The sequence below is a fragment of the Typha latifolia genome, chromosome 3 (assembly GCF_019914945.1).
Source record: "Typha latifolia isolate L0001 chromosome 3, TyphaL0001v2, whole genome shotgun sequence".
Lineage (NCBI taxonomy): Eukaryota > Viridiplantae > Streptophyta > Magnoliopsida > Poales > Typhaceae > Typha > Typha latifolia.
Genome location: NC_133088.1, coordinates 13,363,412 through 13,505,747, shown reverse-complemented (window position 1 = coordinate 13,505,747; position 142,336 = coordinate 13,363,412). Strand labels below are relative to the sequence as shown.

General features: G+C 37.1%; 14 protein-coding genes across 31 annotated transcripts in view; 7 read left to right on the top strand and 7 right to left on the bottom strand.

Moving 5' to 3' along the window:
* Positions 1–20,195: 20,195 nt before the first annotated feature.
* LOC140784827 (cytochrome P450 76A1) lies at positions 20,196–22,106 on the bottom strand. Its single transcript, XM_073132410.1, has 2 exons — positions 21,175–22,106; positions 20,196–20,986 (listed from the first exon to the last, which is right to left on the bottom strand). Exons 1-2 carry the CDS (start codon positions 22,069–22,071, stop codon positions 20,345–20,347), a joined length of 1,539 nt encoding a protein of 512 aa, XP_072988511.1. The 5' UTR covers positions 22,072–22,106; the 3' UTR covers positions 20,196–20,344.
* An 11,696-nt stretch (positions 22,107–33,802) lies between these two features.
* On the top strand, positions 33,803–50,733 carry LOC140783716 (uncharacterized). The gene is made up of 18 exons (XM_073130697.1): positions 33,803–34,538; positions 35,233–35,343; positions 35,535–35,591; positions 35,738–35,814; positions 35,923–36,022; positions 39,611–39,684; positions 41,087–41,187; positions 41,411–41,514; positions 42,362–42,415; positions 42,511–42,566; positions 42,658–42,696; positions 43,009–43,150; positions 43,275–43,459; positions 46,779–46,846; positions 47,115–47,187; positions 47,472–47,533; positions 47,876–49,142; positions 50,229–50,733. The coding sequence occupies exons 1-18, from the start codon at positions 34,458–34,460 to the stop codon at positions 50,485–50,487; spliced, it is 2,910 nt and encodes a 969-aa protein (XP_072986798.1). The 5' UTR covers positions 33,803–34,457; the 3' UTR covers positions 50,488–50,733.
* Positions 50,734–51,195: 462 nt separating this feature from the next.
* On the bottom strand, positions 51,196–55,325 carry LOC140783717 (putative disease resistance protein RGA4). Of its 2 annotated transcripts, XM_073130699.1 has the most exons (3): positions 52,954–55,325; positions 52,603–52,869; positions 51,196–51,451 (listed from the first exon to the last, which is right to left on the bottom strand). In XM_073130699.1, the coding sequence occupies exons 1-3, from the start codon at positions 54,229–54,231 to the stop codon at positions 51,428–51,430; spliced, it is 1,569 nt and encodes a 522-aa protein (XP_072986800.1). In that variant the 5' UTR covers positions 54,232–55,325; the 3' UTR covers positions 51,196–51,427. The 2 variants fall into 2 exon arrangements, with proteins under 2 accessions (XP_072986800.1, XP_072986799.1); XM_073130698.1 differs by having other exon boundaries at positions 52,603–55,325.
* Positions 54,334–55,279, bottom strand: LOC140784008 (disease resistance protein RGA2-like). Its single transcript, XM_073131186.1, has 2 exons — positions 54,452–55,279; positions 54,334–54,360 (listed from the first exon to the last, which is right to left on the bottom strand). Exons 1-2 carry the CDS (start codon positions 55,277–55,279, stop codon positions 54,334–54,336), a joined length of 855 nt encoding a protein of 284 aa, XP_072987287.1.
* Positions 55,326–59,138: 3,813 nt separating the features above from the next.
* LOC140784251 (putative disease resistance protein RGA3) lies at positions 59,139–61,890 on the bottom strand. The gene is given in 2 exon segments (XM_073131538.1): positions 59,139–60,873; positions 60,875–61,890. Coding segments are annotated over 2 exon segments (2,106 nt in total). The 5' UTR covers positions 61,643–61,890; the 3' UTR covers positions 59,139–59,535.
* A 923-nt stretch (positions 61,891–62,813) lies between these two features.
* Positions 62,814–74,088, bottom strand: LOC140784249 (uncharacterized). 7 transcript variants are annotated; one of them, XM_073131530.1, is made up of 18 exons: positions 73,935–74,088; positions 72,507–72,601; positions 71,718–72,124; positions 71,517–71,638; positions 71,095–71,237; positions 70,418–70,719; positions 68,656–68,714; positions 68,470–68,564; positions 68,257–68,359; positions 68,065–68,159; positions 67,920–67,982; positions 66,206–66,281; positions 66,003–66,111; positions 64,346–64,458; positions 63,935–63,993; positions 63,677–63,785; positions 63,213–63,593; positions 62,814–63,128 (listed from the first exon to the last, which is right to left on the bottom strand). In XM_073131530.1, exons 2-17 carry the CDS (start codon positions 72,533–72,535, stop codon positions 63,459–63,461), a joined length of 2,019 nt encoding a protein of 672 aa, XP_072987631.1. In that variant the 5' UTR covers positions 72,536–72,601; positions 73,935–74,088; the 3' UTR covers positions 62,814–63,128; positions 63,213–63,458. The 7 variants fall into 7 exon arrangements, with proteins under 7 accessions (XP_072987631.1, XP_072987632.1, XP_072987636.1 ...); XM_073131531.1 differs by having other exon boundaries at positions 63,227–63,593; XM_073131535.1 differs by having other exon boundaries at positions 63,939–63,993.
* Positions 74,089–76,636: 2,548 nt separating this feature from the next.
* On the top strand, positions 76,637–78,394 carry LOC140784006 (pentatricopeptide repeat-containing protein At3g29230-like). Its single transcript, XM_073131185.1, has one exon. The coding sequence runs from the start codon at positions 76,637–76,639 to the stop codon at positions 78,392–78,394; it is 1,758 nt and encodes a 585-aa protein (XP_072987286.1).
* Positions 78,395–79,729: 1,335 nt separating this feature from the next.
* On the top strand, positions 79,730–80,098 carry LOC140784005 (uncharacterized). Its single transcript, XM_073131184.1, has one exon. It carries the CDS (start codon positions 79,730–79,732, stop codon positions 80,096–80,098), a length of 369 nt encoding a protein of 122 aa, XP_072987285.1.
* A 1,059-nt stretch (positions 80,099–81,157) lies between these two features.
* Positions 81,158–82,999, bottom strand: LOC140784816 (uncharacterized). Its single transcript, XM_073132382.1, has 3 exons — positions 82,781–82,999; positions 82,294–82,407; positions 81,158–81,446 (listed from the first exon to the last, which is right to left on the bottom strand). The coding sequence occupies exons 1-3, from the start codon at positions 82,898–82,900 to the stop codon at positions 81,264–81,266; spliced, it is 417 nt and encodes a 138-aa protein (XP_072988483.1). The 5' UTR covers positions 82,901–82,999; the 3' UTR covers positions 81,158–81,263.
* Positions 83,000–83,446: 447 nt separating this feature from the next.
* LOC140783837 (uncharacterized) lies at positions 83,447–87,645 on the bottom strand. The gene is made up of 5 exons (XM_073130916.1): positions 87,514–87,645; positions 87,104–87,161; positions 86,910–87,007; positions 84,144–84,460; positions 83,447–84,058 (listed from the first exon to the last, which is right to left on the bottom strand). Exons 2-5 carry the CDS (start codon positions 87,110–87,112, stop codon positions 83,691–83,693), a joined length of 792 nt encoding a protein of 263 aa, XP_072987017.1. The 5' UTR covers positions 87,113–87,161; positions 87,514–87,645; the 3' UTR covers positions 83,447–83,690.
* Positions 87,646–96,257: 8,612 nt separating this feature from the next.
* Positions 96,258–100,158, top strand: LOC140783264 (cyclin-dependent kinase inhibitor 4-like). The gene is made up of 3 exons (XM_073130081.1): positions 96,258–97,010; positions 99,106–99,306; positions 99,518–100,158. Exons 1-3 carry the CDS (start codon positions 96,589–96,591, stop codon positions 99,585–99,587), a joined length of 693 nt encoding a protein of 230 aa, XP_072986182.1. The 5' UTR covers positions 96,258–96,588; the 3' UTR covers positions 99,588–100,158.
* Positions 100,159–104,726: 4,568 nt separating this feature from the next.
* Positions 104,727–123,876, top strand: LOC140784502 (protein NPGR2). Of its 8 annotated transcripts, XR_012108285.1 has the most exons (10): positions 105,146–105,286; positions 105,961–106,256; positions 107,766–108,015; positions 109,675–110,891; positions 111,174–111,324; positions 112,720–113,069; positions 113,483–113,563; positions 114,274–114,387; positions 114,951–115,077; positions 123,074–123,876. XR_012108285.1 is itself a non-coding variant. In XM_073131964.1 (6 exons), exons 2-6 carry the CDS (start codon positions 106,020–106,022, stop codon positions 113,034–113,036), a joined length of 2,172 nt encoding a protein of 723 aa, XP_072988065.1. In that variant the 5' UTR covers positions 104,727–105,025; positions 105,961–106,019; the 3' UTR covers positions 113,037–113,135. The 8 variants fall into 8 exon arrangements, 5 of the variants coding, with proteins under 5 accessions (XP_072988065.1, XP_072988066.1, XP_072988064.1 ...); XR_012108287.1 differs by lacking the exon at positions 113,483–113,563; XR_012108286.1 differs by lacking the exon at positions 113,483–113,563 and having other exon boundaries at positions 114,219–114,387.
* Positions 123,877–124,197: 321 nt separating this feature from the next.
* Positions 124,198–136,872, top strand: LOC140784500 (DExH-box ATP-dependent RNA helicase DExH1). 3 transcript variants are annotated; one of them, XM_073131961.1, is made up of 17 exons: positions 124,198–124,726; positions 126,385–126,530; positions 126,882–126,981; positions 127,061–127,276; positions 127,403–127,498; positions 128,023–128,298; positions 129,067–129,270; positions 129,368–129,520; positions 130,052–130,144; positions 131,408–131,622; positions 133,061–133,220; positions 133,309–133,582; positions 133,704–133,896; positions 134,442–134,628; positions 135,611–135,979; positions 136,188–136,291; positions 136,539–136,872. In XM_073131961.1, exons 1-16 carry the CDS (start codon positions 124,454–124,456, stop codon positions 136,251–136,253), a joined length of 3,021 nt encoding a protein of 1,006 aa, XP_072988062.1. In that variant the 5' UTR covers positions 124,198–124,453; the 3' UTR covers positions 136,254–136,291; positions 136,539–136,872. The 3 variants fall into 3 exon arrangements, with proteins under 3 accessions (XP_072988062.1, XP_072988061.1, XP_072988063.1); XM_073131960.1 differs by lacking the exon at positions 136,188–136,291 and having other exon boundaries at positions 124,205–124,726; XM_073131962.1 differs by lacking the exons at positions 124,198–124,726; positions 136,188–136,291 and adding an exon at positions 126,011–126,167.
* A 2,490-nt stretch (positions 136,873–139,362) lies between these two features.
* Positions 139,363–142,336, top strand: part of LOC140784495 (BRCA1-associated RING domain protein 1-like) — a 4,890-nt gene continuing 1,916 nt past the window's right edge. Inside the window, exons 1-9 of one of the 2 annotated variants that reach the window (XM_073131948.1) lie at positions 139,363–139,520; positions 140,493–140,546; positions 140,626–140,696; positions 140,773–140,877; positions 140,974–141,293; positions 141,623–141,761; positions 141,841–141,905; positions 142,048–142,148; positions 142,332–142,336. The exon at positions 142,332–142,336 is cut by the window's right edge and continues 182 nt beyond it. In XM_073131948.1, the coding sequence (XP_072988049.1) occupies positions 139,432–139,520; positions 140,493–140,546; positions 140,626–140,696; positions 140,773–140,877; positions 140,974–141,293; positions 141,623–141,761; positions 141,841–141,905; positions 142,048–142,148; positions 142,332–142,336 (949 nt within the window). In that variant the 5' untranslated portion in view covers positions 139,363–139,431. The remainder of the gene's footprint in view (positions 139,521–140,492; positions 140,547–140,625; positions 140,697–140,772; positions 140,878–140,973; positions 141,294–141,622; positions 141,762–141,840; positions 141,906–142,047; positions 142,149–142,331) is intronic. The other variant, XM_073131949.1, reaches the window with a different exon arrangement.

Sequence of the window (142,336 nt, the reverse complement as noted above, 5' to 3'; positions counted from 1 at the left end):
CATTGGTGGCAATTCATCCGATAGATCCTCAGGAAAGACATCCGAGAATTCCTCAATCACAGCAGTGGCTTCAAAAGGAATCGATTCACTAGGCTCGTTTAGAATTTCTCGAGCAGCAAGAATCAGAATAGGAGTTCATTTACTCATCTCGCGTTCAATGCTTCTCGCACTAATCAAGCTGACTTTACTGTCCGAGTGGATGGGATCAGTCTTCTTTTCCATCTTACCACCTCTAGGCTGCGAGGGAAGAATTTTGATTTTCTTACCCTCATGTTCAAACATGCAGATATTTGAACGGCCATAAATATGCACATCATTATCAAATAGCCAAGGCCTTCCAAGGATAATTTGACCCATATCCATGGTCAATACATCGTACTAGATTTTATCGTCGTGAATTCAATTGGAACTAAACAACGCTCTTTTATTTCCAGCGTGGTTAAATTGATCCACGAAACCTTGTAAGGATTAGGATGGGAAACCGCTCTCAGGTTTAATTTTGAAATAATAGCGGAAGACACGGCATTTATACAGCTGCCACTAAATGTGTGAAAAATGGAGCTGCGCCTCCAATCATCATTGACTTTAGGTTGAGAGAGGGCACATCTAACAACATGTAATCTGGTGGAGTCTATGTGCCTCAGGCATACTGGAGTCTTCACCGTCTACATGGTGAACATATCCATCAAAATCTTGTTCGGAGTCTTCTTCGAAGGGTTCCTCAATTAAACTTATTTTATACGGGCTCGCACAATTTGTAGCAACATGTCCATAACCTTGACACTTGTAGCATTTGATCTAAGGATTAACCTTAGAAAAGTCTTTCTTGGCGCTCTTACCTTTGTATTCTACCCTGGATTGTGAAGGGCTTGGGGTAGATCGGTTAAAAGACTGATTGGTAGTTTTGGCTTGATGAGGACCTGTGGAGGATTTATGAATTTGTGGTCTTGTTTCGCAATTTCTTGAGATGTGTTAAAGTCTAGACTCCTCTAAGTCTTAAACTAAGCTGTAGGCCTTTTCCAAAGTATCAATATTACGGGCAAAAAGTTCACTTCTCAATTCTTCATGTAGGCCAGCTTTAAATCTGGACAAGATTTGCATAGGGGTTTCTGATTCGATCACGCTACACCGAGCAAGCAATTCATCAAAGGTCGCAACGTAATCCTTAGCTAACTTACTCCCTTGGGTAAGTCGGTTCCATCTGTCTAGAAGTTTAGGGTAATAAGAAGGTGGGAGATATTTACGTTTTAGTTCATTTTTCATGTCAACTCAAATTTCAATTGGAAGCTCACCCCTAATCTCACGAAGAGTCTCAACGTTGGTCCAGTATTGATTTGCTTTCCCAGTCAATTTCATGGCAGCAAATTTGACTTTACGGACTTCCGACATATCATACCATTTAAAGTAACGGTCCATGTCTTTGATCTAGTCCAAGAAGTGCTGCGGATCTAGACGATCATCAAACATCAAAGCATCAATTTTAATGCTTTGAAGGTACCGTTCATCAGGATCTCGTTCATTCCCTTGAAAGTGTTGACGAGGTAAAGGAGTGGGAGATTCACCACGCTCAAGGTCAAGGCGGTGATTATTTTGAGGAGCGGTATGCTCACGGGGTCTTTCTCCCTATATAGTCGTTCATCGGTCATCCGTTGATACCCAAGCAAAGTATTCTGAGTATCCCTGACTTGTTGAGCTAAGGTACCTAGTTGTTCCATAATATCGTCGAGCTTCTTAATAAGTTCCGGATCCATACTACTACTGTTGGACTCACTAGAATCACTGAGGAGATAAGCCTTACCTCTACATGTTGGCATACACTAATATGCAATGAGTGAGTTAGGTATTACTTTATTTTTATTTTTTATATTTTATGCTTGCTAATTTAAACAAAATTAAATAGTGTTCTAACCTAATGGAATGCAGACGTCTCATAAATTTAATCTAATACAAATGTCTTGATCTAAATGATATGAGATGATATGCTATGCAGTCAAGAAAATCTTTAAAATGAATACTTAATTGAATTTAGATTTTCTATTCAGGAGATTCAAAGACTAATGTCAAGATTTAATGGTTTTTAAACAAAAGTCACATTTCATAAATGTCAAACCTGTTAAATTTTTTTCCAAAAATTAACATAATACTAATATTCTATTCGGCACAATTCATCTCTTAATATCAGGACTAAAGCATATAAGGTTTTTATGTAATCTCTCCCTCACTATATGTGGACAGCAGGAATTGATAAAAGTTTAGAGATGATACTAGAAAAGAATGGCACAAAAATATTTAATACATTGAAAAGAGCATGTACCTGACCATCTGTCCTTCCGTCAGCACCGGGGAGTGGCCAGCAGTAATATCGGCGACGTCGGCAGCAAAGTCCGAGACAGTGGAGAGATTGGACAATCCAGTAGTGATGGTCGTAGTCAGAGCTACGGCAGGGAACGAAGCACGGGAGATCACGGCATGGGCGTCGGCGTCGTTAGTGATGGCTGCAGGCGTCAAAGGAATGGCGTCGTCGGTGAAGAACGTAGCCGTCGAAGGTGGGCTGTCGAGAAACCCTGGTAGCAGTGTCGAGGTAGTGTCGTCGTGGAGGCGTCGAGGCAAGGCGGGGCAGAATCGGGGCGGCGTTGTCGGTGGCATCGTCAGGGCGGCGGCGTCGGGTGGAGCAACGACGTCGGGTGGCGTCGTCGAAGCTGCGCTGAATCAGGGCGGCGTTGGGGCAGCAGCGACGGGAAAGGGCTAGGGCTTGGTGTGAGGTGAGGGGGAGGTTGGGGATGAAGTTGGGTAATGGGTTGAGTGGTTATGATTAACGGGTTGCGGGTTTAGTCTAACAGGGTTCGGGTTTTGGACTAAGGGATTTTGGGTTCAAGTTTGATGGGTTTAATGGGTTTAATAGGATTGGGTTGAGTTGGAAGTGTGAGGGTTAATGGGTGGTTAATGGGTTTGGATTTAGAGCTGATTTGAAGGGGTTGGTTTCAAGTTAGAGAGGGAATTTGAAAATTAGAAATATTGGAGGGAGAAAAATTAGAAAGATAGGATTTGTTGGGATGTTGAGAAGAAATAGGAAATTTGGTAGGAAGTTTAGGAAAAGAAGGAATTGGTTGGGATTTAATAGAAATTAAGAGCCAAAAATAAAAAATTTTGAAAATTTGAAACACTGAATTTTTTATTTTTATTTTTTTTTCTCTTTTTTTTTTTACAGCAAAAGAGACATGCTGTTTTCTCTCTTTTTTTCAATCTAAAAAAAATAAAAATAAAGATGGAACAGTAGATCACTAAATAATGCAACAACAGTTACTTTTTGAAGGATTTGGGATCTTACGTGGTGGTGATTCCGCTATGACAACAGATTCTTTTTGTTCCTCGTCGACGGTAATTTCTTTGCTCGTCGGATTTCTTGACGTTTCGGTGTTCATGGAGCGATTGGTCGTGCGAAGAATAAATGTGGAGTGGCGTAGAACCCGGGAGGAGGGACGTCCATAAACTAGGATCCTTCGCTCTGATATCAAAATGATGCAAAACGTGGTGGAGAAAGATAAAGAGAAAATAAGAAGGAAAAGAATGAGGTTTCACACCTCCACCCTAAGAAAATGGTTTCACACCAAAATTCTTCAGAGAATAAAATCACATAAACTTTCATTAAGTTCCAAAGAAAATATAAGGGATCTATATATAGACCTACAATGGAATTAAGCAAAAAATATCCTACATAGGAAATAAACAAAAGACACCCTAAATAAATCAAAATCAGAACCAGATCCCTATGGGAGTGATCATCAACTGTCGGCGCCCCCTGCGCTGGTACACATGCCATCGCGTCCTATCAGGCATCCTAGAGTAGTTTCTTCCTCTTCGTCTTCAAAATCTCCTTTTTCATCGTCTACGTGGTGAAGATATCCATCAAAGTCTTGTTCAGAGTTTTCTTCGAAGGGTTTCTCAATTAAACTTATTTTATATGGGCTTGCATAATTTGCAGCAACATGTCCATAGCCTTGACACTTATAGCATTTGACTCGAGGATTAATTTTAGAAAAATCTTTCTTGATGCTCTTACCCTTGTATTCTATCTTGGATTGTGAAGGACTAGGGTTAGATCGATTAAAAGATTGATTGGTAGATTTGGCTTGATGAGGACCTGTGGGGGATTTATGAATTTGAGGTCTTGTTTCGTAATTTCTTGAGATGTGGTTAGGTCTAGACTATTTAAGTCTTGAACTAAGCTGTAGGCTTTTTTCAAAGTATCAATGTTACGGGCAAAAAGTTCACTTCTCAAATCTTCACGCAAGCCAGTCCTAAATATGGACAAGATTTATATAGGGGTTTCTGATTCGATCACGATACACCGAATAAATGGTCAACAGCAATGTCGACGATGTTGGCAGCAAGGCCTGAGACAGTGGAGAGATCGGACGGTCCAGCAGTGATGGTCACAGTCAGCTATGGTGGGGAACAAGGCACGGCGATCACTCCCTCCAGCAATAGCGATCAATCTCAGTGAAGGTAACGGGAGATTAAGGCACGGGCGTCGGCGTCGGTGTCGTCAATAATGGTTGCAGGCGTCAAGAGGGACGGCGTCGTCGGTGAAGAATGTAGTCATCGGAGGCAGAGAAGGAGGGCATCGCTGTCGAGAAGCCCTGGTAGCAGCATCGTCGGTGGAAGGCATCGATGCGGCGTTGTTGGTGGAAGGCGTTGATGCGGCGTCGCCGTCGTCAGGGGGAGCAAACGGGTCGAGGCAGTGTCGTCGTGGAGCAATAGCGTCGAGGCGGCGTCATTGGGTGGAGCGACGGTGTCAGGGTGGCGTCGTCCGAGCGAGGCAGAACTGGGGCAGCGTCAGGGCAACAGTGACGAGAAATTGGGCTAGGGCTCGATGTAAGGTGAGGGGAGGTTTGGGATGAAGATGGCTAACGGATTGGGATGATGATGACTAACGGGTTGAGGAGTTAGTTTAATAGGTTTTGGGTTTTGGATTAATGGGTTTTGGGTTCAAGTTTGATGGGTTTAATGGGGTTGGGTTGGAAGTGTTTGGGTTAATGGGTGTGAGTGAGTTTAGGTTGGGTGGCTAATGGGTTTGGACTTGGAGCTAATTTGAAGGGGTTGGTTTCAAGTTAGGGAGGGGAAATTTCGAAAATTGGAAATATTGGAGGGAAAAGAAAAAAAAGACAGTTTGGTAGAAGTTTAGGAAAGATGGGATTTGTTGGGATGTTGAGAAGAAAAAAGAAAATTTGGTAGAAAGTTTAGAGAAAGAAGGAATTGATGGGGATTCTAACAAAAATTAAGAGCCAAAATGGAAATTTTTAAAATTTTGAAACACTAAAAATTCAATTTGATTTTTTTCTTCAATCTATAAAAAAAATAAAGATGGACCAGTAGATCATTGAATAATGTAACAACAATTAATTTTTTGAAGGACTTGAAATCTTACGTGGTGGTGATTCTGCTATGACAATAGACTTTTTTTGTTCCTCGTCGACAATAATTTCCTTGCTCGTCGACAGTAATTTCCTTGCTCGTCGTGCGTCGGATTTCTTGACGTTCCAGTGTTCATAGAGCAATTGGTTGTGCGAAGAACAAATATGGAGCAGCGTAGAACCCGGGAGAAGGGACGTCCATAAACTAGGATCCTTCGCTCTGATACAAAAAATGATGCAAAACGTGGTGGAGAAAAATGGGAGAGGAAAATAAGAAGGGAAGGAATGAGGTTTCACACCTCCACCCTAAGAAATGGTTTCACACCAAAATTCTTTAGAGAGCAAAATCACATAAACTTTCATTAACCTCCAAAGAAAATATAACGAGTTTATATATAGACCTACAATGGAATTAAGCAAAAAACACCCTATATATGAAATAAACAAAAGACACTTTAAATAAATCAAAATCATAACCAGATCCCTATAAGAGGGACTATTCAATTATCGGCGCCTCCTGCGCTAGTACACACGCCATCGAGTCTATCAGTGATGTCCGAATCACTTTTATCTTTTTGATGTAGACATTTTATTTTCCAGATTTGAACTGCCAAATTGAATAACAAAATGATAAGAAGGATAAGAGATTTTCAATTGAAGTTAGCTTTGTCAAATAGTCTTCATTATTAGCTAAAAGTTTGTTTTTGAGAGGCGACTTTGTCCAATGAGGTGATTTGTCGCTGTTTTCTAGTGACAATTGTTTAACTTCAGTCAGAAAGTTATGAAAATTAAAGATCTTTGTTAATAACTTAATGTAGTCGTTATTTTTATGTACAGATGGTATCCTATGAACTGAAGCATGTGTTCCTTAACTTTGGTTCGTATGTGATACGATATATTGGTGTTCTTTATTGAGATTTGGTACAATATGTGTCAGCTATTATCATTCAAATCTTTTACATTTAATAAAACTCTTGTTAGCCGCCACTGACCTCTTTGTTATATTAAAACAATTTTAATTTTTATGATTACATTGACCTTTTGCATAGAAGTATTTCATCAGGCCATATGAGATCAAAGAAAACGAAAACATGCAAGGCACTTTCAGACTATCCAGGATGCCATCTTGTGCATCATACGGTATGAATTCACTTCTCTTGTATCAGTTTGAGTTTTCTAGCAAAAGCTATATTTTTTTTGTCAAGTGTTTGATTTCGATTAAGGGCTTAGTTAGGTTATTATGGTCTTCAATGGTTTAATTCTGAAGTTAATAGATGGATTGAAATCGTATTGTTCACCACAGGTGGTAAAATTATAGTTAATTTTAACTTCTTAAACGATTATCATAATGGCTAAGGTACTTTAACTTGTGCCTATGAGGTTCCTAAATAATTATCTTAAACTTTGCTTGCAATGGTTACATTGACCTTTGGTGCATCCTTGAAAGATGATGTATGCTCATATGAGATCATAGGAACTTTAATGAGAACATGCTGGGCACTGCCATACTCTCCAGGATGTCATCTTGCACATTACACGGTATGAATTCACTTCTTGCACATCAGTTTGAGTTTTCTAGTAAAAGTTCTCTTTTTGTCAAGTGTTTGATTTTGATTAAGGACTTAGCTAGGTTATTATCATCTTCAATGAATCAGTTATTAGATCAAGTGAAATCTTATTGCTCACCACAGGAGGTAAATTCTTGTTGGTTTTAAGTTCTTAAACAATTATCTTAAATGGCTAAGTGAGGTATTTCAAGGGGTGCCTATGCAGTATCTGTTATTTAGATATATGCTTTCAATATATATCAGGCACTTATCCGAGCCATATCCGTATTTAACATGTATCGGATATGTTTGTGTTTTATAGATGGGTGTACATTAGTCCATACTATCTAGCATATCTGTGCTTTAAAGATGTATGCCACCATAAAATTTGAATTAGGGACCATATTTTTGCTTGATAAAAATCAAACTTGGTTTTCATACAAGCTTGATGAATTAGCTTGACTTAGTAAGGTCTATTCAAGCTTGACATGTCATAGTTCAGTCTAGGTCAATTTAAAATAATAAAAGATAATTTAAATTCAGCTCAATTACTGCTATCAAGCTACTCGCTAAGGCTTGAGTTTGAATAGAATTATTTGTTCCTACTTTATTGTATATTGTTGTGTCCAATGTAGAATTAACTTAAAAAATGAATGTGTGAATACTTTTAATTAGAATATAGAATATAAAATTCACCATTCTCTAACCGGTGAAGCCTTTAAAGCAGTTGATGGATTAATATGTTATTGAAGAACATGTTTTAAATTCAATTTATTTCAAGCTTATGTGCTGTTTAAAATAATTGACTCCAGACGTTCAAGTCAAATATACTTTGCTGGTCTATCAATATGCCTCAAGCTTAGCAATGAGGCATATTAAACTATAAAATATAAAATTACCGTGCTATAATAGCTTATTAGTAATTGGTGAATAAATACTCCTTAAGAAATATAAATACTCAATTTGCATGTGAGTGACTATTAGAATGTGGATGTATGTCTACTTCAATGTTGACGTTGTGTCAAATTTTAATATGATTTAAAAGTGAATGTGTGAAAATTTCTAGACATGTATGATGTAAATACTCAATTTACATTTGCATATCGAGTAGTACTAATAGATATGTATGATGTACTAAAAGATATGCAAATGTAAATACTCAATTTACATTTACATATCTAATAGTACCTGAATGTTTAGTGATTTATCTTTCTACAGTTATAATGCATGTATATTCTTTGATTCTAATTAGTATCTACCTTGTGTCAAAGCCTCAAAGGTGCAATTAAGTTTAAAATTTTAATATGATTTAAAAGTGAATGTGTGAAAATTTCTAGATATGTATGATGTAAATACTCAATTTACATTTGCATATCGAGTAGTACTAATAGATATGTATGATGTACTAAAAGATATGCAAATGTAAATACTCAATTTACATTTACATATCTAATAGTACCTGAATGTTTAGTGATTTATCTTTCTACAGTTATAATGCATGTATATTCTTTGATTCTAATTAGTACCTACCTTGTGTCAAAGCCTCAAAGGTGCAATTAAGTTTAAAATTGAATGTGTGTTTCTCGATTTACATGTCTACTCATTAGAATTTGGACTCTTTTTATATATCTTTAACTAAAAGGTGGAAAACAATCAACATCAATTTTACTTGTTTGAAAGTTTAAACTTTATATTTTGTAACAAAGAAATTGTCCTCTATTATTCAGTTTAATATTCATAACCTATCTTATCACTAACAAAGAGTGCAAACTTAGGGCCAAACCCTTGTTTGGGTGTGGGATAGGCATAACTTCGAATCAGTTTAGTGAGTGCCAAATTGGTTTATTATTTTAAACAGTATTTTATCTCAAAATATAACTTAATTTAAGAGGTAGCTATAATGACTGAATAAGAGAAGAATTTTAGCGTGCTTAAGAGCTAGCTATAAAGACCACTTCATAGAAAAGTACTTTCATCAATTGTGTTAGAATAACTTTTAGATAAAATACTTAAATTATATATATATATATATATCGAGTTAATAAGTTTTTCTACAACCCTAGAAGAGAGAGACCTTCATTATTATTTTTTATATTATGCTTGTGACCAGTAATTATCATACGTATCCACTTCCAATTTTTATTAAATACTAATAAATCACTATCACTTTTTAGAAGCGACTTTACTTGAAACAATTTTTAGTTCACTTCGATAAACGCACTATCTTGTGTAAGTTATTATGATTCTGTGTACTTAATGTAAAGGCCAGTTAAAAAGAATGGCTAAATAATAGAAGAGATATAACTATATTGCTTCTATAGTTTTTTGGTTTTTATTTAGAGTTTTCTATATATTATTTAAATATTTCAAAGTATTTCTAGATATATCAGTGGTTCAACTGGCTGAGCTAGAAGTTGAACCAATAACCCGTCTGACTCGATAATGGATGGATTAACTCAAAAATATAATAGATTATTATTAAAATTAGCAAATAGTTTATAAATGACTAAAATATATATATGTTTTTTAAAGTTGTGTGTTAAAATGTTATGAATGACTTTTGTCTCGTATGAAAAAAGATATATTTTTTATGTACTATGATATTGGAAAATATATTAGATAAACTTTTAAATAATTTATATAAGTATAAAATAGTCTTTTAATCTAACTTTCATTTTAATTATGATTAGTCGGATTAAACTTTCAAAATGATATTTTAGAAGAGCACAATAATTTCTAATTGTGATATTTTAAAAGTTTTTCATGGCAATTATAATCAAAAAACTTCTAAGATTTAGCAATTTAGTATGAATATGGGGAATCAAATGCTTAAGTTTGAACTAAACAAGGTAAATTAAATAAGGACAAACTGCAAGGGATAAATTATAACTTGCCCTAAATTATATTATTTCAAGAGAATCGCTACTGCCATGTAGATATTAAAGCTTTTTTATGTAGATAATAAAGTTAGGGAGAGTAAGAAGCATAAATGCATAATGCAATTTTTTTTCTTTACGCCCCCATTTGGTTTCACTACTCTAGCTATTCTTATTTCTTATTATTAAAATTATATCTCTAGTCCAGCGTAGTAGAGCGTTTATTTATAAACTAAAGTAATAATATAGTAATTATTTTTGATGTAATATAAGAGTAGATAAAAGTAAAAAATAATAAATAAAAATTAACTCGTATACTCGTAGGTATGCAATGCATACTTCGCTGAAAAATAAGATAGGGGGCGTAATCGAGCATAGCTTGATCGCTTTGATCGGACTGGAATTGAAATTAATTTTGAATCTAGATAATCCATCAACTGTGAATTAATTAAGCTAATTTTGAGATTCAGTTGAACGAGTCTAAATAAGCTAATCAATAGGCATTTTTCAAACCCAAATATCAGATCAACAAGCTGATTAACAAATAATCTTAAGTTTTAATTAATTCAAGACTAATTTCAAGTACAATCAAGTTTGAGTTGATTCAACTATAAAACATAAAACTAATAGATCTTTGATCTAACCATTCAAATTACTCATATAATATATATTATTAATAGTTCGAGTTTTATTCAACTGATTTGATAGAGCTAGCTTATAATTAAGTTTGGCTCGAAATTATTTTTAAGTCTATTTTATGAGTCAGCTCATTTTAGAGGCAATCTTTAAGACTATGAGTTATTTTAATAGCCTAGTCACATCAGCTCCTTTAAGGGTATCTGCTTAAAAAATGATTAATCTAGATGGGTCTTACTAACTTCCCTCGAAAATAACAAAGAAAAAGGAAAAAGAAGATAATAATACAACCGGAGTAATATGATTTCTCCTCGAAAAAATTTGATCCGTCTAGGAACCGGTTCTGCATATAAATTTGGATCGAACTTTTGAGAGAATTTACGGCGAATCTATCTATTGGATCGACGTGAAATTTTAGTATGTTGTAGCCCTTAGATAGAGCTTTCCAATGAATCTTCGGAGACTTTGGATGAAGGTTGGAGGATGATACAACCCTATTTAATCAAGATTGTATCTACTTGGACCTATTGTACCTTGGTTGCCCTTAATAGTTGGATTAATGCAGAGATTAACTTGCTTTGTAATGGATATTAAGGAATATAAAATTGAACGAGAAATAGAGGATAAGAAGAGGGAGACTAGAAGCTAGTAGAGACTGATCCAACAAAAGATGGTGATGCAGCTGGCAAGAAGGGAGGAGAAAGATGGTGGTCGGCAACCTAGAGATAAAAAGAGATAAGGGGGCGACAAACAAATAATCATTCATTAATTCTTCTTACTTAATTCATTGATTTCTTTAAATAGGGATGCACTCCACATATATATAGAGAGGCTAATTTTAAATTAACTTATACTAGGGTTCGCCATAAGGGTTTACATTTGAGATAAATATAAAATAGAGGTAAACATGACTAATCTAAGTCGGTCTTCATTATCTATATAGTTTGGATTAGTGCTTCATGTAACGCCCCTGCCCGGCACGGGCACGTGCACGCCCACGTGCCCACACGGCACGCGCGGCGCACGCGACAGGACGGGCGGGACCCGTCACGCACAGATACTCTCCTGTACACATACAATCATGACATCATCAAATACTACATGCTAACATATCCATAATCACATAACCCATCACCAATTAAATCATATTATTAACTAAATAAACATGTTAACATATGAATATCCTAGTCTACAATAATATACATTAAACCACTACATAATCTGGCAGGACCCACACAGGCCACAACAAACCATCAAGATACAACTAAAACGACTAATATAATAGTACATTATGATTCGACATGTATTATACAATTCATTGTTTAATACAACAGAGTACAAATATCAAATACTAGTACAACTCAATTCATATATAAACTATCATCTATATCATCTCGCATCTATAGCTCACCTCATCATCGCTCTAAAATATTTTCTCAAGATATCTCAAGTCGCTATCACATACCACATATCTAAGGGGGTTAGAAAAGAAAATAAAAAGAGTCATGAGTAAAAGGCTCAATGAATAGACCTTATCCCGAATCAGTGATGTCAAACAGAGAGTAAATTATGTACTGAATAACATGAATCAGAAAGAGTATCATGTCATAAATGGGTATATGAATGTTCTTCAATAATACATAAATGAAAAATATATAACATGTGTCATAACTGATAGAATATATAATCCTCGACAATGTATAAATAAATCTCCATGTCATACCATCATCATAACTCTCTCTCAAATATGACACATGATGCATGCCGACCATGACCATGCTATGATATCAAATGCAACCATATATAATGCATATTGATCACTCGATAATCAGGTAACCAAATGATAATGAAATCATATGCATTTCTCAACATCACAATCATTAATCATCACTGACATCTCGGTATAATATCATCATACTAGACCACTATGCACAGTCACCACCCGGTACCCGGTCTCAACATCATGTCCGAAGGCTCAGAGCATACTCCGCCACCCGCAAGAGTATCTCAAATATAATCATACCCCGCCACCTGCTAGGGTATCAATATCCATCCAGACCGGGCACCCATATAGTTGATAGAAACCTCGTGAGGATAACTCGCCACATATGCCCTAGCGAACAGCATGTGTCCGGATGTCTATTGCGCACACAGACTAACGACCTCGGACGTAAGGTCAACAGGATCACGACTATGTCGAGCGATCAATCATCCACCAAGCACGTCCTAACCCTTGCGCCCACTCGGGTATCCTCACGCTTTCTATCAACTATCTTATTAATCACATTTCATGCTTTCCCTCTAAATGACAGATCAAATGCATATATCCAGTACGATAACAAGTCAATGCATAACAGGAATTTAGGTGGAATAAGAATCAAGAGAAAATGATGCAATATAGTCTCCAACTGTATCGTCAACACATGCATACTCATGCTAATTTATTACATACATACTCATGCTACAGATCAACTCGATAAGCAATCATAACAGTAGAATCATCTCTCGTGATCTCTATATATCACCAATGTGCTTATATCCCAGATCAACCTAATCAGATGCATGATAAAATATGCTCGACTGTAATCATCTCTAGATAAAGTCATATAATCATACTAGAGGCCAAAACACGCATGTACATAAATATATAATATAACATAATTTGAAAAAGGCGTTTAAGGGATAAGACTACTCACCGTCTGATCAGAAGACACAAACCACGCATCTCTCACGTCCGTCAAGTAACCGAGTGACACTCATCGCTAGCAAGGTCCACAGGGTCTCAAATAAGGGGGTTCGGGATTGGTGGCGGCGGGCCGACGTCGGCGACGAGGAGTGCGAAAGATAGTAGAGTGAGAGAGAAATCGAGAGAGATAAATAGATAGAGAGAGAGAGAGAGATTTAAAGAGAGAGAGGAGGCGGTGGAGGGGGTTGCGGCGGAGTTGGGGCCCGCCGCGGCCAGCTGGCCACAGTCCTTTGGCAGCAGCAGCGGGTACGTGGCGCCCCCACCACGCAAGCTGCATGCGCAGCTTGCATGGGCACGAAGTCGGCCACAGTGTGGCCGGTTGCGTCGTGCCCATAATTTTTTTTTTAAGATTGGGTTGTTACACTTCGTAAGGCAGTAGACATATTATGAATCTGAGGAAACACTAAATATTAAAGTATTATATTAGGATGTTACCAATATTTTCCAATTTGTTTCATGTTATGTGGACGTTTGTTGAATGTCCTGCAAATATTTTTTGAAAACTGCATAGAGTTGGATTTAGCTAATAAAATTCTAACCTGCTAAGATTCTAACTAAACTATAAATACAGATAAAATAAATAGACTCAATCCATTGAGCACAATGGCCCCTTGACTGACCTGGTTCACATCAACCCACTACGTTTCCAACCACCTTATCCTCAAGATGTGTCAACGGTGGTTTTCAAACTTTTATTATTTGTCAAATCATTTTCTCCAATGTCTAAGATGAGTCCAAGAGTGCAAGAGTTGTGGAGGAGGCTATGGCTCAGCCAAGTATAGCCCAATGTATCTCGATGCTTGTGCTCAACCAATTAGCCCAACACTATGACTAGACTCACCTATAGTCCAGGTGGACTCGGGTTTGGCACAAGCCACTCATGTAGGTTGTCTTGTTGGGTCTTTGGCATGTCTAGTATCAAAGGAGTCTACCAATCAGATCGACAAAGAACATGGTAGGCAACCTGACCATAGGATCGAAAAATCGAGGCATTGGATCATCAAAATCTTTCAGGTCTTCAATGATTGGTGGCTCGGGATGTGGCTCGTGATGGGCAGGCTTTGCTAGTGGTGGCCTTTTTTTGGCCTATGGATGGATGACAAGTGGCGGTGATCGTCAGTGTGGATACGTTGGAGGTGGTGATGGCATTCCATGAGCCACCGCCAGTGTCAATTCAGCCGTTGATGAATTCACTAGATCTAGTCGGTAGGTTCCCTTGGACTTGGTCGATGTTTCCATCGTGATGGATGAAGGTAGAGGCTCGGTGTAGTGATCCTTGCTCTTATAGCATTGGCTAGGATTGTCATCATCCTCTCTTATGATGTCGTAGCCGTTTCTCGATCAGCCCACACTTTTCTCAATCAGCTCGTATCTTTTCTCGATCCGCCTACATCTCCTCAATCAAGCGGAGCAAGTCAATGGAGACTAACCTAGTCTTGACTGGTCCAGCCCACCCATGGATGGTCTGAGGTTCGACTACTTTGATGGTAAATTGATAAGATCTGCACTTGAAAATGTTTGATCTGTCTCGTAATCGGCTTTGGACAAAAAATTTCGTAGAATTTTAGAGAGATTTTGCTGCCGATCTAGCTGTTGGATCGACGTGAAATCTTGAAATATTGTGGCCTTCAAATAGTGATTTCCAATTAATCTAATTTCGCACTAATCAGATAGCTAGATTGGAAGATATCTTTGATAATGTGGATGAAAGTCGGAGGGTAATACAACCTGATTAATCAAGATTGTATCTACTTAGATCTATTGCACCTTGGCCCTTAATGGCTAGATTAGAGCTGAGATTAATTATCTATTTAATGGATATTATGGGATTTAGATTGAAAGAGAAGTTGAGAATAAGAAAAGAGAGACTAGAGGCTAGTAGAGACTGATCCAACGAAAAATGGTGGTGTAGTTGGCTATGAGGGAGGAGGAAGATGGTGGCCGATGGCCTAGAGATAGAAAGAGATAAGGGGCACTAAACAAATAATCCTTTATTAATCCTTCTTACTTAACTCATTGATTTCTTTAATTAAGGCTGCACTCTATATATATTATAGAGGCTAGTCTAAAATTGACTCATACTAGGATTGACTCATACGAGAATATGCCTTAAGAGCTTATATTGGAGATAAACATAAAATAGAGATAAATATGACTCGGCTAAATTAGTCCTATTTATCTAGCTTGGATTAGTGCTTCGTAAGGATACTGATAGATTCTAAATATGAGGAAACGCTTAATAAGAAAGTTCTAAATTAGGATGTCACTAATCTTCTTCAATTAGTTTCATATTATTTAAACGTTTGTTAAATATCTTGTGAATATTTTTAAAAAAATTGCGCAGAGCTGAATTTAGCTAATAAAATTCTAACCTACTATAACTAAGCTATGAAATCAAATAAAATGAATAGAGTTTGATCTGTTAAATCTAATATCTTTTTAATGTGATCCGATATGATCCAGTTTGCATCACACAATAAACTTCACCATCTTTTGCTACTTGTTAGTTGTTTAGTAAAATATTGAGTTTGAGCAATTTTTCTAATACGTCATATTTAACGAGGTTTTTGCAATTCCATGTTCCTGCGACCACGTGCATGCTTAGTTGAAAAGCTCTGCAAGTTCATCTTCTCGACCATATCCTGCTACTCATGCATGCAGGGTTTCCATACTCTTTCCTTGGGTTGTTTACTTCCTAACTGAAGTCATTTATTAGGTTCTTAAAAAACAATATACAATGTATTTAATGCTTATATATATATATATATATAGAAATAGAAAAGATAAAGAATTATGTATGACGCACTACTATAAAGAAAGCTACAAGCTACAAACTCCAAAGAGAGATCTCACCGACTCTCATGGTCGTGACTCATGTGTGACAAGCCTTGCAAGAACACGTGGAAAGCAAGCTACGTGGAACTATTCATGGAACGCAAGAGTCTACAGTAGAACTCGTCGTCATCGTTTAAGATTTCAACGCCTCGGATTCATGAAGAGTAATAGGGAAAGTTAAACTAATATTCAAGGGTGCCCTAGGGGTAAGCAGTTAATATTATAGGATTAAATTATATTGGATTGACTGGTCCAACTGTGCCCTCGGTTAGCAGTGGTTTGACTCTCCCCTTTATTATATGTATCTTCCAGCCCAAAGAAGGTTGGCAAGGATATAAAAGGTCATATCATCAGAACTTGTGCAGTTATAGATTCAACTAGGCTAATAGTGGCCGTTACTTTGTTTGTTCGGGTGATTAAAGAAACTTTGTATTAATTAGGTAACAACTGGTGGTTTAATTAAGTGAACGAGAGAGAGAGATTAACCTCCCGAGCTGTTCGGGTGGTTGGAATTTTCAATAGTAATTTTCAAGTTTATCGGTCACCAGGTACGATTAATGTAAAACTGAGTGATACATTGGATCGATCTGCCCATCGATCACAACGTTATTTATAGTTAGATCCGATCTGCTGTTTGCATACAAAATTATCTTCAGAGGATCTCTTAGTTTGAATAATTTTTCACCTACCATGTTCTTATACCTTATTTTGTACACCAACAGAAGCCAAAATTGATCGACACGTCCTGAGTAGGAGTTGCTGTTATGAGTACCATCATATTTTATTTTATTTTCTGCATGCTCATGTGTGACACGAGCAGTTTATTTTGAATATGTTTAATTAACGTTAGATCAATTTGCATATCAATCACAACATTATTCGGCAAAGGAGATAGATTGAACACGACATGCTATATCAATGTAATAAAATGCGGAAAATAAAAGTATAAATAGGTAAACTCAGACACAAACAAACTTATTATTGAGAAACTTCAAACTAGTAAAAAAATTTACGGATCAAAACTAATCATTTAAAATTATAGCAGTTATAAAAAGTTTATAACATTTTATAACAATCTCTATAACTCATTTTGTAACAATCTTGACTCCGTGATACTATTTCCTGTGAGCAATTTTCTAACATCTAATTTTTCAAGTTGATATTTTTGTCTCAATAACTCTTCAACGTAGTTCATTTAAATCCGGTGTAAATATGATATATATATATATATATATATAGAAAATTAATTTAACATCTTCTGACCAAATTCAAATATAATCAAAATGACTACATATGGTTAAGTTAATTAACCCTTACATACTTCTTTTAGATAAGACAAGATATCCTCGAAGTATTCCACGAGATCCTCTAATCAGTCAGAGAATGGCATTCGAATCCTATGCGTTGGCTTAAGATATGATATTTCGAGCCCTTTTGAATCAAGTTCTAACTTCATTTCGAACTCCTAAAGCTTGAAGAATACAGTCTCTATATTTAAGAATATTTTTAATCATGTTCGAACACCTCCGCTTTCAAAATAAAAAACTTGTCACACCTTGTAAATGTTCTAAAATATTTTTACACATGAAAAATATTATCAATTACATATACCTTACACATATAATAGTAGAGATGCCTTCATCAATTTTTTAAGGGTTAGCTTTTTAGGATCCCTTGGTTTGAATGAATTTTTTCCGCCCACGTTCTTTGCAATGCACCTTATTTTGCACAACAATAGAAGCCAAAATTGCTCAACATGTTCCGATTAGGAGTTGGTGTTATGAATACCGTTAAATTTTGTTTCTGCATGCTCATGGGTGACACGATCGTTTTATTTTGAATATATATAATTAACTGCATTGATATAACTATAGCAATACGTTGTAATGGTATATTGGTTATTCAATTATATGAGATATTGTTGCTATTCCACTGACATATTCTACTCTTACACCAAATAGGCATGATCGAACACCAACTATAACTATATATATATATATATATATATATATATTTATATATATATATTCTTTTTGTAGTTTTTAAACTTAAAGTTGTTCTAGAATGAGAATACTATAGTGTTTCGCTGTTATCCTGGAATAAAGCGTTATATCTATGCCTCCCTCTCTCTTTTCTTTCCCTCCGAAAACCTCTCCTTTCACCCTTTTTCAGCCTCGCTGGTTTCACATCCATCTCTCTCTCATCAGTCGTTGTCCTCTCCCTCATCTACCTTGCTTACTCTGTCGTCTACCTACTCAATATTTGTTTTGTCCTCACTACTGTCCACCTCATCATTGTCCTCCTAGCCTCAGTCGACTTCATCCCCCCTCGATCCATTTCTTTCTCCTCGTCAATCTTTTTTCTCTCCAAGCTCAACCTAGACTTCTCATCTCCCTTGCGTTCAGGATATGCGGACTCCCAAATTTTCTTTTTTAAGGGATGTTACGGATGTGCTTCCAATTCTTATCACTTGCACAATTGAAAAAAAATAGCTAAGCACTTGGCAAAGTACTCACTCAAATATTATTCGCGGCGATAGTGCAGTGATTGAGAACCAGTGGCGACGACCAAGCTCCTTGGCTGCCAACCTACGATACCCTTAAGCGCTTGGCAGGTTTAGAGTTTGGATGTTTGTCATGTAGAGTTGAGTCTGTCTCCATCAATCAAATTAAAATTTTGTCTTCACAACAACCACCTTTGTGGAGATACTCGAAGTATTCCAGAGGCCATAGGCGAACCTCTCAAAAAATTTAACATTTTAGTTCTATAAATAATATATAATATAGTAAGATAACTTATTTAAATTTTTTTTTTTGGTTGCTATTTTAGAGAAATCATTTGTTATTCACTACATTTTCCCTTGAGCTGATCGTTTTGATATCTTTGAAACTATTAAGCAGGAAAAATATTTGAGCTTAGGCATTAGTTTTGTTCTGTGATTTTAAAAACTTAAAACGTCCATCTAGCCATGCCAGGAACCAATCAATTGTAAATGTGGCATAAACAAGATCCCAGATCTCAATGTACAGTTATTGTACATTTTTATTATGCACATTTTTCAAAATATAATTTTATTTATATTTTATTATTTAGTCTTGAATAGTAATAATTTTCTTAAATAAATATATATAAGAATTTATATTTAATCGCTCAACTATGAATAAATATATTAACTGTATTAAAAAATTTACTTAAAAAATAGACATAATTTTATTATATCTCTTTACCTATGATAATATTTTATATATAATTTATCACGTAATTTCTCTTAATACGACTTTATGGAGCCGTCTTCCCTAAATCTCTTTTAACACCAATTGCAGTGTGCCAGACATTATCCCAGACCATAGTTATTGTACGTGGTCAGATCTTCCAGTCTACACGTGATGTTTAACTACTGAGTTTGGTGGCACAACTTTGGCCACTAAACTCACCAACTTACAATATATATATATATATATATATATATATATATATAATTTTGAGGCATTTATGAGAGTATTAGTATATATATATATATATATATATATATAATTTTGAGGCATTTATGAGAGTATTAGTCTCGCTTTAACGCATAGGTTTAATAGAGCTAAAGCTATCGATGTTCAAACATTTACCAAAACTCTAATATAAACTTTATAATCTAACCGTAAAATAATTACCTTGCAAATTAAGCAAAACATGTTAACAACGTATTAGGATTGCTAGACTTGTATAATGATAATTGTCAAAGATGATTAGTTAAATTCGGACTGAGTCATGATAATATAAATATGAACACGGCATATTTTACTAAACTTGTCAAAATTAAATTTTAAAAATTAATACGATCCACTTATTAAATAGATCACATGATCATAAATAGTTTGTCAGGCAAAATATAGTTAAAGTTATTCAAGTTTATTTTTTAGATTATAAAATTAGATACTGTCCAATTAAAGACGATGAAATTATTTTTGGGACTACCTTCGGTCACACCTTACCATAAAAGAAATTTTTATTCAACCTAGTGATAATTTTTCAAATTAAAAATGTCTAGATATTATTAGTTTTTTATCGAAATTTAAGAGTATAGAGAACCGTAATAAATATTTTCTTTTAGAAAAAAAAAAACAAGATCTACAAGATTTATGAGAGTTAATTACGTAAGCCGAGTCTGAGCTCTTTATTCATATTTAGTAAGTACCACAAAAGATGCGAAGTAACACCAACCATGCATACTAGATGCAAACTTTTACGTAATATCAAGGCACAGGCCTAATAATAATACATCCAAATTCCTGATAACATTTATCTACCAGACATAAGTTCTCCATGGGGCACTGCCACAACACTCAACGAAACATCCTTCCTGAGTGAAATCCCCATACTCTCCCTCATGTCCATCTGAGTCGGATCCTGTCCATTAGGCAACTCCCAGTCAAAGAAGTACAAGAGCGAGCCTATCACCAGAGGAAGCAAGCGAGACACGAGCGGGATCGCGGGGCATTTTCGTCTTCCGGACCCAAATGGCAAGAACTCGAAGTGGTGGCCCTTGTACTCCACCTGGTTATTACCTTCCATTTCCACGAACCTCTCGGGTTTGAACTCGTCCGGGTTTACCCACGAGTTGGGGTCTCTTCCGATCCCCCACACGTTGACGAAGATTTGGGTATCTTGTGGCACGTGGTAGCCGAGCAGCGCGCATGGCTTGAGTGCCTTGTGCGGGACTAAGAATGGGAGGGGTGGGTGAAGTCTTAAGGTCTCGTTGATGACTCCTTTTAGATATGGTAGGTTGAGGACGTCTCTCTCCTCGAGATGCTCCTTGTTCGTTGCTATGCTTCCCCTTAGCTCGGCTTGCGCCTTCCTCATCACTTCCGGGTGGTTGATGAGCTCCGCCATTGCCCACTCCATTGTGCCGGCCGTCGTGTCGATTCCTGCGATAAATATCTCCTGTTGATGATGATGATAAGTAGTACATTTCATTAGTAAAACGAGTAATCATTTCACAAACACACACATATATATATATAGACATCTAGATATTTATTTTCTTGTATTGGACTCGAAGAAAATTAAACGTAACTTATTATATATAGTGCTTCGATAATAAACTAATAATGTACTGGAATTAAACCTACCAGAATGACTTTGACAATTGTCTCGGAAGACAACTTTTTAGGCTCCTCCACCCCATCACCTTCGAAATCCAACAACACGTCCAAGAGATCCTTCTTCTTGTCCTCTCCACTCCCTTCTTTCTCCCTCCTCGCCACCCTCTCCTTTAAAAACCCGGACACGACATTCAACGCGCTCTGGATGTGATGATTCATCCCCTTCCTTACCCCTTGCGGGTCGAATCTCCTCAGAGCGGGGATGAAATCCGACACGTTAGGCTTCCCAACAAGCTCCATTATCCGACCCGCGTGGTAGAAGAGCATTGTCCCCTCCTTGGAATCCAACAAATCCCTCGACATCACGAGGTTGCCCGTGTGGTTGAACGACGTGAGGAACAGCAGCCGCCCGAGGTCCACGTGCGGCGCGTCCGCCACGCGGCGCACGAGCCCTTCGACGCACCGGCAACGCACGTTAGCCATGGCGTCGAGGCGCGCGGTGGCGAAGAAGCCGGTGGTGCAGAGGCGCCTCAGCATGCGCCACTCGACGCCGAGCTGGGCCGTGATGATGGAGCCCTCGTTGGTGGACTCGAACCGCATCGCCTCGTAGACCATGCGACCGGCGAGGGCGGCGTCGTGGTCCCTGAACATCTCCCGCGCGGCCGCGCTGGAGGAGACGACGACGGTCCGCATGTTGCCGAGGCTGACCGACATGACGGGGCCGTAGGACCGTGCCATTTGGGCGAGAGTCCAGTGGGGGCGGTAGCCGAGTTGTAGGAGGTTGCCAAGGATGGGTAATGGTTTGGGTCCGGGAGGGAGGCGGAAGTGAGTGGATTGGTTTGTGAGGTGGAGAAGACGCCTGTGGAGTAGCCCGAAGGTGGAGAGCATTAGTGCAACTAGCAAAGCTACTAGTATCAACTCCATTCTTTTTTTGCGCTTGAGTGAGATGTTACTAGCTACTTCTTGATTCTACAAGAAAGATACGTGGATTTAAAGGGGGCGATACAGCTACTGTCGCTGCTAATTGAATGCGCACATGGTTTTTTATTTTTCTTTCATCAAAATCATAAACAATTTAGCATGTGTAGATAAATTATTCGCACACTTGCAAGACTTACCTAGCTCATGTTAGGTTTTATATTGATACATACATACGTACTAAAATTGAGCCAAGCCTAATTTTAGATTGAGCCTAAGCCGTAGCTGGCAAGTTCAGGCTCGGCTTACCAAGTCGATATATATATATATATATATCAATCTAAAGTTCCAATCCTAAGCTTCTAATGTAACATTCAATGTACAAATCAAAACTTCGACCCGCTTGTGTCCTTCTACTCCTTCATCATCATCAAAACTCATTTTTAGTCATTCAAGATCAACGGAGCCATTGACGACTTCATCTCAACTCGAGCAAATCTTGCATGACAACCATCGGAGGAAGGCGTAGCAGAGTACTAGTGACTATCCTATGCAAAGAAGTTCATATCTATCAAAGGATCAAGGGATGTCTTTAGAGAGTAGGGATGATGATGACAACAGCTATTCAAATTAAGCGCTCAACGCCAATGTTGATACGGCGAGCTGGCCAAGATCTTTACCAACACTACCACGGTGGTGGAGCATTGTTAGGGTTTATCGTGTGTTCGAGCTTGCTCATAAAGCCTAGCCCAGGTTGTTGGAGGTGCCACGTGGTCGATGCGTTGTTCTAAGACTAGATTCGAAGAGCAAAATCATCATAGCACCACCTCTATGGGTCGACCAACTCCATCGCATCGCTCCACCATAATAGTTCAAAGAAGTTCGCTAACTTGGGTAGATTGCGCTGATGATTTTGTGTAATTATACTTTAGTGTTTTGTTGTAAAATCAATAATAAGTTCTGAAATAAAGATATAATATTTATTAGTTTGATAAAGAAAATAGAAGTAATATGGTATTTAGTTATGATAGTTGGAATAGGGGATGAAAATGAGGGGAAGTCAGTAGTAACGACTTATCCCCAATCTTTCTTTCGCCAAACCTTCCTCAGAAGCCAATATTTTATTTATATTGAGCGTCCCATCGAAAGTATCGAAGGATCCTCATCAACCTCCACGGTTTTGCTAACCATTAACGAATAGGAGTTACACTTGGCAAAGATGCAGGCAAAGCTCGCACCCTCAATAGAAAACGCTAGTCGAACTCCAGGTATAAGGGCACCAACATCAACTATGTCAAATTAATTTTATTGTCTTTTTTTAGTTTAATGTAAATAGATATTTAATATCTTTTAGCAAGATAAAAAATAATATAAATTTTAGTTTTAATTTTCAATTATTCTATTATCTTCTCATGGCAAGTTTTATTATTCGGAGCCAAAAAATAATTTAACTTAATTTATCATAATTTATACAAAATAAATATCATCATAAATAACATTACAAATGGACATCTCATCTTAAAATATTTTTCACCACAAATTAATTATTTGCATTTTGGAATAAATATGCAAGTTATTCTAAAATTTTATCTGACTAAAATCTGAAACAAAAATATATATAGAAAAGGATTTATACGGTGTAAAAGACATAAGGTTTTTACTATTATTGACTAATTATTAATTTCTATAAGTTTAAGTTAAAATTTATGTCTTAGACCTATTTTAATAACTTTATATATAGAAGACTTTTGGGTGACACAAATGTTGCTTAAAATAGGGAGCAACTTATGCTCTCTCTCAATAGTTGGCAATATTAGTCTAGGGCTGTTAAATTAATCAAGTCGGGCTCGATCTTGGCTCGATAAAATTAAGCTTGCTTGTAAATGAGCCGAGCTAGATTTAATTATTTAGGTTTGAGGTTAATTTCAGGTGCAGCTTGATAAATAACATCCTACAGTTTAGCTCTATTTTAAATGTCTCTCTATTTTTATTATTTATAAATAAAAAAATTTATAAAATCACACCTGGATCGTATTTGAAATTTTTGTAACTAATACTTCCTTTTTTGCTATAATTTTTATTTAATATTCTGATGTTACTTTGATTAACAAACATTCTGTGATATGGTTCATAGAGCTCTATTTTTCAAACTACTAAAATACCTAAACTGCCCCCTCTCATCCTCTATTCCCATCTAGTTGACACTATCATGATATCAACTTTTTAGTACTCATGTGGAGGATTATCAAGACTCATCGGTCAGCTCGACTTAGCCGTCGAACATTTTTTAGCCCGTCATCAACCCCACCCCTGCCTCCTTAAGGCTTATAGATCCAACTAATTCTACAGCTCCATTCCCTAGTCTTTCTCTTCCTTCTCTTTCCTCTCCAATCTAATCCTCTGCGGCAGCTAGCTTTCTGGCTCTCATAGGAAAAAAAAAATGAGAGGTTTTGTTATAAAATTTTTAAAGACGATGTGAATAATAAAGTTGAAAAAGTATAGGGTGTGATTACCAAATTTCATTATAAATAAAACCTTGTATTTGTTAAAAATATGGAGCAATGCATTTTAACCCCTTGTGCACTTTGTTTAGTAAAACTGTCAGATTTTTCATCCAAATTAATAGATCTCACCTGATCTACCAAAATATATTGTTATAATAAAATATAAAAAATTATTAAAATGCCTAAATTATTCTTCTCTCCGTCCGGGTTATCTATCAAATATAATATGGGCTGCTTGATAGTTTGACTGGGGCTCCAATAAGTGCGACAGAAATCTAACCATTTCATTTTAGTCTAGAGAAATTTCTTTGGATAAAATATTATACAGGAGAATAAAATAATTATATGTATAAATACACAGGATAAAATATATATTTAACTCTTTATAGTGTAAAGCTGGCATATAAGCGTGACATTGAAATTTTGGCAAATATCTAAGACAATGATAATTATTCAAGTCCAGCAATCCTGATACACTGTAACACTTTTGTTTTGCAGGGGAACTATTTTGGTGTTTTGATAGAAGTTTTAACACCAATTTAGCTCCTAAGCTCCTATATTACCCACACATTGAGAAGATAATGTAACCCTAAACCAATGTGTTAAAGCTGGACTAGTAGTCTCATTAATGCCTCACACTTGTTGTGGAAGTTCTTGAGAACATAAATGTGTACCTAACATATATATTGGCATGTGATGCTATTCTTATTTTGGGGCCAACGGGTCCAATTGCAACTTATAGAGTTGGTTGGGGGAAACTGGCCAGGATTTATTAATAGAGAAGAGGGACCAAATAAATATAACATTATATAGTAGTATTTTAACTTAAAATGTGCATTTAGTTTATACTACATGGGGCCTATTTTTCGAAATTTAAATTGTTTTTTTTATGGAAACTAATAATATGTGAAATAAATGTTACATCAAAGGGGGGAGCCCCAAATCCTCAACAGTGATATTAATAAAATATAGTATTATTTATTTATAGTGTTGCATTATTAGTATAAAACTAAGGGGAGTGGCCTTCAACCACTGCAGGATTTATTTATTTTTTAATAATGCAGTGCTATTTATCTCATGTTATAAGAACTTTATGTGAAAGAGGTAATACATGATATATATAAAAAAAAGATTAATAAGCATAATAGATAGTTGGTTGTAAGTACGAAGTTTGTTGGGTTACAGGTAGTCTAGTTGCAGTTTCACTTAAAATCACTTATAGAGTTGGTTGGGGGCAATTGGCCCGAATTTATTATTAGGGGTCTTTTGTAATATTTAACTAATAATATGCATTTAAGAGTTGGTTGGGGGCAATTGGCCCGAATTTATTATTAGGGGTCTTTTGTAATATTTAACTAATAATATGCATTTAAGAGTTGGTTGGGGGCAATTGGCCCGAATTTATTATTAGGGGTCTTTTGTAATATTTAACTAATAATATGCATTTTATTTATGCTATATGGGGGATACTTTGGAAATCGAATAGATTCTCTGTGGAATACTGGAATCCTAGGAGATAAAAATAGTTCTCAGCATATCATCCACCGTTATCTATTTTCAGATTCCCCTTATTATTTTTATGGCACGTTTACCTCTTTAGCTATTTAAAATTTCTGAATACTTATTTCATTGAGTGTAGGGCTGTCAGGCTTGACTGAGCCGAGCCCTAGCCATCATAATAGGCTCAAAATTAATATCGAGCCGAGCTTGAGCTAGAGCCGGCTCGCTCAGGCTCGGCTCGATAAGCTCGATAGCCTGAGTAGCTATAACTAAGGACACATGACATAAAGAAATATTGTCACGTGTCCCTCACTAATCCATCCTCACCCGTAACCCATTCAATATTCATCACCCTCACCTATCCCACCCTCACCTTCACCCTCATTCTCACCCTCATCCTCACCCTCACCCTCACCCTCATCCTCATCCACCCGATCACCACTCCTAACCTCACCCCACGTGCTGCCACCTCCTCCCTCCCCGTCGGCCTCCATCAGCAACGACGGCAAGCCACCACCACGGCGCCACGCCTTCCTCTCCGTCGGCTTCCTCCTCTTCCTTCATTCACCATCTCCTCGTCATCGCCTCCTCCTCCATCTGTCTCCAACTCCTTCGGCAAGCCGCCGTCCATGTCGCCACCACCCACGCTGCCACCGTCTCATCCTCTAATCAAGCCCGAGCTTTGCTCAGGCTCGGCTTGGGCTCGGTTAGGCTCAGCTCGAGCTTGGCTCGAGTTGAGCTGAGCCGAGCCTGAGCAACATTATGAGGCTCGAAAGTAATTTCGAGCCGAGCCTGAGCCAGAGCCGGCTCGCTCAAGCTCAGCTCGTTTACACCCCCAATTGAGTGTCTATTAAAATAATTTATTGAAAAAAAACTATGTGAACACGATTAATTTAAAGTCCATTAGAGATCATTTTATATTTATTAACAAAATAAAAGAAATAAGAGTTGAGGATAAAATTGTTATTTAATATTTTAGTTAATATCATTATAAGTGAGAAATATAGATAGATTTAGGAGTTAAGATCAGTCTATCTTTGTTATTTCGAGAATGAGATATTTATTCTAAAAATAACTATTCTTATATTCACTTCTATTCTGAAATAAAAGTATAATAATTATTTTTGATGTAATATAAAGCGAATAAAAAGATGTGAAAAATGTGTTTGCATGTTTTTAATAAAATTACTATGAATGCTATTTGATTTTATATAAAGCAAGCTGATGTGATAAATATTAAGGATAAATTAGTAATTAATGAGTTAGTGTGTAATATAAAATGTAATTTTGATTAATAGTATTTATATTCTAGAATGGGGTTATTATAGTGTTCAACTTTTTTTCTAAAATAAAAAATTATATTCTAAAATAAGAATAAAATTATTACTGAAGTGGAAAGTTAAGGTGTAACAAATATCTAAGATGACTTTTATATAAAATAATAGACATAATTCAAAAGCATAGATTTTATTAATTAAAAAAAATATTTATCCTTTCTTTTATATATTTTTTAATTATTTACTATAATCGTTATGTACATAGGTATAAAAAAAATAACCGCTTTTTTTGTGAAAGACATTATCCTAAAAAATGGATTAAAACTTAAAAAAAACGTAGTAAATTGGTAAAAGGAAACTCCATGATGTCCTCCGGATTGGATGACCGTCCGATTCGCTACGTACGATGATGCATATGGGCTGCTTTCGGAGTAGATTGCAGTTCAGTATTCTTTTGTCAGGCTATCTTAATTTCCCCCCCCTCTTCTTCAGGATTATTAATAACCCCTGAGCTAAATAAATGGAAGACGCCGTGACTTCGGCCCTTCTTCGATCTGTTTGGATGTGTTTGAGGAAATAATGCAAATGAGATTTTGCGGCTCGAATCCTCACACGTGTCCCGCAGAGAAAAAGGAACAGTGGACATGGTCTACATAATGAACGCATACCGTCCACGTGTTCAAATATTAAATGTATCACGCTATCGGTGACGCCAACTCACGCACGTGATAAGACGTACGGATTAGTCTTTGAAAAATAAATCAAACTTTGCGCTCTTAAGTCCCGGAAACCAAGTTCTAAAATATAAATATAATTCATTAAAATTATATATTATATCACATATTAACTCACTACCCTTCCCCTCAACCTACTTTATATCAAAATTAAACGAAGTTCATAATACTTTCACAAAAAATAAAATATATTTTTTCTAATTTTTTCTTCACTTTATATTATATCAAAGATAATTATTATAATTTTATTTTAGAATATAAATGAACATAAGAATAGTCATTTCTAAAATAAAGGTTTCATTTTAAAAATAACAAAAAAAAATCTATTCTAAAATTGATCTTAATTATTTCTAAAATAAATGGAACCATAATAGAGTATCGGAGACTCTCTCTCTATATATATTTCACCGAGTAATAATAGAACTCATATAAATAACGAGAAACCATTAAGTTTATAATTAAACATAAATTAAAATAAATATAAATATATATAGTATTTTTTAACACAAATACAGTCTAATAAAATGAGATGCATATATATATATATATATAAGGGTGTTATAATTCAACCTCATATAACATCTAAATTCTAGCTCATATCTTCTTTGCTATGCAATATTTTTATGATATCTCAATTTTTTGTCATGTACTTTATAAGATTTGACCCTCTGGTGTAATTAAGATAATGGGGTGGGTGGTTTGGTATGGAATCGATAGAGATGATAAGATATAGAGGTTGTTCTCGGCCTGCAATGTGTCGAGGCTGTTTGAATGCTTTAACTTGAAATTAGAAGTAGTCCAAAAATATAATCTCATTGTAAAAGTTCGGCAGACCATCGTTTACATATGTAAGTGGTAGAAATTAAATGCTAATCTTATTGTAGTTTATATATGTAAATCACTAAAGTTATTAGTGATTTATTTAAAAATAAAAATAAAAAATATTAATAGATGAGATGCTCAGTAACTTTATATCCTAAGAAGATGCTGAATTTATTAGTATTTTTTTTAATAAAATATTAACAAATTTATCATTTTATTGATGATTATAATAAAGTAGATTATTCTTAGGGTTAAGTTTGAGTTGAGTCCTATTTGATATATAAAATTATTCCTCGCTTATTTTTCTCCCGTAGAGTAGTCATTATTTTATTGAATCTTTTGAGAGTAAATCTAGGCATTAATCTCAATTTTTTGAATGAGTGGCTCAATGATTTCTTCGCTTCTTAAGGTGATAATATCAATACTAAGACTAAATCTTGGCTGAGAGCTCTTATTAAGGTTACTCTCTAAAAATATTGTAATAATGTGGTTTTCAAAAACAAGCCAAAAAACATTAGAAAGGTTTGGAGATGTTCTTTATCTCTAACTAATGATTATTTTCAAAATCTTTTTATTGGTTCCATAAATGCCCCCTACTAAGTATCCTTGATGAGAGTTTTCGGCCTCAGATTAAATTCAATTCGAATGGATCATTTGTGGATCGATCAGAACTTGAAGGGTGGGGGAGGAGATTTGTGGTTCCACATGCTAACTGCCCCTTATTCTTGTAGAGGTCAAATCTGACAAGTACAAATCGATTTTGATAGCTGGGACTGCTGCTATAAGGGAGGTGACAAAAATTTCACCAATATTTGCTTGGAGTCTAATTCCCTGCTCGTAATCAACATTATCAAGGGTATTTCTCTAGGCCCCTTGACAATAGAATCCATCACTAATGATATCTTAAATTTAACTATCAATTATATCATAATTATGTAGTTAATCATATCTTTCACAAGACTAATTTCATTACTAATTGGCTCGCCAATATGGGTAGATGTTTAGGGTATTAGTGTAGATGGGCTGGAGGTTTTTCTTCCGATCTTATGTCTATTTTTCTCTCTGATTTGAACATAGTTTTTTTTTTTTGTAATAGTTGCTAATCTATAAAATTATCCTTTTCTTGAAAATAAAAAACAAAAAACTTAAACTACAAGTTTGGTCAAAAACTCAGTGATAGATATAAAGGTACAATTTGATTTACTAACCACACGTTTTTGTATTAGTTATTGAGTACAGATGATCAAGCTTGAAGTACTTACCTCAGATAATGCATCTTTTAGTAGGCTGTAAAATGCTGGGAATTGAAAAGTGTTTACTCTAGGCCCAATTGAAAGCTGCCAAACTTGTAGGATGATATTTTTAATAGCTTATGAGGTTGTAAGTTAAATTTATGCTAAACATCAAGCGAGTTAGTCTTCTTTGATATATGATGACCCCCAATGTCTTTACAAAGTTGGTTTAGTTCAGGTTTCGTTTCTCATTACGAGAAGGTTAGAGAAAAAGTTTTCATTTTTCTGTTTCTTAATAACAGATTCTTGGTATATTATCTGTGAAATTATCAACTAGTCCCAATTGTCGAGGATTAAGCGTTAATTAATTAATTACATCTTCAGGTAGTTGTCTGCAAGACTAAAACTACAATGAGCAATGACTACAGTTTCCTTTTTCCTTTAATATAAATGGCAAGCCTACTGAGATTATGTATCACTCCACAGTTAAGACTGGCAGCTCGACATGATACTTTGATAGTTAATGGAACTCTCCAATATATATATATATATATATCTAATGCCTACTGTAACTAGAGGAGTACAAGCTTGAGCCATTTTCTACAATCTTAATACAGTCATACATTAATTCCTTCTGAAACTGGGTTGGTAATATATGTTGAAATATGATGCAGGAATCGTCTAAGCTTGAGCCATTTTCTACAAATCATAATAAAGTCCAGGAAACGGGTGCAGATCATATGGTGGAAAAAAGAGAAGATGATGTTATCCTATTTATCATCTTACATGATTAAGAACTCTAACTGAAAAGTTCTGAGAGTTCACTCCAATTAAAATCAGCTCAAAACACAGTTCATGCGTTTGGCATCTAAAAAGCTCAGCAAATAATTTGTAGAACTTTTCTCTATCTTCCTTCCGAATCTATCTATATACCAAAGCATACAGGAAATGTACTTATTTTATAACTAAACAACACACCTAGATATTTCTTTCAGATTTTAAGAAAGAAAAATTTATTTAGTAATCACTAAATTAGCTTGAGAGTAGTATATCTTGAGATAGATATCTCGAAGGTTATCGAACGGGAACAGTAACATGGTCAAATATTTTAGTTCGGCCCAAGTAATTAGTAGACGGTTGCCAAATAAATCAGCCAGTTTCGGCCTGTTTAGGTGATGACCTTTAGTTTCAATAATAAAAATGTCAGAAGTACCATCGAATAAAATAACAAAAAGAATTCCATGATAACTGAAACAATAACGAGTAGATAGAGACAGAGATCACCTCATGAGATCACATTTGTCGTCTTCTTCCTCCTTTAAGGAGGTTATTTGGTTTCCATTTACTCCCCCAAATCTAACCAGTTTTTTGTTAGATTTGGATCCGATAAATAGATCCGAATCCAAACAAAGAGCCCAAGTCAAATCCGAGTTCTTGAACTAGCCAACTTTGGCCGACCAAACAGGTCATGCCCAAAGTCCAATCGAGATCGGATCCGTGAGAACCATATTAAATGCTGCGATAATTCAAGGTAGAAATCTCTAATGACCCCTTAATCCACCCAATAATAGATCAGGTTTGGTCCGAGAGATGGACCTAAATGCCAGAATTGTTTCTATGATCGATGACAGCACGCCATTGTGACAAGTTTAATTCCCTTAGTTAACACGCACAACTATTAAAGACCTAATTAATTAATTGGAAGGGCACAAACAATAGAAGGCAAGTGATCTCAATAAAAAAAAAAAAAATAGTAGTAGCTTTGTCATAAAGGTGGCTAATAAGTGATTTAATTGAATGCTTATCAGACCACAATCACTCGTTATTGCACCACCTCACCGGCCAAAGAGGATTTGGTGGGATATACACAGATACTGAGGACCACTTTAAAAATAATTCTCATCTATAATATATTTATTTACAACCACTAAAAGCTTCAATTATATATCATTAATTGAAGAGGGGCCGGCGCATTCCATCCACAATATGTTGGAACTTGGAAGCATTGCGTTGCTTCGATGGTTATCCAATCCACCAACAGGATGTGATGGGAAAGAAAAGCATATCCTTGCCGACTTGTGAATAAGTTATTGTTTTAATCATCGTTTGTCATAGTAAACTTACCAGACTTTCAATATAGGGTTAGCTAATATTAGCGGTGGCAATTCGAGTTAGTTTGGTTCGAATTATGTCATTGTAATTATAAATTTTTAGATTTCTAAATATAAACATGATTTATTTATCAGAGAGATTATACGGGTCATAAATAAATTATCGAATAACATAAATTATTTAGATTATAAATATTTTTTTATATTCAAATACATAATTTTTATTAATTTTGCAACAGTTGAAACTAAAAGATTAGCCAGGGATAACCTGGGTAATGCAACTTGCAAGTGGCTTGGCTTAGACCTAATTCATATCTGTATTCATCTATCACAGACATAAATTTCTTTATTTCTTCCTCTGTCTCTCTCTTTCAACTCATCTAACATGAGACCTTTTCAATTCTTTGATACAGAAATGAGTTATTTTCTATTGTTTGGAAAAGGAAATGTGGAAGTGCTCTTTATGTCATTTTGGCCCCACATACCATGCCCAATTATCTTATACACAAACCAAAGTCCAAAAGCATATCCCTTTTCTCCACCAAATGCCAAGCTTTTCTAGTCAATGGAAAATAAAAATAAATTATAGACCTCATTTTCCAACAGCTAATGCCCCATTGACCACTTCCTTATGGAAAAAGAAGCATCACAAGTTAAAATCGCCCTTTGGAGTCCACAAGTTTTTCTTTTTCACCCCCCATTACTACTATGCCAATGCCTGTGTGGAGAAATGAGAGAAAGTGGCCACTAGTTTCACACCCACATCACTCCTTTTCCTAGTGGGTGGATATCAGGAGCCGGGTTGATGCCGGTTTTATAGATACCCTTGGATGACTAATCCAGGTATAAAAGGTAATTTGACGTTTAGATATATATTTTTCTAATCCATATATATCATAGCATGATTCCCTTATAAATTTGCTATATAAGATAATCAATTTGCTAAAAGTTTTAAGCTATTAAGAAATAGATTAAGTAGTACTTATCATATGTTATGAGAGATTCGATTAATGAAATAAATCTCAGTAATATAATGTTATAGGAGAGCACCGGATTCGATAGGTTGGACCAATTTGGGTATGATTTCAACAGGTGCATGGCTTATTCTCTTTTTAAACTTCCAAATTAGATGGAAATGAGGTGCTTTTGTGCAAATATTACAAACCAAAACCCAGGATATCTCACACGGTTAATACGTCGTTCACGACCACATCTTATCATGACCGCTGAGAAATTATACGATGCCGTAATTTACTTCCCTCCATATAATTTTTTATGTTTAAGTTCGTACATGCACAGAGACTTCGTACGGAGAAACGGAAGGAAGGTGCCGAGACTAGAAAGGTAAGCGGCATCAACGTTCCACATCGGCGCCGGACGCCAGAAAAATCCATAGGAAATATTCGAACCCACTCTGACGTCCGGATTTACTAACGTCGACGCGTGGTCGCTTAGCTGTCGGCCACGTTATCAGTTGTTTTTCTCTTCTTTTTTGTTTGTGTGGAGAAAATAAATATAGGGATTTTAAAACTGGGTCGGTGAAAATAAAATGAAAAAGGTACGTTGAGTCTAAGTACTTGAGGCTCGCTTTCACGGTAGTTAATTACGAAAATAAAAAAGAGGAAAAAGAGGAAGGTATCAACATTTCTTCGTCCCCAGAGCTACAACGATCCGAGTCGTTTCGAGAATAAGGGTTCCCGACGCGACTGAGGGAGAATTCGGTTCTTGATTCGATCCTGTGGCGCCGAATTGGGGCGCTTGGTGTGTGAGTTCTTCTATCGGATCGACGGTTCCTTCGCGTGATTTCTGCCGGTTTCTTGGTGTTATTTGTCTCTTTTTTTTATTGTTGGATATGAAGGATTAGATGAGTTGTTTTGGGTTATGGATATGGTTTGAGGGTCGGCGTCGATGGAGGTGTTGTGGTTTTGGATTTTGAGGGTCCTTGATTTGTGGATTTATAGGAATTTAGGGGTTTTGTGATCAGAATAAGTGTAATCCAGAAGGAAGTTGTTTGGTAGATTTTGAGTCTGTATCAACAGCGGTCTCTAATTTTAGTAATTGTTTATTCGCTGGGGTTGTAATCGCTCTTGAGGGATTTTTGTGAGGATTTGCCTACCTTGAGTGGTTAATTTTAGATTTAGGATTGCTAATCGAGGGAAGGTTGCTCTTTTTCCTCCATTGAGATTTTGTGTATCTGTTGATAACGGTAAAGATGGTGAGTGCACATCTTTTCCAGTGTAGAAAGCACTCATGGCCCGCGGACGAGTATGTTAGTAGAGCTACTTTGCAATTGGTGAGCGCCTATCTCTGTCGATCTAATTTTATATTTAATACTCTTTTTGCCAATATATGTTGATTCTGATAGAAAAAGTTCAGTCCTTTTTTTTTCTTCTTAAGTTTGTTGCAGAGAATCAAATATCGAGTAGTGGAGAGCTGTTATCCCCTTCTCTGCTCTGATTACTTGATTTGTATTTCTTTCTTTGTAAACTTAGGTCACCTCTTAATGCTTGTTGATCTGTCATATGACGCCTCCATAAAAAATGCAATGTAACTTACAATTGACCCTTTTTTCTATAAAATTTAGATGTCATGTTTCTGATCTTAAAAATGAATTTGTTTTGCCTGAACATGCTAGGGGTGTAATTTGTAGAAAAAAAAGTATGTTAAGCATATTTATGTGGAGAAGGATGAGGTAAAGAATTATGCATATATCAATAAATTTAAAAGAGAATATTCTATTTTGTTAAAGGTCTGGTGTAAATGGTCTCATCAAATCTAAATGTAGTACTTAATCTTACAAGTTTGATGCACCTAGGTGTCTCAGTTATGGTATGCAAAACTATATATTTCTTTAATATAAAAAAAAGCTGTTCTGGCGGATATATAGTGTTAACTCATCCAGAGAGTCTTTCCATAGCAGCCGATTTTGTTTGCCAAGTCCAATCCATTTGCAACATTATGCTGATTCTCATTTTCTGTTATTGCAGCTGGACTTTGATGGTGGAGCACCTCCAGAACAAGCATGGAGAAGGAGGTTAAATAGTCATGCTAACATATTGAAGGAGTTTAGTGTTACATTTATGGAAGCAATTAAAATGGTATGTTTAATGCTGCCTTCAGTCCATGTTTACTTTTTAGTGAGGATGTACTAGCTACAAATTGTTTCATTGCTCTTGATGTCTTCTTATTTGATTGCACAAAAAGCTGTCTTAGATATACTAGCATTGTTGAACTCTTATTTGATTGCACAACAAGCTAGCTTAGATTTACTTGCATCATTGGCGTGCAGATGCGCCTAGGTGTGCGTCTTTGGTCATATGTTAGAGAAGAAGCTTCTCATGGAAGGGTAATTTATTCAATCTCTGCTGTTTCTCCTCTTCACTGTGAAGTACTAGATAATCTTGTAAAGCATGTTTTTTATATCATAGTGTTTTTGCAGTTTGTACCTTGTCAAATAACATTCCCTTTTCCCATCTTTTTCCACACTTGTAGAAAGCACCTATTGATCCTTTTACACGAGAAAGTTGTAAGCCCTCGGCCTCCCAAGGAGTTCCACTTGGTGGGATGGGGTATGCAATTTTATTGTTATATTTAAACTCTAGTTCTTGCATTTTAATTATTCTCTTCCTTTTATTTTAAGAGCTGTTTTCCTAATTTAATTTAACCATGTTTTGCAGTAGCGGCAGCATCTCGAGAGGTTTTAGAGGGGAGTTTAAGCATTGGCAGATAATCCCTGGTTCATGTGAAATGTCACCGGTGATGGCAAACCAGTTTTCTGTAATTCTCATATTCTTTGTCTTTTTATTACTTGGCTATTATGTTCTACTTGCACTCTGAAACTTCAGGGGTTATGGCAATGGCAAATTAGTTTTCAACAATCATCTGATCTTCATCCTTCTCTTACTTGGATTCTTAATATATTTTATGTACTTGCACTCAAACTTCACTGGTGATGACAAAATAGTTCTCAATAATTATCTGATCTTCATCCTTCTCTTACTAGGTTATTGCAATTTACTTACCAATATATTTCATTGCTTGCTCTCTTATACTTTAATTTTAGTTTGTTTGAGTTTTACTGTACTTTCCTTACGTAAAATTAACAGTCTAGAATAGTATGAAATATGATGAAAAGAGTATCTTGTGGTGCATTTTGTGAATTTCCCTTGATATCCCATTAAGCATCGTGTTTTGGTGTTGTCAGGGCTAAGTACAATAGGGATGTAGGTTAAGACTTCTCCTACTAATTAACTTATTATCTTATGAAAGTGGATATAGTGATTATTATATACAATGTTAAAAGGTATTTATGATAGCTGCCTTGGCAGGAGCGGCCAATGGACTGTGCAGCATAGGGCATATGAGGCCTAGCAAGGCAATCAGGATGCATATGCGTCTTTTGTTGACGCATACACAGTTTCTGGCAGACCACTAAAGTAGTTGGGTCACATATGTAGTTTATGGCAGCCATTTGGCAGTTTTAGATGACCATTTGGTGGTTTAGGCGGAACTAGTGCTGGTGAGGGTGCAAATAGGTAGATTAGTCAACTATTGAAAAATCATGATGCTAATGGCTTCTTGATTAAAATATCATCTGTAAGTTGTAGTTTTATATATCTAATAAAAACATGATGCCAAATGTTATTTGTGTGTATATAATATGGTTCCGCACATATCATTTAGTACTCTTATACATATACTAGTTTATTATTAGAGAAATTTGCATTTAACATCTTGCATGCTCACCTATTTGTGGTGTACACCTTCCATTTTCAATATTTATAAATCGAGCTCTACATTTACCAAATATTTCAATACCTTGTTGTTAGATCTGTTTATAAAACTCTCAAGTTAAGTTAACTACACTACAAAGATTACCTAAATGCCCTCACCCAATCTAAAATTTTCTAACCCCCCTCCTCTTCTCAAAAAATAGCTTATCCAACCTAACTTGCCCAACACAAGATAAGGAGAACTCACTTTCATTTTTGGTTGGGTCCAAAATTGCGCCCTCTTACTTCAAGATTTTGGCTAAGAAAATGAAATCTTGTTATGCCCTAAAAGAAAGAAAAAATAGATGCATTTTAGACATTTAAAAAAAAGAATGATTTGGAATGGATGGAATATTCCTTTTTATGCCATCTACGCAAACGGTGTTAGTGTTAACCTAACCTAGCATATTTTATGTAATGTAAATATTTGTTAGAACGTAAGGTCCAATTTGTAAATATCGAAAACACAGGGTGTAAACCGCAAATAGGTAAAGGGTTGGTTTGTAAATACAAATTTTTATTTATGCTAGACTGAATAAGCGTCTGCATAAGTGCAATGAGGTGGGTGGGCCTCTCATATACCGTGGGCGCTTTTTACATCATTGATTATATTGGTGCTTCTACTTTTAGGATTATGTTGGAAACTTCCAAATGACATTGATAAGAAACAATAAGCAACATATTGTCATCCTCTTCAGGCCACATTTGCATTTTTTTTCTCTTTTATACACAAATTATGACTACAAAAGTTTCCACGAGTGGACTTTGGAACTTGACAATATCAGAAATGTCGCTACTCACAACAGCGAAGCTATTTTAGAGCTTGCAAATCACAACCTCTTTAGTTGTCTTCTGTTGAAATATACAGTTCCTTGAATCACTCTTTTATAGTCTTCCTCTCATTCCTTTTCTTTGTACCTAATCTTAGAAATATAGATTTATATAGATTGTTTTCTTCTTGCAAAATTTTTAATTGTTTTAAGTGGTAACACCAACATTTAATGGATCAAATATTTGTGGATGACCTGCTCTTCTTATAAAGTAGGTTTATATGTTAAATAGAATGTAGTTTGTGCTTTGGCAATTGGCTGAATTTGGAAACTTCTTTATCCACAATATATTTGTGGTGCAGGCTGATAGGATTCTGAATAATTAGGCAAAGCATAGTATGCGAGTGGGAGGATGCCAACTTTGGTTATTTGATAACTTTTTGAACAAAACAAATGTCTGGTTGCTCTTGTAGGATACTTTAACCCACCTAAAAAAATTGATGTTGCTTTTGAGTATGCATTTATGCGCGCATGTGTGTGTGTGCATGCACTCACACTTGAAGGTGTTAAGAGTAGCTTCTAGGGTATCAGTCTCCAAGGAAATTTGTCAATATATGGCTTCTAGGCTATATTTTTATATCAATAGGACAATATCTCATAGCTATCTTTCATGAGTACCGCATGCTATATGTTTCTTATCCTCATTGGAACTAGTTTAAAGTTTAAACTGGACTATATTCTCAATCTTTTGTTCTGGGGATCCACTATTTTCATTGAGACTGTAAATTTTTACTACTACGAGAGGGACAACTGTTAACTATATATGTAATTGGTGCATTTTTCTAATTTCAGATGTAGTGTTTGGGTTCTTGCACCGAAAAAATGGGAGTTCAGATATTTTTTGGTTGGTTGTTTTTGTTAGTTGCCACTTGTCACTATGGAGAAAGAGATGAAAAGATTTGGTTAGAGTCTGAAGAGAACACATGCAGATTCATTTATTGACAGAGGGGATTAGCAATGAGAGAGCACAATGAAGAACATCATAAAAGGGTTTCCTAGGTCAACGTTCATTAGGTTGCTATTTTTATTGTTGACATCTTCTAGGTATCCGCTTTATTACTTCATCTGTATACCTTGGTTATATAGTATTCATAACCTAGGTGGTTTGACAAATTTAGGAGAGGGGGCTTCACAATTTGATGAGGTGGATTATTTGTCTCTCAGGCATCATGGTGACCAGAAGATGGTTCTCCTTCAGTAAAGAAAGGGATTGCCACTTTTCAGGATCTAGTACCAAACATATTTGACATATTTGTTTTAGCTCTTCCAGGATTGACCCAAAAAGATTTCATTTTACCTGTAAAGTATCATCATGTTAAAGGACATTTGTCAGACTCTCTCGTACCATAATCATATGTTTAATATCTCAGTCCCACTCTCCTTCATGACCTCATTTTGCATCCCTTCTGAGTGTTTTCCATTCTTGCATATCATTACATGTGTGGATGCTAATCTGACCACATTGAGAGGAAGGTTGGCAAGCCTTGTGAGGTGGGGTGGCCTTTTAACAGTTGAATGTCTGATATTTCTGTGATTCTGTCTCTAAATTGTGGAGAAAGTAGATAGCTTTTTTGCATCTTTTAGCATATAAAGCTCTTGATCTGCATTTGGGACTTGAGAGGTAATATTGTCTAGTGTTCCATTTGATGCATTTTTTGTATATAATGATCCTTCTGTTTACTGCAATAGGATGGATGGCTGTGGGTTAAATACGTAGTATGTAACACATGTTTCTTATAACCCGTTTTCCTTTTGGTCTGCAGATTTTCATATCTCGAGATGGAGGAAACAAAAAATACTCATCTGTTTTAGCTCCTGGCCATCATGAAGGTCTAAAGTAAGGACAATCTTCATTCTCCTGCTTTATTACCTCATTTCTTCCTCATCTGCAGATGGCATGAACTAGTTGTGTCAATTCTGTTTACATGCTAAGTTTAATGGGCCGATTTATCTCTGCGAAGTAACTTATACATTTGGAGGGGTCGCTTAGGATGAAGGTTAGTCTTGGTACTTGTGCACCTTCATGTCATAGATCATCCTCTCTAGCAACGATGATAAGGCTACTTATTTGTTGACCTTCAGGAACCCTGCATTGAAAATCCTTGTGCTCTTGGATAACCTTTTCTTTCTTTGTTGATTATACACTAATTTAAACTTTAAAGTGCATTTGAATAGGTTTATGATAGTTGTCAATAATGGTAGGGATTCTCGGATGTCATCTTTGGTTTTTTTTTGTTAATATAGCATTTTGATATATAATTCTTGTTGGATTATAGTGCAGTCATTGTTTGTAACTTTGTATTGGTTTGGCCTTTGTTGTGCTTGTTGCTCATATACGTTACATCTTTCTGTATGCTTAATAATGCTAATCTTGTCGATTGATAGCATGTGAATCGAATCAGAAGTTGATTGAAAAGTTTGTAGTCTGATTGATATATGCTGTTCTATATCTGCATTGGCGATTGAGCAAATTGTGCTTTGGAAGAAAGTATGTTTCTCTACAGACTCATTATTTTCATGTTCTTACATGTTAACAAGTTGGCACAAATCTATCCTGGAAGGAACAATTGTCATCAAGGAGGTCATACAATTTAAAGGATCTATTGCGATTTGTAACACTTTTTATATACAAAAGGATGTCTGAACAAGCTATCCCCAGTGGGCAGGGATGGCTAAGAAATGTGTGCCTGATTATATCCTAGGTTAACTAATAAGATGCCAGGTTGTGGATAGTAAAAGTTCCTCAGATGGAAATTTCTTATTTACAGGCCCAGTTGTAATATGAGCTTGTGATTTTCTTTGGATCTTCCATAACAGGAAGACCTTGGACAGAGTAGGTTCCTGGCAGAAAGGCTGAGAATAAACTTTTCTCAATCTTTCCTGTAACAAGGACATCCTATTCGTCCTTTGCTGGTATGCCTTAATTAGACTAGTTACTTTGAGTTCTGGCAGTTAGTTACTACTTGACATCTAGTGAGGCAGCAGCGGAAGCAGTATCTAATATATAAGATGGTGATATTCCAAGGACCGACCTGTTCTTCTAAATGCATTAAAATTGAACTTCAGTTGAATGGCTTTCAAGTGCTAATCACTTTGGCAACACTCTTCCAACATGTTCTTACAACCTAATTGCATGACTTAACCTTTTTATACTTGTTAATTTTGGTACCCTTCTTTGGTAGACTACAAATTCTGTTCCAAGTTGTGTACATGACTTAATTTCCTGCATTCATTTTCAGGAAATTAGGTGATGAGGGGATTTCATCATGGGACTGGAACTTGAGTGGTCAGCATTCCACATATCACGCGTTGTTCCCTAGGGCGTGGACTGTCTATGATGGTATGATCTGGTTTATTTTTATAAATTAATGCCTTACATATTCTTTAGCCATTTTAATTAGAATGTTTATTAATTGGAGGAATCAACTGATAGTGATTCTTCTCATCTTACCTGCAGTCTATTGATGGAGAACTTAGCTTATATGTGTGGTTCATTTAACTATAGATAAACATGAAAACATGCTTATATTCTGGTTAAGTAATATATTTCCCTCATTATATAGGTGAACCCGATCCCGAACTTAAAATTTCTTGTCGCCAAATATCACCATTTATACCTCACGATTACCGGGAAAGCAGTCTTCCAACATCCGTGTTTGTTTACACTGTAAGTATGAGCTACCACTAAGCTATGACATATCTGATATCCTAGTAGGCAGTAGCAAATGACATGACAATAGAGGCTGATTAAAAATACTTTCTTATGGAAGATTTGTGCTCTCTGGAATATGTCGACACTCGTTTTAGTTGGTTTTTGCAGACTTTACTAGAAATCTCGTTCTATACAAGCTTTTTTTCACATAAGTACAAATGAAATTTTGGTATAGTAAATTACTAATTGCACCAAATTCTGTTAGAAGCAATATATTTTAGAATTCTACCTAGAAAGGTACACAAAAAAATTCTCGGTATTTGCAATGTTTGCCGTGTTGGCGATACATGCATACCGGCACGTGGCTCGAGGGTGTCGCACGACACCCTTCTTAGCAGCGCTTTACTGAAGACTCTTTGTCGTTGTGCTCGAGGTTGCCGATCATGACGCGGATGCCCTAGCCTTTGCTGGCTCGAGGAAGAAGACGTACGAATGGGTCGGGTCGTTGAGTCGATTTTTTTATTTTTGAATAAAAACTTAAGTTGCGCATCCGTGATCGGCGGCGGTGACAACGACAAAGCACTACTAGTCTCCCTCCTCTTTTCCTCTTCCTCTCTTGCGGCACGTGTCATGCCGACCATCGGTCGGCACAGCCATCTATGGTTTGAAGTTTACATAGTTTATTTTTTCTTCAAAGTTTTTTTTTTTTTTTGAGGAGTGGAGGGTTATTGATTGTTGATCATGCGACATGCTAAGATCTATTATTTGCTACCCATATTGCATGTGAGTTTGTGACTTTATTGAATATTATTACTTTATAAATTGGTATAATCACATTGTAGAAGTATTCTCTTAATTGTAGCTTGTGAATACTGGAAAAGACAGAGCAAAAGTAAGCCTGCTACTGAGCTGGGCGGTAGGTGATGTTTTGCATCAATTTATTTTTTGTGCTGTATTTGTTTGTTCTATATGTTTTTATAATTTTTTTTTACCTATTTCATGTTTGCACAGAATTCCATTGGAGGAGTTTCTCACCAATCTGGAGGTCACGTTAATGAGCCTTTCATGTTAGTGAAACTTTATTGCATAGTTTGTAAATGAAGTGATGCTTACTAAATCCTTGACATTGATGTCAATCTTTGCTCTACATCCATGCAGTGGAGAAGATGGAGTTTCTGGAGTCCTCCTACATCACAAGCAAGTGTCAACCCTTGATTCCTCTATTGTGACGGTTGGTTAGCAGATTTCCCTTAGGTTGTTCCATGCAGTTGATGGAAATCCAAGTGCCTGCCCAATCTTGTTCCGTCGCCCCTCTAATAAATTTCTTCCATTTTGAAGAACTTGTTTGTTTCATCAAGCCTTCTCTTCTATGTACCAACTGCCTTTTTGACACTTCAAGTCCATTTTATACGCATGATGTTTCTATCTACTTTTTATTTCTTTTATTGTAGGTTTGGTCCGTGCATTGTTTTAAACATATTTTGCTTATCTGTACTTGTAAAACTGCAGGACTGCAAAAGATAACCCCCCGGTAACTTTTGCTGTTGCTGCTTGTGAAACTCAGAACGTGAATGTCACAGTTTTGCCAGTTTTTGGTCTTTCTGGAGACAACTGTGTTACAGCTAGGGAAATGTGGGGTACCATGGTTCAGGTAATTGCTCCTGTTATGTTTGGTCATTAGTGTAGTTTGGTTTTGATGCTGTTCTTGACCTTTGGCTGCTAATTGCTTTGTCTATGGTTATCCTTGCTTAATGGCAAACTTTTACCATCTGAAGGATGGCCAGTTCGATCGAGAAAATTTCGGCGTTGGTCCTAGTATGGCTTCTTCCTTGGGAAATACAGTTTGTGCAGCAGTTTCTGCCTCGACCTGGGTTGAACCGCATGGAAGATGCACTGTTGTCTTTGCATTGGCTTGGTCATCACCCAAAGTAAAATTTCAGAAGGGCTGCACATACCACAGGTAACTCTTGCATTTGATCCTTTGTATGCAGAGTCAATTTTTTCTCTTTATTCATTGCTTGTCCTGCAATGTGGACTGCTCTATGATTGGATTTTTATTTTTTTTGCTCTTGAGCTCATAGATACATGATTATGTCTTATTGGAAGTTAGTACTCAAGACTCACTTGTGATGCCCAAAGTGTGGCTCTCCTACTTATAATAAGCATATGTAAGAAATTATGCATAAGTTTTGATCAACTCCATTACCCAGACTTGAGTATTTGGTTTAAATCTTGAACATGATTATCTAGTACTTAGCATGACAAAATAGCATGTAAGCTTAATTTTTAAAACGTGCAACTTTCCCGCTATAATTCTTTCTAGTATGGAATGAGTCACTGCTGGCGATTCCAAAGACAAAGCTTTAGTCTTTGTTGACGAGCAAATTGAGGGCATTCCACCTGTAGTTTTATTGGGGGGATGATTTTTTCTTGACATGCAAACTTTTTGAATAGCTTTTATTTTTGGAAAAGTCAGGGAGAGAAGTGAAATGGTTGTGCCCTGTTTGAGTCTGAATGCCTTGTTTTTTACCTTTCATATTTTTTAGTGGTATTGGCGCCAAAATTTAGGCTTATATATGCCAGGCTCTGTTTTCATTGTCTTTTACCTGGTTAATGGAATTAATTGCCCTTAAAAATAAAGCTTTTTTAACGAGCTCTGCAAGTGGCTGTCACTGGAATGCTATACTGTTGGAAGATTTCACTGACATTCGCTGGAATGCTATACTGTTGGCAGATTTCATTGACAGAGGAAATGGATTGTAGGAGAGAATCTTGGTGGTGGACCGAAAACCCTACCAGATACATAGTACTAGTCATGCATCCTACTAGCTATCCAAATTGTCACGACCTAAAATAGGAATCATGACCGGCCATGCATCTCAATATGCTTGAGATGCACGAAGCCTTAATAATACTCTCTACGTATACGATGACAAGATAAATAAATAAAATGAAAATGTGCTATATTAAAATTTTATTACTAAATGCAATTAAAATAAAAACAATGTTAATGTTTTTGAGTTTCTAAACTAAAAAAAAATAAAAACTTCTAATCTAAAGCACAAAATCTAAAAGAGCGGAAAGGTAAATAGGTGAATCCTAAGTGGAGGTGGAATCCGGGTACATCATGCTCAGTCGCCCCGCTGACTATTACCTGAAATAAATAAACAAATACAAAAAAAAAAATAGAACTCGTGAGCCAACAACTATAGCTCAGTGAGTGGAATCCACTCGAACCAAATAAATTTTAAAACATATTAATGCTGAATAAATTAAACTAAAAGCAACAATATTCATCATAATATGCAATAGACATGCTCTCTAAATAATAACAATGATAACAATAGAGAAATGTCACAATTTGTAACCTTGCACGTTTTCAACATATTAACATCTTTTTTATATTTATACTATCATATGTCTCAATGGGTCTAAACCCTGTGGATCCACATCAACTAGAAGTCACCTCGAGATGACGCTCGGGACTTTTCTTCATAGCTGATCCTGTTAGGGTCATCAGAGGGTATCACCCTGTGATCAACACACTCTGTCTTTTCCTCTAATCGTTGAGAGAAGTTAGAGTCACCTAGGAAGTTTTCTCATTCTTCCTAGGACTGTTCTCTAACCCCGCTAGAGTCACCTAAGAAAGTCACCACAGTGATCTAATTTAGGACTTTCCCCTGGACTTCCAGATAGACTTGAGTCACCACGGAAAATCGCAAACGATTTATACCGGGACTGTTATCTAAGTCGTACCAATACTAGTCTTATTTTTCTCTTTTCACAAATTTTAATATTTGCACGAAGTATGGTGATGCACTGAATATAATAATTGAATGCACATAGAAAATATAACAATTAAATTTTCACACGTACGGATAAAATAAAATAAATAGATTTGCACACAAAAATTGCAACAATTTAATTTTTACACGTAAGGGTGAAATAAGTAAATTACACACAGAAAATTGACATGGTCCGACAGAGATACGAAATACAATAAAATAAACATGTGAGTGATCCCACTCACCCGAGTCTAGGCAAGACAACCGAAACCTCAAATCTCTAGCTCACGTACTAGAATTCACCACCTTAATAATAAATAATATTCAAAATTTTAATTTGAATAATAACAGCATTTATTAAAATTTAAAAAAAAAACCAAAAGAACTAAAAAAAATGGGTTTAAAAAAATTTACCCATTGGATTGGCCGGGTCGCCGGCCTACCCAATCCAAAATAAATCAACTAAATCGGATTGGGTTGAGGCCCAGCTGAATTAATTGAATTGGGCTCGGGCTAACCCGCAGCCCACCAGATTAATGGTTCGGGTCGGGTCCCTTGGATTCGGATCCAACCCGACCCGAATCCAAATACTTAATGGGAGAAAGCCAGACTCGGGTTGCCTGAGTCTGTTTTCCCCAAACCGAAGAGAGAGAAGAAGAGAGAAGAAGAGAGAAGAAGAAGAAGAAGAAGAAGAAGACGCCGGCGGCCGCCGCGGCGAAGGTTCGCCGGCGCACCCTCAGCTTTTGATGGGATCCAGAGGTAGCGGCTGCGACTCGAAGCCGCCGGCCGGCCAGATTTGCCGATGAGGCCGAAAACCCCCAAAATTAGGTATTTTTTAAATTAAACTAGAAGGATGAGAGAGGGCTCACCGGGGAGGAGTGTGGTGGTCCCAATTTACTCCGGCGACGCTCCGGCAGGCCGATTCCACGGCGTGACTCCGACAGTGAGGACGAAGCGAAAGAAGGGAGGAAGAAGAGAGAGAGAAGAGGGCTAAGATGGTTAATCATAGATTAGGGTTTTTAATTTATAGATTAGAAGAGGATTAAATCTAATCTAATTCGGATTAGATGAAATCCCTTCTTTTCCGCTGCGTACCGGAGAGGGAGAGGGGAGGGGCTGCACGTGCAGAGCACGTGCACCCTCCTCTCTCAACCCAAATATTTTTTTTTTCTGGTCCTAACACAAATAATCCCATTGTTGCTGGAAGATCATGTTTTATTAGAAGATATAATGCTGATTTCATTTGTTGAACACTTGCTGTAGGAACATGGAATCAATTCATTAAGAATTCGTTATGGTTAATTACAGAATTGAGGTTTACTTTATTGCATTATCAATATTTCTTTCTACAGGGCTCTTGATTATGTTGAGCTGACTCCATTTGGGGTAGAGTTAATATCTGACATCTCGATGTTCCAATTAAGACTTAAAAATGTATCCATTTCCTTTTTCTTTCTTTTTTACAGATCTTTAATGGCTACTTTCCCATTGCAGGAGATATACAAAATTTTATGGAACTTCTGAGAGATCAGCTGTCAATTTGGTTCATGATGCCTTGATGAGTATGATTTTGATCACTAAAATCTTAAAATGTTGTAAATTTGGAATCAAAATATTCTATTCGTAGAAATGACAAAATTAAGAGCTTGTTTTTGTGGTCTGGATTCCATTTCTCTCGAAATTTGCCTGTTTCTAGTTTTTTTGTTTGCTGCTAATCTTTTCTTCATTTATTTCATTATTTTTTTTTGTTTGCTGCTGATCTTTTCTTCATTTATTTCATTATTTTTTTTTGTTTGCTGCTGATCTTTTCTTCATTTATTTCATTGTCAGAGTATAAGTGGTGGGAAGAGGAGATTGAAAAGTGGCAGAATCCTATACTCCAGGATGGAAGACTTCCAGAGTGGTAATTTCATCTTAACATAGACTTCTTACTTTCTTTCAATTCTTTATTGCTGTAATCTTTGGGGTTATGTTCCATGTTCATCATCTGTTAATAATTCTTTTCATATTTTTTAATACCTTATCTTTCATTCTTGCTATTTGTACATATTACAACCTCTGAACAGCATTTTTTATTCCATATCTGATTCAATAGTTATTGCTTAGTTTCCCTCTACAATTAATTTTGTTGGCATAATTTTGAACTTGCATCCTATTTGAACTGAACTTTATTTTGCATGCTTTCAGGTACAAATTCACTCTATTTAATGAACTTTACTTTTTGGTTGCTGGGGGAACAGTTTGGACAGGTAATTTATGCTTGTTGTTGTATAACTTCTGTTGAAAGTATTGTCAAGCCAACATTACTAGCTCTGCAAAAGATTATGTTCTCAAGTTAACCCCAGCTAGAACAAAGTGGTATCCGAGAGACCTAGGTTTCCTCTTTTTATTAATCTTGGTATTTGTATTCAGTGATCTGCACGAACCTATTAATTTGTTGATGAAATAATTGGTATTTTTATGTTGTCCCTAGTGCTTGTGCACTCTTTAATGTTGTTACTCGTCTTAGGAACTTCATGGTTTTATTGGTTATTTCATCATTCTCTGTTGTTTAGGATGTTGTCTTATGTAGTTTTCTCTGGAATATGCAGATGATGGAGCTCCTGAATTTGATGATAAGTCCAGGCCTGGCTCCTACACCCACAAATCTGTTAATTTTGTAAATAAAGATGTGAAAAATGTATCTATAAAGAATACCCGTTCTAATATGGTTGAGGAACAGATTTCTTCTGACAGTGAGCTAAATAATTGTGATGAGAAAATGACAGGGCGCATTTCGCCAACTTATGATGACATCTACGACCACGATTCTCTACAGGATGGCCCTCTTCTGCATCCGCAAAATGGCCCTGAAAATGTTGGGAGGTTCTTGTATTTGGAAGGAGTAGAATACATCATGTGGTGTACATATGATGTGCACTTCTATGCTTCTTTTGCTCTTCTTGATCTATTCCCAAAAATTGAGTTGAGTATTCAACGTGATTTTGCCAGGGCTGTTTTGTTAGAGGACAAAAGAAAAGTTAAATTTCTAGCTGATGGTAATTGGGGAATCCGTAAGGTCAAAGGTGCTGTTCCCCATGACCTGGGAACTCATGATCCATGGCATGAAATGAACGCCTACAATATACATGATACAAGTAAATGGAAGGATCTAAACCCAAAATTTGTGCTACAGGTCTATAGGGATTTTGCTGCAACTGGTGATATGTCTTTTGGTAGGGATGTTTGGCCTGCAGTTTGTGCTGCTATGGATTACATGGATCAGTTTGATCGTGATGGTGATGGCTTAATCGAGAATGATGGATTCCCAGATCAAACCTATGATGCTTGGACAGTTCATGGAATAAGTGCTTACTGTGGATGCCTCTGGCTTGCAGCCCTACAAGCTGCAGCAACAATGGCTCAGCGTCTTGGAGATCAAGCATTTGCTGAAAAATGCAAGGTTAAGTTTATGAAAGCCAAGCCTGTGTTCGAAGCCAAGTTGTGGAACGGCTCCTATTTCAATTATGATAGTGGGACAAGTAGCAACAGTCGGTCTATACAGGCAGATCAACTGGCAGGGCAATGGTATATAGCTTCTTCAGGATTGCCCCCAATATTTGATGAGGGTAGAATTAGGAGCGCTCTTCAGAAAATATTTGAGTTCAATGTAATGAGGGTGAAAGGAGGACGCATGGGAGCAGTTAATGGTATGAATCCCAATGGGAAGGTCGATGAGTCTTGTATGCAGTCACGGGAAATCTGGACAGGTGTGACCTACGGTGCTGCTGCAACAATGCTTCTTCATGGGATGGAGTACCAGGCTTTTACTACTGCGGAAGGTATTTTTATCTCTGGGTGGTCTGAAGAAGGATACGGGTATGTATCTCAAAAATTGATCCTAACTTTCAATAACTGTGATTTATACTTAGTCTCTGATATTCCTTTCTATGCGTTAGTTAATTAACCTGACCAATGTTATTATTGATGATTTGCTTATTTATTTTTCATTTCCTTATATTTCCTTTTGACTGGTATTTGTCTGGAGCAGTCATGGATCATTAATGCATGTAAATTTAACAGGAATTACAATCTGTGCTTCAGCTTCCTTGTGTAGGGTGCTTGTTATTACTTAGTTTATGGCTTTATGCCCCTTCAAGACTGTTCTTTTACTCTTCTTTTGCCCCCTGTAATTGTGTAGTCTGTAATTTGTAATCCCCTTAGGCTGGAAATGAGGCTCAGTCTCCACATTCTTTTCTTTATTCTCTCAGTGCAGCAGGGTAGTGAAAAGTTACCTGGGAAAGAAAATAAAGATGATTTTTTTCCTTTTTGGAAATCTTGCTTTGTTGACAATTATCTTTCTTGTCTAATTGTGTTGCATTCTATGATTTTTTAAGTGCTAGTAGTTAATCTAATAGAACTAGGTATTTTCACGATATTGTGACTGATCTATGCCTCTCCGGAGCAGCCATGGCTGGTCAATTAACTGTGGAACTTTATATCTTTGGAAGTATTTTATGAGAAATTACAATTTTTTGCTTGCTCTTATAAAACTAATGTCGACACTAGATGGCTTTCCTTTCAGAGATCAAAACTGCATAGGTTGTGCCCCTACTAGAATGTTACATTTCTTTCCTCTGTAATTTTATAATCTGTAGCTTAGATTGTTTGGGGCCTTGAACTGTCAGCTCTGTCCATTTTATATCTCTGTCAGCATTTCTCTTTGCCACACTTCCTGTGCTACTGGTCAGAGGAATGTTATTTGAAAAAACAAGAATGTTGACACTTGGCAGATGAATTTTTCTCGGAACTTCATCATTTGCTGATTATTTTAGCTTGCTGGCACTTGCATTATATATGTATTGACATATTTCTTGCCTATAGATTAGCATTATCAGATGTAATAATTCTTGTGTTTTAGTTCTCTGAAGGTTACTAATTCTTGGTTCTTGTGGGCATGTATAGGTATTGGTTCCAGACTCCGGAAGGATGGACTACGGACGGGCACTATCGATCCCTAATATATATGCGACCCCTTGCAATCTGGGCTATGCAGTGGGCACTGTCTCCTCCAAAGACAATTCTTGATGCGCCGAAGATAAATATCATGGACAGGATTCACATCTCCCCTCTCACCATCAGAGCTCTTAATGAGTCACATGTCAGAAAACTTGCGCCAAAGAACAGCTGTTTTGGTAACACTGTATTTAACTGTGAATGCTGATCAACCTGGCACTTGAATGCTTAAAACAACACATATGTATGACTATTGATTTCTGGCTTTTCTGACCCTTACAAAGAAAATTACAGGGTTAGAAGTTTTTCCTCAGGCCTAGGAAATAAATCTTGTAATAAGTTTGTAGTCTAGAGTGGTTAAGTAGTGGAAAATTGATTGTTTTACAGCATTCTCTTTGTGTAACGTTGTATAATATGTTTCTGTTAAAGTTCATATGTTGGTCATTTCTTTTGACGTGTATGGATTGCTAGATCGTGTGCTAGATTCTTGTCAAAGATATGTTTTCATTTCTTTTGCCCATGTTAACTGGACTCCATATTCCATTGTATTCTTATTGGGGATTCATCTTGGTCTTACGAGTAACGAGTAGTCTGCTATTTGTCAACCTAGGACGCTGGCAGTTTTTTTGTAGAAAAGATGCGGGGTGGGTGCCAAGCAGACGATCTCCCAGTTAAGTTCCATTTGTTCCTCAGATATTTTATTTCATTTGGAAATTTGTACGATGACTAATTATCTGAAAGCAGTTGAGAATTCAATTCAATTCTTTTCCTCTGAAAGGATCTTCTCGCGCATTGAAACTATGGTGACTAGAAGAGAAAAGAAAGAAAGAAAAGATGCAAAGAGTAACCCCCAAAACACAAGCTTAAATATCTAAAAAGTTTCCGCTGGTATATAAGACTGCGAAATATGACTTCATAATCTTAAGACAGGTAATCTGGTTACCTGCATTATGTGTTTTGATAATTTGAACACACCTAGATATTTGGTAATACATAAGGTTAAATTCATCCAGTCCACTTCGTCTCCCTTAAAAAAGAGACAGAAAGAAAACCAAAGACAAACAAATCCATTCAATTCATTCTGCTGAACGACAGCTCATGTGAAGAAAGACCTATTCTCCCGGAATTGGCAACCTGCCTCGTAGCATTTATCTGACTAATTTTCTGCTTACCTGGACCAGAGAGAGAAAAAAATACAATTTATCCCACTGTACATAAAATTAGCACACAAGAACTGAAGAAGAGGAAAGGATTTAAAAAGGAGCCAATGTAAACTAAATCCTTACTATGAGAGATGAAGAATTGATGATCTTAAACTATTCGTAGCAATATGATGTGATTAATTTGAGAGCTTGTGTCAATATGTGGAAGCTTCTGGTGAAGCCATTGGTAATATGGTGGCAATGGTGCAATGCAACTTCAAGAGTGAGGGAGGCTATGCGTTAAGACCTACAGGAGATAGTTGTATAGGGATCATTACGATTTACGAACGTACACTTGATGGAGCAAGGTACTGGATCAATGTATGCAAGTGTTGGTTTGGAACATAGCCTAGATGATTGTGTTCATCATGATTACCGAATAAAGCTATGGCAATCTACGAGAGTAGACTGACAACCCATACGAGTGAAAGAGGGGAAGACTAAGTAAAAATAGAACTTAATATAGAGAGGTTGGCACACAAATGGAGTATGCGGAATTAATTCACGCAGGATAAACAATCAAAATGAGAACTATACTTATGTTTCTGAGCCAAACCTAATAGCTTAAACTCTACTGCCCACTTTTAGAAAGTTAGGGACTTGGAAGGGTATCCACTTGTAACTTAGAAGGTCGCAAATTTAAGTTCACTTTCGAGCAAATTTATTATGAGCAAATTATTTAGGTCTTGATAACTTAGCTAAGTTTGGCAGGACTTGACTCAATTTAATAACTTAGCATTATGTTGGCTTTGAGGAGCAGCTCGACGACACAGCAATTAGGAACTCAACAACACAACGACTTGGAGCTTAAATTGAATAGTGGCTAAAAGCTTAACAAGACATAAGTGTTATCAAAGGAGGATTGATCATTTATTTAGTCTATATCTAGTCTTTGGGCTCTTGAATGATAAAAAAAATAATAATAATAAATATCTTAAACTCTGGGATTAAGTTGGGTTCATATGTGCGTTTGTCAAGACCTGTTTGTTTCACTAGGACTAGAGATACCATCTCCCTAACATTGACATACGTGAGCAATACAGCTAATTAATGGATGGAATATATTGCAACATGATGCATGACACATCTAAGTAAACTAATTTGTGGATGAAGTTTCTAACCTGATTATGAGCACCGGATATATCCTCAAAACCATATGGGCACCAATTCTTCAGTGAAGAGCAGCTGCAGTGGATGTCGACGACTTGAAGTGCATCTGGAAGACGCGCATCTTGAGAGAAGCTGAGCTCAGGACAGTTTTTCAGTTTTAGCTTCTTAAGGGATTTCAGGAGTTGTAGGCCATCGACTGAGGAAATCTTGTTACAAGATTGGATCTCTAGTGTCTCAAGTGCGTCCAGTGTGCTTGGAAGTGCCAGGCTCGTCAGGTTCTGCAAACCTTCAATTTTTAATGTTCGAAGAGATTGAAGATCTGGAAAAGGAAATTGGCCACAGTAGTGAATAGAGAGTTCAACCAGGGATATAAAGGAGGGCAAACTCCTTAGCCTGGGGCATCTACTAATGGAAAGACTCTCAAGGCGAGGGAAAACCGTTTCCTCCCCATCATTCCAGTCTTCCAATTCATACATCTCCCACAGCTTCAAACTTTTTAGTGAATGAAACTTACAAGTATTGGTACCACCAAGATCTGATGCTACATGGCGAAGACCATTGACATTTTGCATGAAGAGGTACTGGAGATTTCCTAATCGACCAAGTTTTGGGAGTTCATGACATCCATAGCAGTTAACAAGTGTGACAGAGGCTAGTTCAGAAAAAGGATTTGCCAACCAGGTAGGAAATTTAAGACCACAGTAATCTCGGATGATCAGCTCCTCTAGAGATTCATGGGGCCGAATGTTCTCAAGAAATTCTCCTGCAGTCGTTACTCTCTCATTACCTTCTAATTTTTCCTCTCCTCTATTCCATTGCAATGTCAATTTTTTGAGGCCCCATTTATCCTTCAGGAAGGCTGATCTGGCATCGATCCCCCGGCCCACATTCTCAAGACATCCAATGCGAAGGTGGCCTCTGAGTCGCTTCAAGTTCTTCAACTCTGATAGCTTGCATAGTTCTCCAACACTAAATGTTCCTAATGTCCGAAGATTAGTCAGGCGTCCAATCCCAAGAGGAGTGCGAATAACTCCCGTCTCCTTCCACACATCAAGGTGCCGCAGTTTAACCAGGTCCTTTATCCCATTCGGCAGCTCACACAGACAACAACAATTTCGGAGTTCCAATGTCTGCAGATTGGAGAGTCTCCATATCGAATCAGGAAGCTTTCTGATGTTCGTGTTATTGAGACCGAGGAACTGCAAGCTCTCCAAGTATTCGATCGAATCAGGCAACTCTTTTATATTCGTGTAACTCAAATCCAGAGTTCTTAAGCATCTTGATTTCGAGAGAAGATCGCTTAGGGATGCTAGATTATCAACATAAAAAAGACTGTCGACTGATCTCAATGGAGAGCTATTTATGACTAGCAAAGAGTCCAAACCTGTGAGCTCTTTGAATGGCTCAAACTGTATTACGGAATCGTATACTGTAGGAGAAAATGATAAGTGACGAACATCTTTGGATATTTCAGATGATAACTTATAATCTTCTGCTCTCAAGAATGCGTCACCTGAAACAGATCGTACCAGATCGCAGAGTAGCTCATGCATCACGAACTTTCCTTCTTCAAAATTAAGAGGTGAACACTGAAAGAATTGCATGCGCAGCAAGTCGGGAAAAATACTTATTAGCACCATATTCTCTTCCTCCACGAAGAAAACCGAGAAAACTAACGTAGCTACGATCTCCCCCTCCTAGTCCTGGTGCATCAATGAACCCTTGAGACAACCATAATCGGATTAGGTAGTCCTTCTCGAATATGTAACCTTTTGGAAACAAGGAGCAATACATAAAGCACTGTTTTAGACTTTCTGCCAAGTGATTGTAACGCATTCTTAAAGCCGGCAGCATATTAACCTCCTGTCTACTCATGTCCCATAGGTCACTCTGTAGAACAGCAGCCCACCATCGCTTCTCGGATACTATGCCGCGGCCTAGAGTTCCGCTGACTACATTGGCAAGTAATGGAACTCCTTTGCACTTGGCAGCAATTTTTTCACCAATTCCTACAAAGTATGGAGCACCATTCAAAATCTCTCGACGAAGGAACCAGTTGCTTTCGATGATCCTCCAACATATGTGATCTTCTAAAGGATTCAGCTGATACGAATGCTTTAATCCCTCGATATTAGCAACCAGTTCAGTCCGCGTGGTTACGACGACAACGCTCCCTTTGGCACCGGCGCTTAACGGGGGAAGCAGATCGCTCCAGAAGTTTGGATCCTCGTTGAAGGCGTTGTCTAACACGAGCAAGAACCTCTTGCCCATCAATTCCTCTTCCAAGATTTCTCGAAGTTGATCCAGATCGGTCAGCCCACCACATGATACGCCAGTAAAGCACTCTATAATCGCTCTTAGTAACACTCCCATATGGTTAAATCTTTCGGCGGACAGGAAGACCCAGCCCTTTGCATCGAAGTACTCGCACACCCATGTGCCGTGGTAAGCAAGGGAAACGAGGGTGGTTTTCCCGAGGCCACTGGCTCCCACCACACGGACAAAAGAAACATAGCGTCCCCGGCAATCATCCGACAGTATCAGCTCTATGATATGTTCCATGTCATCCCCTCTGCCAAAGATATGGCACGGCATACCTGGTAAGCTGGGGGATTTGCCCCGGACCTTTCCACTCATGAGGGGATGAGCGCTGGACTTTGACGGCGACGGAATTCTTGCGTGCTCCATCTCCTTTTTACCTTCAAACCAGAACGACAGGGTAGCGGAGAAAGAGAGGAGGAGATTCTTCTCTACGCTTCGTACCTTTTGATTGATTTATTTATTTTATTATTATTTTGGGTGAAGAGAATTCAACACTTGTAATATATATATATATATATATATATATATATATATATATGAACGAGTAAATCTGGATCACGGGCCACAGTAGGGGTTGCCTGTGAGTGCCTCGGCCGGACCGAGTTTGGGATGGGCTATTCCCATTTTTTTTTTCATAAGCATTCCCTTAAATAAAAGGCAAAAGAAAAAAGATAGAAAGTTGCTAGTTAATTAAACTCCTAGCCGTCGTGAAGACCTCTTCATAGGAGGTCAATGAAGAAGAAAAAGAAGAACTAAATTTGTAAAAGGGTGTAACATTGGAGTCCTGAGACAAATGAGAGACTAATTATAAGGCCGAGAAGAGAGATTAAATGGCCAACACGCTATTTAGATATGCTAACTTATGCGCTTCCGGTGGTTGATAAAAATTCTTCTACTATCTTTAAAGAAACCATAAAGAACACCAAAAGTGTAGTTTGAAAAGTGGCAATGAATAATAAAATGAGATCTCTTGATAAGAATAGACATGAGACTTGGTGCAACTTTCTCAATGAAAAAAAGCAATTGGATGCAAATGGGTATACGCCAAGAAGAAACATCCTCAATTGAAAGGCGACATCATATACAAAGCTAGATTGGTGGCAAAAGGTTACGCCCAGAAGGAGAGGATTGATTATAATAAATTATTTTCTGCAGTTGTGAAACATTCATTTATTTATATTTTACTAGCTTTGGTAGCACAATTTGATCAAAAGCTAACTCTGATAGATATAAAGACTGCATTTTTGCATAGCAATTAGGAGGAGAAAATTTACATGTCCTAGCCAGAAGGATTCAAAGTCAGTAGGAAAGAGAATATAGTTTGTAAATTAAAGAAATCTCTCTATGGCCTGAAGCACTCTCCAAGGCATTAGTATAAATAGTTTGATCAGTTTATATGGAAGCAGAAGTATAAGAGAAGTCAATATGATTATTGTGTCTGTTTTAAAAAGCTTCAAGATGGACCATTTATCTTTACTCTTATATGTAGATGACATGCTGATAGTATCTAAGAGCAAAGTGTAGATTGATAAATTGAAGCTTTAATTGCATAAAGAATTTGAAATTGATGATCTAGGAGAGGCTAAGAAGATACTTAACATAGAAATCATAAGTGATAGAAGAAAACGAGCAGTATGTTTGACACAAGAATAATATGAAGAAAGTATTATAGAGGTTTGGCATTGATAGTAAGACAAAATCAGTTGTCATACTATTGGCACCTCATTTTAGACTTGGTGCAGCTATGTCACCAAGTACGGATGTCGAGAAAGATTTTATGTCCAAGGTACCATATGCAAGCGCAATTGGAAGTCCCATGTACATAATGGTGTGCACTAGGACGGACATCTCATAAGCTATCAGTATAGTTAGCAGATATATGCATGCTCCAAGGAAGGAGCATTGGCAGGCAGTGAGATGAATTTTGGGATACATTCATGGTACCTCGAGAGGACTGAAATTTACAAAAGATGATAGACTTGGTCTATATCTTACTATATATGTGGATTCAAACTATACAAGTGATTTAGACAAGCGCAAATCTACTATTGAATATATATTCATGCTTGTTAGAGAGCCGGTGTGTTAATGGTCTACTTTACAGTAGACGATTGCTCTATCTACCACAGAGGCTGAGTATATGGCAATTACAGAGGCTATAAAGGAGATTATTTTGTTAATTAACTTGACGGATGACTTGGGTGTATATCAAGATAGGTGGAGGTACATTGTGATAGTCAAAGTGCATTTGTTTAGTGAAGAACTAAGTTCATAACACTAGAACGAAGCACATTGATGTTCGATTTTACTTTGTGAGAGAAATTTTGGAAGAAGAGATATTTCTCTTTGCAAGACTAGAACTACAGATATGTTGATGAAAGTAGTGACAAAAGTCAAGTTCCAACATTATTTAGATTTGATCAATGTCACGTATTTGATCCTTTTGGATTTGGTGTCTTAGGATGCAAATTTGCAAGCTGTGCATTTTGAGAGGTTTTAGTCATTTTGCATTGGAGAGGAATTTGTTTGAAGTCTTTATGTTCTCGCCAAGGTGAAGAATGATTGAAAATTAGCTCAGATCAAGTTATCTATTGAACAAGGCTAGATCCATCCAAACGGACCTACAACAGAAGTAGCGTTCCAAGCTCCATGTGTCGGCCCAAGAAGAATTGCATACTGAAGGCATTCGAATGAGTCCTGGAGGCATTTAAACATCTTTTTGTGTAGTTCTAGATTGGCGTTGCGGGGCGTTTGAACGCGTCTAGGAGCATTCGAACACCTCGAGATTTTTCTTCTCTATCAAGTCACCCCTATAAATAATTAAGTTGTGGTTTTATGTTTATTATGCAAGAAAAAATCTAAGAGATACAACTACCATTATATCGAGAGAGATTAGAGTTAGAAAAACCATTTATACTTGGATTTGATTAAGTGGACTGAAGCTTTGCACCACCCATAGATGCAGGGCATAGGCATATCATCGAACCACGTAAATTTTGTTTCTCTTTTTATTCGCTGTAATTACTTATAGTCGCGGTTAGAGTATTTGATTACTATTTCTTTATCATTAGCTTCATAATTTTGTGATTTTTCCAATTGGATTGCTATGTCCATTTCTATTCATTAGATTATTGTGTGGATGATTGGGGATTTGCTTCCGCTGACCTCCACCCAAGGGAGAATTTCACAACAGCCCGTCACACATAGATAACAAGAAAGAGTGTTTAAATATCTACTACGCAGAGGAGGAACCTCTTCGGTGCTAAAAATCGCAAAACCCAGCTTACTGCAGCCTTCTTGAAGCCTAACCTCCACAGGCATTTCTCCGGCCGTAGCGGTGTACTAAAAGTCGAACTGCCTTCGGAGTTAACCGTCGCAGACGCCGTCCCGCCGATACCTACCGAAGTCCCAGGCTCCCAATCGTGAGGACCAAATTTCTAACTCGTAGTTAGAAATTCCCAAGTTAAAGGTAATCACCTTGGTCATGAGCTGAGCCTCGGTTTGAATGTTCATGAAGACGATGGGTACATTTGAGGCCTGAGAAGAGTGGAGGCATGCATTTGCGCGAGCCAAGGTGTCCTCGAGAGAGTTGTAGCGAGAGGCTGCTTGGTCGAGAGCCTTGGGAAGGATGAGCATGGAGGGGAAGGAACTCGATTCGCTGATGGGGATGGGCATGGAAATTCACCTCGTAGCATTTGCCTGACTAATTTTCTGCTTACCTAGACAACAGACAGAAAATAATAATATTTATCCCACTGTACATGAAACAGAGATTAGCCCATATAACTGAAAAGGGGGAAAAGCTTTAAAAAGAACCAACATAAACTTACTGCAAGTACATCTATAGCATTCTTGGATCGGTTAGGAATTCGAATGCCAACTTAAGTGCTATCAGGAGTCTTATCATCATTTGTATCTGCTCCTAAACTATCTCAGAAACTAAATGCCTCAGTTTATGTTAAGAAGATTCAGGAAAGTATAGTTCTGGAACTACAGCATTGTACAGATAGTAAATACATGACTTTTTCCAGCATTGTTTTCCAACAAGTACAGATAGTAAGCAAACTAGCTACTACATTATACATATTATTTGTCGAAATACTCTGCTATTGTCCACAAACTTTTATGGATTATTAGAAATAACATTTATGTATTCAAACACAATAACTATGGGTTTCATAAAGACATTTTCTGATTCAGAAAATACTTGTATGGAATACGTAAATACATCATTGATTTATCTATAGATTCCAGCACAATAATTATGGAGTCCAAGAATACATATTCAACATATACATACATCTGGATTACGAAAAAATATATGCATCGTAAAAAAAAAAAATGGCTATAACATTATATGGATAGTATCTCAAAATATTCTACTATTGTACATAAACATCTATAAATTTTAGAAATAACATCTATGGATGCGCTTGTTATCTTGCACCATAACTAGTTCACATAAAAATGAAACTCGGACCCTAGAAGGACCAAGATAATCAACATAAATCAAATAGTCGCCTCCGCTCCATATCAAATTTGTGTCACCACACATCCAAAGGCTTGGGTGTTTCATGTAAGTGTGGAGGCTGTCTCGATCACGATCGAACACTCGATCTCCATCAACTAGCAATGCCACTTCCAACATCAAATGTAGGAAATGTTTGGAGATCAGTTAATTCTCCAATCCCATATGACATACAGATATCTTTATACTCTTGCTGTGGCAGTTCAAGATGCCGTAATTTGAGGAGCTTTATTCCTTGAGGCAACTCAATAAGTTTGTTACAGTTCTTCAGGTTCAGACACTGCAGGTTGACAAGGCAGCATATCGATTCTGGCAACCTCCTGAGTTTGGTGTTCACCAGAGAAAGATATCGCAGGTGTATCAAGTTCCCAATCGAGCTTGGCAGCTCCTCGATGCTGGTGTTACTTAAATCAAGCGCCCTCAAGCATTTTAAAACTGTAAAAAGAATATCAGGAATCTTAACATAGAAGAGGCCATGATTCAACCTTCCAATGAATAAGAATGTGCGTAGAGCTCCACCATCAAAGGAATCACACCCTATCGTTTGCTCAATCTCTGAATGCGATGGAACCAAAGATGAATGCCTAGCCTCCTCATGTATATTGCATAGTCCATAATCCTCTGTTCTGAAACATTCGTTTCCTGCAATAGATTCAGCTAGCTCATGAAAAAGATCATGCATCACATACCTTCCTTCGCTCTGGTCATTTTGTTGAAACAAGCACCTTTCTACCAACTCATTGAAATAGTTTTCACCAATATCTCCAGGCTTCAATCTTTCATTAGGTTCCAAAAAGCCTTGCCCCATCCATAACCGAACCAGTTGCTCTTTCTCGAATATGTGGTCCTTGGGAAACAAAGAGCAGTATGCAAAGCATCGCTTCAAGTAAAATGGAAGATGATCATAACTAAGCCTGAGAGCTGCCATAACCTCATTCACTACCTCATCATTTGTCCATAAGTCACTCTGTAAGACATCGTTCCAATGTTCTTCATCAATTGATGAGCGGAGAAGGCCTCCGGCCGCCTTTGCTGCTAATGGCACACCTTTGCACTTCTTGGCAATCTCTTTACCTATCAGCTCCAAAACAGCAAGTGCGTCTCGATTTTGACCATCAAATGCTTGTTTTTGGCAGATCAACCAACAGCTCTCATCCGACAAGCAGCTTAAATGATATCCACAACCAGACCCCATGATTTTAGCAACCTTCAAATTCTGACTAGTCACTATTACTTTACTTCCATTACCTGCGCAATTGAAAGGTGCCTGCAATCTTTCCCAACTCTCCTTATCCACACTCCAGACTTCATCAAGAATAAGCAAGAACTTCTTCCCTGATAGAAGACGTACAAGATTCTCTTGCAATAAGCTCAATTCAGTTACCTCTCGGGCGTCTCCACCACACGCTTGTATCATCGTTCTTGTCATGTCAACCACATTAAAATCTTGAGAGGCCCAGATCCAAATTGGGGGGGTGATGGAAGTGAGACCTGACTCTCTCATCATTGCACACATACTGGACAAGGGTAGTCTTCCCCACACCAGCGATGCCGACTACGGTGATGACACCGTAACTGCGACCATTGCGAGAATCAGAAAATACCAATTCGAGAACTTTGCGCAAATCCTCCTCCCTACCATGACAATCTCCAGTTGCAAGAGAGCTACTAGGAGTCCGCGGTTTAACATCGACTAACCTTTTCCCATCTCCCTTTCTCAATCGAAGCGCATTGCGATCGAATGCGAGCTCATGATACCTTTCCCTAATATTTTTTATCTTACGGTTTAAGTCACTCAAGGGAGAAGGGAGGAACAATGATCTGGCCTCGCGCTTCCGCTTCCCGTCAGTTCCCAAGAGTAGTTCCGCCTTGAAATTCTCGAGCTGGTTGGCGCGAAGAGACTCGAATTCAATTTCCTCCAATATGTCCTCGACGCTGAGCTCGATATCGCGGAGCTCACGCAGCCAGAGCTTGACGGATTCGTCGGTGACGGCCAAGGTTTCCGCGCCTTTTAGAGTGGCGCGGATCCGATTGTGCTTGGATCTGAGATTCTTGAGGTCGTCTTCGTCGATGGTAATCGGAACGGAGAGTGGCCCGAAGGTTTGGAGGATTGGTTTGGAGAGCTTCGTGCTTGTAAAGATGAAGGATTCTAGGGCGTTTTTCACGTTGTTGTAGAGGTTCCCTCTTTCTTGGTTGGCCATGGAGGTTGAATTGGAGGGGGAGGAGGAGAAGAACTGAAGAAAGATAATGGTCGAACTGGGAAGGAGACGAAGAGACTGGTGATGAACTTTAGTTTCTTCGGGGTGATTGGAGGAAATGACCGAGTACCGGATTGGGCTGAGACAGGGAACTCAGTTGCCACATTTTTTTTTCTTTTAAATCTTATTTGCAAATAGGATCCGTTCTTTTCAGAAAATTGCAAAAACATCCTCATTATATATATATATATATATATATATATATATATATATATATATATATGAGAATAGAAAGAGGGTGAAAAACTAACATAGATTCGTAACAACTGATGAGAAGTTTAGTTCATAGAGAAAGTTTTGTATCACCTTATCAGAAGTAAGTTTTTCAGCGAATATACTGAAAGAGAAGAATCAAGTATTTCTAAAAAGATGAGTATCAATTATTACAGTAAAACATATATTGTTTCTTCTATATTGCGTGTTTGTGTTGATTCAATTTTTATTTTCTTCAGATCATAAACATGTAAGCAAATTAAGGCTAAGGGGTTAGCTGCTACCTTTGCCAAATATCAACCCTTCTAAAAAAAAAGATCACAATACTATATAGCGATCCAATAAAAGTTCACTAAATATCAACTCTAATATTCACGGAAAAATTAAACTCACCGCGAGCTGATACAACCCAACCACTTGGTTATAGTAATAGCCTTCCATTTTATTTTCTTGAACATACCTAATGAGAGCAGTAGGGGATCAGCTATAAAGATTCTTTTGCTGGTTGTTTAATCAAAGACAAGTTATAACCATCCCTACCAACTTGGCATTTTGAGTGTGAAAAGCAAAATAGCATATATTTGCTATTCGACTGTTGATCTATGAAATATTACATAGACATACTCCAATAGCTTAAAGAGAGAAAAAGTGATCCCCGTTGTATTAAAAGTGAACAGTTCTGAAAGAGATCCAAAATCAGTTGACTTATCCTTGGCTGACCACATTGTTTCCTTCTCCCATTAATTAGTACTAAGAGGAAAAAACATTATTGGTTTCATTAGAGGAGAATATACAGTTAGAATACTAAATAAACCCCCGACAAATCTAAAAGCTTCCCATATTTTCTTGACGAAGTAATGTTACAATTTAGATCTGCCTAACAAACCCACAAGGCTCGACGTTGAACTGAGAAGAAGCAATAAATTAAAAGAATGCTAATGTAGGTGATCAAATAAAAAAGTTGGTCTGTTAAACTTCTCGTAACCCAACAAAGTCTAATTATAGAAAACAAAATAGGTCTGTTAAACACCCAGCCCCATTAGCATAGTTACTAGAGCCACAACCAAACCAAAGAACATGTAAGAGAAGAAATTATGAGATGCTTGCTAACTAAAACATTAAGGTTTCTACAGGTTACCAAATGGGAAATTCTGTAGGAGCTTTCATCACCTATACAGCATGGAAGTTTGTCGAGCAGCAGTTCCATCTTTCAGATCTGTATGTACAACATGTCAGACTTTAATCAGGTCAACAACCAAACTCATACAAAAACCACAAGATTATATGGAAAACCTGGTACCAGATAAGTTTGACCTGTCTTGGCAAAAAGGATATTGATGTTGTAGACGGTTCCCTCTGCCCGCCGATCAAAGAAACAATGACAACTCAGAGTTTACAAGGATCATTGGTCACTTGCAACTACCATCAGGAAATCTTCCCGCAGTAAAACAAGCAAACTAAGCAGGATATTTTCTTGTGAATGATTTAAGATTTTCTTGGCACCTCGAGCAAGTAATAACCAGATGCAACTTAGAGGAGAAGACCATCAAAGAATGGATGTGACTCGAACTGAGTGGTCTGCTGACCCAGTTATAAAAACAGAAAGTGTTGGATGCCAATCCACACTCGTAATAGCAGCACTGTGGGCAAGTGTTCGCAGACCACTCATATGTCCTTGTACCTAAGCAGAAATGTGAATATTTTTGAGTTGCCTCAACCATTTAACAATACTGAACATGGAAAGAAAAAGATACTCTTGCAGACCTGATATATGGGGGATCTGACCAAACCAGATGTTACCAACAATCTCCTGCCACTAGAATCCAGTGCTATTTCATGCCTACATTTATTTAAGCTCTCCGGATAGCAAAACCTATCAAGAGAAAGAGGTAATATTGACAATCATTTCTGGTGGCTTAATGTATAATGTATAAAATTGTTACAACTATCGATTAGAGACTAAAACTCATGCAATTCTTTCGGAATGAAGATTTGACATTGTTCATAGTGTGCAAATAGTACCTACTGCAGTCTCTTGACCAAAGAATCTGGCCTTGGTTTTGCAAGCTCCATTCAAATATCTGAAAGATGTAAATATACCAGAGCTTACATGGCTGGAAACAAAAACTTTAGATGGCAATTAGACATGGAGCTTATATCAGATGCTTCACATTACATAGACCTGTCAAATCCATTGTGCTATTTAACATAACTCTTTAAACCACAGTAGATAAGTCGGCTTATTTACTGCACAGATGAAGCATAAGATAATTGCAAGAGTTGATAAGCCAACATTGTACAACATTTTTGACAATAGAAAGCAGAATTTTGCAGGTCTTTTAAAATTAACAGCACAGAAAACCATTAAATGTTTCCGAGAATATTTCAATATGGAACTTGCCTACTAGAGCAAGAAAAAGGATAAGTACTTGCCTTTCCATCAGATCCTAAAGTGAAGATGCTAGTCTCATCAGGTCCAAATAGAACTGAACTTACAGCTGAGTCATGGGCAGGCCATCCCGTGATTTGCAGGCCAGCAGACATGTCTTTTGGCTTGTTAAGAAACCCTTAATAAGTAAGAACACTGTTTAACTTCTTAAACATCGTATCATAAACTATGCTTGTGCTGTAGCTTGAACATTGACAGAAGAGTAAAAGATATCATGCTTGAATAATCAAATGCAAAACATTCAAACATTCTATCACATATGACTTCCCATTATATATGACTTCCTTCTAGTGTTTATAACCAAGTATCAAGGTTGGTCAGTAGTGTTATATAACACATTATGCAGGCAGAAGGAATTAAAACAGAGAATTATCCAATTAGCTTGTAGGTTTCCCTGTTCACATGGACTTGTCTAACAAAATAGCTGCCATGAACTTGCCAGAGTGTCTGAGTCACCTATGTTAAGAGTCCAGCTCATTGTTCTTGATTAATACTTTAACCATAAAGTAGTTGACTAGTTCAAGAATTAATCAAATAAATGTCAGAAAACCCATGTTAACAAATTAAATAACCATTTTCCTTAGTATTGTGGTTTGAAGTTTCACTCTATAAGGAACAGTAACGGCCGAAGTTTAATAAATCTAAAGTTGAAATTAATTGGTTAAGATCGAAACTATCAAGATTTTTGGTTTTGACATTTATTTTGGACAATATAGGTGGGGCTTTTGCAATTTAATTGCATTTTGCTTTTCAACTTAGCATATAAAACTAAGTGGATATGTTCCTATAGTCAATACACATTTTGTTAAAGTAGAATGCGCATAATTTACATTTGCGATCCACATTAGAGTCTATTATTACAAATCGAAAAATCAAATGCAATTAAATTGCAAAAGCCCCCCACATAGGCTAAACCATTCTATTTCGACATAAAATATTTATTTTTTCTAGGGGTTAAAACCAAAAACCAAATATTAAAACCATAATGATGTCATATTATACAAACAGTGTGACAATTTATCTTTTGAAAACTTAAATTTAATAAGCATGGTCAATCTTGATATAAGTTCTGCCTATGCAATTCAAGCACCATCTGACATCTATCAAGATCTGCAATATTTTGTGCCATAGCCCATATATTTACTTGTGGTACGTGGGCATGCTAGGCGGTGGTCAGCACAGCATAAGTCAGCATGTGAAGCATTGAGCATGCTAATGCTCCAGGGATGCAGCACTGCACATGCTAACAGTTGGCACAAACTACATGACTATATGCGACGGCATGCTTCGCAAAAGTCAGCTCAACAAGGCATTAGTCATACATCATCATGTGCAGCATACTTGCCAACCAACACAGTGAAACATGCAATAACAAACAGTACCCATTTGGCATACCCACTGGACATTCTAGCAGGTCATCAGTATGCAGAGGACACTTCAGAACTGTTAGACCAGGAAAGCCAATTGTGCGTTAGACATGATATTATGATTCTTTGCAATTAGACTTCAAGATAAGAACTCTAAATGTGCACAGGTTAGAAGCAACAAATAGAAGCAGCAGCAAATAAGGCTAACCATATTAATTATTAAATAATATCTGTAAGTGCCCTAGATAAATACAAAAGCCATAATCAAGGATACCAAACATATGAATCATTCCATCTGTTGCAGCGGCTGCTAAGATTTTTCCATTATGATTGAAACATAATGAAGTGATTGCTGGTGGATCCTCTCCAAGAGGAAGGACTGTCTTCACAAGTTTAAAAAAAAAACATTCATCTATCAAACATCTATTTGATTGAATCCTAGTCTAAATTAGAAGGAATATTTTACAAACAACATACCGTGGCCTTCCATGTCTTCATACTCCAGGCTGTTAAAGAAGCAAAACCCACTTTGTCAAGGTTACTTGAGCCATGCCTAAAAGAATTTCATGAAAATAGTACAAGAGATCAGTACAGTAAATGGGACTAATACCAGAAAATTATAAGCAATGTCATTTATCAATTAAAAATTTGATATATCACAGTTCAAGAAATCAAAAGGAAATAGCTCAACATTATTAGTATCGACATGACAAAACTCAAGCAAAGCAGGAATGAGCATTATAAGGACAAGCTCCTTTTAAAAAGTCTCAACATACTTAGCATGTAGCTCCTACAGATTACAAAGAATAAGCCTTTTTAGTCCCAACTATTGGGGCATGTTTTATCATTTATGGATCATTTCCTCCCTTTACTTGCCAAATTAAATGTTGTCATTTCTTACTACTTTCTACATGCCAGTTTTCGTCTTCCCTTCTGTCTTAAGGCACATTTAAATCACTTCACCATACGACTGCACATATAGTCTTTGTTAGATAAGTATGAACCATCTCAATCGATCCTCAGAAAGTTTATCATCTATGGATATTGCCCTTAGTTTCTGTTGGATACAAACCTCCTGAAGTATCAACTTTTGCTTATGTTGTTTCCTAATTGACCAACATTTTGTTTCCCAAAACTATTGCACAACAAACTAGTCACTTCTCCATTTTAACCATCCTACACTAAATCCATCTGTTGATGTTTTTCTTGATGGTGTCGGCTTCTCCATTTTGATACTTCAATTTAATAAGATATCATTATACTGTTCTGCACCAACTTATTACAAAACCATTCCTCCATTAATCTAGCTTAGATTTTTAGTCAGATCTTAGGTTCATCAATCAAAATGATGTCAAGATAACATTACCGATAGTTCTTTTTTGAGTAACCTCAATTAATGCCATTATAACAAATGCAAACAATTAATTGCAGGTTCCAAGGTTTCAGCCTCATGGCACAAGGGCATGGAGCAGTCTTGCCATTAGTCAGGCGGCACAGGTAGTGACAGAGAGCACAGCATCTCATGCCAACATAGGATGAGAGAATACTACCAAGGAGGGAGAGAGTACCAAAAGGAACAAAATGTCCAGGGAGGTTAGAGGGAAGGACAACAGACATTGCAGTTGTCCACATTATTGCAATTCCAGGGGAGAAGACAGGGAAAGAGTGACACAAAGCCGATGACCAAGCAGTGAGAGTTGAGGAAATAAAAGGTACAAAATAAAATCCAGCACGATCCAAAGGAAAAGCAAAGCAACGGGAACCAAATGGCATATGCCTCCGTCATCATTACATTCCTCAAAGACTGGAAGTTCTCAATTTGATACCACCTCAGTGACACTAGGTGTGCTTCCCTGCATGCACAGGGCACTACAGTCTACAGAACTTAAAACGATTGCTTGATGAACCCTTTTGCTGCAAGAAATCCACAAATGGATTTCCAACCATCCTATCACTATTCAGAGATCTGTCACAAATATCTTTAATAGCATCATTTGGCAAACTTTTCTTTCTGCAAAATAACCTGCCATGATTTCATGCCAGGTGCCAACATTTATCACTTGTCAATAATTCCATATAATGGGTAGTCTTCAAATTTATTTTGAAGCATTTTAAACCTTCAAAGTTTCAGTTCCTTGTGAAATCAATATTAATTAAGATGAAGTAACTTTGGACAAAGTTCTCAGTTTACCGTCTTGATGCGGCTGCGGAGACAAAAATTGGTTCTACAGGGCTACACTTCAGGTCCAGGATACTGCACAAATTTACAAGTGATTAATATTCATTAGTTCATAATTTAAATAATTCACAGCCTGAAGAAAGATATTTGAAAGAACCTCGGAAACTCTTTTGTTGTACTGAGATCACAGACAACTCTCTTAGCATCAGCATTCCAAGCTTTAATACCCCCATCAGCTGTGCCTATGAGCAGCTATTGTCAAAAGGAATGAACCCAAAATATAAATTGTCATAGTTTTTTTTTCCCAAAATGAACATAAAACTTTGAATATGAATTTATTGTGCCATACCAAACGATCAGATCTGCATTCCCAATCAAGGGCCATTATTTCAGCTCCACAGTATATAGTAGCATTTCTTGATGATGGTGTTGATGAATCATACGTCCATATCCTTCGACAGGAGTCCAGAATAGCCAAAATTATAAGTCAATAACTTAAGCTCATGGCAATATGAAATCTTTCTTACAAGTACAAAATGTTTATACACAATAGCATATTCACCTGACAGTGCCATCAGTCGAAGCGCTGGCAATGTTGGTTCCAGATGCAGAAAATCGGCACCGACTAATTGGACTAGTATGCCCTAAGAATGTTTCCTGAAAGCATGAGACTTCCAATATAAATTTCTTTAATAAATAAAATGAAACTAGAAGTATAGTAAAAGAGTTCTTAAGTACAGTAGCTCACTTGAAAATCCACTTTCACTTCAGGGAACTCTTCTTCTCTCATTAAATCATGTTTGCTTTCTGCAACATCACATTATATTGAAATAAATTAAAGTATCTCAAATTGAATGAGAAGTATCAACTTCCAAAAGTTCCATTTGATAAAAAAAAAATGTAAGCACTAACAGAGAGAAGGTTTATTGATACTTAAATGATAAAGGAACAAAGACTCACAAGATACATGGAATATTCTTGGTATCCATTGTTCATAAATATACAAGAATGTGATTTCGACTGTTAAGTAAAACTTGCATCAAGATATTAAGAGATGCAATCACAGCAAATAGGCACTGGACAAAAACAAAAGGACCACAAAAATAGATAGAACAGAGATAGTATACAAAGTTACTCAGCTAATAATAGTATGATAACTGAAGAAAATTCTAGTTCCAACAGAAATTGGTTATTTCATATCAGAAGGTCTAAGTTTTTACATGTTCCAAACTTAGACAGAAATCTGTTCGACTAAAACGGTTCAAATGTTACAAAAGTGTGCCCATCTTATTGTAAGAATCCCAAAAATTGGCAAAAACTAAAGTTTATACGCATGCCTCATAATTCAATAGACAATTATTAACAATATTTTAAAAGGCAGTCACAGATTGCTGGTGATCACCCCACCATATAGCACCTACAGAAGGCAAAAGATGGAAGGCAAGAGCCAAGTCGGCCATTAAGACGATCTAGCATTTTTAATATATAAAAAATAAAAAGAAATTATATATGACATATAATATATACTAATATAGCATATTAAAAATTCATAATTTACAACCATAATTTACAACCATAATTACAAAAATGACAAATTAAGTTAATTAACTATATATATATATATATATATATATACACCACTCACTAGTATGACAGCTAGTGAAAAGATGACATGCATCCTCACTACTACACGAGGGAGTCAAAACAAAAAAAGTTGTGGATTCTCAATGCAGAGGGAGAAAGAAGAGGGAGCAAAAGAAAATAAGTAGAAGAGAGAAAAAGAAGAGGAGAAAGAGGAGCACGGCCTCTCCACTCTCATGAGTCGCCTTGTGTCGGCCAAATTGCCTTTGTGGGGCAGCCTGTGCGCTGCCCCGCCAAGGCAACCGCCAAAAACGCCTTCCAAAACTATGGTTATTGCTGTCAAAAAGTCGCTGATAATAGGACCACAGTCAGCCAAGGCATTATGCAGGCAAAACAGCCTGACATCTGACTTCCTAGGCACTACAGATGTAAGAATTCTCTAATCAACTAGGAACCACGAAAGTAACCACAGGTTAGAACTTCGGCAATTGGGCAACCATAGGTACATCAAGAAACTAATATATGCATGATAACAAAGCATTGACCAATACCCTTTTCAAATATTTTTGTTCCACCAACTACTTATATTTAGTCTTTCATAGTGTTCTCTGGAATTCTTTTATGCTCTCATCTGATATTCCATGTCTTGGATTAGTACCTCAAAGTTTGCATAGTACATAGATGATAGATTGATAGATCTAAAACAAAATGAGTTTCTTACTATTCCTACAAAAACATAGAGGTCAGAAACATGATATTTCTAAATATGTTTCATAACAACTTAAGTGGCATAGCATACCTCAGCAAATTGTTTATATCACGATAGCAAAGAAGAATTGATGAAACTATGATATTGAAGAAAAACAAGGAAGATGACAAGACTCCAAATACAAACTCATACTAGGAAAGTTGAAGGAATAAGGCTGAACCTGGTTGGAAAATCTGGAAAGTTTTTTGAGCAGTGGCACCACTAAGAGGAGATTCCGCTGAACTTAAATTAGGTTTGAACTTGAATGAGGTGGACCCCTGGGAGACATTATCTGAAGAAGAAGAGTCCCCATGAGCTCCTAATTTTCTTTCTTCCAGATGAGGGGAAGTAGTGGCGCCAGACTCAACCGAGTCCCTCTTTCCAAGATCACTGCCATTATCCTTCAAAGCAATCTCACCTGACAAATCACTTGTAGAGCTTTTCTCTTGGACTGTGGGCAGTTCCAGTGCAGAAGTAGATAAACTGAATGGCAAACAACAACATACATATGTGGCCCTTGCATTAGACTAAGAAAAAAGCATTTTGCACATTTCGGCAAGAGTAAGATTTTCATTAAAACTCCAATGAATAGAAAAATGATCAAAATAAAGTGTTGAGTTTAACTGCATTACTATATGTGATGCCTGAACAATCTGAAATGCCTACAGATTGCAACTTAAATAATACAAAATTACAAACATGTACCACTCACGAACAGGCATAATGTGGATTCTAAGCAGGTAAGGACTAAGGAGCACTGCTGTCACTGAAGAATAGTTGCAAAGGAAAATATTCATAAAGAACTTGTGTGCAAAACCACATGTAAGGTGCAAATAGAATCTTGCAAGAGATGTTTACCTTCTCAAGCGGAATATTTCAGCTTCTCTTGTCTCTAGCGATGCTTGGAGTTCTGACAGCTTATGATTCAGCTGCTTTATGTCATTTTTCAGATGTTTGACAGTAATCTTTTCAGTGCTTATCTTCAATAGAGCCGGGATTCGTGAAACAATTAAGGAAAACAACAACGTTTAGGCAGCACATAACTTTAAGACATAATTTCTTTTTCAAATATAAAGAAATCAAAAGATACTCTTGAAGTTGGACAAATCGAGAATGGACAACATTCTTTGATTACCTTATACTACGCAGAATGTATTTCAGGTTAACTACTAATATCTAACCAGACAGAGAATGGTATCAAGTAATGGCAAAGGAAAGCCACACCACATACTGGGGGTGGAAGAGGATAAAATAATATGCCACATATAATGGAGGATATGAGTACCATTGAACATCTCGCTTAAGAAGTTCCTGAATGAAAGAAGCAAGGCATCAAACCATTCCTTCGAGAAGTACACGCGGAATTGAGGATCCAGGCTTGGGTTCTTAAGATAAGGAATAACTGCATAGCATACAATGTAAGATAAGATAGACAGCAGGAAAGATGACAAAAACCAAATTAGGGATATATGATGACACACCAAACCATTGTATCCAATCTTCACGTTTTTGCAACAAATAACTGCCATTTGTACCAAAGAATTCCACTACTTTGTCTTGTCTTCCAGATTTAATAGCATGAATAATATAGTATCGTAATATAGAAAGTTCCAATTTTGATACTGTAGAAAGAAGTATCGTCTCTGAAGATGAAGAGAAACAATGCTTGAAGAAATTTAGCAAGCTAATCAGTTTATCTGCTTGATATTTTGGTACATACACTGAGAAAATCAAATCTAGAATTTTATCTACTTGAAAGTTTCTGCCAATATCTGTAGACAACTCAGATTCAAAAGCTTGCAGCGTACTCGTAAACCCTCTAAAGATAAGAAATTCCCTCACAAGTTCTTCAGCACACTGTATGTTCTCCATCAAAATCCAGTGATTTCTGCAGAGAAGATAGAGATACTAGCACCATAAAAATTAAGTCCAGGTTGTACTAAGTACAATAGCTTTAATATTTAAAAAGGAAAACTTTTAAGTTGATGAAATTTACATAAATTCTCTAAGTAATTAAAGAAATCAACTGAAACTTGTCCTATATTGTGGAGCTTGTATTTTAAGATCATATTTCAAGTATTAGTTAACACAGAATCAAGAATCCTCTATTTTCTGATCATATTTGAACCATCAGAAGATTTTTACATCCTTTTGTAGGGTTCTTCCTCTAAACTAACATTGATCCTCGAAAAGTTTTAAAAAATTAAAAATAAGGAAATTTCAGCAATGTATCATATATGAACGAAGTCAAGGGTAGCATGCATTTTCACCTTTTATCAATGTTTTGGAAATCACGCATGCACCCACATTGGCGACCATATATGCGAAAATAGTCCCTTGACCACCCAGCATGAGTAAGTCGGACCTTGGCATAGTCAAGCCAAAAAAAATATGCTTATGACCAAGACATTTTTTTGCACACACTTTAGGTCATAGATATAAGCAAGTATAAGTATGAAAGATATCTGACCAGCTACTTAAGCAGTTCGATGTCATATTACCAATGTTGATACTTTGACAAGCTTTCTTTTTGGTAGTTCTAGTTTAGAAACTTATCCTAAAATGTATTCGAATTGCTTTAGAATGCTTGACACAATGTCTTTATATATGTTTTGGTTGTCACTAATAATCTTGCGATATATTCACCTTCAATGTCTTAATGTAGGTAACTACAACCTATGAACTGTGAACATAGGGGTGTTGCCTCTCTCCCTCCCTCTTTTGACTATGTCATGTAGTGTTTCATGCCAGTCAAAACTAGACATGTTATAGTACAAGTAATACTGGCCACTGACCGATAAGACCCATACAAATGAATAGCCAAAAGAAGATGTAACCCTCTGTATATTGCAAGAATTATTGTAACGAATCTAAAAAATAAGATGTAAGAATAAACATTATATAGTGAGACATGGACATCAGATAGGGATCACATAGTGCATTCATATGAAAAAGTGAAGTAATCCAAGTTGATGGTTCCATATGAGGTAGACAGCCGAGATGGACTTCAGGAATTATAGCATAAAATGGCATGATACTCCTACATTCATGGAAATCTCGACTGAAAACAAATCAAAATTGAGGAACAGAATCCACATGACCTGCCTGAAAAGACAGGGCTGAGGTTCTGGGCATTGAGGGTGATTGTTTCTGTCCAGAACTGGCTCATATCACCTAAGAAAAATCAACTAAAGTGATCTGAGAATAGCAAAGGCATACACCTAAACGACGACATCACAAAATTATTACGTCAATGAATGCCTGGTAATAAAAAAAGCAGTCACACTATGCTAAGTGCTACTTATCCCTAAATAACTTTTCTTTCCATCTTAACAGGAAAAACCGTACTATTACTCCTCTCGCACAAGACCTATATTCTCCATGATCTAAGCGGCCAAAGCCACTCTTACTTATATCCCTACTGCAGATCTACATGCCCCCATCCCAATCACAAACTAAGCAAAAGCAAAATTCCACGGCCCAGCGTTCAAAAACAAAAACAAAAAAATCCCTCAAATTGCCCATCGCTCACGCTTAACATCTCAAATGAAACGTCTTAGGCGTCTTCGAATCAAAACTTCCGGAAATTCGCATAATAATTTCTCACCGCATATCATACTCGAGAACCCGGCATAGAAGAATTTCTACAATCCACCAGATTACGTAAGGAGAATCACTTGAGATCGAATTCTCCTTACCGATTCGAATTCGTTTAACACGAAAATAAATCCCTCGAAGCTCCCGAGATCGATGGGAGTTCGGGAGCAGCGCGGCTGTTGCTTGCGCGAGATGCCCAAGCTGAGCTGGGGAAGAAACCTAGAGCGCTTCGGTCGGGACTTTGGTTAACCGGTTCCAGCGGGGCTGGATCTATCGGTCTACGTATATTTCTTGATTTCTAACTCGTGGAGTCATTGATTCGGATCGGGTCGAGTCTTACATAGCTAAGCGCCTAAGCCGGAAATTATATTTGGGTTCAAGTTGGAATTAGATCAAATTGACCAAAAAATAAATTTAAACAATTTGGGAATTTTATCTTTTGCTCCTAACGCGATATTTATTATTCAACTCCTGTATTTTATTTTTAATACCTCAAAAATACTCTTGAGTTAATATTAAAGCAACTAACAAAATAAAGAATATTATTTTATTTTTAAAAATTACATTTTACTTTAATTTTAGTTAATTTATTTAAAAGTATTAACTCGTTTATACGGTTAATGACAGTTAATAAAACAAACGCTACGGTGTTTGCAAGTCATGAAAAGAAAATTGCAGTAATTAGATTGGTAAATACTCGTATGGTAGGAGCCAAAGGGATAGTGCTCACTTCTCAGATTCCATTAATTTCTATGTTTAATTATGTTCTCATATGTATTTCTCGCGGCAGCGGCAAGAAGGTAGGTAGCGTGTTGCTCATGCAACAACGGTTTACTCAATCGTTCGACAAAATGCCTGAGAGAGATGATGTTTTGTCGACTGCACGCTTGGCGCTGACGCAAGATGAGGGTCTTTACCAATTATCTCGCAAGTATAATTCGGATTTGATAGCATTTTAGCAAACAGTACTCCATTTGGATCAAAATATATTGTTACGCTACTAGTTTTACATCCCCAGTGTACACAGAGAGAAAGAGAGATTTTATTCAAATACTATGATCAGCAATTACTTCCTCTTACAAATCTCCTCGCCCTCGTCAAGATGGTCAAAATGAGGGAGATGGGGTGCAATCTTAACAAGTAATGTCCTTTCGACAGCAGCAGCACAATATTGGGTCCGGGTCATGGCGAGATAAGTAGAACGAACTGTAGCCCTCCCAGATGCATACAGAACGGCAGATTTCTTCCGCCCAGCTCTTGAAAACGTGGCAGATGCGATCATATTTGGCCGGCTTGTATGCAGCTGCATGCACAAACAACGTCTAGCTTTGTTAGCATCACAAATATTCCAACTATCTAAAAAATTTTGTGCATAGAAAATTATATATTTTATCTCCTTGCAGGTAGGTCATCTTATTGCAATCTTTCTTACTTTTACATTCTAGATATTGCAAATCTTCAAAAAGAGATAATACAAAGAACAAAAAGATCACAGTTTTAAAAGGTTCATCATTAGCTGTAGATGAGAAACTAACAGTTACATATTATGTAGTACTGAAATGAATGAGAATTCAGAAAGGCACTGTAAGTTTACACCTTATGTACAAATTTATATATGTGTAGAGAGAAAATACCGGCAGAGATGATGAGGGCCAGAAAGGAAGCCAAAAGCAGGGACCTTGAGAGAGTAAACATCGCCATCTTCCTGAGAATCTTCAACAGAGGACAGAGTCTTATATAGGCATTGCAGTTCAGTGCCAGAACCGGGGGGTTATAACTTATAACCTATGTAATCATTAAATTTTCTAATCATTACTATTCAGCAGTAATCTAACTGAAACTCTACATTTGTATCTAATTCTAAATGGAGTCTCAGGCATAAGAAGTTTCTTCATTTGATGATGTTTTTGTTCGGATGAGAGTGGCTTGTTTTGGGAACTGACTAGATTCTTTTGTGTCTATTAATGTTTGTTCAAATCTAATAGAGGCACAATAGAGAATATATATATATATATATACTTTAAAGAAGCATATAAGAAAATAAGAAAATTTTGATGGGTATACATGCCAAAAAGAAAAACCTAAAATGAACGCTAATGACTAGACCCAATCATGTTCTTATGTCTAACAAGCTGGCAGAGAATGTGATATGAATATCTGATGATATATGTTAGCAACTACTAATTAGCATTATCAATCAATGAATGGGGACATCCTTTCCTGCCATGACTCCCCTTGTTTTGGAAATATTCTAATGACAGCTCCTCTACAATAGTAATTCAAATGTGTTTATATATATATATATATATATATATATATATTTTTTTTTTTTTTTTCAAATGATAATAGAATTTGTATTATAATTTTTAAGTAAATTTTATATTAAGGATATCTTTGTTTTGTCTATTAGATTATATATATATATTGTTAAGCAATATACATATAAATATCAACTATAAAGAGAACAAGTAAATAAGAGATTTTTATAAAAAAGAAGAAGATATATACAATAAAAATATCCTTTTTTTTCTACATATAGTGATATAGTGTGAACCAACGTTTGACTTGATCTTTAATATATATATATTTTTTCATAAGTCATGAACTTGTAAGCTAATAAAAAAATACTAAATATTAATTTAATTAGAGGAGTTAAATAACCTTTGTAATGAGCTGATAGAGTCCGGTCACTGAGTCAATGTTTAAATCTTATCCTTATCATCCACTCACCATCTCCAACTCCAATTAGCAATCGAAATAAAAAGCAAAAGATTGGAAAAGAAAAGGAAGAGAATAAGGCTTCATGCTATCTTCCAATGTTGCAAAAATCCACCAACTCTCTAAAGTTTGCAACTCCACATCGCATCTCAAACAACTTCTCGCCCAAATCATTCTTTCCAACTCTTCCAACCACTCTTCCTCTCTCGCCGCACTCCTCTCCTTCTCCGCCAACTCTTCGCATGTAGATCCCCACTTCGCTGCTCTTCTGTTTGACCATTCACCGCTCCCCAATGTACTGTCCTACAACTATTCGATACAATCCCTGGCTGACGCTCGGCTCCCAGATCAAGCTTTACTTCTCTACCTTCGGATGAATCGGAACAATGTCACCCCTGATAATTTCACGTTTACCTTTCTTCTCAAATCTTGCTCGCTCTTGTCGTTCGTAACGACCGGTAAAGCCTTCCATGCGATGATTACGCACTTGGGTTTTTCTTCAGACCCCTATGTCCAAAGTGGTCTGATAAGATTGTACTCTGAAGTCGACGAGATTGTCGATGCACGTCGCTCGTTTGATGAAACGCCTGAGAGAGATGTTGTTCTATGGAATACGATGCTTGGGGCTTATGTGAAATGTGGGTCGTTAGAATTAGCTCGTGAATTGTTCGAAGAAATGACACATAAGAATGTTGGCTCTTATAATGCATTAATTGGAGGCTATGTGAAGTTTGGAGACTTGATTAGTGCTGCAAAGTTGTTTGAGAAAATGCCTGAGAGAGATATTGTGTCATGGAACACGATGATTGGGGCTCATGCAAAATCAGGAAATGTCGAGAAGGCAAGGGAGTACTTTGATCGTATGCCACAAAAGAACATTGCTACATGGAGTGCTATCATTTCTGGGTTCACGCAGAGTAGCAGGTTCAGAGAAGCTCTTGAACTGTTCAAAGGCATGTTGGCCCAGGGGATGAGGCCTGACCAATCTATTTTGGTCAGCTTGCTGTCATCATGTGCTCATCTCGGAGCGCTTGAGCAAGCAATGTGGATTCATAGCTACATTACTAGGCAAGGATTCAAAGTGGATGACTTGCTTGGTTCATCACTGATAGACATGTACTCTAAGTGTGGGATGCTACTGGGGGCGCAGCTAGTGTTTGAGGGACTAGAGAAGAGAGCTGTGTGCTCTTGGAATTCAATGATATATGCTTTGGCAATTCATGGACATCCTCAAGAGGCAATAGAAGCATTTGAAGAGATGCAAAGATCACAAATCCTACCTGACGACTTAACATTTGTAGCTATTTTACGCTGTTGCTCTCATGCAGGGTTAGTGGAAAATGGGCGTGAAATCTTCAGTAGCATGCATCAAGTTTATGGGATTACTCCAAAGATTGAGCATTATACTTGCATGGTTGATCTTCTTAGCAGAGCAAATTTATTAGACGAAGCCCGAGAGCTTATTGGGTCGATGCCAATGGAACCAGATGTATTTGTATTGGGAGCACTATTTAGTGGGCTAAGGATTCATGAACAAGGACAGATAGCCTATGGCGAAGAAGACTTATGTACTGAAGTTATGAAGCTGAGGCCTAGAGACAGCGGCGCCTTCGTTCTTGTATCAAATTTGTATTCTTCAGTTAATAGGTGGGATGAGGCTAGGAGTATGAGGAAAGTGATGGAGGAGTTTGGTGTAAGAAAGAATCCAGGATGTAGCTTGATTGAGGTTAATGGAATGGTTCATGAGTTCTTGGCTAGTGGCAGAAAACAAGCCAGGTCCAAACAAGTGTATCAGATGCTAGACAATGTATACAGAGCAATGAGAACAGATTGTTTAACTTGATGTCTTCTTAGCTTGTTGTCTTCTAATCTCACAGGCAACAACAATACCCCTCTCTACTCGTCTCAAAGGTATAATAGCATTAATCAATAAACTCCTACTCATTACTCCTAGCAGAAGAAATTAACATAGTTGCTGAGTAGTCCCCTCCAGGAAAAGCTTAATGCCATTTTGTGATGAGGGAATCCAATTGTAGGTTGTAGCAATACTTTCCTGGAGAGGATTAGGATAGAACTATGTCAATTCTTCTTTTGAGGGAGAACATATTCACATTAGGCCACTAAAAGGTAGCATATACTGTGAGATACATTGGCCCACATGACCCACTTATACTGTAATGGAATTTGGATGGAGGAGTCTTGTGGTTGATGTTATGTGACCTCGAATTCCAACAACACTCAAAAGATATTGAGAAACCACCATTCCTTTTCCTTTCTTGTGCATCACCCAAAAATATCTTTGCTAAAAATCTCTTCTCATCACAGATGATGGTAGTATTCGACAAGATTAGCACCAAAAAAATTGGCAAGATCTAATCCACCCATTGAAGCAATAACCCAGCCTATCTGAGATTGACACGTGGCTCGATCAGGCACGTTCGGGATCCTGTGCACCGCCATCAGATCTGGTATACCAATCTCAGAGCTCAAGGTTCCCCCCCCAACTCCCCCACCCCCATTTCGTTGCCAACGCGCGTCCTCCATGATCTATCCTCGCAAATGACAATTTTGCCCTGAAAACTCTATTTATTCGCTGACCTACCCTTTCACCCGTCGCATTCCGCAGGAAATTTTTAGGGTACGAGAATAACCACACGGCTGATCGCCAATTACAACGTTGCCCTTCCCCGTCGCTTCAGGCAATGCTGTGACCGGTTGGTTCCCCGGCTAAATTGACTCGTGACCCGTGGAGGACAGGTTGGTCATTCAAAACTTAGTGATGGCAACTCAGTGATTATTTGGAAATGTGGGGGTGTTAATTGGTTAAACGGACATATATATATCCAGCTCGGCCTCTTTCCATCTGGAATTCCTCCCTCAAACCCCAAATCCATCTCTCTCTCTCAAATCTCTTCGAATCCTTCTCTACTTCTCTACGAGCTCCGGCGTTAATCTCCGTCCCTTTGTAACGCAGAAGGGTCGGATTCCGGTGACCTCCCACAAGTTTCTCCTTCCCCGTTCTTTGACCTCCTCTTTCTCGCGTTTTTACACTTTTGCCCTTCACCTCTTGTTTTTTTTTTTATACACCCGACATCAAATATTAGTGTTTTTTAATTATTTATCTTCTTTTCCTTTCGGCTTCTCTTGTCCCATCGCTGACGTGGCGGCGACGACCCAGATGTCGAACTACACGCGTCGCGAGGGGACACTTGGCGCTTCTGGGAAGAGGAAGGACCGGGACTCGTCCGATCCCCAGCCGAGCCATGCGATAGCCAAAGCCGAGCTGGCTATTGAGTCAACTCAGAGTAATAACAAGCTCTTAGCCGGTTACTTGGCTCACGAGTTCCTCACAAGAGGCACTCTGTTCGGGAAACGGTTCGAGCCAAGCCGGCCTGAGTCAGCTCGTCCGGCGCCGGTCGACGCTGGGCCCGAGCCGCCCAAGCCGGGGAGATCGTATGCGGACGTCTCGTACCTTCTGAAGGAGAATGGGGCCCACTTGCCTGGCGTCGTTAACCCAACCCAGCTCGCTCGCTGGCTCCAAATGTGACGGTCAAAGTCGAGCCGGCGGTGCACCACACCGGTCAAGGAGGACACGTGTCGCGAAACTTTTGGATGTTAAAAGTGGGGAAGAAAAGAATTCGACGTTTGCATGCGTGATTCTCGAGGTAGTGAGGATCACATCTACCCTTCTCTTTTTATGTCAGTTAAATTGTAGTCGAGATTTTTCGTTTAATTGTTATAAGTTTCTTGCTTGCATTTCTCTAATTCTCTCCATCTTTTTTAGTTATAATATAGCACTGGTTAGCTACAATATCTAGTTATCTCAAGGGTTAAATTGTTAAAAGTGAAACGTATTCATCATGCACGTGTTCGTTCACACGAGGTGTTTGGAATGGATGTGATTGAAAATTTTGGGTCTTAATCTTATTTATCAAAATACTTCATATTTCAAACGTAATATAAAATCTATGTTTTCGAAACTCAACGAAGTTCCAAGATTTTATTCCAAACGTATAAAATATTAATTTCATCAATGTTTTATTCTTATTAAGAATACAAGTAGGAATGAGAAGATTATTTCTTAATTCGTATTTACCTGTTAATAAGATAATTAAAGTAGACTTTAATTAGAGAGAGGTTTATTATTATATTACAATTGAATAAATTAGAGTAAAATATTAAATTTCAAATTTGAATGAAAATAAATACAAATCAAATCTTCTGATCCTTTATATTCAAATATTTATATATAAGTTCGATGTAAAACGTCAAAAATATAAGTATTTTTTGGCGGGTATCACACTGTGTCCAAATTAAATCCTCTTAGCTAGAGTTTTAGATAATGATTTTGGAACGTGAGCCATATAAATAAATAAGTTTATGAGGAGACCTAGTTTACTCAAATTAATACTGAAAATAACCATAGATTCATTTAGTACGCGTATGAAACATTAGATCAATGGTTCTTCAATGTGCCAAGTTCCTCTATTAAATCGGTTGATGTAGATGATTAAATTTGGTGCAATATACACTGCGATTAATGTTTACGTGGTTGTGAACTCAAATCGAATCATAGAGACTTTTGGGCACATAGAAACTTAAAACAGATTAAGAAGCTCCTTTCGATTGCCTGAAAGCAATGGAAATGTAATCATATCAAACAATTAAAGGTAAGCTAGCTAGCAGAAGTTCTTGAGATGAGTTGTTGGAGTTCATATAGCAGGCTTGGCCGCAGCCTTGGCTTCTTCTCCGTTGCCAGCGACGGTATCCTTGACCTTTTGGAAGGTTTCTTTGGTCGATCCCCAGGCGTCTTGGACTGTTTCCTTTGCCTTTCCGCCATGGTTATTTGCTCTTCCTATCATCGTGCCTGCTGCCTCTATTGTTTTGTCAATCACCTGATCATCATCACCATCATCAACATCATCAGATGGGGGAGGAGTTCATCAATCATCTATATGAACACAGGCAATTGAAGAAAGGAGTAATACTGCATGCAGCTACGTGAGAATGTGTTGAGTAAAATTATTTATCCATAGGTTCTACTTTCTCTGTGTCAGAATTAGTAGAAGTGCAACTTATGCGAACTGCTATAGTAGTAGGTGTTTGCTTGGGCTATATTAATAGCCAAAACGCTCGGAAATCCTAGTATGAATGAGAAATACTACAAACTAGCCATAAGATTTGAGCATTCGATGACATGCCAAATAGGTCGGCTCTCGCCGCATCTCAATCCTTTTTCCTCTCCCCTTTAGCACCTTGCATATAGATAGCTACTTCTAGCATTTTCACCAAAGAGATGAAATACAATGAGGTTTTCCTTATGATTCTAATATACCTAGAAATGTGAGAATCAATTGCAAATTGAAAATAACAACATGCATGTAATCGCTTTTGTGACAATATAATTAAGACGCAATGCTTATCCCTTCAACACAGTGAGGTTGGATTAAGTCTCTTACCTCCTCTTTCTTTTCAGATAATTTCCAAGTGGGGCCTAATAGTGCATTATAAGGTATCAAGTATTTAATTGAAGTTTAAGCTTTACCTTGATTTGAGCACGTCATTCTAATAGATACGGACAAGAGTCGGTGAGATCCTACTAGATATTCTATGGGGAGTTTGCTTTATGTCACTGTCCACTACTAGTGCATACTCTCGTCTTGTTTAACTACCTTGTATATTACACAATTAAGTTGGAAATTAGATTACTTTTTTTTATATATTGTTAGTGAAGAGAAGAACCTCATCAGCAGCCACATTGACCTTCTCCCGGATATCCTCTGCAGTCTTCTTCACCTCATTGGCTGCATCTTTGATGTTCTTATGCGTTTCCTTGGCCTCCACCTCTGCACTTGCCTAATGATAAACAAAGCTACTAAAGTTATTTTGTGACAAAATTGAGCATTTTAGAAAGCTATCCTAATTGTACTAATCTTATATGTAATACAAATTCGAGCAGTGATTCATAGCATACCAATGAAATAGATTTATACAACCAATTAAATTAACTCCAAAATTTTAAATAGCAAGTTTGTTCAAAATCTCTTTAAAAAAACCATTGTGGAAAGTTTAACTAATTGAGAAGAAGAAAATTTGTTCTGATTCCCAGGACCACGCGAGATAGAAGAAAATTTATTGATACTTCGGATCATTTTTATAGAGTATCGTATAATTTCGGCTGTTGGATGAACAGAGGGGAATTAGAGAATGTGGAGGAATTTTAAACTACCTGCAGAGGCCTCGAGGCAGCAGTGACGAAGAATCTAGGATAGCATGGGCTTCTTCTAGCCATGGGTAAGCGGAGCTTGGCAAAAATGGAAAGGGAAGCCGTGAGGGACATGCTTGCCATGTTCTCTACGTTCCTGTCCTATTTCGTCTTCGTCTTTGGTGAGTTTTGGAACAAAATGGAGCCTTTCCTTGTGGTAAACTGCAACATAGAGATTTTATAGATCAGAGGAGGGAAAACAACTGAAAATGGCCACGTGGCATTGGCACAGCTGGGGTCGTATTTTTTTCTGAGAGTGAAGAGTGCAGAGAGTGACATTCTACAATGAGTCCGGTGTCTACGGTTCATTCAGTTACTGGAAACTTTTGACTTGGCCTTTGCATGGATTGCAACATGGCTTCAAACCTTAAAAAACTCTCCATGACGCACTTGTCTTTTATTATTTTTTGCCCATTGCCACGATAGAATTTATCTCCGGAAGAAGGAAGTATAGAAATATATCTAGTAAACTAAGACTGAAATGGAACTCATCTGAAGGAAAAATGCAAGATTTGGAAAAAGAAAAGGAAAGCATTTGGTCTTTATACTTGAACAAATACACGAACAAGCCATCAAATGCACAATCACGGAAACTGAGGGGGGGGGGGGGGAGGATAACTTAATTGCACATTTGAAGAATAAGAATTTATCATTTCCTAGAAGAATTTTCCGACAATAGTTACTACATTTGTTGACGAATTGTATGACAACTTTGCAACTGCAAAGCAGCCAAAGCTTCACAATCTCCAACAACACCAGAAAGTCTAGAAAGGTTTTGCTTACACAAAACAAACTAGTGGAAATTGGCATATTAGAAGCAGATAGCTGCTGCTTGACAAAGATTCAAGAATGATGTATATTTTCTTTTATGTGCCTATCCCTGCTGCATTGGCACATTCAGCCGCCCATGACGTTCCATCACTCTTCTTGTGGCGAGGGCCGCGGCCTCACTTGCTCGGAGAGTCCCAGTGGCCATGATTGCAGCAAACTCCCTGCTGATCTCTTCCTGCACTCGGCTCCTAGCCTCCCCAAGTGGATCCACAACTGCAGCTTTCTTCGTCTCTGGATCTGCAATTGGTTTCGCAGCAGACGGAATTGCACTCCCACTCTCCCTCGGCTTATTAGGACTCTCAGCATCAGTCTTAGGCATCGGTTTAGCAGCAGCAGCAGGAGGCCTGAACTGCGGAGCTTGAGGAACTGCTCCAGATCTAAGTGTAGTTTCTAGCCTCTGAATCATGGGTACTGCACAGAAGGAAAGACAACCAAATTAGAAAGATGGCGTCTAAAACTACAAGATAGAGCAAAGACAGGATATCGGATGACTCACATATCAATGCACCCATCGGGCTGTTCATCACGTCATTCGGAAGTGAAAGGATGTAATCGGGTATGGTCGCGCCGACCAAAAATTGAGCAAGCTCATTGCTGAAGTTGTTGCAGTTGTGTCTTAGGAGATTATAGGTCTCTGCAGTGTAACGTGGACTAATCTCCTGTAGGTATTCCTCAAAAACCTCCTTGGGCACATGCGTCACCCCGAGCTCTACCGCCCGCATAGGAGCTCCATAAGGTGTTCTTCCTTCTGGATCCTGTTGGATGCCTGCTCCAAAGTAGTACTCGGTTCCATATACCACCACACCAGTATGCCTGTTACACTAAACAGCTTAGGGGCTAAACATACCTACAGAAGTATAACCCAAGGGAAAAGAACATCTCATATACAAGGAAATACTGTGTTATGATGTTCCCACTGTTCTACAGAATTTTCTGTTTAAAGGCCATTTCTAAGACTGTGAGACGGAGTCAAACAACCAGAATTTTCCGCATATGACCACTGCTAACTTCTTTAAAGGCCATTTCTAACACACACAATCTAGGAGAAATAAAGGTACTTGTCTTCCAAAGGCACCACATGAAATAAACCATATAACAGGGTTGTTAATTCAAATAGCAAGTAAAAGAGTTAGAATAAGAAGAGGGACTTCTCAGTTTTCAGGTAAGTTGATCAACAACTGTCACAAGCAATGCCAGTCAAAGATGGTTTATGAAGGAGAATGAATTAGTGTCTTTTCCGAGCAACTATAGGTTATCCATGCTTGTTATCCAAGTAAAATATTGTGCATGCTAACAAATAACATTCATTGTTAATCCACACATGTAAGACTTCTCCCAAATAATTATCCTGTCTTCCTGCATTAACAGGATCCAAAACCACATAAATTGACTTGATCTCCAAATAAACATATCAAACCTTTTATGCAATGAAAAAAAAAAAAAAAAAAAAAAAAAACTATAGTCACTGTGCTTTGACAGCGCCCTTTTCTAGAAAAAGATCTATTCTAGACATGTATTGCAATGGCAAAACCCATGACTCGCATATATCCAACAATGTAAAACTGGCAAACTTCTTATATAAGATCACATCAACTTCAAAAAGTATTGGTATATGATGGTATTGAAGTCATCTATACAGAAACTACTTGGTCTTGATACCTCAAAATCCTGTTATCTAACTAAAATATCTATAAACAGACAGGATACAAGCAGGGTCCGATCAAAACATGCAAGTCATCAAGGACGATTGCAGTGATACAAAACTGTCATCTAAGATCCCATCACCCGCTGTAGTCTATAATGTAACTTCAGGTCTCCTCCATCAACCACTGCATCACTAACCTTAATTCTTTACCTGAGTCAAGCATCTCATCATCAATGTGGGAATTTAACTCCATCTGAGGACGTCCTGCATTAAATATAATGGTGCATTCTAGGTTTCCTAAATATCCACTAAATTTGACACACTAAATTTGACAATCAACTGGAAAAATGGAAAGGCCAGTATTGCAACTCCAAGAAATTATCCGAGTAACCATGACAAATGTGACAAAAATATGTCATTGTACCTTTTAACTATATAAAAAATGTAAATCAAGATATAAATGATTTCTTAGTTGGGTAAGACTCTCAATGAATTTCAAGACAACACAATAAAGGAGCCATCTAAATTTTCTTCCAATGGTCAACAAGTAATACATTTTCTCTTCCACATCTCCAAAGAAACTAAACTGACATGCCTACTCCTTTCCACTTTTTTTTGTTTCACATGCATATGGAGGTTCATACATCAAATGCAAGAAGATGCTTACTCAGCACTACCTTGCGGAAGGCGATACATTCACTTAACTTCAGCTCTGGCAGGCTGACACCTTGCCTCTCTAAATCTCTGAGTACCAAAGTACATCTAACTAACATAAATCATTAACCCAACATATAACAGGAAACATGCTCCAGAAATCAAAATGTGGAGATTTCAATTATACTTTCATATTGAACATCATTAAACTTTCCCTGAAACACTGTTCTCTGTAGCTCCATCAATCGATATATGATAGATCTATATGAATTTACACAGGCGTACACTACCAAGATCCAGATCAGCTACCACTTTCTCATGACAAATTGGATTGAAATAAGACAGATTATCAAAGATTTACAATTTGTGGTCTCTAAGAAGACTCATGAAAGCTTAGACCTTTTTAAGCATTTTGGTCCTGACTCCTGCAAGACGTGCAGTAACTTTGCTCTGCCTACAAGTTATTTTTCCCATTTTTTGTCCAATAATGGCGTGGCTTGGTTGATGGTAACTGTTGAGTGTATTGATTAGATGATAGCGAAAATGAATAGGCCAAAAACAGAAGATCAAGTAGCTAGAATTCTGAACTCTGGAGACCGAGTGGTTGAACAGAGACAAAGACCGCCATGGCGATCAGGACATTAATAAATCCTTCATATATACCGAAAGAAGAATGAAACATACGTAAAGATAAGAGCAGTCACATATCCAGCTGAGACACAACAGGATGGACAGGACTATAGTTAGGCCTCATTTTTCTTAACATTATTACTGTCTAATTAAAATGATGGAAGGTGGAGCAGCATTATCCCGGTTTCTTGATCCTAAATCAAATCAACAAGCACAATACACTCCATTTATTTATCATGCCCATGAGCCATAAAAATTAAAATGATGGAAAATACACGTTAAATTTTGGTTGCTCGTTATAACAAAGTATATCCTGCTCTAGCATACGCTTACCATATGGCTTCAATAGCTTTTCCCAAAAATGTTGTCGAAAGCTGACGAGCAAGCCCCTGGCTTAGATCGTACACATTCAACTTGACCTTGAAACCATCCTACATCAAGCATAGCAAGCATTGCAAGCATTATTCAAAACGTCACACTCACTGATCAACAGAGTAAAATCACAAGATCAAACACCTTCTTCCTACCTCTGCCATCTTTGCGAAAGCACAAAGCGCCTTGCCGGAGATTTTGGTGCAGAAAAACCTTAGGAAAAAGAAAGAAACGCGTTAGACAAATAAAATACGACATTCTCTAATTATGGGCGCAAACCCAACTGATAGTTTCAACAGAGGAGGAAAGAACACATCAATGAAACCAATCAAAACGCCAACTTTAGGGCGAATTATTCTACATAAAAAGAGAACCAGAGAAAAGGAGCAACAAAGGTAAGGGACGTTGTTAAAAACTCTCAAAATCTATCAATAGATTACCCCCTTAAATCAACCTTGAAAAAGGAGGAGCAATCTCGAACCGAAATTAACCAAAAATACAAGAAAAATACGAAAAATATATATATTCTAACAGTAAAAGGTAGAAGATCAAAGAAAAGAATTACCTCGCGTAGAACAAAATAGAGGAAGGACGACTCAAACGACGATCGGAAAGGAAGGGGATCTCGTGTTATATAGGCTGGTCTCTCCCACGACAGTGGGAAGTTTCTGGGTCCTGCGGAGCTTCTAGAAATTTCTCACCGTTTACTTTCCCCTCCTCCGCGTGCCAAAACGGCGAAACCTACTCCCCATGGGTCCCAGGGTAGACTGGATCATCCGAACGGCCCACAAATTATGGACCGGGCGCAGCCCATGAGTAAGTACTAAACAATTTTGCCTATGATAACTATTTAGAGTTGAAGTCTATTTAGAGTTGAAGTCGATCTTATGACCACCTTGATCGAGAGTATTTACTAACAATTCTACTAAAGTTAGTGTACCAAAATATTGATGACTTTTAGAGCCATAAGAATAGAACAGTGGGGGCATGGCCGTGCAGCTGAATTAAAGGGTTGAAACATGCCCTATAATCTGATTAGCGTGACATAATTTGAACAAATATCAAAATCCAAGAATTGATTGATTAGGTCGACCTTAGCCCAGAATTCCTGCTTACTGGGCTTAGACAAAGCGGCCCAAAAATCAACAGATTCAGGTCTTCTTTATAACCACTAGATTTAGACATGAGAGAGAATGTTCGAACTCTGGATCCAACTTCTAACTTAGTGGTCAGACTAATTTTAGAATCTTTATTAAGTTAGCCTCCCAATCGATTAACCCTCGTATTATTCTCTCACTGGTTCAAAACAAGATACAAGGAGGAGGAGTTCTCAACGCGGGATCCGAAGCACGTCTCTATTTGCAAACCAGTACGACTCCTAGTGAGCATGACAGAACCAACGTATAATTTCGCAAAACAACTCTATGAAGAAAAAAAATAGCACAATTTGAGATGGATTGGGGAAGAATATCTTCTGACTCATGTTGTACCCTTGACCAAGTCCTCAATATTCATTTCCTTTCACGAGAACCCAAAGTCTTTGGGTCTTTGTAGAGTTTTTGACCAAACTAGCCGAGTCTTAAATTATATTTACCGATATAAATCATCCTTCAAACTTCAACGTTTATATCTACAAGTTTCTGAAAAAATTTAACTAAATTTGTGCCTTATTTTATTTAATTTTGCCATTATATATAAATTAAAAGAAGTAGAATTTATTAGCATTTTTTTCTTAGATAAAATATTGATAAGTTCGGTATTTTTAAAAAAATAGTACAAAAGAGGGCTAATTTGGTCAAAAAAAGGAGCTGTCTTTGTGTGTGTAGCAGTGAACTGCCAAGCTATGATGCACAACCATGACATATAATAGATTCAATAGCAGTACACACTCACTCATAGCTAGTTAGCTACTACTACTGCTACTGCTACTGCTACTGCTCATCTACGATCTATTGGGATTCCTATTACCAGTGGCAAACACCCAACTCGAATTGCTGTGCTTCCTTCCAGTTTCCCAATAAATTATTCTTCTTCCCCCACAAAGGACACCCACACAAGGATGAGCTCCTTTTGTTTTCCCTCCATGCCCCCCCCTCCCAGTATTCCATCTCCGAACGACTGAACCTTTGGAAAAGAGACTTTGCTCTCTCTCTCTCTCTCTCTCTCTCCCCCTATCTCTATATCTATGTGTAATGTGTGTGGAGTTTGGGGGGGGGGGATGGGCCTCATGTCTCATGAGCAGGAGGAGGAGGAGAAGAAGGAAGCCATTGGAAAGCGGTGCCTTGGAGATTCCTTTGTTCTTTCTGTAGACCCAGGAGGGCTTGGGGCATGTGATGTCTATATGCAGCGAGAAATGTGGTTGGAAATTGTGAAAGTTTCCTGGGGGTGTGCATATAGATACATTGGCTAGGATATAGGAATGCATGAGAGAATTCTGGGGGTTGCACAACTTGCAAGTTAGAAATGTCTAAGAAGAGGACAAATCTTTGGACTCGAAAGTGTGTTGCAGCCTAGCCGCCCTAGGCATGGTTAGGGCTACAAATTGGGTCAAGGATTTGGCTCCTCTAATGTTAGATTTTTGTTCTTAAGTGGTAAAGTAATTTGCTAGTATGTACTTCTAAACGTCTCTTTTGTTATGTTGTAGGACAGTAGATAAAATTGTTTACAGTCTTAGAGGGGTCGCCTTAAGTATTTAGATAAAATCAAAACTTATAATATTTTGACCTCACATCGTATATTGTATATTTATACATATACTTAATGGTGTAATCACCACGAGTACAAAACGCTATGTTCATAACCATAATAAATAGAGAGCATTTCTAATAGCACTTAGCTAAATGGGTTAGACCACATTGAGATATAAAGTTTTTATAAATCATATCTTATATTTTAACTATTTTATTATTCACATCTTGTCTTTACAAATTTTATAATTTGACTATCTTTTTTTTTATAATTTTTATTTAACATCCTGAGTTAACATAGATTATAATAAAAATAATATTTTATATAATATTTATAAATTATCCTTATCTTTTTCATTTTTTTTTTCTTTCCAAAGAAGCAAAATAAAAAAAATAAGAAGAGGAGGAGGAAGTGAGAGAGGGGGAATATGAGGAAAATTAACGGCGGTGACAACGATGGAGGTATTTTAGTAACTTAGTCAATGTTACTTAATCAAAATAACGTCAAGACGTTAAATTATAATATAAGAAAAAAAAAGTAATTGAGTTACAAAATTTTTAAAAACAATATATAAATTAAAAAATAAGTAAAATATAAGGTGTGATTTATGAAAATCTTTTTTTTATAAATGCATGAACTCCATCGTGCACTGCTACAATAAAAGGATTTAAAACTAAGGCTTCGAACTTCTTACGAACTCATTACAGACACTATCGAGAACAATATTTGATAAATCTTTGACGAGAATGCTTACACGTACATGATTTACGCTCTTTGTGGTCTAAATTTTATTTCTTTTTCCGATGACCCATCTATATATACATAATTCACAATAACTATCCTCTTTGCCTTAATATTTATCAAAAAAGAAAAGAAAAAACTACCATAGGGTAATTACCAGAAGCCCATTATTCTTTACCATCAACTACCCTACAAGATGAAAGAGCTTGGAAGCAGTGTGCCAAACAAAATGAGGCAATCCCTGGCCTCACCGTATATCACTTTCCATGGTACAGGATGCATGATTGCTATATGCTAATGGCGAGAGCACCAACTGATCAAGCTCCAAGCTTAGTGGGCCATGCAAACCCTGTCATCCCAAAGTTACAAGCTTTGTCCTCTCCATTGTTAACTTTGTGACAGAAAAGCTGGCCCCGCACGAACTGCAGCAAAGCATTCAAGCCTGACTCACATCATCCCCCCCCCCCCCCCCTCCCTCCTCTCTAACACTTGAAGAAGAAGAAGAAGTTGGAAAGTGGACGAGAACAAAAATATAAGAAGTATAAAGTGGGAGGAAGAGGACGCATCTCAATAAAGGGGGGAGGGGAGGAGGAGATGGAAATCTTCATCAAAACCATCATGGTGCAAAGATTATTCCGTTACATACCCTACTTCTTGATTAAGATATTGTGGTGGATATCATTCCACAAAAAAAAAAAAAAGATTTCCCTACTTTTGATAGTTGGAGTTGGGAGAGAAAGGTGGAGAGAATGGAATCTATGCTTTTACGGATGTGGATTGAAGAACCTTTATTAAATCCTCATCCTCACATCTATATAGTTTAAAATACTATGAGATAGAAAGGTAGGAATATGGATCAATAATATATTTTTGAATGAAATAGTAATGTGCCTAATCTCCATGTTCTTTAAAACTTTATTGTCCCATTGCTAGGTAGGCTAATATCTTTAGTTCCAATAGAAAGGTTGATATGATTTACTATAGGTCAATTCTGGTGACTGTTAAAAAACTTATATTTACTTGTAATTGTATATATACATTTCAAAATTTTAATATAAAAAAAATAAAAATACTCTTGACTAAGAGAAATACTCAAAAACTAAAACAAATATAATTTTTTATATTTAAAATAGAAAAATTCAAAAGTAACTCCAAAGATTATTTATGTAAGATATAATGGGTTTAAACATGTAATACATGCAAAAGAAAAGTGTATATATATATATATAAATATGAGCTTTAGAGGAACATACAAGCAAATAAATTTATTTTAAACCTCCAAGAAACAGGCCAGGCTATAATAGCGATTAAATCTTCACCAAATGTCAAACCAAAGTCCAAGAGAATTTAAATCTGAGGACTTTTTTTTCATACGATCTACGGTGGTGGTACACGTAAAAAGTGTCATACTTAAAAATTAGCAGTGTTATTAAATTAATTCACACAACTAGTTACAAAGGATCCGAAGCATTCTTCTCTCTCTTTCTTTCTTCAAGTTCTATGATTCTTTTGTATCAACTACTCAGGTTTCTGCATTTAAGTCTCCAGAAATTTTTATGAATTCTAATCCTTGGATTCTCATGCACGTCTATTAAACAAATATAAAGAAAAAGAACATGTGATGTTGGAAACGAGTATTGATATGGAATGAGTTATGAGTTGCATACCAACAAAAGAAACTCTTTGTAATAGGACAATGAATTGACTGTTGACTCTTGTGCACTTGTGTGACTCTCCTTCTCCGGCCCTTTCACTAGTTGGGTAATAAGTGGTCTTTATCGAAAATTTTATTTCAACATTTATTAGTAACTTTCGGTTCTAAAATAATTTTATTTTCTTATTTTGAAATATAATTTTTTAGTTTTATAATAATAGCTAAATATTATAATAATTTTATGTTGAAATATAAATATTATTTATCTAAATTATATCTTATACTATACACTAACTCAATTACTGATTGATATCTATCGTGTCAATTTATTTTATATTAAATCAAATGCTATTTACTGTAATTTTAGAAAAATGAAATACTTTTTATTTTCTAATTTTTTTCTTACTTTATATTATATTAAAAATAATTATTACACTAATATTCTAAAATACAAGTAAAAAATAAAAATAATTGTTTATCATATAAATAATTTATTTTAAGAATAACAAAAGATACACCTATTCTATATTTAATCTTATTTCTAAATTAAAAGAGTCTAAAACACTTTTGGCTTAACTTCGATTTAATGACGGCTAACAAAATAGAGAATATTTTATTATCTTTAAAACTAAAACTAAATGAATAAGATATCCTAAAATGCTTTTTGTTCAAAGCTATAATCTAATTTCATTTTCTTTTGAATTTTGTCATACTTAAATAGATTAAGGTAATTATCTACGTTATAATATTTTATTATAGTAATACACAAATTCATTTGCAAATAATAAAAATATGACTTTATGCTCACTTGCAATTATAAAAGATGCACATTTTATATAAAAATAAATATATTTATTTTTAATAGCCTAATCTTAATTTCTTTTATGTAAATAGCCGGTAACATGTAAGTCAAATAATAAAAGTTTGAAAGATAATAAACAATATATCCTATGTTAAGTTGCTTATAATGATCGATGATCTAAAATTTAATCCTATAATTTTGAAATGGCAAAAATATGATCAATAAAAAAATGTATCTGTGTTAATTTGGGAGAAATAAATAATTTACGATTTCAATTTAAGTGTAACAATAAAAAAGATAAAATGGATATAATAAAATAATAAAAGGGCGAAGTAAATTTAGAGCTACTATACGAAACGTAGGATGAGAGATGAGGAAAATTACCATCTTGTAAGGTGAGAAGAATCAAGTGGGTTTTGGGCCCTGCCATGATACGCCTAGTCATTGCTGCCATATTACGTACGGATGCCATGGAAGCACGGATACCGAGGCGACTGGCTTTGAAACTCGTGCCGGCATAGTAGTAGTTTATTATTATCTCATGCGCGATCGTATCGTGGGTTTTTAACGGCTCCTATCCATTCCGTTTTGGCTTTGGGAGCGGAGGAGGGGGGGAAAGGAAAGAAAAAGTGGCGGGAGATGAGTGCGCCGGTGAGTTCGTTGGCGGGAAACCGGACGAGTCGGTGGCCAAAAAAACCACTTTGGCGGGAAGTTTGAATACATTTACGCTGTTATCTGAGCGGGTATATCCAAGGAAAGATTCGCTACGAGGGAGAGGGAATTAAGGGGATGTATGGATAAATATGGCATGAACTATTTCTCTCTTTCTTTTTTTTTAATAAATAGGTCTATCTTATAGTAACTTATCACTCTTCGAGCTCATAAAGAAAATATATAACTTATTTATCGAAACTTTTTAGATAAATACTACTCATATTATATAAGTATCTCAAGCTTGAATCATAACGGTATTAAATCTCCTATACGGTTAAATTATATATATATATATATATATATGACTGCGCGTCAGTTGAAATCTATGCCGTGTAAAAAGAAAAGAGGAAAAAACTATGCCATATTAGCATTGGATTCCTTGTCAACAGTCTGTGGAGGAGGACATTGAAGTAGATATATACAATGATATAATATTGAAACTTAACGTTGAAAGGTGCAGGAAGAAACAACGTAAGAGGTTACATGTGAACAGAGTCGTTCATGGGGAGTGGTGAAAAAATCGAAAGGGCTAGCTATAATTCTGACCTTTTCTTTTCTTTTTTTCTTTTTTTTTCCTTTTTTCCTCTCCTTCATAACATCGATCACTTCCTCTGCGCACGGGGTGCATGGTGAAACGAGTTTATTAATGTCCTCTTTCTAATTCTGGAAGAAGAAGATACAATAAATTATTACTGCAATCCATCAGCTCTACAAGTTTAGCTTCTTCTTATAGGTTGGATTGAGTCCATAGGCTTCTTCTCCTCCCTTCTCCCCCCCCCTTGGGAACACGAACTCCGAGGTGGTGCAAAGGAAAAGGCAACAATTAATTGCATGCAACTTTCATGCAACCATCTTTTGTTCACGGATAAGTGAGACTTATCTAACCTCTTCTGCTCCGATAAGCAATACAGACTGACCTCACTATCTAGCTTACACAATGCTTAGTGAAACTAGATTTGTTTCTTTGTGTTTATTGTTTGACCAACTGAAATGTAATTAATTACTGGGAATATAATATATCCTAGAGTCAAACACCAGTAAATGATCATTTTTTAAAGCATGGGATGTTCTCAAGTTCGTCTTAAACAAAGTATATTCTTTAACATAAAGGAGAAAAAAGAAAAATCTTACATAAAGTGATCTTAACCCAAGTTTTTTCTTTGCAGTTGCAGAGATTAATCATAACTTTGCTTGCTTTAAACACTCAGTGCCTCGTACGATCAATTTTATATATTTCCCCCACATGTAAACTATACTTTAATTACGCTAGCTGATCATCAAAAGAGGGTGAGAAAAAATTAAATAAATCCCAATAGAGTGAGAGGAGAGAAGCTACGGCAAAGCGATTCATCATGATTCATTTGACCTTTAATTTTTCTAGGTTGGCCATCACATCCGTATTTGATTTGATATTTGGATCCTAACGCTTAAGATATGCCGTGATAAGTGCAGAGGCAGAGTGCCCTGCTTCAGTAGAGACGAGTGTTCTTTCTTTTGTTTTGTTTTGTTTTGTTTTTTCTTTTTCAAACAAAAATTATTATTTTTTTAAAAAGGGGAAGAGGATAAGTAACTAACATTTGATACAAACTTGAATATGATTGGATTAATTTTTCCATGCATTTTTTCTAATAAATATTTTTAATTCAAAGTTGAGTAAAATGCAGTTTTTAAAATTATATATATATATATATAACGTTTGAAAAGCTCAGGTGAGGTACAGCCATTGCGCCAATAAATTTGAAGTTTAGTTATGGGGGGAGAGGGAGGGGGAGAGAGAGAGAGAGAGAGAGAGAGAGAGAGAGAGAGAGAGAGAGAGAGAGAGCCACAATGCAGCAGCATTGCTTTCGAGTTTCCATGTGTTCATTTAGGAAGAGGATCCAATGACTTGGAGGTCAAGCCACCATACCACTTTCTCCTCTTCTCGCGCAGCGCTATCTCGAGAGAATTTGGACTTCCTTTTTATCGCCCACTTACTACTATTTTAATTTTATTACAAACAGCGAATGAACTGCGGACCGAAAAGAAAAAGAAAAAAACTGCAGCAATCAATAGTGATTATACCCTTGTTTGCTTTTAAATTTAGGGACTACCGTAAACTACTGGTTTAATAATCAAACATTATTTTATTTTTTTTATAAAATTAAAATTAAAAAGTTAGACTAACGCATAACTCTCCAACCTCTTTGTTATTCACATTAATATCAAATAATAATTACAATTAACCTCTCTAAATATTTATATATATTTTTTAATTTTTTATTATCCTAGTGTATGTTTTAGTTATGGATCAATAAATGACTTAATTAATAGAATATTAATAAAATAATTAATCTAATTATCCAGTTCATTAGCTAATATATTTAAGCATAAAGTGACTTTAAATGAAAAGATAATTAATTCTTTGCCCTACGGTTCATGAACGATAAAAAAAAAACCGTCTGGATGAAATAATATAGTAAGTTGCAGTTGGCAAATATTAATGAGATAGATAGCAAAGTAGAGGGGAAAAAATATCTAATCACCCAATTACTCTATCTATTGAACATTATTAGCCCCTCTTAATTGACACTAATGAGTAATTAGCCATAAACTTAGAAACGAGAAAGTCACTATCTCCCATCCATTCCCATCCAATTTCTCCCCAAAATACCCTTTATTGAGAAGTTTGGACACTAGTACAATCCCCCCACCTCTTCTGTTTTCTCTCTCTACCCTACAAATACAACTAGAAACCCTCCTCCTTCTCCCTCCTTCCCCTCTCCCAAAACCCTCCCCATACTCTCTCTTTCTCTCTCTCTTACCTTAAACCCTTCTCCTTTTCTCTATCTCCATCTCCACTTCTCTCTGTATCTTTCCCTGCCCCACCTGACTCCCTTTCCTCTTTCTCGCTTTCCACCACTTGGGTTCTTCTCCACTTCCCCTTTTCCCACTTGGGCACCCTCCATTTCTCCCGCTCTAGCCCCAAAACCCCACCTTTCTCCCTCTCTCTTATGCTTCCCTTCCCCTAAACCCCCCTGAGCACTAAACGACCATCGATAGCCATGGGCAAGTACATGCGCAAGGGGAAGCTCTCCGGCGAGGTCGCAGTCATGGAGGTCTCCCACCAGACCCCTCTCGGTGTCCGCACTCGTGCTCGAACCCTAGCACTACAACGCCAGCAGAGTCCCTCTTCTTCTCCCGACTCGTCTCTCTTTTACCTCGAGCTCCGGAGCCGCCGACTCGAGAAGCTTCCGCCTCCGGCAGCGAAGGCCAAGGAGGGATGCAAGGAGAGCAGTGTAGCGAGACCCACTTCGCCAAAGGCGAGCTCGAGGACGAGGACCTCGAATTCGGATTCCGGGGGTTCGGCTTCGACGAGGAGATACTCGAAATCCGCAGCGGAGGTGGTGGAGGAGTGGCCGGATATAGATGAAGGGATCGAGGTGTCTTTCGGGGAGAATGTTTTAGAGGTGGAAGAGAGGGATAGGTGAGTAATCTCTTCATCTTGCTCAAAGGTGGTATCTTTCTACCTTCTTAGGGTGTAATACCAAGCTAGCGTTTTCGATGAGTTTTTTTTTCCTTCATTCTCATAGACTTAAAAGGTGTGGTTTTCAGCATTTTTCTTCTCCTATTGCTTGTAGTTGGCTTTTAGGGTTCTAATGAAGAGTCTACTATCACTTACTCGGTTTTTGTAAATGCACAAAAACTTTGTTACAATGTATTATATTTTATTTTCTAGAAAAAACTCATGCTTGATGCTTAGTTGTACACCAATACTCATGGTGGGGAGATTGGTATGTTCTTGTTTTGTGCTAGGGTTTTTACATTTGGGCCTCTAGTTAATTAATTAGCCGGTTACATCCAAACTTATAAAAGCTTTATTAAATTTTAGCGATGTCAATCTTTTTAGCGCTTAGGTATAGATATAAAAAGTGCCCTTTTTGCTCGCCTTCATCTCTGTTTTATCTTGGATTGTTTCTGTTAGCTTTACTGGTTACTTGACCTCTGCTCATAATACCAATCTTTTGTAATGGAAGTTTCCTTTAGTTCAAAAATTTTATTCTCTGGAAAGAGATCTTTTTTATATCTTTGGTTTTTTTTAATGGTTCTTTCCTCTCTTCCTTGAAAGATCACCACTGAAAGATATGCCTTTTTTTTGCTATGCTTCTTATGCTTTAGAAAAATGTATCTCTGCGGATTGGTCACTTCTCATGCATATTTCATTGTCATTTGATTCTTCTCTGGTTCCATGGCATGTATGCTGGTGGACCTCCATTGATGGCTACTTATGCCTCAAATAGGGTTTTCTGTATTTGGTATGACCTGAAGTTAATGCTCTTCTCTACGTTGTTGTCCGTCTAGTTTTGCAAAGGTTCTTGAGAGTATTTATGAATTGCAAGTTGTCTCCCAGAGCTTCACATCCATCTTTCTTATTGGCAAACTACGAGCACATTGTTTGATAGTACTAATGAGAAACTGTGTGTTTTCTCCCTAAATTTTGATGCTATTCTTAAAAGAAAATTCTTTTATTTTCTGAAATAACTAGTCTTTGAAGTAGGGTATCGGACCATGGTATTAGCCTTGCTGCAGGGAGCTTCATGTAACTCGTGCAGAATTAAGGATCAATTCTGGTGGGGCCTCAAGAGAGGATCTCTAGTTGGAGATATCTCTTGTTATTATGTGTTCTTTGGCAAAAGTTGGCTGTTTTCAACTTTATACTTCGAAATGCTAAAGCTGAAAGCTTTGATTGCATTGTACCAAGTACTTAATTGTGGCCCTTCCTTTCAAATCTTGGTTCATTCACAATGAAGTGATCCTGGGGCCATCTCCTGATTTAGTGTCTTTGTTTATTCTCTCTATCCATCTTGGCCCTTGTCAAGAGACAAGAAAACCAATTGAGAGAGGAAGCGATGCTCATTTATTGACATCTCACATGTAACTGACAAATGTCTTTTATCATTGTGAGAGTGTAATCTTATCTGTGGTTCAATAATTTGCTTATCTGCTGCCTTTTGCACTCTTTCCTTTTGGGGCTGTCACGTTGTTGGCAAGATATAGGTCCATGCTGCATTAATGTTACTTTGTTCTCTTGTGCTATCAGCCTGTCCAGGATCAGAGGGCTGGTTCCTCATTCTTGACTTAAAGCAAGCAAGCATACTTTGGGCCCATATCCACGGTGGCACTCATTTTATTTACATTTTGAGTCCTTGATTTTCTTAGCATGTGATCTGACAGTTACTGGATTTCTCAAGTAATCCTGAATTGCATTCTCTTGTTTTCTTAGATTACAGCTGCATGCATTAGGCAAAAAGGAAGGTTGCATTTTTTTGGTCGAATGATCTTTCCGATGCAAAAAGCTTAAAGATACTATGCTTTATGGATGATTTAGCCCTTTTAAGGTTGATTCAGAGAAAACGTTCAGAACTTTTGGAAGGATGTGCTCTCTATATTTCAATTAGAAGTTCTTGGGACCTTAGCAAACTTGGTTTTAGGAGAAGAGTTGGAAAAGTTGTCTGTATTTTGTTAAGAATGATGATAGAGATATGAGAGTAGGGATTTTATGTTCTATTTTTCATATGCAGGAATGCCAGGGAGACCACTCCATGCAGTCTCATAAGGGATTCGGAAACAATAGGGACTCCTGGGTCCACCACAAGACCTAACTCAACAGCCACCAACCGCAGGGTGCAGAGCTCAATACGAAGAAACATTCCAACGTCCCATGAAATGGAAGAGTTCTTTGCTGCTGCCGAGCAACTCCAGCAACGGATATTTATGGAGAAGTATGTAATCCTTCCTTCTGGTTCTTGATTTATTTTTTCTTCCCTCACTGCTCATTTTCTATTAGTTATTAGTAAGTTTTATATTTTCCATTGGAAGAGATCGTGATGGGTGAGATTCACAAGGGTTAGTTGTTTGGAGCAAGAACATACGAGTCTAGGAATCTACTAAGTCATGCTTGTACATCTAATAAATCTTGAATATAATTTGCAGGTATAACTTTGATCCTGTGAACGAAAGCCCACTTCCTGGCCGATATGAGTGGGTAAAGCTCGACTATTAGAACCCTATGTTCATCTGGGCATTGCTCCTTATCATCAGAAGTTATCAACTGATCTCTGCCCAGGATTTCTAGAGCAGGGCAGATCTTGCATCATCGAGGCGGCTGTGGTGCCGCCGCCCTCTTCTCTCCTTTCTGCTGTAAAAACCTTGAGGTCTCAGATGTAGTCTGTTGTTTAGTGGTCTGTAACATTTGGAAGATGATGAGTTCACACCTAGGAAAGAACAGCATCACAACTCCTGATTTACTACAACTCTTTAACACTTCATTGAGGAGGATATTTCAGAAAAAAAGAAGTCATCTCTTAAGTTTTCCTTAGTGTAGAGAATTAGATGTGCATCAAAGTCTCTTGGTCTGTAACATTTGAAAGACGACGAGTAACATCCTAGGAAAGATTTAGCTTCGCAACTCCTGTTTCACCGAGGCTATTATTGGAAGAATCATCTGTTTTAGAGGAATAGATGTTCATCAAGTTTCTTTACTTGTGGCATTGACAGTGCTGTGTACCTGAATGCAGTGTTTTTGTCTGACACTGCTGCTGGTTGACTGAAATAAACGTAACCCATTTGCCCCATGTCTATTACTACTAGCCTAGCTCCCCATTAACTCCAAAGGATTTGACCCTTCTTCAAAGCAATTCATTCATGCGAGGTTGGATTCTCTATGTAGTGCTGCATACTTTTCTTTTTTCCTCCTGCCAGTGTTTTTACTGTAGTTACATTTTGCCAGGCATTGCATTACTCTCTTTCGCATCTTCGCTGAATTGTTTGACTTTTTCTGCATCAGATTCTCTTACTGCTCTGTAACATTAAACTTTACCACTTATAGCTGGTAATTTACCTCCGGTTAAAGATCAGGCTACAGCCTGAGCAGTGGAGGTTCCACGGCTTAATAAATGAGGCAGCTCCCCACTTTTTAGAACCATGATTGGTGGTATAAGTTTGGATGAACTAAAAATTAGCACTCTACTTTTAGAATCTCAGATTCTTTTTCTCTTTTTTGTTGGTAATTCTTTAGATTATTTGAACTAATTGTTCGTACAGCAGCAATAACTATTCATTTACCTTCTACAAATCTCATACGATTGATTCAGTCATGAAGACTTTACTCTTTGGATGTAATTGAATTCTTAGACGGGGTGGTCCACTGTGAGTACTCTTTTCCTCTGTGGCTTCTGCACCATCGTAGAAGATTTTTTTAGTGCTCTACTCTTGTCTTGACTGTTTATATTAACAAAGCCGTATTGGACCCCCTACCTCCATAATTCAGAGTTTGATTTCAGAGTACAAAGAATTTTCTCAAGATGAGCAAATTGTGGCCAGTTTTTATTAAAGGGTTGGTTCAGCTGTTTAACCTCCATTATAGCTGGGGCTTCTTTCTACTTTTGAAGTCTTTAGAGAAGATGATAAATTGACTTCATAAAGCAAGAATTCTTGAGTTCAAATCCTATGAAATTTATCTACACAAATACTTCAATACCTCTCTAAAATTTATAATAATTATTTTAATGGCTATAATCACATTACCCATAAAAAGAGCAGATTAGTTGCGCTTTCTTATGGGGGGTATCTTTTAATACTAGACAATATAAATTTAATTCTTTACCTTTTACTAGAGATAGACTTCAATTTAAATTTGATTCATTGTCTCTATCGGTTATTAAATTTATTTTAAATCAATTTTAAACTAATGAGAGATATAGGTAAATAATAGAAAAATTAAAAATTAAACGTTCATCAAGTTGATTATAAAAAGATATCAACATATATATATACATCTTTCTCATTTAAGAATATATATGTTAATATAATGCATGTAGTATACTTTAACCGTTAGATCTCACTTTATCTATAGTTTAAGGTGTTCATACCACCATAAGAACCATGACAATTTAACAAACTATTCAGACTGTTACCTCTGGGCCTCACTTTGTCCTCTATAGTTTCTCTAGGTTACAAAATGCCTTCACTAGTTTCAAATTTGCAATTTTGATCGGTGGACATAGAAGAATATCTTAAAAAGAGATTTTGTTGTTCTCTGGGATGGCCTGTCGGTGATCCAAATTTGTTTGTCCATCCATCCTTGCTATTCTGATGCACTAAAAATTATCATCAGATGAACAAGGATGAAAACTATTTGTGCTGCTGCAAAGAATCAAAATGGACAAGAATTTGATGGTTTGTTCCCTTGTTCTTTTGACAAAAAATGAAGTTTCTGCAGGTACCCAGTACACCAGATCAACTCATGATCCAAACTGCATCACTGGTGATCAATAGCTATGCAGTGTAAGCTACTGTGATGGTGGTGGTGGTCCAATCTTGTGTTCATGTTTTAAAAGCTCACAGATGCTTTGAATGTTTATAGAAGAAATCATGAATACACCCTTATACTTCAGATTTAAGAGATTAACCATCTGTTGTGGTTCAGATCAAATTATAACCGTTAGATTTTTCATCTAAATACTAATATTTGTGCCGATTAAGTTACTCTTATTATCATCAAATCAGACTATATTTTTCACACTTTTTTGGGGTATTAAGAAATTCGTCCATTTTATAGAATTCTAGGTACTTTAATAATTCTTAGATTTAGTACTTTTAAATAATAAAATAAAATTTAAATGATAATTATACTCGGACTTCATCATCGTATAATTTAAATGTTAGAACAATCGGGCTCGGCACAAGTTATTTTTTAGCTCTTATTTCTTCGGGAGAATTTCACTTAGACTTTCTAAACTATCACTGTTTTACACATACACTTTATGGACTTTATTATTATTATATACACCTCCAAAATTTTAAAAAATAATTTATATAATTTAAATGTTATATAAATTATTTTACACATACACTTTATGAACTATCACTGTTTTACACATACACTTTATGAACTTTGTTATTATTATATACACCTCCAATTTTTTTAAAAAAAATTTATATACGCTCTTAAATTAAGAAAAAAGTAATTATATGTTTCTCTAAACTTTTTTTTTTTTTAAATCATGAGGTGTATATGGTTAAAAAAATATATAAAAAATTGTGATAGTTTTAGTGGCGTCTAAATAGAATTATCTCTATTTCCTCTAGACATGATCTCGTCCTGCCTATTTGAATCCGAACTAAGCAATTACACTGCTGGAGTGAGATGTAAAGTGCTCTCCTCTCATTTATCTTTCTCTTAAAAAAGCTGAGCAGCAAATAAGGAGAGAACTTCTTTATACAACTTTCTTTTATACAAAGATAAAGATAAAAAAAAGAAAGAAGGATAAAAAGAAGATACCTCATGAATGTCTCTGAGAAGCATTGCTCAGCTGTTTGCTGATTGCCTGCTCACAGCCGACAGATCAAGAAACGCCTAATTTGAGTGAATGTTTAATTACGCATACACCCCTTCAACTATAGCATATTAATGAAGTGACCCTCTATTCATATAATGGGTGAGACCAAGTGGACGGTGTCAACGATTAATATATAATTACTTATATATATATATTAATCTATTTTATATCTAATTAAAGGACATTCATTATATATCACATTAAAAATAAATTATTATATTATTATTACAAAAAACTAAAAATTATAAAATAATTAATTTTAAATTAAGTTAACTAAACTAAAAAAATTACGAAAATACCGTCAACCAAGTCATACCAAGATCATTTTAAAAATAAAAACATTCTAGTTATTTTAAAAATAAATATCTCTAATTAATAAAATATTTTGATGGTGGTGTTAGTTTAAATCTAGCATAGAATACTTTTTGCATATATTTATTAAATTAGATGACTCAATTTATAAATAGTAAAATTATAAAATATAAATTATAATTATATTATAAAACAGGGTGTTATATACAATTTTTTTTCATAAATTCTATTCATCGTTGGTATGATGGGACATTGATTTGAGTGGAAAGAGTACGATTTATCTGCCCAATTCCTTCCAATAACAACTTTGTTTTTACGACTAGTGAGTGATTTAGTTACAATTACACATTTTATCGTGTTGTTCATGGAGATTAGAGTTGTACCAAGAGCTTTTATTTCAGCAACAACAATATCTCGTAATTTTAGTTTCTTATATGCTAGTGACCAATTTTCTAAGATTCATTCTATTTTTTTGTCACCATTTTAGTTGGAAGTGATGATTCATGGAAAGGATTAGGAGGGTGGGCAAAAGGCAAAAAGGGAGGAAAGAGAAGCCGGTCATCTAATTTAGCGAATATAAAAACGTCTTATATTAGATTTAAATTAACACCGTAGAGATAATTTTTTTTAAAAATAATTAAAATATCTCTAGTATAACTTAGTTGAGATTATTTTTATAATTTTTTAAGCTTAGTTAATTTAACTAAGAGATTTGATTAAGTTTAACTAACCGTAAATTTATGTGAAAAAATATTCTCGATTATAAGGATATCATTATTATATTACAATACTAATTTAAATCATATCACGTGCGCCACTTATGATCAAATTGAATTATATAATCGAATCAAATAAAATACCACAGCCGATTAGATTAGGTGTGTGGTTGTTTGTCGTTATTTTTTTTTTCTTGTTTTCGATATTATGTTATAGTTCGATAGAATATTTGATCAAACTACCCCCCTACTCTAAACTTTAACACAAAAATATACGTCAGCATTTATATTAGTAAAACACTAAACTTATTAGCAACAAAGACTCAGTGTAGTACTAAGACTTGGATACCATATTATAAATGAAAAATAGAAATATTTTGTCATTTTATTTAATAGAAAAGTAAAATGCGGGGATTAGTTTATCATTTTAATATCGGCCCTATTAAGTTTTGGGCTACGATATATTTTGGTAAATAAAGGTTTGAGGGAGGGTTAGTTTGGTCAAAAAAAAAACTCTTCTAGTTCGAGAAAGTGCAAATGTAATTAAACCGTGGAATGAGAGCTGTACGTCTTCGCATCGAAAAGAAAACTTATCAAGTCAAGCGAAGGCGCCGGGAGAAAGAAACACGAGAGCGCACAGGAAACGGCATCGAACGTGTCGCCTTCTGGTGCCGTCGTCCCAATGGCGGGGCCCACATAACCTTTTATTATTATTTTTAAATTTTTTTTTTACCTCCGTTCTTTTTCCTCCCCAGTCTCCTTAGTCCTTACCCCCACCTCCAATTTAAAACCTCTTATCCCCCACCTTTGTAATAAAATAAAGATTTGATTTGATTTGATTTGATTTGGTCCATGGAATCGCTTCTTCAAGAACCCAAGAATTTTTGTGATTAAAGTAAAAGGGGCACCCTTTTTGACTTCTTAATAGTAGTAACTCGGTCAGATTTTTTTGGTTGGGGCCCGGATTGGGATCGAAGCATACGAAGGTTGAATTTTTCTTGGGTGTTTGGCTGTGGTAGACGTCGGAATTGAAGAATTGGGTTGGCGAGATTTGACAGCCTCATGTGGGAAAGGTACGTCTTTTATGATGAGTTAATGTCCCTCCTCCTCGATGCTTTGCGGTTGGAATCTGCATTAATTTGGTCAGGTCGGGATTGGTGGGGAGATCTTTTTCCCGTCTTGGTATGGTAAGGTCTCAATTGGGTTGGAGGAGAATCCGATGAATTTTTCTTTCTCTGGTATTTTAGGAAGGTATTTTGAGGATTAGGGTTTGGAGGGGGTGAAAATTGGAATGTTGTTCATGTGGATCGCTTCTGGATAGTTGTTGGTTGTAGGTATGGTTTTCTTCTGTCTTGAGGCTTAAAAATTAGACGTACTTTCTAGCGCGGCAATCAAAAGTTGCATTTTCAGTTAATTTGAAGCGAATCCTCGTCGTACGATATAATCCTTTTTCTGGCTTTTGCTACGGTTTTTCTTCTTGGCAAACGATGAAGAAAAATAGTTAGATGACTTTTATTCTTTTCTATTTTGTTTCTTGGATGAATATTTTTGGTGGAATTCAGTGTTCGATTTCTTCAATAAGTGTTTCGGGGGGAAGAAGATGAATTTGGCGGTTTTGTTGTCAGAGCGTAACCTTTCTATTGTAATTTGTAAGGATTTAGTTGTATACTTGTATGATAATATGCTTTATTGGTGCTCTCTAGTTTGGTTCCGTTATATTTTTCATACTTGCTTGATAGGGGTAATGGATTTTGTGGAATAGAAAGTCTTTGATCTTTTCGTTTTTTGGGTGTTCTGATGGTTTGCGCATAAATTCACTTACTCCCTATTAATTTTGCTGCCCAGATCGTGTAATTTTAGTAGTTTGTTTTCAAAAGCAACCGTCACAAAATATTGAAATTAGCACGAGTTTCTTTAATTTAGTAAATAGTTAGTTTGCCCTGTTTGCCGAAGCATAATATCTTCTTGAAATCTCGATAGTTATGTTTGTTCTTTTTCCATGATTCAGATGAGTTGCCAATAACAGTGCACTGTAAGTGCAAAGGTGAATATTTATGATGGAGCAGGATGAAGGAGAAGAGAAGCTTCATTAGATCAACTATAAGGAGTGCAATGAAGTGCTTGTGTTCTGGGGAACAACTGAGAGCAGATGAAATGATTCGGTCATCTGAGTCCCTTGCCACAAAGGACTGCTCAGTCAGCGGGTACTCTTCTCAAAATGGCGAGGGTGAGCGCCGGATTGACACCGGCAATATTGAAGAAGCCGAATCTTCACTACGTGAGGGCGCTTGCCTTAACTATGAGGTTTGACCCTTCCTTCTGGTTTATTTTCTGATTTAGATACTTTATTTTGTATAAGAAGTTGATTATCAAGAGCTTTTGGAGGAGTGCAGTATGAGATTAGGTACTTCTATTGGAGCTAGGCTGCTTAGTATGATTAACAAGAAAAATCTATGGGATTACCCTTTTTCAGTAGATGAAAATCAAGATATCACCTCCAAGTCAGGATTGCTCGTTAGTAATTCTTATATTATCTATGAATTTTTATATGCTTTGAGATGTCCTCGTCCCATTAAACAGTTATGTATGATATTTTTAAGCTCCTTACCCCATGAATAAGAAGCATCTGTTGTATTTCCTTGTTATTTTACTGTCCAAGTGCTGCAGTAGACTGAGATGAGAAATTTACGAGGTATCCATTCACTTGTAATTGGCGGTCCTAGATCTTCTTAAGCTTATTGAAGTAGTATTAATTTGATTGCAGAATGTTGATCATCATAATATTTTTACAAGTTAGTTAGATGGTAGGGATCTCAAATTTAGCTGAAAGTTCATATTTATAATAATTTAATGGAATTTGTATGGAATGGATTATTAAAGGGTTTATGTATAAGTTCTACATATAGGGAAGAGGATTCTGTGCAGGAAAAAGCAGCGTGATGGCCCCTTCTTTCCTCCTCCGTTCTTATAGAAGTTCTCTTTGCCCTTCAAATTTTAGAAGGTCAATTTCGGGTGATTAATGGTCTTAGAAATCTGTTAATCTTTTGATGGAGTCTTCTCAGTTCTAGTAGTTTAGTTGGGAGAAGTTTGATATGAAGTTAATTACGTGAGAAAGTATCTTTTGATCTGGCGATAGGGTCGTGCCAAAATATCAAGTAGCTTAGTATATGGATGACACACATAGTAATTACTTGTCTCTTATATTTGACTAAGGTTGTTTTTTTCCTGTGAATTTCTTTTTCCTACTATTTGTCTTAATTCTTCTTGAATGTCACTATTCTGCTTTGAGTTTGGTACTTCCAGGGTAGCCTGGTAAACGCTGTATCCATGCTTTTTAGGTTTTGGACCTTTAATGTTAGTAATATATTATAGAAGTGGGCTCTGCCAAATTTTCAGATAGAAAGGATATCTGAGGAAAAGGGACATGGACATGAACAGCACCAAGAGTTTATCCCATGTCTCAGACTATTAATCTTTTTTTTTCCCTTTCTTGCTTGCAAATTTGCTGCCCTTTTGTCCTACACTAGCATACTGATTTCGTTTCAGCCAGTATATTTAATTACTCTTTAGATGCTCTTGAGAGTGGAAAACAAGGTGCAAAGCAATAATCTTTTTAATACGTTGTGGAATAATGTCTTAAGTCGTCTAAAGATGTGAAAAACTTCTGCCACTACCATGTGGACAGTGAGAGTAGGATTGCCCTGGTCATGAAAAGTGTATGCAACTATCTAGTTAAAGTGTTATAATGTAAAGTTAACTGTACCTTTGTACTAGTTCTGATTGTAGAACTCTTGGGAGTTTGATAATTTGCAGGAAGCAAGAGCATTACTTGGAAGGCTAGAGTACCAGAGAGGAAATGTTGAAGCTGCACTTCGTGTATTTGATGGTATAGACATTTCTGCAGTAGCTCCTAAGATGAAAATGTCCATAGCTAGAAGAATAGACCGTCGCAAGGCTCGATCACACTGGGATGCATCACTTATGTCATTGCATGCTGTCGGTTTACTCATTGAAGCTGTATATCTTAAAGCAAGAGCTCTGCATGACCTTGGAAGGTTCAAAGGTACAACATAAGTTCTTCTTTTTACTGGAGAACGTAATGTGCTAATACTTGCTGAGTTTTTTATGTTGAACTTAATGTGCTAAGATTTGCTGAGTTTCTTATGTTATGTTTTCTTACTCTGATCTTATTGTCAATGCGAAGTTTCTTACTTTAGCTGATTTACACATGATTTTTTTACTAGAACTTTTTATATGGCAGATATTCCTTGAGATCGTCTCTTGGTAGTGGCTTCTTCAAATTGAAGACTTATCTTCCCATATATTGGGGCTCATGTAGTTTGTGGGACATATCATTCTGAAATTCATAATCCTTTATGAAAGATTTCTTTTCTTGCTCATGGCACTGTCCTAAGTAGGTAGGTAGGTACATAGTCAGATGCAAACTATCTAATTTTTTTTATGTTTTGACAGACAACATTACAGGACATACTAAAGAGCATCATTATCCATAAGATTAGGATCATAAACTATATATACTAGTTTCTCACAATTAACTATTTGAGGGTATAACATAATTACTGTTTAAGTACATGCACTTTTCTAAGTCAGATCCTTTTGACCACAAAGTGGGGGTAAGTTTATGAGGATTCTAGGAGGGAATATTGAGATTAGCTGAACTTGGAATAGTGAGATTGATGAGTGGTGTCACTAGGAAAAATACAATATTAAGCAACTATAGTTCTACAATGCTAGGAGTGAGTGATGATAAAATGCAAAGATATTTGTTTAAGATGTTTTGAACATGTCCAATTGAGACAATGTAGTGGACTAGTAAGATGTGATCCAACTGATGCGTAAGCTGTCACAAAACATAGGATTGAGAAAGTTTTGGCCTAGAAACCTTTATCAGCCAAGGACATTTTTGAAGACAGCTGAATGAATTGAATGAGCCATGCTGCAGGCCCAAAATAATTGGGATATAAATCTGTGTCATTTCTGTAGGAAGACAGAAAGTATCTTAGACGGTTGATTACAATATCAAGAGGAGGAAAAGTACAAAGAATGTTCTTTATATCCAGACTGAGTTAGTATCGTGGTGGATACAATGTTTAAGATTAACACTGTGATTGGAATGTCCACCTTCTTGTGACGTCTCTTGAATCTCGTTTTCTGGTATGCCTAACCTCTGGTTTGACCATGGCTTGTTCAACTCTTCTCTTACTGTTCCACTGCATATTGTCATATTGTGTTAGGAAATTGTGGTGTGATAATAAATGAATAATATGTTAGAGGAGACAAATGACTTGAAAAGAAAGTAACACTAATTCACGGAAACGGATTTCATTGAATCAAAAATGAAAAAAAGTGGTCTGCTCGGTAATTCAGTACTAATGGTCGTAGAATGCCACGGCCTGTAGCAAACTACCAATTTTCGTCCTAATACTTGTTTATTTTTTTAATTTTTTTTGGCTTCATTGTGATGTTCTTTTTTCCTTCCAAATCATCCATGATGTCTTTTCTCATTCAGTATAAAGTACTGTTTCCTGTTTGTAAGAGTTCTGGAATTATGATAGCATGGAGATAGTTTATCTGATTTCAATATGATTATTGTCACTTATCAGGAAATATTGTAAGCCACAGTCCTCGGTTCTCTTATGATAAAATTAGGAGTTCATCAAATTGTTTATGCATGTAATCTGGTTCCAATCTGGTTTTGCAGAAGCTGCTCAGGAATGCAGTACTATATTGGATATTGTGGAATCTGCCGTACCTGAAGGCTTGCCTGAGAATTTTGGTGGTGACTGTAAATTGCAAGAAACTGTAAGCAAAACAGTAGAGTTGCTTCCTGAGCTATGGAAATTGGCGGGTTTTGCACATGAAGCCATGTCATCATATAGGAGGGCCCTTCTTAGACATTGGAATCTTGATGCTGAGAGCATAGCAAGGATACAAAAGGAATTCGCTATCTTTCTTCTATATGGAGGTTGTGAAGCAAGTCCGCCAGACCTCCGCTTTCAAATGGATGGTTCATTTGTTCCTAAAAACAATATTGAAGAAGCCATTCTTCTTCTAATGATTCTCTTGAGAAAATTCGCTCTCAAGAAGGTCGAGTGGGATCAATCTGTCATTGATCATCTCAGTTTTGCATTGTCAATGTCTGGACAACTAAAATCTCTTGCCAATCAGGTTGAAGAATTATTACCTGGTGTATTGGATAGGAAAGAGCGTTATTACACTCTTGCTTTGTGCTACTTGGGGGAAGATGATTACTGCACAGCTTTTAATCTATTGAAAAAACTATTGAATGCAAAGGAGGATCCTGATAATCTTAAAGCTTTATTACTAGCTTCCAAAATTTGCAGTGAGAACAGGGGATATGCAGAAGAAGGTGCTTCCTATGCACGTAGGGCACTTACCAATTTACAGGGAATATGTGATCAGATGGAAATTGTTGCAAATTGTTTACTGGGTATTTCTCTTTCAGCTCAAGCTAGATCTTCTGCCTCTGATTCCGAGAGAGTTTCTAGGCAATGTGAAGCACTCGAGGCACTAGAGAGTGCTGAAAAGAAGATGCAAGGAAAAGATTATTACATAATTCTGAACCTCTGCCTAGAAAATGCTGAACAAAGGAAGTTAGATGCAGCACTTTCCTATGCAAAACGGCTTTTGAAATTAGAAGCCGGATCAAATATCAAGGGGTGGATTCTTTTGGCTCGAATATTGAGTGCACAGAAACGGTTTGCTGATGCCGAAATTATTATCAATGCTGCTCTGGATCAGACTGGTAAGTGGAGCCAGGGAGAATTATTGCGGAGTAAAGCTAAAATTCAGATTGCACAGGGGCAACTGAAGAATGCTGTTGAGACATATACTCAGCTTCTTGCCATTATTCAGCTCAAAACTAAAAGCTTCGGTGCTGGAATGAAGTATTTGAAGGTTAATATTATAACTTGACCTTAACATATTCTATTATAAAAATTCTTCCTGAGATTATATTAGCTAATTAATAGTTTGTCCTCTCAAAATTAGGTCCAGATCTTTTGAGATGAACATTTGCTCTATTTAGCAAGATGTTTCATATAAATATGTGGTAGTACAGTTCCTTTAGTTGTTTGATTGACATACTCTCATTTTGTAGAGTTCTCTAATTTGCATTTATGGTCTCTCTTTTGCTGTTCATCTTTAATTCCTTTTCCTGTAAATATTTCATATTGACAGGGTGGAAAGGCCGATAGAAGTTTGGAAGTAGATACATGGCATGATCTTGTTCTTGTCTATCTTAGCATGAAGCAATTGAAAGATGCAGAGGGTTGTCTCTCTAACCTAAGGTTAATTTGTCCTTATTCTGCATCTGGGTGGCATGCTACAGGTAGTCTATTCATTTCTAGCCTTTTTTTGTGTGGTAATTTTGCAAATCTTTCCAGTGATTTCTGTTAGGATAACACCATAATATCAGTAAAAGAGACAGGTTACACCATCCATCTAATTTATTTTATTTCTGTATTGGACTTGAAATAGCGTGATGAATCCTAGGTTTTCTGGTTATACATTTGTCAATTTTTGTTGTAGCGCTCCCTGTGCAAGCTTAATAGATGTAGGATAAACATTAAAGGGCATAATTAGAGCTATTGCATTGCCAATTAGTTATAGGTGCGCTATATTAGGCAGTGGATTAATCTATAATCTGATGTTATGCAGTACTCAAGAAAACAATTAGATACAATATTACATCGGCTGAGATAAAATTCAATTCAGGTGATACCAACCAGATATCTTTTATCAGATCTGTATCGACTATTGAGTTTATTTTAAATGAAATAGGGAATATTACCGCCAATGAAGCACGAACACAGACACGGGACACGAATACGACATGATACGGACACGGCGACATGGCAAATTCTGAAAAAATAGGACACCGACACGGCATAGGACACGGCGAAATAAATAAATAAATAAAATATATATAATTATTGATACATCTAAAGAAAAAGTTTATCGCAACCACATGTTCGTCAAGGTGAGGATTTAGGGCTGAGAGAGTGAGAGATTTCCTCTAAAGGGTAGGGGTTTGGGGAAATTAATTTTGGGTTTGGATTTGGATTAATAAAAAGGACCCAATCTTGACTCATTAACAATGATATCAGTCCTGCCGTGTCCCCCCCGTGTCCCCGCGGTGTCCCTATTTTTTTTAATGTTTTTTTAATTAAGGATACTTCAGACACGTGTTGGACACGTGTCCCATGCGTGTCCGAAGCGTGTCCGTGTCCGACACGGACACCTCCCCCTAGGAGAGGTGTCCGTGCTTCATAGATTACCGCTATGGTGGTTTGGTGAATCTGACTTCTTTCTCTATGCAGGCTTCATTATTTGACCTCCGTACTTTCTTTGTAATCTGCTGCTTCCGCACTCACAAAAACAGATATACTCTTACATTTTGCATCAGCTTGTTTAACACAAATTACATATTTTTATTAAGTGTGCTAATACCTTTACTGTCATATTCTCAATAATTTGATACATCTCTCGTGTACATAAAATCTGTCTTGAATGAGCTCAGACATAGAGAGACACTAACGCAATCTGTGAAGTTTGAATACACTCATCTAAGACTACTTTTCCTAGAGAACATTTATCATTAACTGATATGCATTCCTTTATACGATTGATTCTTATAATCAAAATTCTGCATTACAAGCACAAACAGTTTGATTGTCTGGTGTGAAGCCTCAGTCAGATTGAAAATTATTATTTACCATTTCAGGTCAGCTATATGAAGCAAAAGGTCTTCTGAAAGAATCTCTCGGAGCATATGCAAAAGCATTAGATGTAGAACCTACACATGTCCCAAGCTTGGTATCTACAGGTGTTGTTCTTCGGCAGTTTGGTGGCCGACCATTACCTGTTGTGAGAAGCTTTCTAACTGATGCGCTGCGGCTAGATAGAACAAACCATGTTGCATGGTTCAATCTAGGTCTACTTTATAAAGCCGATGGTGGCAGGTTGGTGCTTGAGGCTGCTGACTGTTTTAAAGCTGCTGCATTTCTTGAAGAGACTGCACCAGTTGAACCATTTAGATGAATTCTGTGTCTGTCTAGCAGGGAAATTTTCTCTGTAAGCTACTGTACACCACTGAAAGATATACATATATTTTATAAAGGAATAGTTTATGCGGTACAATTGTGCTTTGCTTGAAATTGCAGTACATATCAACACTTTTCAATTGGCTCTCGACAGTTAGCTGTTTAATTTGGAGTTTCAAATTGAAGTGCTTAGAATGTTTGGTTAACACTTAACAGACTATTAGTTGCTACTGAAATGAAGGCTAGGTTAACTTTCATTTGTAAGTTACTAAGTCTCATGGTGATAGTAACAAAAAGGTTCTAGGTTGAGGGCCTGAGGTTGTACTGGAGCTATATTGATGTTTTGGAAAAGAACAAAGTAGATGAGCTGCAACTATAAGTTCCTTGTACATTATTTATTTATTGCCTTGATCCGTATAATCACTCGATTTTTTTGAATGTTAGAAACTAACATTTGTGCTAGAGGGAGGCAACAGTTAAAGTTAAAGTGGGTCAAGCCACAGCAATATCTTCAACTATAATTTGGTAAGGTGCTTCCGTTTTCTGTGGTATCTCAGATAGAATCATGCAGTATGGACTATGGCAACAGTCTTTTCTATTAGCAACAAAGTATATGTTATTTAGTTACTTTTATACATATCTTTTACAGCAGAAGTTGCAAAAGTACTTATTTCATTAATATTGCCTTCAAATTCAACAAACTGAATATCTTTTTCTTTTCCCCCTCTCTCTTTTGGTTTGTTGGAATAAGGCTCGATTGTTGTAACGCCCTCCAAATTAATGCAGTGAGAGACCTTTTTTCAATTGAGAATAATAACTTGCAAAGTAGTCTTCAAATTGGAATTGTCCTTTTAGTGGTTGGCTATTTCATGTACAAAGATTTGTTTTCTTGGAGAAATAGTATTCATAGAAATTCTTTTAAGAAATATGCATGCAGAAAATATGCAGAAGTCAGAAACCTTACCTTATGGATATGTTTATGAAGCAACTAATGCTACCAATATTCTCCTATTTCATAAACTACTTCTCAAGTTTTTCGGCATTCAATTTTTTAGCATCATGTTTTTTGGGAGACAAACCTAGGATGAAGTTAATTATGTCAAAATGAACTTAGGCATTGAAGAAAGCTGAAGATAGAACTATCAAGAATAATCACTTCATCAATTTTAATGCTTTGCAGCATGGTACATGCTGCCCAACATGTACCAATTTGGCATGTTGCTGCCTCATTACAGGTTCTGGCGACACATTATGCCATTACACACAGTCCCAACCCTTGATGGAAATAGTGTGAGGATGGTACTGTGCCTACAAGTTGCTGTCACTTAAAACCTAGGTGCACTTGTCAGGTTAGTCACTTACTATGGTGCATGCTATATCTCTGGCTATGAGCCTATGCATGTAACTCTTTTTCAATTCTTTTGGTTGATACTTTGTAATTCCCAAGTTCTAATTATCGTTGGCTATTGGTAAGTAAAAATGGGAAACATTGTTGTCAGGTTAGTCACTTACTATAGTGCATGCTATATCTCTGGCTATGAGCCTATGCATGTAACTCTTTTTCAATTCTTTTGGTTGATACTTTGTAATTCCCAAGTTCTAATTTTGGCTGTTGGTAAGTTAAAATGGGAACATTGTCTGTTAATATAGAAGGAATTAAAGGATGTTGGTTCAGTGCATTAATTGTAGGCTGTTTATATTTTTGAGCATGTTAACTAAGTTTTATACTTTTATATGCCCAGAATTTGTTGTATTTCTCCTTTTAGTGCCCATTCTAGGTTATTGGTGGGGATCAAGGCCTTCCTATAGGATAGCTTGGCAAGAAGCCTAAATTTGTACAAATAATCAAGTACCATTTTATTTAGTTTTTCTTGTACTTGAGCTTCTATTCACTGTGATGCTCTTTACACAGGATTTAAAATGTTGAACCAGGTTGAACTTAAATGTTTGAATGGTCTACCAGTTGTGCTGTCAGCCAGCTTCATGATCTAGTGGAAAACAAGTGCTTCAATGTTTTGCATAAGAGCAGTAACAATCTGGTCTGAAACTGATGTCGCATCCTCAATCTTATTATTCCTGTTATTCATGCTGCTTCGTTCACTACTCTCCATTAACAATTCACGACTTATTTTAGATATAGGTCAAGGACCAAGAGAGAGTTAGTAAAAATTCTAATTTCGTAATGCATGCTTAGAGCGAGGTTATATTTCAATAGCTTATTCTCAGTTATGTCTACATTCAACTGTTAATCCGCTACTATAGCATCTGTTACAGTTTTTAATATACATAAACTATGGAAGTATCCTATGCTTCCTAGGTATATTGTGTACATAAACTATGAACTTGTAATACACATGTTGATAAGTAGGAAGTTCCCACCTACTTCCTAGGTATATTATGTAAGGTGTGCCTATAAACTTGTTATACACATGTTGATAAATAGGAAGTTCACACCTTTTTGATGCCAGAACAGCGTCTTGATTGTAGAGTTGAGAAGAAAAAGTAGGGAGAAATAATCAAACCCGAGGAATCCACCAATCAGGGTGTCGGAATCCACCGACGTTGGAATCCACCGACGTTGGAATCCACCGACGTTGGAATCCACCAGCAAACACTCAATAGAAGCTCTCAAAATATTCATTAACCCATAAAAGATGATTACAAGCCTTTATATATGCCAAATAAAGTAAAAGATAAAAGACGAAAATAGCCGTAGAAGGTGACTAAAAGACAAGATAAAAAATAGCCCTAGAAGGTGACTAGTCACAACCCTCGTTAAGCCAAAGGGCCACGGGTGCAGCCCTATTGTGCTTATGAGAATAAACGTGACAAAAAGTGGTGTCCTCACCAACTCTCCCGGGGTGGAAGAAACTCGACCCAGTCGAGTGGCTCTGATAGTACTCCAAAATGTCAGGGTCAAGCTGTTGTAACTCCTCGCGAGTGATCCACGTACAATCAGACTTTGGTCGCCCGTGCCATCGAACGAGAAAACGGTGAACCCCTCCTTCTGCAGTAGATGTTATTTGATCATCTAAAATAGCGTATATCTTTTCTTGTGATGTGGATGGGAATGGAGAAGTGGTAGATGGCACAGTAGGGATGTCTGGAAGGGTAGTAGATGTAGCATAGGGTTCGGTGGGGATGTGCATATGTGGATGGTAGGCTGCTAGATCCTCAATATTAAAAGTACAACTAATGCCATAATCAGGGGGAATATCAATGACATAAGCATTAGCACCAACACGTTTCAAAATTTGGAAAGGTCCTGCACTACGGGCTTGCAACTTCCGAATAGCTCCCGAAGGGAATCGTTCGGGTCTGAGACGAATCATAATATGATCTCCAACATCGAACTCCTTGGCACGTTTGTGCAAGTCGGTATGTAATTTATACTGTTGATTACTTGCCTCAATTCACTTAGTGATCTCTTGATGCAAAGAATGAACATGATGTGCAAATGTTTCAGCAGACTCAAAGACTCTAGAATGAGATGACATAGACAACAGATCTAGAGGTTTACGTGCTTTAAAACCATGAACAACTTCAAATGGGCTCATGCCAATAGACCTATTAATAGAGTTATTATATGCAAATTGGGCTAGAGGAAGAATGACATCCCAGTTTTTGTTATGATTACCCACGAGACAGCGCAAAAGATTTCCAAGACTACGATTAACAACCTTGGTTTGACCATCAGTTTGAGGATGATAAGCAGTAGAAAATTTTAATTTTGTGCCAACCATGTGCCATAAGGTTTTTCAAAAATAGCTCATAAAGCGAACATCCCGGTCGGAAATAATAGTTTTTGGAAGACCATATAACTTGACAATATGGGCAAAGTACAATTTGACTACTTGTGACGCATCAGAGGTCTTAGTACAAGGAATAAAATGGGCCATCTTAGAGAAGCGATCCACAACCACGAGGATTGAATCATGTTTTCTAAATGTGCGAGGCAAGCTCAGGACAAAATCCATACTAACGTCCTGCCACGGGTGATCAGGCAACAGAGTGTAAAGTCCAGTGTTTTGTTTTCTGTGCTTTGCTAACTAACAAGTCCTACATTGACCAACTAATTTTGCGACGTCATGTTTGAGACTTGGCCAGTAGAATTGGCGCTTCACTTCCTCAATGGTCTTATCACGTCCAAAATGACCCGATAGACCGTCGGCATGGATCTCTCAAACAAGGAAGTCACGCACGGACGTACGGGGAACACAAAGCTTGTTAGCCTTAAACAAGTAACCGTCTTGGAGGGAATAACTGTCCAAAGCTAAGTTCGGATCAGTCAGCAAAGTGAGAACGATTTTGCCAAAGTCCGGACAAGTTGTATAATCTTCCTTCATTTTGTCAAACCCAGTGACTTTGATGTTAATGGCAGACAAAAGGTAAACCCTTTGGCTAAGCGCATCAGCCGCCTTATTCTCAACCCCAGCTCTATGTTTGAGTACAAAAGTATACTCCTGTAAGAACTCGATCCAACGAGCATGTCTCAAATTTAGTTTCTTCTGAGAATTTAGGAATCGAAGAGCTTCGTGGTTGGAATAAAGCACGAATTCATGCGGAAGTAAATAATGGCGCCAATAGCGTAAAGCTTGAATAACCACATAAAATTCCTTATCGTAAGTGGAGTACTTTTTCTTAGCCTCATTTAGTTTTTCGTTGAAATAGGCAATAGGATGGCGTTCCTGGCTAAGGACACCGCCGATCCCGATGCCTGAGGCATCACATTCCACCTCAAAAGCTTTAGAAAAGTCAGGAAGACGCATTACAGGTGCTATTGCCATTTTCTTCTTAATCTCTTCAAAAGCTTTATCTGCTGTCTTACTCCAATGAAAATCTCCTTTCTTCAAGCAAGCAGTGATCAGCGACATGATAGTACTAAACCCTCGAATGAAGTGGCGATAAAAAGTAGCAAGGCCATGAAAGCTATGCACATCATGAATATTTCATGGTTTCGGCCAATCAACAATTGCCTTGACCTTCTCAGGGTCAGCGCGGACTCCTTCTGAAGTAACCACAAATCCTAAGAAGATGACTTGATCGACAAGAAAAGAATATTTCTTCCTATTGCCATAGAGTTGAGCAGCACGAAGCGCTAGACAAACTTGACGCAAATGGTCCAAATGAAGCTCTTTTGATCGACTATAAATCAAAATGTCATCAAAATACGCCACAAGAAATTTGCCCATGAATGGGCGAAGCACTTGTGTCATAACACGCATGAAAGTGCTTGGGGCATTTGATAAACCGAAAGGCATTACCAACTATTCATACAACCCGTCTTTCGTCTTAAAAGCAGTTTTCAATTCATCGCCTGGGCGAATTCGTATTTGGTGATAACCACTTTTAAGATCGATCTTAGAGAAAATTAAAGCTCCCGCCATCATATCAAGCATGTCATCAAGTTGTGGAATGGGAAAACGATATTTGACTGTTATTCTATTTATGGCTCGACTATCGACACACATACGCCAGGACCCATCCTTCTTTGGCGTGAGCAAGGCAGGCACAACACAAGGGCTTAGGCTCTCGCGGATGAAACCCTTCATAAGAAGTTCATTTACCTGATGTTGCAGTTCAGCATGTTTGTTGGGGCTCATTTGATAGTGTGGCAAGTTTGGGAGGGACGCTCCGGGGACAAAGTCAATTACATGTTGGATATCGCGTAAAGGAGGCAATTGGTACGGCAGATCATCCGGAAACACATCTTAAAACTCATTTAGTATAGGAGCAGATTCGTCGGATGATGGAGTGAGGGTAGTGCTCCCAACTTCACGAGGCACCAAGGCAAACACAATAGAGCCTTGGTTTGCTTTCTTTTCAAATTCTTTAGAATTAATTATGTGCAAACCCTTTTTACTTGGAGCATTTTTCTTGTTATTTTTATTAATTATTTTAGGGCGCATAGGATTTATCGTAATATTTTTGCCTTCAAAATTGAAAGAGCACGAGTTGGAACGCCCAAAAATAGTTACATCATGATCAAATAACCAAGGGCGGCCTAAAATAATATGCTCTACATCCATCGGCACAATGTCGCACCACACATCTTCCTTATAAGAAAGGAAAGTGATAGGAATGAGGCATCTCTCATTTATAGCAATGGAAGAATCATTTACTCAAGATACCTTATAAGGATTCGGATGAGGTGTAGACTTTAACACTAGGCGAGATATAACGTTAGAAGAGACGGCGTTAATACAACTCCCACTGTCGATGATGACTTTGCAATCTTTAGTCCCACATTTAATGTAAGTGTGGAATATTGCATTCCTTCGCCAATCATCGATCTCCCGGGGTTGCGTCAAAGCGCAACGAATAACACCAACAGTATGGTCTCCATAATTACGATCTTCATTACTATCTTGGACATCATCAGGGTCAGGTTCATAAACTTGTTCATCGAGCTCATTTTCTCCGATAATGTCATCCTGTTCCCCAAGATAAAGGGTCTTTCGAGAACAGTTTGAGGCTACATGACCAACTTGTCGGCATTTGTAACATCGACAGGGGTCATTAACAGGTGCAGTTTCATGGAGGGGTCCCTTCCCTTTGTCAGGTTGGGCAGGTGCGGCAGTTTGGGTAGTTCTGATAGGTACCAATGGTGGTGGAGCTTTTACGCTAGTAGGTGCGTAACTGGGAGAGGTGTGCCCAATTGTTCGCCTAGGCAATTATTGCCTATTAACCATCTCGTAGTTCAACGCAAGAGTGTAAGCTTGGTCCAAGGAGGTAACCTCCCGAAAAACTAACTTTCTTCGAATGTCGTCGTTAAGGCCACGCCTAAAACGACTCAGTGTCATCCTCTCATCCTCCACAACATTACACCTCAGCATATATTCCTCAAATTGGGAGACATAATCGCTCACAGGCCTATTTCCTTGTTTAAAATTATTTCATTGATCCAAAAGGTCACCAAGATAAGAATGTGGCAAATATTTTTCTTTTAATTTTTTCTTTCATTTCAGGCCAATGAATTATGGGTGGTTGGTTTCGTCGCACTAATAGTTGTTCTATACTTCGCCAAAATAGTTTGGCCCGGCCGACTAGTTTCATTTGGGCAAATCTAACGCGTCAGTTTTCTGGTAGATCATACCACTCAAAGAAATGGTCCATCTCACGGAGCCAGTCAGTAAATATAGCAGGATCTAAGCGACCGTCAAAAGTTGGGGCATCCACCTTAATATTTTTTATAATTTGATTGTCATGGTTTTGAGATTCTCTAAATGCGACATTGCCTCTAAACCCTCTATTATTTTGAAAATCAAATGTATCTTCACGATAATTTTGCCTATGGGGTTCTCTCTCAGGACCTCTCTCATGGTGAGGGTAGTATGGAGCCTGTCGATGGGTCTCGACATTAGGAGCGGCACGCATGGCACTCGTGTTGGATGCACCGACGTCACTCCTAGTCTCATGTTGGTCACGACCTATCTCAATAGCCTCAAGACGAGCATTGAAGTCGTCCAACTTGGTAGTAATGGTTTCAATGGACTCTTGTAAAAATCGACGAAAATCTTCCATAGTATTGGGTTCCATGACAAACTGGGATGAAGGGTGAGATACTCTCCTACCACTACGAAGGTTCATATAAAGTGTCTCTACCACTAAAGAAATAAATGCAATAAATGAATGATGATATGCAAGCTAAGAGATCACAGCGAACAATAAGGGAGTAATAACCAGAATAACCTACGACCACTTATGAAATTTTCAGTAAGAGTCAGTCAGACTCAGCAGAAAAATTGCAAATCAGTAGTACAAGCTCCCGGGATCGAGATGGGGACTATAGCTATGTCAAGACTTTCCCTCTAACCTAGCTAGTTCTACCGTTAATATTAATTATTTTTTTTTTGTAACAAACAAAAAGAAGTAGGTAGGCAATATTAGGCTCAAGCGCTTGTTGAAATAAAACAAATGAATTAAGCAATGTAAATAGGTAGGCAATAGCAGGCAATAACAGGCTTAATATGTTTATGATCCACACCAACAGAAAGACGGTTGCTATTTTAAGACTAACAAATAACAGTAAAGAAAGGATGGATGTTACCGAATGTCACACGTCCACTGTAGATGGTGGTCGTGATAACGGTGACCGGAATTCAATAACAGCGACTGTGGCAACAGCTGCGGTGGTAGGGACAGCGGCGGCGGCTGCGATGGCAGGGAGCTGCAAGAATGGCAGCGACGACTGCGATGAAGCAGTGGCAGGCCCGCGCAGGAGCTGGAGCGACGATAGTAGTAGATGGTGAAGATGGTGGCATGGCAGAGCAAGGGCCGTGGAAATCGGCGGTGGCGTCGTCCGTGGAGGTCGGCGGCAGTATCGGCGAACAGAGGAAGATGGGATGGTGGATGTGAGTGATGGCTGGGGCTAAAGAGGAGGAAGATGACGATGGGTTTGGATTGGGTTGGTTGGGATTAAGTTAGGGAAGTAGATAAGATAGGTATTTATCTTAAAATTAGGGAACTAATTTTCAAAAATTATGAAAATTAATCCCTAAAATTTTGGAAACTAATCACTAAAATTTTGGAAACTAATCCCTAAAATTATGGAAAAGGTAAATAAGAAAAAAGAAAAAATATCTTCTAAAAAAAATCCGATTATTGATAAGAGGTTGTGGAAATTAAAACTCAATTTGTCAACTTGATGTACAAGTAGAATGCTTAGAAGAAAATATAGATGTTTCAAAGCCCTTATGCATATCAATCAAATTTTTTTTAAAAAAAGGGATGGTTTGTGTGAAGGAGATCATTTCTTTGGATAACTTATGAATAGACAGTAGGGTTCCAACTTCCAAGTATGATTTTCTCACACACAGACATTTTCAGGCATTGTAGATAACACCAGTACCTCTAGATTTGATTTTAATCACCATGCTGGAAATTGAAGGTGAAAGTAAACACAATATATGAATGAGTCGCTATTTCCATCTATCTACATATGGGCAGATGTACATGAACTCATTGACATTTCCTAGTAAAAAGTAAAAACTAAATCCATTGATTGTTGCATGCTTATACTGTAAGTATGAGTGGTGCCTATTCACAAGGGTACATACATCACGCTTTAGTGCTATGTAAGTTCTCTTGGTACAAGATTTGGATTGACTAATTGGAGATGCCATGCAACCATTTTTGAGATATTTCCAAATTTCTTAAGAGTTGCATGGAAGAGAGTATTTAGTTTTCCTTTTCAAGAGAAGTTGTGACATTATTACATGATTGATTTGTTTCTAGGCAAATTGAAGGGTATCCATTTACTGAGCATTTCCACTTAGATGCATATGATTGTCAGTAGCCAACTTCTGGTACTTGTCATGGACTACTTTCTACTTTTGTGATTAATTTCAATCAAGAATTTGCAGTGCTAGTAGATTAGAATTTTCTATCAAAGTTCTCCATTTTATTTCTTGCAAGAAAGTGACACTAATGTTTTTTTTTTATATATACCCATAATGTTTTTGATATTTATTGTGAGGTTACTCTTCCAATATCTTTTTTATTGTTTTAGTTTTTATAGGGAAGTCTAGGCTTATGATCCATTTGTCTTCTGGATGATTAGGTTAAAGTATGCTAGGAAGTTAGACCTGATCACTTATTGAGTTTTTTCGTATCTATTGCTGCATCTTTTCATCTTCTTGTTATTCTGTGTGCTAAGAGCTTTATATTATTATGCGTTTTGTGCTAATATCAATTCTTTCTTGCTATCAGGGAATCAACTGCATCTCTTTTTCTCTTGAACTAAGCTCCTCTTTGTTTTCTCTTTCTTGTTCCAAGCTAATTTTGTGTCCTAATTTCTTGATTAGGAGTTGCTAGGATGTTAGACCTGATTGCTTATTTTGTTTGTATAGCTGCATCTTTGTCTTCTTGTTATTCTGTGAGCTAAGAGTGTACTATTATTATGGTTTTTGTGCTAAGATCCATTTTTTCATGCTAACAGGGAATCAACTGTATCTCTTTTTCTTTTGAACTAAGCTCCTCTTTGTTTTCTCTTTCTTGTTCCGAGCTAATCTTGTGTTATAATATCTTTATTAGAAGTTGCTACATCATTTGGATAGCCATATCTGGAGTTGGCATACTAACTGGCAGTGGTACAAACATGGTGGCAGTGTTGTTGACAAGTCTGGTACTCAAATTGTGTTGTAAATCTCAAAAGAGCCTATGCTGGTTTATAAGCATATAATTTTTATCCAAGTGCTCCTTGTGATCACTGATGAAAGTGGAATGACTTCCTTGGGGGTGTTTTCGATATTGTCTAATTTGAGCAAATTTAAACTCTAAGGTGCGTATTTGTTGGCTGCTAAAATTTGAAATGCACAGGATTACTTTACATTCTCTGATGTTTTCATGGTCAGACCAAAGGCAGGCTTGATGCAAAGTAATGGGATTTAGTGCATTTATTTTTGACTGCAAACAACATGAGTTATGATGACTCCTCAGTAAGCTTGCACTGTGAACTCTTTACTGCAGGCTCTTTCTTGATCATATTACAGAGTGATTCAAGCAAAAACCTGCAAGCTGATTACCAAATGGACAGGCAAAAGAGAAACAAATATTGCAGTAGCTCATTCTCCAGTCAAAGTATTTGGGAGCAGGTGTTGCCTGCACATCGTAAACTGCTAATGAACAGCTCTTATTGCTTGTAGACCTTTAGACACCTTAAAAGAACAGAGGATCTATTTCCATAATCAGATTTTGAGTCACTTTTTTTTCCTTCAAAGATTCATGGCCCCTCTCATCTTTCTTGACCGCCTGTAGTGATCGTCTCTCGCTCTCCCCCTTCTCCGAGAGGAGAGGTTTTGCGTTGGATTATTATTATTATTATTCTGCCTTCTACACTTTGACTTAGTTGTGATTGCTAAATTTTTCATCCAAAGTTAACGTTGTTCACGCGACTTGTTAGTTGAAAAATTATGACCTTTTTCAATAAAAAATCACTTTAACCTCCTTAAACTTTTATTTTGAATCTTCTCTCTAAATATATATTTATTTAATTTTAGTTATTTAAACTGTATTTTTTTTTATATAATACATTTTTTTGTGTAGTGCTATTGAAGAATACCAAGTGAGGTTTGTTCAATTGGTCATCGCCCAATCTATCCCTTTATTTTGTTGTGTATCAAGACTTATAATAATTTCAGGGCATTAATGAAGTTGTTTCGCCTATCGCTTTTGCCTGATGAATGCTTCCTATCAGGGAACTCTGAGATCGGAGAATAAACACATAAAATCGCTGATATGAGTTTGGATTCCAAACATTTATGATACAATCCTTATTCCTTACACATCCCAAGAATAAATATAACACACGAGTTTTTCTTTTAAATCCCCACCCATCTTAATCGTTGTGAATCGAATCGATCACAAATACTACAATACCCTCGCTTACTCGTTTCTTCGTGGTATTTATTTTAGATGTCCGTGTGCTGCCGTTTGGGCAGTCACCTCTCCGCGTCTTCCAGGACTCTAAACCTACACCTTCCTCTCTACCTGAGAAGAAGAGTCCCTCTTCGCCCCATGTCGTACCGCCCTAACTACCAGGGAGGCCGTAGAGGCGGCGGCGGCGGCGGGAGAGGTGGCGGTGGAAGAGGAAGAGGTGGCGGCGGCGGAGGAAGAGGAGGCGGCGGGCAGCAGAGATGGTGGGATCCCCAATGGAGAGCCGAGCGTCTCCGCCAGATGGCCGGTGAGGTCGGTTTCCATGTCCTTCTTTCTTTGTTGCGAATTGAGTGTCTTCTTGCTTCTTTGATCAGATGATCTTTTGGTACCAAAAGGAAATTTGTGGGGTGGATTTTTTATTAGCACTCAATGGATTTCTCGTAATAGAGAAGCAAGTCCTATCTTTTTTATGCTTTCGCAACTATCCTGTTTGTTAAGTGTGAGACCCTTCTTTCGAAAGGATAGGTTTCTCTCAATTCTCTTTGATATCTTAGTAGAATATTAGCACTATGTACCTTATAGAATGTTTCACATAATCTGGTATAAGTTGTAACGTAACATTCTTATCACTTTTTTTGACATTTTATTACCATCAAGAACTTTCCTCCCGATTCTTTTCTTTTCAAACATCTGTTGATTCTCCTTATTGGGATGCCATTTCATTTGTAAAGGTTATCTTGAGGAATTAGCATTGTAAATATGCACTTTTCCCATTTACAGAGGTAGAATCGACTCACTAAATATGGACTACTAGTTTGGAATTATTCTTATCTGAAAGGATTAGTAGGCAAATCTGCACGCCTCTTAAGCTACAGAAAATCTATCCTTCCTTTTTGGTCTGGAAGGATTAGGATCGACTCAAAGTTCTTTTTCTCATGATAACATATATTGAGGGATAGGGGTATCGAACAAGCTTGTTGCTCTCAGATGCTTGTGCTTGGCTTAAGCTTTCTGATATTTTAAACAAGCTGATCTCTGAGCTGACGTCATTTCAATTTAGCGCCAAGTAAATAAATGGGTGCATAAATAAGTACTTATCCTAGAGAAATTATTACAATCTTGTAGCCCAATTGGTAAAGATATCCCTTCTGTTTTGGAGTTTGATAGTTCAAATTCCCCTCATCTGCGTCCATTTTGAGCTATATTATTTTTGTTCCATTGTATAATGGCTTCTTTTTCTTACCAGAAGTGATGTGGATCATTCAAGAATCGAAGTCGATTTGCTTTATAAAAAGAAAATTTGAGTCTTTCTCCTTCATGGCCTTTTTCTTCTATATGATACTCTGGCCACTAACACTTCCTTCACCTTTCCCATCTTGATCTCACCTTTTTGTCTCCTCTATTACTATCCTTCTAACTCTGCCCTCTACATCTTATACTATATCTGCGCCATTTCCCACCCTCTCCTTCGCCCTCGTCCTTTACTGCCCTTTCATCATGTTCTGTTGCTCTCTCCACCTAGACATCCGTACACCCTCCCTTCCCCTCCTCTCCCTTTCTCTCTCCCACTTCAAAAACCTTAACATATAATGAGCCAAGCCCGAGTCAGTATGATACTAGGCTGAGTAGAACTGAGCTAAGTTTCTTAAGTCAAGTCAAGCTTTACTGAGCTCTGAAGTTTCAAGCTGGATCGAGCTAAGTTTGACTTATCTGGATCCTCGGGGAGAGAGCCTACTTCCATAGGCTTGGAGAGGTATCATAATATCATATTACTAGTTACTACACTGGATAAAAAACCTTATCAATTTGCTTCTGTGTTTTTTAGATTCTATATGCTTTTATTTCTATACTTGTTTCTTTGTGATTCTTCTTTGCAGACTGTTCTATGTTAAATTTTTAGTTACTCTTACTCCTTACGATCTGTATATCTTTTACTAATTTCTAATTACTCTTTCCATTATGTTTTCCAGGTGGAAAAGCTGGATGAGGATGAATGGTGGAATAAGATAAACCAATTGAAACAAGGTGGTCAGCAGGAGCTGATAATTAAGCGGAATTTTGGGCGTGATGGTCAAAATACTCTTGCAGATATGGCTCAGACTTTAGGCCTTCACTTGTAAGTTTTGAACTCTTATGTTTTCTCTCTTTTGCTTTCATCATACTTTTTCATCTACTCAAATTTTCCTTTTAGTCGTTGTATGTACTTGTCGCTTCTCTTTACTCCATTTTTTCTTATTTAATTGCCAAGGAATGTGAAACTGTTGTAGCTTTCAGACATAGTTGTAATTGCATTCTGGTGTTAAAAGGAAAACTATCCTTTCTTTATCGAAACCAGACAGGATCTGGACTTGCAGTTTTCTTGATTAGGACTTGTTGTATCTGTCTTGTTTATAGATTGGATGACACATTACATATGTGCAAACCTGACAGAATTTTCCTTCTCTTGGTTTACTTTTCCTGATGATAGCAATGCATATAACAAAGGGAAGACACTTGTTGTCAGCAAAGTCCCATTGCCAGATTACCGTGCAGATCTTGATGAACGGCATGGATCAACACAAAAAGAGGTATTATGATGTGAGTAATTAGAAGATGTATTTCACCGTCCAGCACCTATAATTTTGTACTGCTTCATATCGATTGCAGATTAAGATGTCCACAGAAACTGAGAGAAGAGTTGAAAATATTTTAGCACGATCAAAAGAAATATTGACCATAAATGATTCTGCTGGCACATCTGCTAATATTTGCAAGCAGTCTTTGGTTGGCACATCTGTGACTAAATCTGAGTCAACATCAGATGTAGATGCTGTCAAGCAAAAGTTCAGTGCTGAACTAAGGGACCTGCAAAAATCCAAGAAGGTACATCTTGCTGATGCTATTTGCTTCCTAGATGACCTCAATGTCTAAGTTAGTCCTGTAGTGAAACAATGATAACTTTGTTTAGGATTGGTTTTCAAAGTATGTCTGACCTGTCCTTCCTTACAGGCAACACCAAGTGCTAGAGCAATGCAGTCTTTCAGGGAAAAGTTGCCTGCTTACAAAGTCAAAGATGAATTTTTGAAAGCCGTGACAGCCAATCAGGTAAAGATCTTCCTGACCAGTACCTGTGACATGGAAGGGTGAATTTTGTGTTTTTTCTTGTTGAGAGGTTGGATTTTTAGTAGATACGGTGGAACAAAATCTAAAATCTGCTAGTTGGTTATGGTGGGCCGCAGGAATAGTATCCTTAGTTAATATATTCTTTGTGCTCAATTAATTACCTATTAAAGTATGCATTGTAGTGCCAGTGATAGTGTGATACAAAGAGTAATTTTCACTTTTCAATGTTCTACAAGATCTTGTAGTACTACTAATCTCAAGAACATTGCTTATGGTGCAGTTGTTTTTTATTTGTTGACTTTGTTAGCCATCATGATTTGCTTATGATTATGTTGTTATATCACTCCTTTAAGATGACAGTAAATTTATGCTTTATATTGCTTAAAGTGGAGTTTATTTGCTAAACTGTAGTTCTCTTTTAGCCCGAGTCTCCTATATGATATTGTTCTTTGAGTAGAGAGTTTGCTACATTTTATTGTCTTCTGATCAAGGCCTTAGTTATGTAGGTACTCGTTGTTTCTGGTGAGACAGGTTGTGGGAAAACAACACAATTACCACAATTCATATTGGAGGAAGAGATAGAAAATCTACGAGGAGCCAATTGCAGCATAATTTGTACTCAACCTCGTCGTATATCAGCCATATCTGTTGCAGCACGAATCGCTTCTGAAAGGGGTGAGAATCTGGGAGAAACTGTTGGCTACCAAATCCGTTTGGAAGCAAAACGTTCTGCACAAACTCGACTTTTATTCTGTACTACTGGAGTACTACTTCGTAGACTGGTATGCTACAGCCTACAAACTTTCACCGGAGTCATTTTGATATAATATAAGCCAAATATGTGCCTCTTTTTGTTATTTTTCCTTTTCTCTGAAGCTCTATTCCTAGTTAATTTCCTGGTAATTTTTATTCTTTTGCAAGTTAGTTTGCTATTTTCCTAATTATTTTATGACTTTAGATTTCGCCATACTTGAGTGTCCATTTGATACAAGATATTGAGCTTACTATTTTGACGTCTATCTAAGCATCTAGGACAACAGAAGTGTTATGACAATGTTTCAGTTTTATTTTTATTACAACTGTGAATATCTTTGTGACTGCTGTTATCTTGTTATGCTACCTATTTACTGTTTTATTTCTTGGCATGTTGCCCACCCATATGCCTTCTAATGACGCATCGCTGCTAATAGGTATGCCGAGCCAGCTGGCATGGCCGTACCACATGCAGATCAATTCTTGGTTCATGTATTTTTGTATATTAACTCATACTTAAGATACCTACAATGCATATAGGCGGAGAAAGTATATAATTGTGGGATCACTCTATATTACATGAAGTCCAATATTTCGTCCATGCTAAAAAGGTGTCAAATTGCATCTTCTTCTGTGGTAGTCTTGTCAGCATGATTTGACAGTTCTCTGACAATCTAACTTTTTCATACATCTATCTTTTTCATATTTCTGAGTAGCCAGTGTTTATGATGTTATATCCTGTGAAAATCTACTTTCAAATTATCCCCTTTGCTGTTTATATTGGATTTGAAATGCAGGTTCAAGAACCTGAGTTAGCGGGCATAAGTCATTTACTAGTGGATGAAATCCATGAGAGGGGCATGAATGAGGATTTCCTTATCATAATTTTGCGGGACCTTCTTCCCCGCCGTCCTGATCTTCGTCTTATATTGATGAGTGCAACCATAAATGCAGATCTCTTCTCCAAATATTTCGGGAATGCTCCTGTTATTCACATCCCGGTAATTTTTATCTTATATGTGCAGAATAAATAGAAGATATACTTGCATTAGTACTTCGATTATTTGAACATTAGTCATCTTCTTTTTGTTTGTGTAGGGATTGACTTTCCCTGTCACAGAAGTGTTTCTAGAAGACATCCTGGAAAAAACTCGTTACAAAATCAAGTCGGAATTTGATAATCACCCAGGGAACTCTAGAAGGAGAAGACAAATTTCAACAAAAAATGATCCACTGACAGAAATGTTCGAGGTGATCCTGGATTCTTGCACTTCATTCTGAACTCTTGTCCTTCGAGAAGCAACTTACTTTTTCTTTGGTGTTGGTGACTCCTCTTTTTCTGCTCATCATTATTGACTGAGATTGCTGATTGCTGTTACAAAAGTTTCTTTTAGAAATGCAGGCTAGTAATTTTACTAAATAAATGAGTTTGCATTGTCTTGAATCATTTCATCCTTATGAGTACCACTTCTCTGAATTATAAGACTCATCTACCAATAAGAAAAGTTCACCAGAACATAATTTTCAAAGATGCTTGCTCTTGTTTTTCCCTTGTTAAAAAGGCAAACCAGAAACTTTGGCAAAATTACAAACAGTTTTCTCAATTTTTATTAATTTTCGGAACAATAGCTTCCTAATGATGGTCAATATTTTATTCTGATTGAACATTGCAATTTATGTTGTTTGATCATTTTGATCTTGTTATGCTATTTCATTTCTTTTCTTGTTTGGCAATCAAGTTTTATTCTGATGCAACACTTCTCTTTGTTCCTTTCCCTTTAGGATGTTGATATTGATAGTAAGTACAAAAGCTACAGCATATCTACAAGGCAATCTCTTGAAGCTTGGGCTGGTGCACAGTTAGACTTGGGTCTTGTAAGTAGTTTGGAGCTTTTTTTAATGTTTGGCTGTAAACTTGGTGTCCTAGATTATACAATGTCTGCAGGTTTATTGACTTTGGTGTGGTCAATCAGCAATATTTACATTTGGAGCAGCCAACTTTACTTTTTGCTTATATTCGAGTTTAATATTGGTGGAGCAGCTTTTTATTTGAAGCATAATTGTGAAGAACTGACAGTGATAATTATCTGAAATACTAAGTGTCTACCTAACCTATATTGGGCATAATATGCCATAGAGTAATTATTCAACATAATCTCAAAGATTTTATACAAGAATAAAAAGGAGAATATGAAACTTCATATAAGTGGGGTTTGACTTCTGTGAGCTATTCATTTGAAAATGTGTGTTCTGGTCATAAATCAGGTATTAATTATTATGTTGCACACTATTCTCAAACTAAACTTCCCCTAGATGTCAATGAGACATTAGGTTTACAAGATCTTACTGCAGATTTTTCCTTTTTCTTTCTTTAACTATATTCCTTTAAGTTCTTTAGAGCTTAGTTGCCACATTGTTTAGAATTAGCAGAACTTGTAAATTCTTCGAAACTTCTAACTTCTTGACACATTTGAAGAATGAAAAAATATTAGCGTTGGTGTTTATTATGGTCAAATTGAAACTGAGAGTTGTTTGTCATAAAATTAGTCCCTTGAATTTTCTAACAGTGATTTGAGGGAAGAATATAATAGTCAGTCCTGAAGAAGCTAAAGTTGTTAAGCGCCATCCTTTTGTTAAAGTTCAAATTATGAAGCATGAATAAAGATGCAGGATGATGAATAAACACGATACATATCCACACATATCCACCGGTACGACACATTAGTGATGCATATAACATATATATGTGTGTGTGTGTCTGTGTGTGTTTATTTGTTTGTACGACATATGAGAGTATACCCTAAGCAATATTCATCAATAAATCTAATTCTTTATCATAATTTGTGAGTTAATAATATTGGGAGCAAAGAAGAGATATACATAACTTATAAAATGATTGATTATGATATAAAATCCTTATATGATTCTCCCATGTGTTGTGCGACTGTTCATAGTTCATGTGAGTAGTGACAGCAACATTTAAGTATTCCAACTTAAGGAAAATCCCTAGCTGACATTTTACCTACACATTCTTTCTGAGTACTGTTGAATAAATAAGTCTTTTTTAGTTGCCTTTCTTTTGCATGTAAGCATTTGAAATTTGCATGCAAGGTGATCACACTTTATGTGAATATGCAGGTGGAAAGCACTATTGAATATATTTGTCGAAATGAAGGAGATGGTGCTATCCTAGTATTCCTCACAGGTTGGGATGAAATATCTAAGCTGCTTGACAGGATTAAGGGAAATAACCTTCTTGGAAATTCTAGCAAGTTTATAGTTCTTCCATTGCATGGTTCCATGCCTACCATCAATCAGCGTGAAATTTTTGACAGACCAGCAAGTAATATGAGGCAAGTGCTGCCGTTTCTTCTTCTCCTTGTCTCCTATTTGTTTGATAACACATCAAGTAATTTTTGTTCAAGTCTGTCGGCTGTAGAGAGTCAGATTTCAACCTCTAGTTCTTCTTATGGATTTGCACCTCATTTATGTAATATATGAAACTTGTGTATTAGTCAAACTTCTTCATCAACAGAAAAGGCATCTGCTTTAAGTGTATCTAATTATGCTTATAATATTTTGAAAGTGCTGGATATGTATACTCGCATTATTTTGGTTTACAACTTTGCATTATTGAATATAATGTGGCTTTTTGACTCATATTATTTGGAGTCTAATGCTGCTTCAGATAGAGATGCACACACAATTTATATATTTCACTAAGTTGTTCATTGGTAGCACAAAATTTTCATTCTTGATTGGGTTATAAATCTGATATGACAGAAGCAGTAATTTTTAATATCTATCAGCTCAATATCTGTCTAGTTACTTTTTTCTGGTTTTTAGGAATTTGCAGCTCATTGCATTCCATGTAAAATCTTTCAATCCTGAAATCCACTATAATGTTTAAACCTAACTTGATCTTGCCTATGGACTAAGAATCTTGTTTAGGGACATATTGAACCATGTTTTGCTCATGTCCTTTATGCTGAAGGCTGCCATTAGCAAATTTGAAATGATAGGGCTTCTTTATAAGCGGCGTGCCTATTTTTTCCAAGTGTCAAGCTTGCCCTAAGCTGGGTCATGCAAAATACTGATTGCCAAGTGCTTTGGCAAGTAAATCGATGGTTTTGAGTTAAGCTTTCTTGTTGCTGCCATAACATTTTTCTGGAGCATATATCTGGAATCAACCTGCTTCTTAACTGTCCTCACAGTAATAACAGAATTGTTAATGTTCTTAGATGTAGAAATACCTTTCCTTGAACAATAACATTGAACTATTGAAGTCTTTATGATCTAGGTGTAATTAATTTCCAAGTTGATAAAAGCCTCGAAGAAAATCAATTGCCATTTCTCTGGGTAAACTTTTAGGTTTGTTATCCACTGATCCAATGTGATTCTTCTGATCTTTGTCTTGGAGAAAAGTGTGAGTATGATGCATGCTGACAGAAGCAGGAGTTGCCATTAAAGCAAACGGAAATTAAACCTGGACAGCTCATATTCTTAGCACTCAAAGCAGATGATAGGGAAGATAACATGAAAGACCGTCAGACTTTATTTTTTCTCTGCTCTATATCACCATTCGTCGAAGTTAACTGCATAATGTTCATCCATTGTACATTTCTTGTTTTGTTCCGCTCATGCAGCTTCCTGCAATTTTGAATTACCATTAAGGCCTCTTCCAATAGTTGCATATTCACTTTTCAGTTGCTCCATATAAGCCTATCAAATCATCCAGGAGAAATAGCACGTGACGATGACAATATTGTTTTATTTTTTCTATAATTGCAGAAAAATTGTGTTAGCAACAAATATTGCAGAAAGTAGTATTACCATAGATGATGTGGTGTATGTCCTTGATTGTGGAAAGGCAAAGGAGACAAGTTATGATGCTCTGAACAAGCTGGCATGCTTGATACCCTCATGGATATCAAAAGCTTCTGCACATCAGGTATATTACTATGTGCAGACTCTTTTACTGCTTTTGTTATGTTCTGCTAGTTGGTCATGTTCTCTTGATAACAAGCCTGCTTGTACAGAGGCGGGGACGTGCAGGGCGTGTACAACCCGGTGTTTGCTATAGGTTGTACCCAAAAATTATTCATGATGCCATGATGCAGTATCAATTGCCTGAAATTCTTCGAACTCCTTTGCAAGAACTATGCCTAAATATTAAAAGCTTACAGCTTGGAGCAGTTGCCTCTTTTTTAGCCAAGGCATTGCAACCGCCTGATCCACTTTCTGTCAAAAATGCAATTGAGCTTCTCAAAACTATTGGTGCACTAGATGGAGAGGAGGAACTTACTCCTCTTGGTGTGTAATATAACTGCATTCTCATGAAATATTTTCTATAATTTAAACTTAGAGTTCTGTTGATACATTGCTCTTTTGGGGTTTTCTCCTCAGTATGTTTTCCTTTTCTTGACTGTTACAGGGCGTCATCTCTGCACACTGCCACTGGATCCAAATATTGGAAAGATGCTACTCATGGGTTCTATCTTTCAGTGTCTAAATCCAGCATTAACGATTGCTGCTGCTCTTGCACATCGTGACCCATTTGTACTGCCAATAAATAGAAAAGAAGAAGCTGATGCTGCCAAAAGATCCTTCGCTGGTGATTCTTGCAGGTTGGCTCATCAACTTCCTCACATGACTCATACCATAAACATTTCCCATTCTCTGTTATCGTCAATTAATCTAGTGATATTGAAGTCTCCTGTTGTAACATAACCCCTCTAATCAATTTATAAGAAGATCCGTCACTAAGACAACGATGTGATGGAGTGGAAGAACAATTAGATACAGATATACAATGCAAAATAACTGAAATCTGTCTTTCCCTTGATCGATCAATTTCAACGTGAGATATAAATTTATAAAGTAGTATATGTTCTGGAAGTATTTAACCAACTCTACTTATCAATAAAACCAACCAAAGGATAATATTTGAATTCTGAAGCTTGTATTCTTGAGAGGAGAACATTAAAAAAATCAGCCAGTTGGCATGTAAGTTGTCTCACAGACTCACAGGACTTAACAGTTGGTGGCTGAAAATTCTTTTGGTCCAACTTCTAGAAATTTCATTTTGACCTTGTTGTAGCACTCTTCTTAATCTTTGTCTACACTTGCTAAATGCTGATGGTACCTGTATGTATTCTTAAACTTTTTGCAGCGACCATATTGCTCTTTTGAAAGCGTTTGAAGCATGGAAGGATGCAAGACGTAGTGGAAGAGAACGTGCTTTCTGTTGGGAGAACTTTTTATCCCCAATAACATTGCAGATGATGGAGGACATGAGAAATCAATTTGTTGATCTATTATCTGACATAGGTTTTGTGAACAAGGCTAAAGGAGCAAAGGTATGCCTCTTCGACTTTTTCTTCAGATCTTTTTCCTACACAATAGCCCTACATGCTAGTAGAATTTCTTCTCTTTGGTTCATCATAGTTTAATAAGGTTCAAGAACTTGACTCCTTCGCCTATGCCTGAGTATATCCACACTGATTGTAGCTGCTTTAGAACTGTTCTACTCACTACATTTCATGCACAGCTGTGATATTTCTTTGGTTTTAATGGAACTTTCTGATTCTAGAATCGGTATTCTTTGTTAATGTGCACTTGATGTTGCCAATATATACTCATCTTTGGAAAGGAAACTATAAAATTTTGTTGAAGATTTTTCCAGCAACTTCTTCTGTAACTATTAGTGTATCCACGTTGGTATACTCTTCTTTCATGGTTACATGAAGACTTACAATCGAGGGTAACTTTTCAGAACTTCTTTACTCCTACTTTTGTCACTGCAATTTTTTTCAAAAGTGACAAAAACTTGGTGATGTTAGATGTGGAAAGGATTTTCCTGGAGAGATCAAACACAAAACAGGAAAGCATTTTTCTTATATGAAACATCAATCCAATTCCCAAGTCTGTAATTTTATTGCAGAACAGCAATATCTTGGATAGTAAATTTTGTGGACCAACCAAAAGATTAAGGATCATCTACAGATGAATCAAAACTGAGTTTTAATGCTTGAAGAAAAAAGATTTTTCTGCAGTTTCCATGCTAAGACAGTGGAAGATACGGAAACAATTTCAAAAGACTTTGATTTAAGGATTTGGTCTCACCCAAGTGAAATTTTAATGCTTGTATGTCAAATCATCACAGATCTATGATTACAAGATAGTCAGGGGTGCTGGGTTAATGTAACGTATCTGTTTTCCCATTTTCAGAAGCTTAGGATCTTTACAAAGTTGGCCCTTTGTGATGATATTTATAATTGTGAAGTTCAACAGTTCAATTATATTCAGTTACTAATATTCCTGAGCTTATGCTTTATTCAGGCATATAATCATTACGGGGATGATTTAGAAATGGTATGTGCTATTCTCTGTGCTGGGCTTTATCCCAATGTAATTCAGTGCAAAAGAAGAGGGAAGAGGACTGCTTTCTATAGTAAAGATGTTGGGAAAGTCGATATCCACCCATCATCTGTTAATGCAGGGGTTCACCAGTTCCCATTGCCATACATGGTTTATAGTGAAAAAGTTAAAACCACAAGCATTTATATTCGGGATTCAACAAATATATCAGATTATGCTTTGCTTCTCTTTGGCGGCTCTCTCAATCCAAGCAAATCTGGGGAAGGCTTTGAGATGTTAGGTGGCTACCTTCATTTCTCCGCACCAAAGAGTGTAATACAGCTTATTCAGGTAAAATAGGCTCTCAAAACTACTATTGCACAACTGATCTGTATGTAAGACATCATGCTCATACTAGTAACCATGAATTACCAACATGATCTGAAGGTTGTTATTTAGCTGTACAAACAACTGAAAAGATCAAATGCACAGGAATTTCAGCATATTCTGCTATAGTTATCTAATAATCCACACCTTGGCCTTGTTTTCTCTCTTCAAGAAGGGAAAAGCAGAAAGAAAAAGATATTCAAATCGTGGAGCATATCGCAATTCGAAGGGACATTGATCTAATCAAGATACTGTCGAAGTGGTTCTAATTTTCAAGTTGGTGAAAATCTGGAATACCTGGCATTTAATATCAATGCTGAAGCTGCATATTGTCGTTTACCATAACACCAAAGAAATTACTCTTGTTGAACTTCTTGTGCACTGTTAATCATAAATAAGAAAAGAAGTACAGGCAAGAAAAGAATTGCGCAGGATGAAATAGAAAATATTGCCTACTTGATACATTTTCTTATCCTGAAACTGTATCCGTATCTCTTAACTGTCTTGGTTTTTGTTCCAACAGAGGTTGAGAGGGGAATTGGACAAACTTCTTCAGAGGAAAATTGAGGATCCGGGGCTCGATGTTCCTGCAGAGGGAAAGGGTGTTGTAGCTGCAGCTGTGGAATTGCTGCATAGCCAAAACTTTTACCACTAGAAAGATTTTGAGAGATCTCTGGAAGCTTCAGGAAGATTTCCTTCTATTTATTGGTTGTACAAAATTTGTAAGACTAACTTTATTTATTTTTTCCCCTATTTCTTCTTTGAGTAACTTATGGAGAGTAGGTTTAATTCACCCTTTACAGGTGCACTGTAGTTTGTGAGTTACTCTTAACCAAATGAACGAGGCCTTCACTAAATGAATGAGCTGTAGTAATGCATAGAATTCTTCGCCAATAGTAAGAGGAAGATAAGAAGATACTAAATAGTCCTCATAGGGGTCTCAGGGGTCTCAGGCAAGGAGATCCTTATCTCCCTACCTTTTCATCTTGGTGTCTCAGCTCGTAACCGGATTAATCAATCGGAAGGTGAGTAATGGAGATCTGTAGGGGTTTAAGGTAGGGGAGGTGCAGATCTCCCACCTACTTTACGCCGACGATCGACGACCTCTTGATAACTGCTCAAGCCTCGCGGTCCAATGCGAATTGCATTCTAGAGTGCCTAGACCACTACGAGGCCTTGTCCAACCAAAGATTGAACTTCCAAAAGTTCGCTCTGTACCTACCGAACTGGTTGCCAGCAATGCAACAGGCTGAACTAAGTGGCAGCCTTGGTCTTCAGATTGCGGCGCTACCTTTCATTTACCTTGGAGTGATCATCTTGGGCAAACGAGTGAAGGTCAGGGAACACCAAACGTTGGTAGATCGGGTGGACAAGAAACTAGCTAGCTGGAAGCGAGGTGTGTTGTCTACGGCCAACCGAAGCATTCTTATCAACTTCACTCTCTTGGCAATTCCGGCATATTGGCTTAGGAGTACCTGGCTACCAGACTAGGTATTGGAGACTATCACCAAAAAGGCCAAGTCCTTTCTAAGGGACAAAACAAATGGATGTGGAATGCACTTAGTAAGCTGGGAGACTATTAATAGACAAAAAGCAGAGGGAGGCTTGGCGATCAGAGACCTTCGGAGAGCCAGAACATCGCATATAGGAAAGCTGGCACTAAAGGTGATGAACAAGGTGGATGTATTGTGGTTCAACCTGCTTATAGCTAAGTATGGGCCAATGAGCCCGTGAGACCGCTTTGATGGTCGGAACGTCTCCTGGATATGGAGGGCGATCAACGGAGTCGCGAGAATTTTGAAGCTTGGTCTCAAGAAGATGATAGGCAACGGGAGTGCAACTAGTGTTGCGGTAGAACCTTGGCTTTCATCGGTCCCGTAGAGCAGACAACCAAGGATAATGAATGTTAGTCTCCTGGATGAGGCTGTGCAGGTGAAGGAGTTGCTTGATCGGCAGAGGTGGGATGCTAGCCGGATTGTTAGAGAGGTAGGAGAAGAACTGGCCTTCGACATCTTGACGTTTCAAGCAGGGAGCCCTACCACCTCTAATATGTGGATTTGGTGGCCGCATCCTCATGGAAAGCCAACGGCGAAATCTATATACTCCTTCCTTAGGCCAGCAACGAGGGCAACTGGCCAGGATGGAAGGTGCTGTGGAAACTCCAGATCGCTCCTATAGTGTGCACTTTCGTGTGGAAGCTCTCGTGGAGGCGTCTCCCCACAAGGGAGCTAATTGGAGGAATTGGCTTGAGACACGGGGATATCTGTGTGCTATGTGAGCTTCATGAAGAGTCTATCACCCATTTGTTCTTCACGTGCATATATAGTCTAGAGTGTTGGGCCGAGTTAAAGCGCTGCATGGGGAGCCTGGCGCAACAAGTGGATGAGAATTGGCTGACATTACTTGGCATGCAGATGCAGAGAGGACATGGAAGTAAAGGCCAACATTGCATCGACAGTGTGGCAGATTTGGAAACAAAGAAATATCGTGATTTTCGGTGGATGCAAGTTAAGCCCGAAGGTAATCATCAGGAAGGTGCAAGCAATGGCCAAGGAATATGCCAAGAGCGAGAAGGTTCCAAAGGAGACTACGACAAGGGAACATGCCAAATGGGAAGCACCGGACATCGGTTGGGTAAAGCTTAATACAGATGGCTGCTATGATGCAGGGAACTACCAATGAGGCATTGGAATGGTGCTGCGAGACGAGGACGGCAAGGTGTTGCAGCTTGCTTGGGAGCCATGCCCCAATATGGCCGCCTTATATGTGGAAGCATGGGCGGTGAGGTTTGGTCTCAGGCTGGTGGACAAAGAGCGTCAGCTGATCCTAGAGACGAACTCTTGGGAGCTCACAAACATCCTTCACATTGAGAAGAGTCCTCCTTGGTGCATTAAAAATATGGTCGAAGAATGTAAATATCTGTTGAGAGAATTTAATGAGCGGAAAGTCTCAAATATATTTAGAGAGGCTAATAAAGTGCTAGATTGGGCAGCCAACCTTAGGAATGCGGCTGTGTCCACTGTTATTTTGGGTCCGATGGACCCCATCCCGTCAGACTTATGTACCATCTTGGGTGCGGAAACCCCAGGTTAGCTAGCTACTTGGGTTAATCCAGCTGAATGAAGCTCCTTAATTTCAAAAAAGAAAAAGAAAAAAGAAAATACCTCCAATGCCCCTCAAAACAAAACCAATTAGAATTTCGCGCGCTCTCTCAGACCATTTAATTGGCTCCCACCCGCGCGAAGCCCCCCGCCTTTTCTTGTCTGAAATATTTCCGCGCACGGATCTATGACGTCCACGTATACTTAACATTTCGTGCCCCTCTCTTCTTTTTTAAGGAAGCCAACCTGACCACTTCCTAGAGAGAGAGAGAGAGAAAGAGAGAGAGAGAGAGAGAGAGAGAGAGAGAGAGAGAGATGGCGGAGATGGAGAGCTTCAGGAGATGCGTGAACCCTTTGGTTCTCAATCTACAGAAGATGGAGCTGGAGTTGACATGCCCCATTTGGTATCTGCGATTCCCTTCCCATCTTTTCTTTTCTGAATAGAATCTTTAGTTGGCTCTAAAATTTACTAAGGTTGTTATAGAAATGATACAAAGATTTGATTTTTGGCTCATATTTCTTAAGGGTTTTTCCTTTCGTTAGACTGCTATGCTGATACGAGTTGGTGAGATTACAAAGATTTGATTTCTTTTTGTGGAGAAGAAGCTTTTGGTGGATCATAATTTTGCTACCATTTTTTTCACCCGTCAGGAAATTATTGATAAAAAGGATCTACTATGTTCATCAGCGATACATATCCAGTACTGTTTAACATGTGATATAATGAGGAAATATGCAGGATAAATGAACTTATAATTAAGAGACATAAAAAATGACAGCTAAGTTTGCTTTGGACCTAAGCATCTGCCTTGGTACAACCAACAGGGGTTGATAGGTAGAGTATAGCTTAAAGTGAATGTACTAACGAATGAAAATGCAATAGCATAGAAAAGTTTGTAAACAAAAATAAGAAAAGGAAAATGAAAATGGACCAAGTTGAAAAAAATAATGTACTTGTCCATTCTTCCCCAAGTTTGATCATGAACTAGAAATTAAACAGATTTTCCTGTGAAAGCTTCTTTCTTTTAGTTGTTAAACAAACAATGCTGCTGAAAGGCATGCAAGATGGGAAGCAAAATTTGATGAAAGATCTGACTAAAAAAGCAGGAAAGATTGCTAGTTGCAGGATGAGATAATGTTTTACACATACTTATGTACAATATGTGTCAAACATTAAAGGCAGCAACAATAAAACCTGTATTTACTGTCCCGCAGTTTATCACATAAAACAGTTTATTCTCATGCTTTTGGGTTTTCCCTGATCTTGATTGCTTCGCTATAAAATGTCAAACTACAGTCTTGACGTTCATATGGATTACTTTTATAGCTGCCTTTCGTGTTGTAAATGTTCTTATCATTTGATTTTCTGATGCCAGTTTAAAGTTACTGAGCATCCCAACTTTGTTGCCATGTAATCACATCTCTTGCAGGTATTCTTTGCAACTTTATAAAATATTACCATAATCAGTTATATTTATCTAATATGCTGAATTCTGTGGACACATGCAGTCTTTGTGTCACAGCTCGGACAGTAAATAGTTACGACTGTCCTATTTGTAAAGTTCCCTTTCATTACCAAGGTATTTCTCAGTTTTCAGCTATGATCTTTAGAGGCTAGTTTTAGATCTTTTTATGATTTTCTAAAATGGATTGCAGATTTAAAACCTGCTGCTCATATTGAAGCAATGGTGAACATTTATAGAAGCATGAATTCTTCTGTCAGTGCAATCCTAACACAACAACCAAAACTTGACATTTCTGGTACACTCACTCACTTTTGTAGATCTGCATAACTTTTTTATATGTATCAGTTTCTACTGGACTATTCTAATATCTTTGTACTCCTGCAATATATAGACCTAAAAACACCTTCAGGTGGAAGTCCTGGCTCGGAGAACAAAAGTGCTGTGGATAAGCTTGAAGATGATCAAATACATAACATGATTGGGCCAAAATCAAGATATACACACTCATCCGCACCTGTCTATAGGAATATGGATGACGGGAAATTCAGTAATGATGGAGAAACAGGTGAGCTTGTGATCAATGAAAGCAACAATGAGGTTGACAAGGTTGGTGTGGATGCGTATACCAAACAGAAGGAACCATGTAGCTCTCAGTCTTCTGGTGACCTGAGGGATTCATATTATGAAAGCAATGGCCCTAGATGTGAACCTGTAAGTTAATCCATTTTTTTTACCACCCAACTTTGTGAAGATGTTTATTATATTGCTGTCCTAAGATATTAAGTTATTTTGTTTGAACTAGAAAGTCTAGAATAATAAAGATTAAATAGAAGAAGCTGCTGTAGTTTTAAACTTTGCTGAAAAGTCCATCTCAAAAGTCAATCAATATAAAGCTTCAAATAATCGGTGCTAATTTCAAACTCACATACGAAGTTACTAGTATCCACATGTATATAACTGCAACATGAAACATCAGTATCTATTCTATGCATTTTATTCATAAAATGATTTTTCTCGTTAATCCAAATGTGTTTGTTCAGAGAAGCAGCAGATCACCTGTTAAAGGCTCATTCAGAGGAGATCCAATAGTTGGAATGAACCAAGAGGATCAATGTAGAGAGTCAAAGAGACAAAAGTTGGATAACGCTGACGACATTGACAAATGTACTAACTTTAAGTGTAAGGATTTCTCACATTCCAAATTCAAATCTGCTCCCAAGCATTGAAGACACTAAAGAGTTTGATAAATCACATACAGGGGAACAGAACAACACAGCCTGCATGGGGAAGTGTGCATTTTGCCACACTTCTAGATCCACTGAGGTAATCCATTATCCCTTCAGGCAAGCGCACTACAGGATTCATCATTGACTTGTTAACAGAGATCTGTTTATCATGTTAAGTTCCCTGTGTGTTTTTTGTTGAATCTTCTAAGTGTTTTTCATGTACAACTGGAATCCCCCAGGCTTCGGGACCAATGTTACATTATCTTGATGGAGAACCAGTACCAGGTGATCAAGCTAGACAAGCAAATGCCCTGCATGTACATGAGAAATGCATTGAATGGTACAGACAATCATTTGATTTTGTGATCCATTACTCTTCAGAAAGAGAATATATATGTATTGATTAACAAGTTACTTTGTGGTCATTATATTAAGTAATATATTTCCACAACAAAATGTCTACCTAGCATGTACTTCTCAACTATATAATATTTCGTATTGTTCACTGCTAATATCAATACAGGGCTC

Bases quoted from the DNA above. Each gene is read 5' to 3' on its own strand.
- LOC140784816 (XM_073132382.1), bottom strand. From the start codon at position 82,900: ATGGCAAGCATGTCCCTCACGGCTTCCCTTTCCATTTTTGCCAAGCTC. The intron at 82,408-82,780 runs GTAGTTTAAAAT...GTTTATCATTAG, and splicing joins CTGCCTCGAGGCCTCTGCAG to GCAAGTGCAGAGGTGGAGGC. The intron at 81,447-82,293 runs GTTCTTCTCTTC...GATGATGATCAG, and splicing joins TCAATGTGGCTGCTGATGAG to GTGATTGACAAAACAATAGA.
- LOC140784008 (XM_073131186.1), bottom strand. From the start codon at position 55,279: ATGGAGCACGCAAGAATTCCGTCGCCGTCAAAGTCCAGCGCTCATCCC. The intron at 54,361-54,451 runs GTTAATATGCTG...TGTTTCCAAAAG, and splicing joins GGGACATGAGTAGACAGGAG to GTTACATATTCGAGAAGGAC.
- LOC140784502 (XM_073131964.1), top strand. From the start codon at position 106,020: ATGAAGGAGAAGAGAAGCTTCATTAGATCAACTATAAGGAGTGCAATG. The intron at 108,016-109,674 runs GTACAACATAAG...CTGGTTTTGCAG, and splicing joins TGACCTTGGAAGGTTCAAAG to AAGCTGCTCAGGAATGCAGT. The intron at 111,325-112,719 runs GTAGTCTATTCA...TTACCATTTCAG, and splicing joins ATCTGGGTGGCATGCTACAG to GTCAGCTATATGAAGCAAAA.
- LOC140783264 (XM_073130081.1), top strand. From the start codon at position 96,589: ATGGGCAAGTACATGCGCAAGGGGAAGCTCTCCGGCGAGGTCGCAGTC. The intron at 97,011-99,105 runs GTGAGTAATCTC...TTTCATATGCAG, and splicing joins GAGGTGGAAGAGAGGGATAG to GAATGCCAGGGAGACCACTC. The intron at 99,307-99,517 runs GTATGTAATCCT...TATAATTTGCAG, and splicing joins CAACGGATATTTATGGAGAA to GTATAACTTTGATCCTGTGA.
- LOC140783837 (XM_073130916.1), bottom strand. The intron at 84,461-86,909 runs GTAAGCGTATGC...TTAGTGTAACAG, and splicing joins AAAGCTATTGAAGCCATATG to GCATACTGGTGTGGTGGTAT. The intron at 84,059-84,143 runs GTGAGTCATCCG...CCTTCTGTGCAG, and splicing joins CCCGATGGGTGCATTGATAT to TACCCATGATTCAGAGGCTA.
- LOC140784249 (XM_073131530.1), bottom strand. From the start codon at position 72,535: ATGCGTGATTTCCAAAACATTGATAAAAG. The intron at 68,360-68,469 runs GTGAATATGCTA...CTCCTGTCGAAG, and splicing joins TCGACTGATGGCACTGTCAG to GATATGGACGTATGATTCAT. The intron at 63,594-63,676 runs GTCTGCAAGAGT...ATTTCTGCTTAG, and splicing joins TCAGATCCCCCATATATCAG to GTACAAGGACATATGAGTGG.
- LOC140783717 (XM_073130698.1), bottom strand. From the start codon at position 54,231: ATGGTGCTAATAAGTATTTTTCCCGACTTGCTGCGCATGCAATTCTTT. The intron at 51,452-52,602 runs GTTAGAAACTTC...TCTCTGGTCCAG, and splicing joins TATCCGGTGCTCATAATCAG to GTAAGCAGAAAATTAGTCAG.
- LOC140784005 (XM_073131184.1), top strand. From the start codon at position 79,730: ATGTCGAACTACACGCGTCGCGAGGGGACACTTGGCGCTTCTGGGAAG.
- LOC140784827 (XM_073132410.1), bottom strand. From the start codon at position 22,071: ATGGAGTTGATACTAGTAGCTTTGCTAGTTGCACTAATGCTCTCCACC. The intron at 20,987-21,174 runs GTAGGTTTAATT...CATCATCAACAG, and splicing joins CAATTGTCAAAGTCATTCTG to GAGATATTTATCGCAGGAAT.
- LOC140784006 (XM_073131185.1), top strand. From the start codon at position 76,637: ATGCTATCTTCCAATGTTGCAAAAATCCACCAACTCTCTAAAGTTTGC.
- LOC140784500 (XM_073131960.1), top strand. From the start codon at position 124,454: ATGTCCGTGTGCTGCCGTTTGGGCAGTCACCTCTCCGCGTCTTCCAGG. The intron at 124,727-126,384 runs GTCGGTTTCCAT...TATGTTTTCCAG, and splicing joins TCCGCCAGATGGCCGGTGAG to GTGGAAAAGCTGGATGAGGA. The intron at 130,145-131,407 runs GTAAGTAGTTTG...GTGAATATGCAG, and splicing joins CACAGTTAGACTTGGGTCTT to GTGGAAAGCACTATTGAATA.
- LOC140783716 (XM_073130697.1), top strand. From the start codon at position 34,458: ATGGTGAGTGCACATCTTTTCCAGTGTAGAAAGCACTCATGGCCCGCG. The intron at 35,815-35,922 runs GTATGCAATTTT...CATGTTTTGCAG, and splicing joins GTTCCACTTGGTGGGATGGG to TAGCGGCAGCATCTCGAGAG. The intron at 41,515-42,361 runs GTAAGTATGAGC...TCTTAATTGTAG, and splicing joins CATCCGTGTTTGTTTACACT to CTTGTGAATACTGGAAAAGA.